This window comes from Vipera ursinii (assembly GCF_947247035.1).
Source record: "Vipera ursinii genome assembly, chromosome: 16".
NCBI classification, from domain to species: Eukaryota; Metazoa; Chordata; class Lepidosauria; order Squamata; family Viperidae; genus Vipera; species Vipera ursinii.
In genome coordinates, this window is record NC_139529.1 from 3,169,141 (window position 1) to 3,311,119 (window position 141,979).

Sequence of the window (141,979 nt, forward strand, 5' to 3'; positions counted from 1 at the left end):
GGTGTCACGCAAAGGGGGAAGCCGCATCTCCAGCTGATCCAACATCCTGTGGGTGAATCTCGCACTTCTTGGGAGGGGAGGAGAGAAGAGGGAGGTCTTGGCCAGACCCCTCCCCCACCCCAAAGCTGGGGTCCTGCTAAGACTGGGGTCCTCTCCAAGAGCAGGCTGCAGCCAATTTGGGCAGAGGCACCCCAGGCCTGAGTTGTTTGTCCCTCGCCTAGTGCTTGCAGCAGATGAGGCTTGAAAGGGACCTGGATGGTACTTGGGCTGCCTGGCCCCCCCTCCTCCGAAATGCCCCTCCCCAGAATATCCGTCTTTGGCAGGAGCAACGTGGTTGACACTGGCATTCAAAAAGCACAGAAAACCAAATGTCCTTGGAGCATCGGGGTGCGGTGGAGTGTGCAGAACAAGGGTCTGAAAAAGGAGAGGCCCGTTGGCTGTTTTGCACTTCTCTCCTTTCAGGCACGAGATAAAATCCCCCCCCCCTTTTTTTTTTTTTTGCACAGGAGCGGGCAGCCTGGATCTGCCAGGGACATGTCTGGGCAAGGCCGTTCCCCGTGTTCTCAACCGTAGCAGACAAAAGAGGCTCACGTAACGGCGACTTGGCACCGGGCAGGTTCCAGAAACAAGTATTTCAGCGCGATCCGGATGCTGCCCGATCGGGGAAGAGACCCTTTTGCCGCCTTTATGGATTCAGAATCAAAACACTCAGCCCCGCTGCTCCACGGGGGTGGGGTGGGGTATTCAAAAGCTACAGGTGGGGGATGCCTTTGTGAGGCCCAATAAACCTGCCGCAGCAAGGAGATCTGTTTGAACTCCTAATCAAAGAAGCCTTCGAGAAAAACGTAGGATGGGAGTTGATAGAGTTAGCAGAGATGACTAAAATGACGGCTTTGATTAAAGGGGGAAAAAAACACAATTGCTTTTTTTTTTTTGTCTACCTGGAAACCGCTTCTGGACTTTGTGCGTGGGGTGGAGGGAAAAAATGAAACTTTGATGCTGTGGTTTACCGATTAGATAGGATTGTTGCTATCGAAATGGCTAGTTTATCCTACTGTGTAAAAGTAAAAAGTTGAGGTTTGATGTTATTATCGTACTTTGCTGCACCAAAGAGAGTTGGAAATCAGCGCCACGCCTTTCTTTTTTCCCTTTGCCCGGAGACAAAAACATATGAAGAACACTTGCAGGATTTGGGTTTGGCCAGTCTAGAGAAAAGAAGGACTGGGGGGGGGGGGACAGGATAGCAGTGTTCCAATATTTGAGGGGCTGACACAAAGAAGAGGAGGGGGTCAACTTATTTTCCAAAGCACCAGAGGGCAGGACAAGAAACAACAGATGTGTTATGTACTGGGCTTTTGGGTACCACACCACGTATGTTGCTGAAGAGCTAACGGCTCTCCAGCAACCCAGACAGGCCGTCTCCGGGCCTGCAATTGGTCAGCCTCTGGTGGCAAGCACGGGTTCAATCCTATTGGCTGCTACCATAGGGCCTGGCTATATATTGGGGCTGGAAGCAGCCCAAGCTCAAGTACAGCACCATCAAGAAATAAAGAATGAGTTTCTCTACACTCAGCTGTGTGTCTTCATTCCTGCTCACCAGAACCCAGGACATAACAAGATGGAAACTAATTAAAGAGAGAAGCAACCTGGAATTAAGGAGAAACTTCCTAACCGGTGGAACAGCTTGCCTTCAGAAATCGTGGTCGCTCCATCACTGGAGATTTTTAAGAAAAGTCTGAGCTAGCAGTGTGCTGCAGCAGCCAAAAAAGCTAATACAATCCTGGGTTGCATTAACAGAGTCACAGAATCAAGCTCATGCGAGGTATTAGTCCCGCTTGATAAAACGCTAGTGAGGCCACACCTGGAATACTGCAGCCAGTTTTGGTCACCCTATCACAAAAAAGATGTTGAGAGTTTGGAAAAAATTCAGAGAAGAGCAACTAAGACGATCAAAGGCCTGGAGACCAAAACATACGAAGAATGGCTGCAGGACTTGGGTTTGGCCTGTCTAAAGAAAAGAGGAAATAGGGGAGACAAGATAGCAGTGTTCCACTATTTGAGTGGCTGCCACCAAGAAGAGGGGGTCAAATTATTCTGCAAAGCACCAGCGGGCAAAACAAGAAACAATGGTTGGAAGCAGACCAAAGAGAGAAGCAACCTGGAATTAAGGAGAAACTTCCTGACAGTGAGGACAATCAACCAGTTGGAACAGCTTGCCACCAGAAATCACGGGAGCTCCATCACTGGAGATTTTTAAGAAGAGGCTGAACAGTCACTTGTCTGAGATGGTATAGGATCTCCTGGTTGATCAGGGGGCTGGACTAGAAGACCTCCAAGGTCCCTTCCAACTCTATTCTATTCTATTCTATTCTATTCTATTCTATTCTATTCTATTCTATTCTATTCTATTCTATTCTAGCTATTTGTCTGAAAGAGAAGGGAAGGGAAGGGAAGGGAAGGGAAGGGAAGGGAAGGGAAGGGAAGAGAAGAGAAGAGAAGTGAAGAGAAGAGAAGAGAAGAGAAGAGAAGAGAAGAGAAGAGAAGAGAAGAGAAGAGAAGAGAAGAGAAGAGAAGAGAAGAGAAGAGAAGACCATCATTGTCTTTTTTTCCCAGCATTTTGGGCCTCACTCAAATATTTTGCCCTTTTTTTTTCTCAAGAAGACGTTATGGGGATCTCCTCAATCAAAGGAATTTTTTTTTGTCCAGACATGCCCTCAAAAGCACATTGGATGCTCACCTGCTCTTTTCCAAAAGAAAAAGAAAGATGCGAATGGAACATGTCCTTTTTTATTATTAAATTAAATTAAATTAAATTAAACATGTCATCCGCTTGCATCATTCTAGACAGATAAGCCCAGGTAGAGCTAAAAGTACCTGCAGGGTGAATTCATTTTATGTATTTGTTGGTTTAAAGCATGTATACACCTCTCCCAATTAAAAATCCCAGAGTGGTTTGCCATAAATCGTGAAGCTTTGTTGGCTACACTGCAAAAGTACGGTAGTTTGCTACTGCCTGCTCCCAGGGTATTTTTTCCTAGCTCCAAGTCCAATCTGGGATCCCCTGGTGGTCTACTATCCCTGGACTAACTAGGCCAGGGGTAGGCAACCTTGGCTCTTTTGTGACTCGTGAACTTCAACTCCCAGAATTCCTGAGCCAGCCTGGCTGGCTCAGGAATTCTGGGAGTTGAAGTTCACGAGTCATAAAAGAGCCAAGGTTGCCTACCCCTGAACTAGGCCAAACCTTGCTTAAACTCTTCACGTCCGCCGGAGTTGCAACTGAGACTTCCTGGAGGTGAGAGAGAATAATTTGGATTTCCTCCCAGTTTTTCCCCCAAGCTCTCCCCACAGGAGGGCAGATAAAGCCAGGATGCCCAGAGATGCGAGATTTTTGCCCATTTGAACACGAGCAACATGCATGCCATCCTAAATCCTAATGTGGGATCAACAAAATACAATTATTGCACCAGATGGTACAATCAGCCTTAATCAAATTAAACACCCCCTCCACCGAGGGCTGTCCAGTCTGTACTAAACCATAAATTTGACCCAAGCTAGAGGTCAAGCTCGGACAGCTTGATATTCTTGTGCCCATTTGCAGAAGAGGGTCCATCCTTATGAAGGGGAGGGGGCCAACAGACAACCCAAGCTGGAAGCTGCTCTGCCTCTTCATCTCTTCATCTCCTGAGGCTCCTGCCCCCCCCCCACCCCAACTTGCCAGCAAATTGTCATTTTGAACACGCTTCCAGAAGAAAAGGGCAAATTACAGGAGGCGGCATGGTATTACAGTAAATGCATTTAATGAAGGCAGCATAATTGCAACTCAATTGAAAATTAAATTTAATGAGATCAAAGGTAATTCTTGTCTTTGGCTCCACCGGCTTCTCGGGGAGCTGCCTTTGGCGTGCCACCCGGCAACCCAGTTTGTCCCCCCACCCCCCACCTTGGAAACGGCAGCCGGGATTTCGATCCTGTGCAGATGTTATGCAAAACGGCTTTATCTTTAGCCCTCTTTTCCAGCCGTGCGTTTCCTTTCCTTCAGGCAGGAGATCCCCGAAGCCAACTTTTCCTGGGGCTGCTCCGGAGCCTTGCTTTGGGGCATCCCTGAGAGGCTGTCAAAAATGTCAAGATGGCAGGCGCAACATGGTGCTTGCGAGAACTTGCGGGGCTTTTGAGCGCACAGCAGTGGCCTCTGTCTTGACCTCTTGGCCCAGCCCTGCAACTCCCTCTGCTTCGCGTCCTTGGCCCCCTCGGTTTGCTGAGTGGGTGTCATACGGAGGGGATTCCGGAAAAGGAGAAATGGGTCTGGCCTTGACCCTTTGGGGAGAGGGGCTGCTGACACACCGGCCTTGAACCTGGATGATGCACACCAAAAGGAGGGGAGCAGCGGCCCCTTTGACCCCCACCCCGGCTTTGCCATGCAACCTCCCTCAGCTCCGTACATCTGTGAGCTGCTCCGTCTGGTATTTTCTCACGCTCGGTGCTGGCAGCCGCCACTCAGCGGGGTGTTCGAACTTGCCCGGCTATCCCGCCCTGATTCTTTATCTCCTTCTGGCGCCCTGGAGCTGGAAAAGTTGCAGGCAGGAGCGTCGTTGCGACACGGGGCCCAGCGCAGCCAAGGCCGAGGGTGCCCCACGAGCTGCTTTGCTCCTCTGGATGCCTCCCTGGGGGGAGAGGGAGCGCGCCAAGACTCCCGTCCCTTCCCTCCTTGGGGCAGGCCTGCTCCCCACTTCCACGAGAAGGGGGGAGGCGTTCCCTGCCTGCCGACACAAACGTTATTTTGTTTATTTGTATCCTGCCTTTATTAATTTCACAAGTGACTCAAGGTGGCGGACAGACCCAAGGAATCTTCCTCCTGCTCTTTTCCCCACAACTACAATAACACTGTGAGGGGGGGGTCGGGCTGAGAGAGAGAGGGGGGAACTGGCCCAAAGCCACCCAGACCCTTTTGGTGGTTAAGGCAGGACCAGAACTCACAGGGGGGTGCGGGGGCTCAGTGGTTAAAGCTTGCCCCAGCTCCTGCCCACCTAAGCAATTGGAAACAGTGGCAGGATTTGGGTTTGTCTAGTCTACAGAAAAGATGGATTAAGGGGGGACAGGATAGCCGTCTTCCTGTATTTGAGGGGCTGCCCCAAAGAAGAGGGAGTCAAGCAATTCTCCAAAGCGCCTGAAGGCAGGCCGAGAAGCAACGGATGGAAACTAACCAAGGAGAGAAGCAACCTAGAACTAAGGAGAAACTTCCCGACAGTTAGAACAACTAACCAGTGGAACCACCTGCCTCCAGAAGTGGTGAATGCTCCAACACTAGAGGTTTTTAAGAAGAGGCTGGACAGCCACTTGTGCCAAATTGTATAAGGTCTCCTGCTTAAGCGGGGGGGGGGGTGGACTAGAAGACCTCCAAGATCCCTTCCAACTCTGTCACTCTGTCACTTTCTGAAAGCATACGAATGCCAGTAGATAAATGAGTATCCCTTTGGCGGGAAGATAACCGTGTTCCATGTGCCTCGGTGTATAGTCATGTTGGCCACATGAACCTGGAAAGGGTCTTCGGGAAACACTGCCTCCCTCGGCTAAGAGACAGAGAGGGGCACCGGTCCCAGAATCGGAGGCAACTGGGCAGGGGAAACCTTTGCCTTTAGAACCCGCAGCCTCCTAATGATTGGCACCCAGCCGGCTTTCCTGCCTAAGGCAGGACTAGAACTCGCCGTCTCCTAGTGATTGGCCCACAGTCAGCCAGATGGCTTTCCTGCCTAAGGCAGGTTCTCCCCTCACATTAAGGGCAGCTCCTTGGACCTTCTTGGAGAAGTCAACCTCTTGGCCAACCCTACAGAAGCGGTTCATGGCTGTCTCCCTCAGGGTCATTTGTCCAGCTTCCCAACCCAGAATTACGAGAATCGCCTGCAAAGACTGAGTGGGTGGGATGGTCAATTGCCGCCTGAAGTCTCTGCTACATGAGCAGTGTTCACCCCGGTTTTAGCTTCTTGAGAAACTGATCACTGTGGGGTTGTGAAGATCGAAGGCTCACGGGCTGAGGACGAGGTCATTTCTTAACTTACGTGCCTGTTTGTTTATTAAACTGATATGCTTGCCCATCTCCCTGCCAAGCAACTGCGGGCGGCTCATAAGAGAGTAAAGGTAAAGGTAAAGGTTCCCCCGCACATGCGTGCTAGTCGTTTCCAACTCTAGGGGCCGGTGCTCATCTCCGTTTCAAAGCCAAAGAGCCAGCGCTTGTCCAAGGATGTCTCCATGGTTGTGTGGCCGGCATGACTAGATGCCAAAGGCGCACGGAACGCTGTTACCTTCCCACCGTAGCGGTCCCTATTTTTCTACTTGCGTTTTTACGTGCTTTTGAACTGCTAGGTTGGCAGAAGCTGGGACGAGTAACAGGCGCTCACTCTGCTACGCGGCACTCGGGATTCCACCCGCCAAACTGCCGACCTTCTGATCGACAAGCTCAGCGTCCTAACCCACTGAGCCACCGTGTCCCTATCATAAGAGAGTACAAAACCGTTAAGATTTTAAATATTAAAACGAACACACGAGATTAAGTAAATCAGAAAGCTGAACACAATGAGGTGGGAGTGGAACCTTCTTCCTGGCCCTCTAACCCTCTCCAGCTGCCTTCTAGAAACGTGTTTCTTGAGCCTTAGTGCAGAAAAATAAAATCTGGTTGTTGCAGTGTGTTAAAGAGTTGCCCACATTGGAAAACATCCTCGGATCTTCTGCATAAAGCAAAATTTGCTCTTGTGATCCACTTAGGAAGCTTGAAGCAATGAAGGACTTTCTCTTTTACATAGATTCTCCTTACACCCCGACCCCATCCCCACCCCATGCTGTGAATTAACCTCTCTGAGTTTTTTCAGGATCCCAACTTCTTCCTGAGGCATTTGGGGTGGGGGGGCGGGGCACAACTGCTTTTAACCTTCCCCATCACAGATTAAAGGGCCGGAGGGCTCCCATGTTATGGCTGAGCTCACCCCATCCTGGATTGAGGCTTGAGGGTTGGGTCCGCCATCGTGATTAACCCACAAATTCATAACACAGTGAAAGAAAGAAAGAAAAAAAATGCTTGCGGTGGCTTTGATAGTTTTTATTGGGGAAAATATGTCAACCTCAGTTCCCTCTCTCGGAGAAGACGAAAAATAAACCCCAATTGACCATGGGCTTCTTTGCCCAACACGCTTAACCAGGATTGTGCAGGACCAAGCAGCTGCGTTCACGCCACACACACCAAAATTGTTTCATGTTGTCCTTTGCTGGCGTTGGGGCCGATCCTACCCACTGGGTGAGTTGATGGTACAGTATTTCTTTATGTGGTGAAAACCACTTTTTGTGTTTGACTCATCCATCCACTCATCCATCTTCTGAAGCTGTGACCTCATTTTGGGGGGGGTGGTGTTTTAAAGCCTCTTTTCCACCGGACAGCTTTGTGTGTCTGTCAAGGTAAGAAATTAGCCATCTTTAAATTGCTGGATTGCAACGGAGTAGAGTAGAGTAGAGTAGAGTAGAACAGAACAGAACAGAACAGAACAGAATAGGGAAATTAGAATAGAATAGAATAGAATAGAATAGAATAGAATAGAATAGAGTAGAGTAGAGTAGAGTAGAGTAGAGTAGAGTAGAGTAGAGTAGAGTAGAGTAGAGTAGAATAGAAGAATAGAATAGAATAGAATAGAATAGAATAGAATAGAATAGAATAGAATAGAATAGAATAGAATAGAATAGAATAGAATAGAATAGGAATAGGAATAGAATAATAGAATAGAATAGAATAGAATAGAATAGAATAGAATAGAATAGAATAGAATAGAATAGAATAGAATAGAATAGAATAGAATAGAAAATAGAATAGAATAGAAGAATAGAATAGAATAGAATAGAATAGAATAGAATAGAATAGAATAGAATAGAATAGAATAGAAGAATAGAATAGAATAGAATAGAATAGAATAGAATAGAATAGAATAGAATAGAATAGAAGAATAGAATAGAATAGAATAGAATAGAATAGAATAGAATAGAATAGAATAGAATAGAAGAATAGAATAGAATAGAATAGAATAGAATAGAATAGAATAGAATAGAAGAATAGAATAGAATAGACTTCGCAGCTAACAAATTATTCATTTATTTAAAGAATTTGTGTCCATCCATCCGTGCAAGAAAACTCAGGTGAATTGCTGGCCTGCGCATATTTGAACTTATCTTTTTAAAAAAACAAAGGTAATCACAGTTTAGAACAGGGGAAAAACAGGTACAGTTCAAATTGTAAACGATGGAACAAAAACATGCAAAGGTTTTGCCCCATAACACATTTGAGATGGTATAGGTTCTCCTGCTTGAGCAGGGGGCTGGACTAGAAGACCTCCAAGGTCCCTTCCAGCTTCTATTCTATTCTATTCTATTCTATTCTATTCTATTCTATTCTATTCTATTCTATTCTATTCTATTCTATTCTATTCTATTCTAAATCACATTTTGAAAACCATGCAATCACACTCCAGGAGTGGGGGGTTACCACTGAAAAGGCCCTGTCCCTCTGCTTTCTAGAAGTTGAATGGATCTTGCAAGATGAGCCCAGCTTTCTGGGGCAAACCACCTGGCAAATTGGACTCAGTGAGTCCTGTGTTCAAGTTCTGACCCTTGTGGTCTCTTTCCTGTTAATAAAATGAAAGACAGGATTTTCTGCTCTTTTGCTTTATTGAAAGTTCCAGGAGAGCCAAGTCTGAATCTGCAAGAATTACAAGTCAAACAGGCAAAGAAAGGTAAATGGCTAACAATGAAAGAATTCAGGAAAGCTTGGCCAATCAGAAAACAGGAACCAAAACATGCTTTTTCCCTGCAAATACAGATTGTGATGAATTGGGGCTGCCCACCGTGCTGCCCAATGCAGATGGGGACTGTAGCCAAGAAATTAAAAGACGCTTGCTCCTGGGGAGGAAAGCCATGGCAAATCTAGACAGCACACTAAAAAGCAGAGACATCACCCTGTCAACAAAAGTGCGTATAGTCAAGGCTGTGGTCTTCCCAGTTGCAATGTATGGCAGTGAAAGTTGGACCATAAGAAAGGCTGAGCGCCAAAGAATTGAAGCCTTTGAACTATGGTGCTGGAAAAGACTCCTGCGAGTCCCTTGGACCTCAAGGCGATCAAACCGGTCAGTCCTAAAGGAGATCAACCCTGACTGCTCTTTAGAAGGCCAGATCCTGAAGTCGAAACTCAAATCCTTTGGCCACCTAAGGAGAAGGAAGGACTCACTGGAGAGGAGCCTAATGCTGGGAAAGGTTGAGGGCGAGAGAAGAATGGGATGACAAAGAATGAGGTGGCTGGATGGAGTCACTGAAGCAGGAGGCGTGAGCTTAGATGGACTCCAGAAGATGGTAGAGGACAGGAAGGCCTGGAGGAATGTTGTCCATGGGGTCGCGATGGGTCGGACACGACTTCGCAACTAACAAAACAACCGTGGGGGAAGGAAAAGTAAACCAAAACACACAAATGCAGACACAGGGTGTAAAATGCGGGTAGATCAAGAACAAGGTGAAACATTTGATATACATTTAATAGACTACAGGTAGTCCTTGACTTATGACCACAATTGAGCCCAAAATTTATGCTGTTAAGTGAGACATTTGTTAAGTGAGTTTTGGCCCCATTTTACGACCTTTCTTGCTGAAGTGGCTAATTGAATCACGACAACTTTTAAGTTAATAACCCAGTCGTTAAGTGAATCTGGCTTCCCCACTGATTTTGCTTCTCTAATGGTCACAAAAGGGGATCAGGTCCACGGTTATAAGTATGAATCAGTTGCCAAGCTTCTGAATTTGGATCACCTGATCATGGGGAGGCCGCAAAGGTCGTAAGTCTGAAAAACAGGTCCCTCTATTCCAGTGCTGTTGCAACTTTGAACAGTCACTAAATGAACTGTGCTAAGTCGAGGATTACCTGCATTATGTTCTATTCTATGATACTACTTTAATTGTCCTTTTCTTCATTCTTCTAAAGTTGGACAAAATGATATGGAAAGATACCGTATAAAGCTGTGTGAGGCTAATGGAACAGTCTCTGAGTAAGCAACAGCTATTCCAGACTCTTCCCGTTTGGGTTTTAATTACTCATTTCTTCTTCTTTTTTGTAAATAAGATAATTTTAGAAATATAGTCCAAGAGAACTAGACAAACCAGTAGAAGACCATTTCCTCCCTTTTGAATGTTCAGCCGTCAGCGGCTGGAGAAATACAGGTTGGCTTTGACTGACAACCACAATTGGGAAAAAGAATTTCCGTTGCTAAGCAAGGTGGTCATTAAGTGAGTTAGGACTGATTTTATGATCTGTTAAGCGGACCATCTGCAGCTGTTAAGCGGATCACACGTTCCTCAGGCGAGTGCGGTTTCCCCCGTTGACTAAAGGTCGCAAATGGCGACCACGTGAGCACGTTGCTGTTGCAACCCTTCGGGCGGTTGCTAAGTGCCCAAATTTTGATCACATCTTGCTGTGATGTCGTTAAGGGCAAATGCCACTAGTAAGTGCCATAAACAGTCACTAAAGGAATGGTTGTAACTTGGGGACTGCCAATAGTGGCAGCCATAGAATCAAAACGGTGGAAGGTACTTCAGAGGTCATGGTTGACTGTAGTTGAGAAACTCGGATAGATGCGTACAGACATGGCTAGCACATACTACTACAGAAATGTATAAAGTTGAGATTTCATTTTAATGTCTGATTTTAATGCAACAGAGAGAGTTGGAAGTCAATGCCTTTTGTTTCTTCCCCTCCTTTTTTTCACACCTTTTTTGTTTTCCCTTTTTCTACTGTTGTCCCCTACTATTTATTTATTTATTTATTTATTTATTTATTTATTTATTTATTTATTTTAATTCCATTTATATCCCGCCCTTCTCCGAAGACTCAGGGCGGCTTACAAACTTAGCAGTAGCCTTCATTCTATGTATATGCCTGCTTATTAGGGCTTTCACACACACCCCAAGCGGCATTATTACAAAGTCAGCTTATTGCCCCCAACAATCTGGGTCCTCATTTTACCTACCTGGGAAGGATGGAAGGCTGAGTCAACCTTGAGCCTGGTGGGACTCCAACCTGCACTAATTGCAGGCAGCTGGTGTTACTTAAGGAGGCATTAGCCCACTGCTCCACCAAGGCTTTTGTATGTTTTGTATTTGCTTTTGTATGTTCACATTTTACGTTATGAATGAATAAAACTATTTTTTTTAAAAAAAAATCTTTGACAGGTGCTCATCCCATGGGAAAAATATTTCCATGACCCTGTAGCCGTGGCACATGGCGAAAGAATGTGCTCAGGTGATGGTGGATATAGAGAAGTGACCAGTGATGGGATTCAAATATGTGAGCAACCGGTCCTCTGTGTGGATGCCGCTTCTGGAAGTCCGTTCTGGGCATGGGCAACAAAAAATTAGCTACCGGTTCTGCCGAAGTAGTGTGAACTGGCTGTATCCCAGCACTGGAAGTATGCTTAAAGAGGCCTGTTGCCTTTCCTGGAGTGCCTCTGCTGGCCAAAGCCAGGAACTGCAAGATCCACCTCAAAGCTCAGCAGCAGCTGGTCCTCTGGTCCAGCTGCAACCAGCAATTCCAGCTGTGGCCAACTTTGAAGTGGGGATTTGGGGGGAGAGATCTCCCTCCCTCTCTGGAACTGAAGGGAAAGTTCCCAAGAAGACATTGGGGGGTGGATTTTTTCCATAACGGTTGGTTTTGTATATTTATCAAGCCATCTTGGCCCAAGGTATTTAAAGGACACTGTTGTTTTACAAACAGGCAAATTCTTCAGAATCAAAGAACAAGTCCCAGAAGAGTCCTTCCAACCCCACCAGCTGAGACTTAAAAAAAACACCGGGCTTCAGTACCATCATCCGCAGCCATGATGGGCTGTGCCGTGTCTCACACACATCTGGAGGGAAGCAGATGGGGAAGACCTGATCCTTTGACGTGTGGTTGCGCGATAAGAGCCTAAAAACTAGGACCCCAAAATCAAGTATCTTGGGTGGAAGATGGAAGAGGGCTTCAGAATTTGCTTCAAAAAAAAAAGGGCAAAACCCTCCATTAAAACTAGATAAATTCTGCCAGGACATCCTGGTGCCGTGTTTTTCAAACTTAAAGATAAGGTATAAGAGAATAACAGAGCTGGAAGGGACCTTGGAGGTCTTCTAGTCCAACCCCCTGCTCAAGACCCTACACCATTTCTGACAGATGGCAGTCCAGTCTCTTCTTGAAAGCCTCCAGTGATGAAGCTCCCAGAACATCTGAAGGCAAACTGTTCCAATGGTTAATTGTCCTCCCTGTCAGGAAGTTTCTCCTTAGTTCCAGGTTGCTTCTCTCCTTGATTAGTTTCCATCCATTGCTTCTTGTTCTGCCTTCAGGTGCCATAATAATAATAATAAATAAATATATTATTATTATTATTATTATTATTATTATTATTATTATTATTATTAATAATAATAATAATAATGAAGAAGAAGAAGAAGAAGAAGAAGAAGAAGAAGAAGAAGAAGAAGAAGAAGAAGAAGAAGAAGAAGAAGAAGAAGAAGAAAGTTGGAAGGGACTTTGGAGGTCATCTAGTCCAACCCCTTTCTCAGGCAGGAAACCCTATACCATTTCAGGCAAATGGCTGTCCAGTCTCCTCTTATAAACTTCCAGTGTTGGAGCATTCACAGCTTCTGGAGGCAGGTGGTTCCAATGGTTAATTGTTCTCACTGTCAGGAAGTTTCTCCTTAGTTCCAGGTTGCTTCTCTCCTTGACGAGTTTCCATCTGTTGCTTCTTGTCCTGCCTTCAGGTGCTTTGGAGAATAGCTTGACTCCCTCTTCTTTGGGGCAACCCCTGTGATACTGGAACGCTGCTATCATGTCCCCACCCCTCGTCCTTCTCTTCGTTAAATGAGACAGACCCAATTCCAGCAACCGTTCTTTGTGTCTTTTAGCCTCCAGTCCCCTGATCATCTTTGTTGCTCTTCTCTGCACTCTTTCTAGGATCTCCGCCTCAGCTCCCAGAATTCCCCAGTCAGCGTGGGAATTACATTCAGTATTGTATCACTTTCAGTCTCCGTTCCATTTCTGTTCCAATTTCCTTTTGGGATAAGGGGTGTCCCCGGGGAGACTTCCCGGAAAAAAGTCAAGATCACAGCTGCAACCTTGCAACTGAATCCGGGCTCTGGCTCAGGTGTGACAGCCATAAAAGGGGAGGGGGTTTAAAACTGCAGGCTGTCGACCCTAATTTCAAAGTTTTGGCACCCCCCCACCCAAGAGGCCTCTGTTGTGTCGTCCCCCTTTGCGCACATCACATGGTGGAGGCTTCAGCTGCTCAGTTGCGACTTGCATTTGGGATGCCACACCTCGGCGAGGCACATAAGGCAAGGCCCTCCCCGCATTCCAGTTTTTCTCACAACCATCCTGGAGTGCAGTTCAACAATGGTCGCCGCCGCTCCTCTGTGAAGCTGGGCTGTTTCCCCAAATTGCACCACCACCACCACCCCAAAAGAAGAGGCTCGCGTTCTTCTCCTTTGCAGCTACCAGCATTCCCCCCCAAGTCCACGAGGACGCCTTGCACCCCCAGGCACCCTGTCCTGCGAGGAAGCCTCTCTCTCTCTTTCCCTGCCTCTGGAAAGCAGAAAGCCAAGCAGGAACATCCGAAAAAAGAGGGGAAAAAAAAAAAGAAACAGCAAGAGGGCTGTTTGAGTGGCATCGACCCAAGTCCCTCGTCCCCTCTGACCTTCATTGTCTTAAAAATAAGGCCGCTCAGCTGCTGCAGGACCTGATAAGGACTGTCAACAGCTGTCCGCGCGGCCACCACAAGACCAGGTCAAGCCTCTGGAGATGGGAGAGATCCCACCACAGGATCCCTTTCCAACACCCCCCCCTCCAGCCTCCCCCCCCCACCTTGCGCCTGGGGAGGAGGGACTGTCCAAGGTCACCCAGCGAGGGATCTGCAGCCCTGGCCTGCTCCAGAGGGGGGGGGGGGCCTGGTGAGCTTGGAGAGCTTTAAGCGGGATGGACTTCAGCTCCCAGAATCCCCAGCCAGATTTCTCATGCTTTTGTTCCTTCCAAGGATGAGGGGGGGGGAGGGACTGCCAAACTTGCAAGCTTGTCCAACAACTATTTGGAAAACCAGAGTTGAAGTCCTTCCTTCCTTCCTTCCTTCCTTGCTTTTCTGCCTCCTCCCTTTTCCTGGTTTTCTCCTTCTCTCCTTCTCTCCTTCCTTCCTTCTTTCCTTCCTTCCTCTTTTCCTCTTTCTCTCCTTCTTTCCAACCATTTCTCTCTTCCTTTTCTTCTCTCGTCCCCCCTTCCTTCCTCTCTTTTCCTGTTTCTCTCCTTTCTTCCTTCTTTCCAAGCATTCCTTTCTTCCTTCCTTTTTCTTCTCTCCTTCCCTCTTCTCTCCCTTCCTTCCTTCCTTGCTTTTCTGCCTCCTCCCTTTTCCTGTTTTTCTCCTTCCTTCCTTCCTTCCTTCCTTCCTTCCTTCCTTCCTCTTTTCCTCTTTCTCTCCTTCTTTCCAACCATTCCTCTCTTCCTTTTCTTCTCTCGTCCCCCCTTCCTTCCTTCCTTCCTTCCTTCCTTCCTTCCTTCCTTTTCTGCCTCCTTCCTTTTCCTGTTTTTCTCCTTCCTTCCTTCCTTCCTTCCTTCCTTCCTTCCTTCCTTCCTTCCTTCCTCCTTTCCTCTTTCTCTCCTTCTTTCCAACCATTCCTCTCTTCCTTTTCTTCTCTCGTCCCCCCTTCCTTCCTTCCTTCCTTCCTTCCTTTTCTGCCTCCTCCCTTTTCCTGTTTTTCTCCTTCCTTCCTTCCTTCCTTCCTTCCTGCCTTCCTTCCTTCCTTCCTTCCTCTTTTCCTCTTTCTCTCCTTCTTTCCAACCATTCCTCTCTTCCTTTTCTTCTCTCGTCCCCCCTTCCTTCCTTCCTTCCTTCCTTCCTTCCTTCCTTCCTTTTCTGCCTCCTTCCTTTTCCTGTTTTTCTCCTTCCTTCCTTCCTTCCTTCCTTCCTTCCTCTTTCTCTCCTTCTTTCCAACCATTCCTCTCTTCCTTTTCTTCTCTCGTCCCCCCTTCCTTCCTTCCTTCCTTCCTTCCTTCCTTCCTTCCTTTTCTGCCTCCTTCCTTTTCCTGTTTTTCTCCTTCCTTCCTTCCTTCCTTCCTTCCTTCCTTCCTTCCTTCCTTCCTTCCTCCTTTCCTCTTTCTCTCCTTCTTTCCAACCATTCCTCTCTTCCTTTTCTTCTCTCGTCCCCCCTTCCTTCCTTCCTTCCTTCCTTCCTTCCTTCCTTCCTTCCTTTTCTGCCTCCTTCCTTTTCCTGTTTTTCTCCTTCCTTCCTTCCTTCCTTCCTTCCTCTTTCTCTCCTTCTTTCCAACCATTCCTCTCTTCCTTTTCTTCTCTCGTCCCCCCTTCCTTCCTTCCTTCCTTCCTTCCTTTTCTGCCTCCTTCCTTTTCCTGTTTTTCTCCTTCCTTCCTTCCTTCCTTCCTTCCTTCCTTCCTTCCTTTTCTGCCTCCTTCCTTTTCCTGTTTTTCTCCTTCCTTCCTTCCTTCCTTCCTTCCTTCCTTCCTTCCTTCCTTCCTTCCTTCCTTCCTTCCTTCCTTCCTTCCTCTTTCTCTCCTTCTTTCCAACCATTCCTCTCTTCCTTTTCTTCTCTCCTCCCCTCTTCCTCCCTCCCTTCCTTCCCCTCCCGCCCTCCCTCCTTCCAGCCCCGAGGCTTCCCCGTCGGGCAGGGCCGGGGCTCCGGGCGCGCACCGTGCGGGCAGCTGGCGGGTTGAGGGCCCCGGGCTGGAAGGGGAGGCGGTTGGGGCACGGAAGCCTCCCTCCCTCCACGGAGCCCTCGCAGGCAGAAGGCCCCGCGCCGCCTCTTCGCCCAAGGGCCGCGGGATCCCAGGGGAGAGCCCCCAGCCGCCGGGGAGGGATCGCCAGGCGAAGGTTTGCTTTTCGGATCGAAGCCTCGCCGCCCGGGAAGGATCACATCTCGGGCCAGCCTCAGTTCCCCCCCCCGCCCCCCCCCGGAGCGACGCTCCCGGGACTTTCTCCCCCCCCCCCCCCAAATATGGAAAAGTCCACTAAAAAGTTTGAAAAGCCTAACAGTGAAGACAATGAACCAGCGGAGCAGCTGGGCTCCAGATGTTCTGGACGCTCCATCCCTGGAGATTGTCAAGAAGAGACTGGACAGTCACTTGTCTCAAACGGTGGAGGTTCTCCTGCTAGAGTAGGGGGCTGGACTAGAAGACCTCCAAGGTCCCTTCCAGCTCCATTCCATTCCATTCCATTCCATTCCATTCCATTCCATTCTATTCTATTCTATTCTGTTCTATTCCATCTTTATTCTATTCTATTCTGTTCTATTCTATTCTGTATTTTATTTCTATTCTATTCTATTCTATTCTGTTTTATTTCTGTTCTAATCTATTCTATTCTATTCTATCCTATTTTATTCTATTCTATTATTTTCTTTAATTCTATTCTATTCTATTCTGTTCTGTTCTATTCTATTCTATTCTATTCCATCTTTATTCTATTCTATTCTATTCATTAATATATATTCTATTCTATTCCATTCCATTCCATTCCATTCTGTTTTATTTCTATTCTATTCTGTATTTTATTTCTATTCTATTCTATTCTATATTTTATTTCTATTCCATTCTATTCTGTTTTATTTCTATTCTATTCTGTGTTTTATTTCTGTTCTAATCTATTCTATTCTGTTCTATTTCCTCTTTATTCTATTCTATTCTATTCTATTCTATTCTATTCTAATTCTATTCTATTCTATTCTATTCTATTCTATTCCTTTTAGATCAGCACGATGAGACCAGGATTATCAGTCTATGGTTCTGTGGAATTACTCCTCCCCTCTTCTTGGAATTTGACAACCGGTTCTGGTCACCACGATATATAAAAAAAGGACATTGAGACTCTAGGAAGAGCAACAGGAACGATTAGGGGGCTGGAGGCTCAAACATACCGGTTTGGTCCAGTGAAAAGAAGGACTAAGGGGAGACACGATAGCATTCTGTTCCAATATTCGAGGGGCTCCTACAAAGAGGAGGGGGCCAAACCCTTTTCCAAAGTACCAGAAGGCGAGATGAGAAACAATGGGAACTAATCCAGGAGAGACGCAACCTGGAACTAAGGAAAACCTTCCTAACAGCGAGGACCATTAACCAGTGGAACTCCTTGCCTCCAGAAGTTGTGGGTGCTTCATCAGTGGAGGTTTTCAAGAAGAGGCCGGACAGCCATTTATCTGGAATGGGTTAGGGTCTCCTGCTTGAGCAGGGGTTGGGGTGTTGGACTACTAAGAAGACCTCCAAGGTCCCTTCCAACTCTATTGTTCTACGTTCTGTGGAGCGGGGGTGGGGGGTCTCCATCCTTGGCCACTTTAAGACTTGTGGACTTCAACTCCCAGAATTCCTCAGGCCAGGTTGAGGACCCCTGCTGTGGAGGACCTGAGAGAGAGCATCCACCTCCTGGGTCTGTCTGCTGGCCCAGGTCAGGAGCAGGTCTGGCCGTGACACCTCTGCAGAAGGACCTCTGGCTGGACTGCGTTGAGAAGCTACCTCGGGGACAACCCCTGACTTCAAAGTTGTGGTGGTGGTGGCCTTCCTGGCCCTTTCTATCCCCCACAACCTCCCACCCCTTCAGAGGGAGCTGCAAAGGGTCCGTTGCCCTCCGCCAGGTGCAGCGCGGGGTCCGAGTCCTGCTCCAAGCTTGAGCACTACCGGCTCAACCCCTAGTAACCTGCGTGTCCGTCTCCACGTGTGCATTGCAGCCCTAGAATCCAATCAGCCGGGACTGAAAGGACTGCAATTTAGCTTTCTCCAAAAACAGGAGAATCAGAAGTACAGTAACCCTTGACCTACCCCCACAAATTGAGCCCAAAATTGCCGTCGCTGAGCCAGACGGTTGTTAAGTGAATTTTGCCCCGTTCTATGACCCTTCTCGCCGCGGTTGTTAAGTGAATCGCTGCAAGCTGTTCAGTTAGTCACAGGGTTGTTAACACGGCTTCCCCCCATGGGCTTTGCTCGTCGGAAGGCCGCAAAAGGAGAATCACACGGTCACGGGACGCTGTGACCGTCACAAGTATGAGTCAGTGGCCGAGCGTGGGCATTTTCGCTTTTCTCTGTGCCATTGTAACTTTGAACCGTCACTAACTGGGCTCGTGTAAGTTGAGGACTGTGGAAGCTTGGCTTTTCTTGCTAAGCAAAGCCTTGGGACAGGAGTGGGCACTGTGTTCTAATCTAAGTCTGGACCTTTTCTTTAAAAAAATAATAATACTTTGACAGCCAATGGATGTGAGTCCAGGGACACCCTTCTCTTCCTGGGGATCCATTTGCATTTCTGGGAGGAGGGTGGGCGGAGGGGGGCTGTTTTGCTTTGCACTGAGGCCAGCCCATGGAGTATTTCCCCACTGAGTTTGGCAGTGCCATCTTGGGGCGCCCTTGGGGCCACACCGCCCCCCCTGGGATGCTTTGCCAGGCATTCCTTTTTGCAAACTTCAGGCCGTGCAGGATTCTGCAGCCTCTCAAGACCCCATTAAAGAGGACCCCAACTTTGCAGGTGCCTGGTCTTTTCCCACCCGGCCAGGATAGGGCAGTTGGAGACCCCGAGTTTTAGTTGCCTTCTCTGGGCCGATCTTCGTGATGGGTTTGGGCTTTCCGTCTGGCCTTGATTTGGGGTGGGGGCGGAGGGGGGGGCTGCCTGCCAGGCAGACCTCTCCGCATGCCTCTTGCTTTGCTATTGCTAACTTTCCCCCCTCCCTGCCCCAATCTCCCACTTCTCAAAGCGAAGGGGAGGAATTTCTGAATGCGCGGCGTTGCCTGCTTGCCCGTTTCTATAATCGCTTCAGGCCGAGCTGCCATCTGGGATCTAAAAGCATTCAATTGTTCTCGGCAGCTTTTCTTTTGAAGCGCCGGGTCCTCCTCGGAGGCCGGCATTGATTGGCGCTTTCAGGAGAAGCTTCTGCCCTCCCCCCCCCAACCTCCTTCCCCCACTTATCAATGCCGTTCCCACATTAATCCACCTGGTCCCTGGATAAGCATCCCTCCTTATTCTGGCTGCCTCCACGCCAGCAGGTTGGGGAGGGGGCACGGCGGGAAGCGGCAACTGGTTGCAAACTCCTGGCAGCAGCTTCCCTCTCCATCCCTACACACAAACACACACACACACACACACACACACACACAAGGGATGGTGTTCCCATACTTGGCAAACCGCCTTCGGTGCAGAAGGGGTGCGAATGTGCCGCACCTTTTGTGGCCCAAAGATTCAGCCGGGTTTGGAAAGAAAGGGAGCAAAAGAGAGCGACAAGGTCTACTGGTGGATGAGGCTCCGAAGGCACCCTGACAATCGCTCTAGGTGGTTCCACTGTACAGGTAGTCCTCGACTTATAACAGTGACCATTCAAAGTTACAATGGGATTGAAAAAAGGTGAACGTTTTTCACGCTTATGACCGTTGCAGCATCTTCGCGATCACGTGATCAAAATTCGGACGCTTAGCAACTGACTCATACTTACGACGGTCGCTGTGTCCCGGGGTCACATGATCCCCTTTGACGACCTTCTGACAAATAAAGTCAAGGGGAGGAAGCATGATTCACTTAACGACCATGTGACTCACTTAACAACTGCAGTGATTCACTTAACAACTGTCATAAAAGGGGGCAAAACTCACTTAACAAATGTTTCCCTGAACAACAGAAATGTTGGATTCCATTGTGGTCGTAAGTAGAGGACTACCCGTGATACGGAAGTCTTCCCTCTGTGAGTTAGAAGGGCAGTTTCTAAATGTGATAAATAAATAAAAATACAGATGAAGCCACCATTAATAGCATTGATTGATGGATTGATTGATTGAATGAATGTTGTAGGGGTGAGTCTTGGTGGAGCAGTGGGCTAATGCCTCCTTAAGTAACACCAGCTGCCTGCAATTAGTGCAGGTTCGAGTCCCACCAGGCTCAAGGTTGACTTAGCCTTCCATCCTTCCGAGGTAGGTAAAATGAGGACCCAGATTGTTGGGGGCAATAAGCTGACTTTGTAATAATGCCGCTTGGGGTGTGTGTGAAAGCCCTAATAAGCAGGCATATACATAGAATGAAGGCTACTGCTAAGCACATTGATTTGTGCTTAGATTGTAAGCCGCCCTGAGTCTTCGGAGAAGGGTGGGATATAAATGGGATTAAAAAAAAATCTGAATAAAATTTAGAATAGAATATAACAGAGTTGGAAGGGACCTTGTAGGTCATCTAGTCCAACCCCCCTCCTGAGTTCTCAAAATCAAATCAACCTGGCCATCTTCCAGGCTCCCTTCCAGCTCTATTCTATTCTGTTATCGCAGAGGCCTCCTTTGGCCCTGAAAGCTGGCTGGGAGGCTTCAAGCCACCGGTTCTCTCTCAGAGGAACTCACCTCACAGGGTTGTTGTGGGCAAAATGGAAGGAGGGAGTAATATTAGGTAATGTGCGCCGCCTTGAATTGACCAAAATAAGATTATTAAAAGGTGGGATAAAAATCCGATAATAATAACAATCCCAATCAGTTAATTGTAAAAGGCAGCTTGACTTGAAACAGCTGGCAGCATCAAACAACGGGATCTGCCTATCCCGGGTGCTTGGAAAGGACTCGGTCAGTGGACATAATTGCCAAATTCAGTCTTAATATCTGGCTGATTGTGCGATGAGACATTGGAGGTCATCTAGTCCAATCCCCTGCTCCAGCAAGAGACCCTAACCCCAGTCTGTGGACCAGTACTGGGCCGCGGCATGTCAGCAACCGGTCCGCACAAACAAGCAAAGCTGCGTCCGTGAGATGTAGGCAACACACAAAACCACACATTCTCCGGTCCGTGAAAAACCTTTCTCCGCAGAACCGGTCCCTGGTGCCCAAAAGGTTGGAGACCTCTGCCCTAAAATAAAATAAAATAAAATAAATAAACCATCTCAGACAAGTGGCTGTCCAGTCTCTTCTTGAAAGCCTCCAGTGATGGAGCACCCACAACTTCTGGAGGCAACTTCTGTTCCACTGGCTAATGGTCCTCACTGTCAGGAAGTTTCTCCTTAATTCCAGGTTGCTTCTCTCCTTGATTAGTTCCCATCCGTCGTTTCTTGTCCCGCCCTCTGGTGCTTCTTTGTGGCAGCCCCTCAAATACTGGAAGACTGCTATCATGTCCCCCCCACTAGTCCTACTTTTCATTAAACTAAAAGGTAAAGGTAAAGGTTCCCCCGCACATGCGTGCTAGTCGTTTCCGACTCTAGGGGCCGGTGCTCATCTCCGTTTCAAAGCCGAAGAGCCGGCGCTTGTCCGAGGACGTCTCCGTGGTCATGTGGCCGGCATGACTGGACGCCAAAGGCGCACGGAACGCTGTTACCTTCCCACCGGAGTGGTCCCTATTTTTCTACTTGCATTTTGACGTGCTTTCGAACTGCTAGGTTGGCAGAAGCTGGGACGAGTAACAGGCGCTCACTCTGCTACGCGGCCCTCGGGATTCGACCCGCCAAACTGCCAACCTTCTGATCGACAAGCTCAGCGTCCTAACCCACTGAGCCACCGTGTCATTAAACTAGACGTACCCAATTCCTGCAACCGTTCTTCATGTGTTTTGGTCTCCAGGCCTTTAATCCTCCTAGTCGCTCTTCTCTGCCCCTTTTTCCCCCCCCTAAAGTCTCAACATCTTTTTTTTTTTTTGTAATGTGGTGACCCAAACCAGACGCAGGATGCCAGATGTGGTCTTCTTACCGAGGCCACGGGGAGATGCTATTTATTCGTCCAACCACTTTCTGCAGGCAGCCTTCCTTTGCCTCTAGGGAGGGGGGCCCGGCCGTTGCACTTGGCAGCCCCCCCCCTGCTAAATCTTCTAGGAAGCACCTGGCAGCAGGTGGCGGAGACTGGGGTGCTTGCAGGTGTGCCCAACACCCGGCCGCAACATCTGGAGCGCCGCTAAAAAGTTTCATTTAGCATTCGAATAAGTAGCGGATATATATGATGTATAACTAGCTTGTAGTTATTTTACTGAGAGTTAAAAGTGCGATAGAATTTAATGTTTTATTGTTGTGTGTATATTTTAGATTATGTTTGTTTGTATTTTTGTATTTTTATACGGGGAGGGGGGAGGGGAGGGGAGGGTTGGGGGGGTTGGGGAGAGGGGAGGGGGAGGGGGGGTTTGTATTCAAAAATGTATTGTAAAACTTTTCAATAAATTAAAAAAAAACTTCTGGGGAAGAAGTCGGTGCCCCAATTCGTGCAGAGCCGTGCAAAAGGGGCAGGAAACGCCCGGCTTGTCTGCGGCACGGCCAGTTCCGGCGTGGGGAGCAAAGGGGGCGCGGGGGAGAAAGCGGAGGTGCCGATTCCGACGTTGGGGCGACACGGGACTTGCCCGGCTCGAGTCACCTGCAGCAGAAAGCCTGCGGGCATTTGTAGGCCAACAGCGCCACCTGCTGGCCACCGTCCACTCTGCCCAATCCGAAGGGAGATTCGTGGGGGGGGGGTTCCTGCCGGCGAAGAAAGAAGCTTTGCTTGATCGATCAGTCAAAATAGAGCCGGGAGGGACCTTGGAGGTCATCTGGTCCACCCCCCACCCCTGCTCAAACAGGAGACCCTAGACCAGGGGGTCATCAAAACCTGGCCCTTTTACGACTTGTGGACTTCAACTCCCAGAATTCCTCAGCCAGAGTGCCTGGCTGAGGAATTCTGGGAGTTGAAGTCCACCAGTCATAAAAGGGCCAAGTTTGAAGATCCCTGCCCTAGACCAGGGGTCGGCAACCTCAGCCTCAAAACTCTCCTTTTCCACCTGGCTGACCTGGACTGACAGGGATTTTAATTATGTTTTTAATTTTTAACTCTTAACTTTTAATTTATTCTAATTTTAATTTTAATTTGTTCTACAGAGGCCTTTAATTTTATTTTATTTTTATCTTAACTTCTGTATTTATTATATGTTACTGTTGTTAGCCGCCCTGAGTCCTTCGGGAGATAGGGCGGCATATAAGTCCCAATAATATAAATAAATAAATAAATAAATAAATAAATAAATAAATAAATAAATAAATAAATAAATAAATAAATAAATAAATAAATAATACTTTTATGACTCATGGGCTTCCACTCCCAGAATTCCTGAGTCAGGAAGGCACCTTCAAAGGAGGAAGGCACCTTGGTAATGATCTACTCAACCCTCTGCCAATGGCAGAAATCCTCATAGCAGGATGATGATACAGAATAGAATAGAATAGAATAGAATAGAATAGAATAGAATAGAATAGAATAGAATAGAATAGAATAGGGCCTTGGAGGTCTTCTAGTCCAGCCCCCTGCTCAAGCAGGAGAACCTATACTCTTTCAGACAAATGGCTGTCCAGTCTCTTCTTAAAAACCTCCAGTGATGGAGCACCCACATCTTCTGGTGGCAAGCTGTTCCACTGGTTAACTGTCCTCACTGTTAGGAAGTTTCTCCTTAATTCCAGGTTGCTTCTTTCCTTGGTTAGTTTCCAACCATTGTTTCTTGTCCTGCCCTCTGGTGCTTTGGAGAATAGCTTGACCCCCCTCTTCCTTGTGGCAGCCCCTCAAATACTAGAATACTGCTATCATGCCTCCCCTGTTCATTCTTTTCTTTAAACTAGCCTAACCCAACTCCTGCAGCCGTTCTTCCTATGTTTTAGTCTCCAGGACTAACGATGATGCCCCCCACACACACACACACTAGGAGGCAGATGGTTCAATCCACAACTTTGTCACTTTGTCACAATTTCTGTGAGTCCCAAGTGAACCAAGCTCAAAGGACATATTGCATGAAGACCAGTTCTCTGGAGAAGCTCAGATGCTGGAGAAGGTGGAAAGAAAGAGGAGAAGAGGACCACCACCGGTGGCCAGGTGGATGGATGGTTGCGGTGGCAACGGGGACGACCGTTGCAAATCTGAAGGGACATGTCAGAGGTGGGCTTCAGAGTACAAGCAGAGTACGGAAAGAAAAGAGTGGAATCATGTTGCAGAGTATTCCAATAAAAAGAAAACACGCTGACTTGGAGGTAGAATGTGTGTTAGGCCAGCCGGCAGTGGATGCTATCTTTCATTATATTTGAACTAAAAATAGTTGTGTGTTTTTTTAAGAAATACACATTTCTTAGAAAAGCCTCACTCCCATCCAAGCTACAGCCTGAAATTAAGGAAGTGAAGAGAGGAAGTTTCTTCGTTTCTTCAATGCAGAGAGACATACTGAGCTGGCAACAGGCCAGAGGAGAAACTGACCCATAGAAACGTAGAACCATAGAGCTGGAAGGGACCTTGGAGGTCTTCTAGTCCACCCCTCTGCCCAAGGCAGGAGCCTATCCTAGAAAACCTCCAGTGATGGCGCACTCACAACTCCGGAAGGCAAGCTGTTCCATTGTTTAATTGTTCTCACTGTCAGAAAATTTCTCCTTAGTTTCAGATTGTCTTCCTTCCTTCCCTCCCTCCCTCCCTCCCTCCCTCCCTCCCTCCCTTCCTTCCTTCCTTCCTTCCTTCTTTCTTTTTCTTTCTTCCTTCCTTCCTTCTTTCTTTCTTTCTTTCTTTCTTTCTTTCTTTCTTTTCTTCTTCTCAGCTTGGGTTAATTTGTATGCTTTTTGTAAAACTTTTAATTGAATTTATTTTAAGAGAAACCACTCGAATAAAAACATTAATTGAACAAATCAATATATGAATGAATGAATGAATGATTGCAAAAGGAGCAAACCACATAGACTAAGCAGCAGCAAGCAACCTTCAAAACAGAAAATTAGGCCAAGTAAACGCCAATTAAAAAAACTCAGAAAGATTTCAGGAACCTTATTCCGGGCAAGAAGACTCGGAGCTCCCAAACCCGCAGGTCATTCCAGCCGCCAGCGTTTGACTGGCTTTCTGCTCAAGGAACTATTTCCTTGAAAGCCAACAGACGAAGCCCTCGCACACCGCTGGGCCAGCCAAGAAGAATCAAGGCCCTGGATTGCCGCTCACTTCAACAAAGCCGCCCCCTTGAACATGCCTGTAGTATTTCACAGAGGGGAAAACGAGAGCCGTCTGTGTGCACTTTTTCCCAGTGACAAAAACAGGGGGGGAAATCCGATCCACAGAGAAACTGCAGAAACAAACCAGGAAAATCACACCACACTAAGATAATCAAAGCGCAACTACACGCAAAGAGGTCCATTTCTTTCTTCGTACTGAAATGTCACTTTAAAAAAAAAAACATAGTAATTAAGGAGCCCTAGAAATACACGGTGGGGACGCGGTGGCTCAGTGGGTTAGGACGCTGAGCTTGTCGATCAGAAGGTCGGCAGTTTGGCGGGTCGAATCCTGAGTGCCGTGTAACAGAGCGAGCGCCTGTTACTCGTCCCAGCTTCTGCCAACCTAGCAGTTTGAAAGCACGTAAAAAGGCAAGTAGAAAAACAGGGACCGCTCCGGTGGGAAGGTAACAGCGTTTCGTGCGCCTTTGGCGTCTAGTCATGCCGGCCACATGACCACGGAGACGTCCTCGGACAAGCGCTGGCTCTTCGGCTTTGAAACGGAGATGAGCACCGGCCCCTAGAGTCAGAAACGACTAGCACGCATGTGCGGGGGAACCTTTACCTTTACCTTTTTAGAAATACGCAATCTGGGTCAGGCACTGGGACTTTGTCTTCTGAGCTTTCGGACTGAAAATTGTGCGTACACTCACATGCACACATGTATATGACCCAGTCTAGTTCAGATGTGTACGTTCCCTAAAGATAACGGGTCCCGGAGACTGACCCAGATTGCATCCTGCGACATTATCCTGGGACACGTCGATTCTCCTTCATTTGCAAACCCTAAGATATGTTTGACGGCAGCAAATTTATACAGTCAAATTCATTTTAAAGAACTACCTGATTTTGGCCATTAATTGGAAGTGACCGGACTAGGAGTGAACTAAGTCACATTGTTCTATTTTGATCCAAGCCTGGGAATGTTATTTGAGGTTTGTTTTGCCATCCATCTTTCTTCTGTCCAATTCATTTGATCTGGAAGGCGTTGCAGATTGGCCCTGTTTACTTGTGAGGAGGCCTTTTTTTTCCCTGATTAAACAACATAAATCAGACAAACCTCACTCAGTCACTGAAACTCAAGAAGAGGGACCTGACGAAGGGAATTATCACCGTATCTGCGCAATTGGTAGCTTGCATTAAAAATACAACGAAAACCATCATAACGCAAAAGGTTTTTTAAAAGGGCTAGGGGGAAGTCAGAATAACATTATGTTGAACATTTATGCTGGAAATAATGTTCCATAGTTGTTGTTGTTTTTTTAAAAAAAGTGAAGCTGACAAAAATGCCCTTGTTGATCTTAAAAGAAAGATTTGGCTTGAAATCGCAGCACAGTTGTGTATTGATAATATTCTTGCATTAATGAGGCTCAGTTAATCTCAATGTACACATGTTGTACTTTGACAATAAAGGTTTATATATATAATAATTGGCGTGCTGACGACCCCTCTGACAAAGAGAGGCCAGCTAACAAACTGGGAGTCCTAATTACAAAGGTGTCAAACGAGGTTGTCTCTTGACCCTGTGATTGTTTAATGTCCGCCTCGGGGTCTTAAATATGCAATTTTGCCTCCCTAATGCAGGATGATCGTTGTCCAGCCAGCGTGCTGGCAAACCTGTTTTACAGCACCCAGATGGTGCCGTTGTGATCTCACAAAGGGAGGCTAGAAACTCTTGGGCAGTTTGAATACGAGTGCTTCTCACGGGAGGATTGTCAATAACAGATGGAGAGGCAAGAAACAAGGGGAAGAGGATTACACTCTGCTGGGGATATTTCAGAACAATATGGGGGGGGGGGGTGATGTCTCAGCCATCCAGTAGCATTCAATCAATCAATTATAGAACAGATTCATCCAATCAATCAAGAATACAGCTGGAAGGGACCTTGGAGGTCTTCTAGTCCAACCCGCTGCTCAAGCAGGAGACCCTATACCAAGGGTAGGCAACCTCGGCTCTTTTATGACTCGTGGACTTCAACTCCCAGAATTCCTGAGCCAGCCGTGCTGAGAGGAAAGGGAGAGTTTCCAAGCTGAGCCATGCTGGCTCAGGAATTCTGGGAGTTGAAGTCCACGAGTCATGAAGGGGCCATAGTTCCCCCATGCTGGCTCAGGAATTCTGGGAGTTGAAGTCCATGAGTCATGAAGGGGCCAAAGTTCCCCCATGCTGGCTCAGGAATTCTGGGAGTTGAAGTCCACAAGTCATGAAGGGGCCATAGTTCCCCCATGCTGGCTCAGAAATTCTGGGAGTTGAAGTCCACGAGTCATGAAGGGGCCAAAGTTCCCCCATGCTGCCTCAGGAATTCTGGGAGTTGAAGTCCACGAGTCATAAAAGAGCCGAGGTGGCCTACCCCTGCCCTATACCATTTCAGACACGTGACTGTCCAGTCTCTTCTTAAAAGCCTCCATTGATAAAGCACCCACAACTTCATTTGAAAACAAGTCGTTCCACTGATTAATTGTCCTCATTGTCAGGAAGTTTCTCCTTAATTCCAGGTGGCTTCTCTCCTTGGTTAGTTTCCATCCATTGTTTCTCGTCTTGCCGTCTGGTGCTTTGGAAAATAAGTCGAGCCCCCTCTTCTTTGTGGCAGCCCCTCAAATACTGGAAGACTGCTACCATGTCCGCCATCCACAGTCCTTCTTTTTTCTAGACTGGCCAAACCCAAATCCAGCAGCCATTCTTCTTATGTTTTGATCCTCTTAGTTGCTCTTCTCTGCACTTTTTCCAAGGTCTCGACGTCTTTTTTGTAATGTGGTGACCAAAACTGTGTGCAGCATTCCCTGCGTGGCCTTACTAAGGCTTTATCAAGTGGCGTTCACCCTTCACGTCACTTGGATTCTTATCCCTCCGTTTATACAACCGAGGATTGTATTCGCTTTTTTGGTGGCTGCATCCCCACGAGACCCTTGTTAAAATGGCTACGATCCCCGCCGGCCGTGCAAGGCTGAGCTTTCCCGCTTTGCGCCCGCCGTTACTGGCCCCTTCCTTGGGGAATGCAGAAAAGCCTGTGCATGTTTTTTTCCCCTGGCAACCTCCAGTCAGCTCACGTTTATCTTTTTCTAGGAGCATAGAAGCATGTCTAGAGTTGCGTGACTGTGTGAAACCTCCTTGCCGCTGATTCACAACAGCTCAGCCATCGTTAACTCTGGCCATGGGGAGGGGAGCTTCTTTCCCAAAAGGGGGGTTCCAGCCCTCCCAAGCCAGGAAACACCACCACCCCGCCACACTTTCCTCTCTCCCCCCCCCCACTCTCTCCACTGGCAGCCTGTGGGAGGCGGTGATTTATGGCAGGGCTGGAGAAGGGGGTGGCGGGCGAGGAAAGGCCTGCACCGAAAGATTGGAGCGCCCTTGAATCGCCTTCTCTCCTGGAGCCTTCAAATGGCAGCTGTGCTGGTGGGATGCAGCATCCTGCCCTTTCTACCCAGGGCTGGGCCGGCTGGGAAGGCTGGCACAGGGTTGATGGCATGGGTGTGTGTGTGTGTGTGTGTCGTTTGTCAAAAAAGATATAAAGTTGGACTATCCCTACAGGCCAGGAAAAGAGTTTGCCCAGTTGGCAAAATTGGGCTGGTTTTTCCGCACCAAATCTCTTTCCCTGGATTCAATCAATCAATCAGAATAGAACGGGAAGGGGCCTCGGAGGTCCTCTAGTCCAGCCCTCCTGCTCAAGCAGGAGACCCTTACCAACTCACAGAATAACCATTTCGCTTTGGGCCAGCCAGAAGAAGAACAGAAGAAGGAGGAAAAAAAGGAAGCAAAGAAGGGCAGTTCTCCTCTGTCAATCTCGTTGGCTTGCAGCTGCACCAAAGCCAGTCAGTGGGGTCCACCTTTTGTTCTACATCGGGGGGGGGGGGCCTCCAAGCACGTTTAAGCCTTGTGGACTTCAACTTTGAATTGAAGCCCACCCGTCTTAAAGTTGCCAAGTTTGGAGACTCCTGTTCTACACCGTGGGGTGCTAAGCGGCAGACCGAAGTGGGTTGCTTCTGGGATGGGGCAAGGATTCAGTGGGGGGAGGGTCCAAAGGAGAGGACTTTATCCAAATTCTGGACTGGGGGCATTTCTCCAGCAGCTCCCTATGGAAAAGGGGGAGTTTTCAGCTTCTCAGTCCCCCCCCTCCAAACAGGCTGTTGACTGTGAAAGGGGTTCTAGCAGACAAGGAAGAAACCCCCCCCCCCGCTTGCAAAATCTCTTTGATTCCCTCATTTTTTCAGAAATATAACATTAAAACGTAAAAGTCTGCGGCTAAAGGCAAACGGATCTGATCCTGACGGGCAGCCCTCCTCCCCGTTAAGATTCTTTCCAGCCATATTGCGTTAAATCAGTGAAATGTCCCCATTGCCCTTTACAGACACACAACCGTTCCAGACACAAATGCTGTCGTCAGCTGCACGGAATATTATCCCAAGGGATAAAATGTCGCTAAAGAACTGGAAAAGAATCGGGACTGTGACAATTCCCTGAGAAGTCTATGCATGTAACAGGGTTCCTGATCTGTTAATGTGTTAATGTATAGGTTCCCCTGCTCAAGCAGAGGGTTGGACTAGAAGACCTCCAAGGTCCCTTCCAGCTCTGCTCTATTCTATTCTATTCTATTCTATTCTATTCTATTCTATTCTATTCTATTCTATTCTATTCTATTCTATTCTGTTCTGTTCTGTTCTGTTCTATTCTATTCTATTCTATTCTATTCCATCTTTATTCTATTCTATTCTATTCTATTCTATTCTATTCCGTATTTTCTATCCTATTCTGTTCTGTTCTATTCTATTTTCCATCTATTCTATTCTATTCTATTCTATTCTATTCTATTCTATTCTATTCTATTCTATTCTATTCTATTCTATGCCATATTTTCTATTCTATTCTATTCTATTCTATTCTATTCTATTCTATTCTATTCTATTCTATTCTATTCTATTCTATTCTATTCTATTCTATTCTATTAACAAATTATGCACATCTTAAGAAGAGCTGAAGGATGTCTTCAAAAGCAAAGAAAAGTTCCATTCTTGTAGTTCTGGCCCCTGGACCACTGTATAAACTTCTAGCAATGCTTCTTCTTCTCTTTCTCCTCCTCCTCCTCCTCCTCCTCCTCCTCCTCCTCCTTCTACTCCTCCTCCCTCCAAACCCTTCTAGCACCGATGATATTCCCTAAGTGGGTCTTGAAATGTCTGCAAGAAAACCACCAACTCACAGAGCACCAAGGACCCCACAGTCCTCCTCCTCCTCCTCCTCCTCCTCCTCCTCCTCCTCCTCCTCCTCCTCCTCCTCCTTGCCCACAACTGTCACAACAGCATCCGATGGGGCCCCAGGCGTGGTTTGAAACAACCAGCCGGTCTACTTTAAGCAACAGGTTTCATCCAAGCTTTGAGAGAGAGAGAGAGAGAGATGAGCCCTTCAGTCGGGCTCTGGGTTGCAAAGAGCTGGTTGGTGGGCCAGCTGGCAGAACCCCCCACACACACCTCTTCCTCCCAAGGCCCCTAGGGAGAAAAGCCAGATCTGCCAGCACGATGGCTAGCGGAGCACTCTAGGAAATGCCACGGGACACTCCTGGACAGGAAGCCTGGAAGAAGCCGAGGACAAAGGGAGGAAGCAACGGAGAAGTTATCTCCGGGCTACACTCGCTGGCTGTTGATGGAGGGCTGAGGGGGGGGGGGTCCTTTCAGCTTGGCTCCAAAGGGCCGGAAACCTCACCTCCCCCCCCTCATCCCACAGCCTTTCCTGATTCGGCTTAACGTTCACCATGAGGTTTGTAGAGTGAGGGCCCATCCACACCCACCTGCCTCCTTACGTGGCCCAGGACGTGGCTTGGTGTGGGGGGGTGCTTAGTGCCCTTTGGTCTGAAAAGGGCTCTCTTTTTCTTTGATTGCCAAGAGAGGCTGCCTTCCACCCACCACCACCACCCCACCACCACCCGGGCAGTTTGCCCCTTTGCCTGGGGCGTGGTTCTTGTGCGCTGTTGTCCCGTCTCTTCCAGAAACCCCGTTTTGTTTGTTTGTTTCGCTAGAAGAAAGCAGAAAGGGACAGGGAAATAAATAAACCTTCCCCCCCCCCCGGCTCCACGTGTATCCTCTGAGGATGCCCCAGTTTGGATGCAGCCATCCAGACTTTTTTCTTCCGTGAAGCAAAGAGTTAAGAGGATCCCACGACTCTCGGTTTTGCGGCCGACCGTGAAAAACGTTGGAAAAAAAAATATTTACAGGACGCCCCAAACAGAAATGCCTTGCAAATTTTTTTGGCCAGCTGAGCCTCCAGGGGACCAGGCCCGAAGCCAATGAGCAAGAAGGAAAGAGGCCTTGCCTCAGATTATGGGTATAGGTGCCTGAAGGCAGAAGAAGAAAGAATGGATGGAAATTACTCAAGGAGAGAAGCAACCCGGAATTAAGGAGAAACTTCCTGACAGTGGGGACAATGAACCAGGGGGAACAGGAAGTTGCCTTCGGAAGTTGTGGCTGCTCCATCACTGGAGGTTTTTTTAAGAAGAGACTGGACAGCCATTTCTCTGAAATGGTACGCAGTCTCCAGCTGGAGCAGGGGCTTGGACTAGATGACCTCCAAGGTCCCTTTCAACTCTGTTATGTGATGCTTCTATGCTTTTCCCTGTACATCTCTTTATTCTCACTGTAGAGGAGGGAGAGGGGAGAAAGAGAAAGAGAAAGAAAAAGCATTGCTAGAAGTCTCTCCAGTGGGCAAAGGGCCAGTAAGACTGAAAACTTATTTTTCCCTCCTTTAAAGATATCCTTCAGCGTTGCTTTTTTTTTATGGTGTTCATCATTTCAAATTGTCCAAGTTGAGAAACACCGCTCTAAGCTTCCCAGAATGTTCTAAAGCCATTGGAAAGAAATAATTATAATTATTATATTGTTATAATATAATAATAATAATAATAATAATAATAATAATAATAATAATAATAATAATAAATAATAATAATAATAATAATAATAATAATAGTGATACTAATCATAATAATCATAATCATAATAAGAATATCATCCTCATCATCGAAACTGCGCGATTATGGATGAAACGTGTAACAGTGATACCTATTGTCATCGGGGCACTGGGAATGATCTCCCAAACCTTTGCAAAATACATCAAGAAATTTCAGCTTCCTGCAATAACTCCACCAAAGCTACAAAAACTCGGAACATCTTACATTTTAAGGAGGTACCTGGTTGATACCTAGGATGCTGGCAGCAACCCGTGTCAGTCATTAGCACCAGTCAATTTGAGTGTTCAGTTGACTGAGTTTCATGTTTTATGAATAAAAGTTTTATATAATAAAGGTAAAGGTTCCTCCGCACATGCGTGCTAGTCGTTTCCGACTCTAGGCGCCGGTGCTCATCTCCGTTTCAAAGACGAAGAGCCAGCGCTTGTCCGAGGACGTCTCCGTGGTCATGTGGCCGGCATGACTAGATGCCAAAGGCGCACGGAACACTGTTCCCTTCCCACCGGAGTGGTCCCTATTTTTCTACTTGCATTTTTACGTGCTTTCAAACTGCTAGGTTGGCAGAAGCTGGGATGAGTAACAGGCGCTCATTCTGCTACGCGGCACTCGGGATTCGACCCGCCAAACTGCCGACCTTCTGATCGACAAGCTCAGCGTCCTAACCCACTGAGCCACCGTGTCCCTTGTGTCAATCATTAGTGCCAGTCAATTTGAGTGTCTAGTTAACCGAGTTTCATGTTTTATGAATAAAAGTTTTATATCATAATTTTATAATAATATAAATGCTCCCGTTACAATTTTTCACGGTTCTGAAAACTAGGTTGCAGTTCCTTCAAGTTTTCCTTTTTCCTGCCAAAGCAGCTTCTGTTCCCCATTATCCTGAGGGGGCTTAAGAATTCTTGGGAATGCTGTTTGGAGGGGAGAGGACAGGTTGTGGGGAGAAGGGGCCGGTTTTGAGGACATCTCTTTACATCATTTGGAAGAGGCAGGCTGGGGGCTCAGCATGGCCCAATGTGGCATCCCAGAGACGGCTTGTGCGCATGTGTGATTGTGTGTGCCCCCATCCTTGCCATGTTATCACTACAAAAGTACACGAACATCTCACATCGGGCCCAGGAGAAATACTGAAAAAGAGAAATACTGGCAAAAAAAAACACCTCTCTTTCATCTTTTAATAGAGCCTTGGTGGAGCAGTGGGCTAATGCCTCCTTAAGTAACACCAGCTGCCTGCAATTAGTGCAGGTTCAAGTCCCACCAGGCTGAAGGTTGACTCAGCCTTCCATCCTTCCGAGGTAGGTAAAATGAGGACCCAGATTGTTGGGGGCAATAAGCTGACTTTGTAATAATGCCGCTTGGGGTGTGTGTGTGAAAGCCCTAATAAGCAGGCATATACATAGAATGAAGGCTACTGCTAAGCTTGTAAGCCGCCCTGAGTCTTTGGAGAAGGGCGGGATATAAATGGAATTTAAATAAATAAATAAAATAAATAAATAAATAAATAAATAAATAAATAAATAAATAAATAAATAAATAAATAAATCAATCAATCTCCACGCCAGCAGCTTCAGACTTGAGAAACCACAGTTTGCACCTCGGAATAGATGCCAGTTTGCTTCTGAACGTGAGAAAGTCACCTAGGCCTGCAGGAAAGGGAAGGCACTCTGCGTGTGTCTCCAGTGCATTTCCCAAACTTGCTCAGCGGAAGGAGCTCCTCCATTGCAAAATGTGAACGGAAGGGCTGTTTCCATGATACCAACTGTGCCAAATAAATCCCACCCCCACCCCCCACCCATCCCCACTTCATTTTCACACAGCCATCCAGATTTTGGGAAAAGTTCAGAGAAGAGCAACTAAAATGATTGAAGGGCTGGAGACTAAAGCATATGAACGACAGTTGCAGGATTTGGGAATGGCCAGTCTAGAGAAAAGAAGGACCACCGGGGCGGGGGGGGGGGCATGATAGCAGGATTCCAATATTTGAGGGTCTGTCACAAAGAAGAGGGGGTCAAACTATTTTCCAAAGTACCAGAAGGCAGGATAAGAAACAAGGGATGGAAACTAATCAAGGAGAGAAGCAACCTGGAATTAAGGAGAAACTTCCTGAAAGTGAGGACAATTAACCAGTGGAACTCCTTGCCTCCAGAAGTTGCGGGTGCTCTGTTATTGGAGGTTTTTAAGAAGAGACTGGACGGTCACCTGTCTGAGATGGTGTAGGTTCTCCTGCTTGAGCAGGGGGCTGGACTAGAAGACCTCCAAGGTCCCTTCCTATTCTATTCTATTCTATTCTATTCTATTCTATTCTATTCTATTCTATTCTATTCTATTCTATTCTATTCTATTCTATTCTATTCTATTCTATTCTATTCCATCTTTATTCTATTCTATTCTATTCTATTCTATTCTATTCTATTCTATTCTATTCTATTCTATTCTACCCTACTCTACCCTACCCTACCCTACTTTACTCTACCCTACTCTACTCTACCCTACCCTACCCTGTTCTGTTCTGTTCTATTCTATTCATTTGTGTTTCAGAGAGGTTTGCCATAGAAGGGCTGAGTTAACAGTCTCCCTGAGGTACTGTCCACAAGATAAATGAATTTAGGTGGGGGGTAAGGGAGCCCCCAGTTAGGATCCCTAACACATCCCTCTCTTTTTGTTGGAAAAACTGCTTCTCTCCAAAAAAAATGTCAGTTACTCTTTTTAGGCTGAAAAAATCAAAGGCAAACTTTCTCCACCAAGAACGTGAAATGGGGACCATGGGGGCGGGGTGGTTGGGTGAGTGTTATTGCGGTGGCAATGGGAGAGGGGCAGAAGATGAACCCGCCTAGATGGCCAAGGGCCATGTTCATCATGGGGGAGCTGTAGCCTGCCCTCCCCCCCCCAGAGGTGGGGACTCCCATCTGGGTGGGACTGGCAGGATTTTCATGGTAATCGGCCTCTGTTCAGCCTTCCACAGCTGTTTTTTTATCTCTTTCCCAGCTAAGGGCAGGAAACGGTTGGTGTTGCACTTCAGCCGTCATGGCCGACCTCGGAGGACACGTGTGGCTGCGACAGTGGTGGGATTCAAATAGGTGAGCAACCGGTTCTCCGTGTGGATGCCGCTTCCGAAAGTCCGTTCTGGGCCTGGGCAACAAAAAAAAATTAGCTACCGGTTCTGCTGAAGTGGTGCGAACCGGCTGAATCCCACTGCTGGCTTGTGAGACACCCCCCCTCATCAGCAGAAAACCTGAGATGCAGGTCCAGCTTTCTCTCTCCACAGCTGAAGGTTGTCCACACTTTCCAGAATTGCCCCAACCTCCCACCCCCACCTTGTTTGAACTCAAAAACCGAAAGATTGTTACTGGTTACACGGGGACGTGGTGGCTCGGTGGGTTAGGATGCTGAGCTTGTCGATCAGAAGGTCAGCAGTTTGGCGGGTCGAATCCCGAGTGCCGCGTAACAGAGTGAGCGCCTGTTACTCGTCCCAGCTTCTGCCAGCCTAGCAGTTCAAAAGCACGTAAAAATGCAAGTAGTAAAATAGGGACCACTCCGGTGGGAAGGTAACAGCGTTCCGTGCGCCTTTGGCGTCTAGTCATGCCGGCCACATGACCACGGAGACGTCCTCGGACAAGCGCTGGCTCTTCGGCTTTGAAACGGAGATGAGCACCGGCCCCTAGAGTCGGAAACTACTAGCACGCGTGTGCGGGGGAAACTTTACCTTTACCTTTATATGAGGATGGGGATGGAGCACCACCAGGAAATCCTACAGGGGATGAGCGAGACTGGGAAGAAAAGGAAGAAGGCACTGGCAAGCTATTTCAGTATTATCTGCCCTTGCGCCAAGTTCTAAAACTTTGACAAATTCAACCGGGGTAAAATTCCTCCCTTCATCTCTCTTTCCCTGTGGGGATGCAGTTTATGTTAAAGGGGGGAAAAAAGGAAAGCTCAATGCAGAGGCACTTCCAGAGCTGCTATGGCTTTCCAAGAGGCCATGAAATCAAGATGGTTTCCCCACGAAAGCCCCGCCCCTTCACGCCAGCTGACTGGGGGATTCTGGGAGCTGACGTTCCTCCATCTGAAAGTTGCCCACAGCCTGAGGCCAACTTAACTCTCGCCGCCCTCCAAGGCTTTTGAATTAGATTCCAGATCCCCCGTTTCTGTTGACCTCCTGACCTTCCACCCAAACCAGGTCGAGGAGCTGAACTAATATTTTGCTTAGAAGAGAGGAAAATGGCTCGGAAAAGAAGTTTGGGTAAAACCTTTTGGGGACAATAAGTCCAGGGGGCCTCTGCCCTCTCCGATGACCCTGGAGACCTTTGCTGAGTGCTTATAAAGATTTCAAAGCAAACCGGCCAATGACACAACTCTGCTGCCAAAAAGCCATCAAAATCAGGCCCCTTTTTCAAAGCCTGGAGGGCAGGTCCCTTGGCCCTACTCGCCAGCAGCCAACCCGTTCCATCTTCATTTGCCTTTCTTGAAAACCTGCATCTGAGCTGTTCAAGAAATGTGCCACTTTCCCCTGAGCTTTTCATTTCTGTGAATCTGTCGAGCTTGTTTTGGTTTCCCTCCCCCCCACCACCACTCCATTTAAGCCTTTCTATCAACTTCGTATTCTTTCCCCCCCCCCTCAAAGTTGGGGTTTTTGATTAGGCTTTGTACGAATATTTTTACGCATTTGCATGCGGGAGTGTTAGCCGGAGTCTGCTGTTATTCATTTAGCGTGCTACTTGTGTTATATCTAAAGCTGGCACACTGTTTTTAAATGTGTTTGGCCACCCAGAGTTGCTGTGGTGAAATAAGCAGCTCTAGAAACCAAAGACCTAATTCCAATGAATGGCGATTTCTCTAAATAATAATAATAATAATAATAATAATAATAATAATAATAATAAGAAGAAGAAGAAGAAGAAGAAGAAGAAGAAGAAGAAGAAGAAGAAGAAGAAGAAGAAGAAGAAGAAGAAGAAGAAGAAGAAGTTGGAAGGGACCTTGGAGGTCATCTAGTCCAACCCCCTGCTCAGGCAGGAAACCCTATACCATTTCAGGCAAATATACTCATTTTTGTTTGCCGAATGGACATACAGAGCAAAAAAAAATGACTATATTCGGAGAAAATTCCTTTAGCCATTCGCAACCAAACGTTTCCAAGAACATCACTTTTTGTACAGATACCTTGGCAAACTGCAGTTCTAGATCCAGCAACACCTGAATTTTATACATCTGGAATTTAATTTGCGTATGGTTTGAACTGGCAAAATTGGATATCTCCCCATCTGTCATTAGGTCAGCTCCAAAAATATGATAAGAAGATTAAAATTTGTTTCCAGGAAAGGCCAACCCAGACATCCGGATCCAAAAGCAAATTCTGAACAATCCCACAGTGGCTTTCAGATCTACATACAAGAGAAAAAGGACACACTTCGACACTACAAGGGGGTGGGCAGCTGTGTAAGGCAGTGTACAGTGCACAGTGACTTACAACATTATTTAACGACTGTCAAAGTTTCAACGCCACAGAAAAAAGGGACTTATGACCATTATTCTCTCTTACGACCTTTGCAGCATCCTCATGATCAGGTGGTCCAAATTCAGATGCTGGGCAACTGATTCATACTTACGACCGTTGCTGTGTCCCAGCATCACATGATCCCCTTTTGCAGCCTTTGGACAAGCAGAATCAAGTGGGGGAAGCCGGATTCATTTACCAACCATGTTACTAACTTGTCAGCTGCATTGATTCGCTTAACAACTGTGTCAAAAAAAGGACGCAAAACGGGACAAAGCTCACTTTACAAATGTCCAGCTTAACAACAGAAATTTTGAGCTCAGTTGTGATTTCAAGTCAGGGACTCCCTGTAACAGGTGGACTTCAACTCCCAGCAGAGGTGGAAGTCCGTCAATCGGAAAGGGGCCAGGGATTGTAATATTAATACTGTTTGTATTCATTTTATATGAACTAGAGGGAGATAGAATTAATAGTTTATTGTTGATAACATAGGGGTGCTTACGTTTGTTTTACGATTTTATACCCTGTATTTAGCTCTGGGAAGTCGGGGGGGGGGGAGGAGGGAAGGGGGAGAGGGATAGGGAGGGTTAGATAGGGTGGGGGAGGGGGGGATTAAAGTCAAAATGTATTGTAAAACTTTTTAAATAAAAAAAAAGGAAAGGGGCCAGGGAATTGCTCCATTACCCGGAATTCTGTTGACATGCAAGAGGTTTTTAATAATAATAACAGAGTTGGAAGGGACCTTGGAGGTCATCTAGTCCAACCCCCTGATCAGGCAGGAAACCCTATACCATTTCAGGCAAATGGCTGTCCAGTCTCTTCTTAAAAACTTCCAGTGTTGGAGCATTCACGGCTTCTGGAGGCAGGTGGTTCCACTGGTTAATTGTTCTAACTGTCAGGAAGTTTCTCCTTAGTTCCAGGTTGCTTCTCTCCTTGATTAGTTTCCATCCGTTGCTTTTTGTCCTGCCTTCAGGCACTTTGGAGAATAGCTTGACTCCCTCTTCTTTGGGGCAACCCCTGAGGTTATTGGAACGCTGCTATCATGTCACCCCTGGTCCTTCTCTCCATTAAACTAGACATACCCAATTCCAGCAACCGTTCCTTATACGTTTAGCCTCCAGTCCCCTAATCATCTTTCTTGCTCTTCTCTGCACTCTTTCCAGAGTCTCAACATCTTTTTTACATCGTGGTGACGTGGTTTCTTCTTTGGGTTAAAGCCATTTAACTGGTGCACAAGAACTGAACAAAGACGGGCCGCTTTAGACGGGCGATGCACTTCTCCCGTTGCAAAGCTTTTCATAGCATCCGAGGAGGCTGACGTTAGAAGGGACCCTAAAGATCATCTAGTCCAGTCTCTCCACTGTGCAGGAATTCCATACAAACCTCCATGAAGCCTCCCTTGAAAAACCTCTAGAGATGGAGACTCAGCGTGTCTCTAGTGCAGGGGTCTCCAAAGTCGGCCACTTTAAGAGTTGTTGGCTGGGGAATTCTGGGAGTTGAGGTCCACAAATCTTAACGTGGCCAACTTTGGAGATCTCTGGTGGACTTTAAAGGCCCCTCTTCTACTCCTGAAAGCAGGTTTATGCATTCGTTTGTTCGTTCATTCATCAATTTTTAAAAAATTTGTATTGCGAGTAAGAACACTTTTCACTTTGGGCCGGGTGTTCACACTTATGACCATGGCAGCATCCCCACAACCACGTGATCAAAATTCAGACCCTTGGCAACTGACTCATATTTATGACGGTCGCAGGTTCCTGGGGTCACGTGATTCCCCTCTTGTGACCTTCTGACAAGCAAAGTCCATGGGGAAGCCAGGTACACTGAACAACCGTGTTACTAACCAGCTGCAGTGATTCACTTAACAGCCGTGGCACGAAAGGTCGTAAAATGGGGCAGAGCTCACTTAACAAATGTCTCACTTAGCAACAGACATGTTGTTGTTGTTGTTGTTAGCTGCAAAGTCGTGTCCGACCCATCGCGACCCCACGGACAACGTTCCTCCAGGCCTTCCTGTCCTCTACCCTCTTCTGGAGTCCATTTAAGCTCACGCCTCCTGCTTCAGTGACTCCATCCAGCCACCTCATTCTCTGTCGTCCCCTTCTTCTATTGCCCTCCACCTTTCCCAGCATTAGGCTCTTCTCCAGCGAGTCCTTCCTTCTCATCAGGTGGCCAAAGTATTTGAGTTTCCGCTTCAGGATCTGGCTTTCTAAAGAGCAGTCAGGGTTGATCTCCTCTAGGACTGACCGGTTTGATCACCTTGCCGTCCAAGGGACTTGCAGGAGTTTTCTCCAGCGCCATAGATCAAAGGCCTCAATTCTTTGGCGCTCAGCCTTTCTTATGGTCCAGCTTTCACTGCCATACATTGCAACTGGGAAGACCATGGCCTTGACTATACGCACTTTTGTTGACAGGGTGATGTCTCTGCTTTTTAGTGTGCTGTCTAGATTTGCCATGGCTTTCCTCCCAAGGAGCAAAGCGTCTTTTAATTTCTTGGCTACAGTCCCCGTCTGCGGTGATCTTGGAGCCCAGGAAAATAAAATCTGTCACTACCTCCATTTCTTCCCCATCTATTTGCCAGGAATTGAGAGGGCCGGACGCCATGATCTTGGTTTTCTTAACGTTGAGTTTCAACCCGAGTTTTGCACTCTCCTCCTTCACCCGCAACAAGAGGCTCTTTAGTTCTTCAGCAACAGACATGTTGGGCTCAATAAATCGAGGACTCCATGGAGTAGAAATAACTGCGCAATCCTTCCGTCGTGTGTTTGGAGCAGCCCTTGGTCAGCAATGCATTTTTATTTATTTATCATATTTTCAGTCCTGCGTATCGGCCTCTGCGGGAGCTCTCGAGGGCTTCACCCCCACACCCCCCCCCGTCAGCCCCAGTCTCAGCCCTCAAAAATCTGAGTCTCGGACCCGGTGGGTTTTTCTGGCTTCTCTGATTCTGTGGACAAGAATCACGGACCGTCTATATGACCCAAATTCGCCATCTCCTTCAACTATTCTACCCCCCAGGAAAGAATTGCGCGGGGCCGTCTCTTTTGCCCCCACCACTCCTTTTGTCACTCGGCTGGGTTGAGAAGGGTTGTCCAGTACCCAGAAAAGCACCAGGCTGAGAATGCTGGCTTAATAAGGGTTTGGGCTTATGCCAGGCAGGTATAATCCCAGGCCAGTCCAGAGTTTGACTTCTTTACTGCACGGCTCAGCGTGAGGGTTCAAACCGCTTCATTGAGGTTGTGCTAACTTGGAAGAGAATGTTGGATTTTCCAGGGAAACGCCAGATTTCTTCCACACACACCCCTTCTATTTCATGGTTGAAGGCAGACAGAGCATGTCCTCCGCATCTACCCCATTGCCACTGCGGCCACAACCACAACCGCCCTCTCGAAGAAGAGGGCCTGGCTGCTAAGGCCCCCCCACACACATTCCAGGAAAGGCCTTGGGAGGCTATAATTGTCCAGGGCTTCTAACCTCCCAAGTTCTTGGATGCAAAGGTCACCGCCTCTTCCCTTCCCAACAAAGTGCTTTTGCTTTCCTGACGCAGTTCCTGTTTCCTCCAGGATGAGATTTTCATTGTTCTTCCAAGCAATCTCCCAATCTCCCCATTGCACTCACTTCCTGTTTCCGGAGAGGCAAAGGAAACAGAGATTGCTGCTGCTGGTGTGAATTATGAATGCTGGATTTGTGGGCACCAGAGGAGGTGGGGGCGGGGGGGGGGCGAACTGGAAGGAGGGAAAGCTGTTTTGTTGCCGGGGTTAAAAACAATTTTTGCGCGAATAGCTGCCCGCCTGGATTCTCTCTTCTTGCAACATCGACGGAATTGCAAGTGTGAATCCAATCCTAGATAGGACCTCAAGGGAGGTCTGCAAGCCCAGGTCTTCTAATTAACTAATCAGAATAGAGCTGGAAGGGACCTTAGAGGCCTTCTAGTCCAGCCCCCTGCTCAAGCAGAAGACCCTGTACCATTTCAGACAGGTGGCTGTCCAATTTCTTCTTCAAAACCTCCAGTGATGAAGCACCCACGACTTCTGGTGGCAAGGAGTTCCACTGGTTAATTGTCCTCACTGTTAGGAAGTTTCTCCTTAAATCCAGGTTGCTTCTTCTCCCTGATTAGTTTCCATCCGTTGCTTCTTGTCCTGCTTTCAGGTGTTTTGGAAAATCAGTTGAACCCCTTTTCTTTCTGGCAGCCCCTCAAATACTGGAATGCTGCTATCCCCTTCCCTCCCCCCTCCCCAACACACACAACTAGTCCTTCCTTTCTCTAGACTGGCCATCCCCAAACTCTGCAACCGTTCTTCACATGTTTTACTCTCCAGGCTTTTGATCATCTTAGTTGCTCTTCTCTGCACTTTTCCCTCAACATCTTTTTTGTAATGTGTTGACCAAAACTGGATGCAGCACTTATTTATTTATTTTATTTTAATTCCATTTGTATCCCGCCCTTCTCCGAAGACTCAGGGCGGCTTACAAGCTTAGCAGTAGCCTTCATTCTATGTATATGCCTGCTTATTAGGGCTTTCACACACACCCCCAAGCGGCATTATTACAAAGTCAGCTTAATTGCCCCCAACAATCTGGGTCCTCATTTTACCTACCTCGGAAGGATGGAAGGCTGAGTCAACCTTGAGCCTGGTGGGACTCGAACCTGCACTAATTGCAGGCAGCTGGTGTTACTTAAGGAGGCATTAGCCCACTGCTCCTCCAAGGCTCTTAAATAACAAGTCTTAATGAAATGAATGAAATGAAATGAACCTTTATTGTCAAAGTACAACTATGTGTACATTGAGATTAGCTGAGCCTCCCTTTGTGCTCCCCCCCCAACACACAGTAACAACAAACCCTCCATCCCGGGGGTGGCCTTACTAAGGGTTTAAAAAGCGGTATTAACCCTTCACGTGATTCTGTCCCTCTCTTAATGCAACCTAGGATTGTGTTGGCTTTTTGGGGCTACTGCCACACGTTGCTGGCTCATATTTAAGTGACCGCCCACTGGGACTCCAAATTCCCTCCTCCACTTCTCCTCCACTTCCCCACCCCCAGGTTCTCCCTGGAAGGCCAAACCTTCTTGAGAATTGGGGGTGCTGGGAAACCCAGCCAAGTTGGTGAGCAGGGGGGGTGGGGATTTAAGGACCGTGGAAAGCTGGAAGAAAGAGAGAGGAGATCTTCCTTTATTCTGCAGAACTTCTGCAGAAAGGGGTTCTTACCACTGAGCACTGGGCTGAGCCAAGGAAGGCAAGGGGAGAAAGGTGGGCTGCCCCACACATTCAGCCAGTAGTCTGGGGCCAAACGGGCCTGGCAAGTTTGTCTCCATTGTTCTGACCATGGTGCACTTTGGCCCAACTCTTCCTTTGGGTAGGGAATGAGCAGTCGGGCTAAATTTGCTGGATGGAGGCTGCCCTTTCTGTTGCAAATTATCCTTCCCATCCAGTTGTCAATCCCTGTGATTTGTGTAAACTCCAGTTCTGCCTCAGTGTCCCTGAAAGCCGAATTGCAGTGGCCTTTTGCGCCAGGCGATCTGGTCCAGCTAACTGCGGCTGGCCACGTACCCTCTCTGCTCTGTAGGGCATTCAGCGGTAGACTGCTGCTGAAAGCGGAGGCTCCATTTACCCGGCACAGGTTAATAACCCTGGATATTTGTCTATTTCTTTTTCAGAGCTTCCCGAGCACCCCAGCAAACCGACGGGTGTCTCTTTTATCTGTCAGATGGGAAGATATATATTCCACTAGAGTTTCTGTCATGAGAAAGGAAGAAAGATGTTTCCCCAGCCTAAGCAATTCTTTCTTATTTCTGGCTTCTCTGAAATTGTGCAACTGCTCAGGAAGTGGTTTTCCGAGATGCAGTTAGTTTGCATTTATCCTCAAGCTCTGCAGGCGTTTGAGAAGATTATTTTTCATCCTGTTCCCCGAACTGGCAACCTCCCCGAAGTCCTGGAAAGGTATCAGGTTGGGGAACCATTGTTTTCGCTAATCAGTAACAAATTTGCAAAATGTGCGGTCATCATCATCATCATCATCATTGACCACATTTGGAGGATCAAATGATGAATCTGGCAGCCAAATGGGACCAGCATCCATCCATTTTGCTTTCCCTCCTTCTTTACAACGGTGTCAAGAAACTGGTGCAATTGGCACTTCTCTGTTCAATCAATCAGAATAGAACTGGAAGGGACCTTGGAGGTCTTCTAGTCCAGCCCCCTGCTCAAGCAGGAGATCCTACACCATTTCAGACAAGTGGACTGTCCTGTCTCTTCTTAAAAACCTCCAGTGATGGAGCGCCCACGATTTCTGGAGGCAAGGAGTTCCACTGGTTAATTGTCCTCACTTTCAGGAAGTTTCTCCTTAATTCCAGGTTGCTTCTCTCCTTGATTGGTTTCCATCCGTTGTTTCTTCTTTTGCCTTCTGGTGCTTTGGAGAATAAGTTGACCCCCCCCCTCTTCCCTGTGGCAGCCTCTCAAATACTGCTGCTATCCTGTCCCCACCCCCCACCCCCAGTCCTTCTTTTTCTCTAGACTGGCCATCCCCAAATCCTGCAAGCGTTCTTCATTTGTTTTATTCTCCAGGCCTCTGATCATCTTACTTGCTCTTCTTTGCACTTTTTCCAAACTCTCAACATCTTTTTTGTAATGTGGTGACCAAAACTGGAGGCAGGACTCTAGGAGTGGCTCTTACTAAGGATGTGTAAAACGGTAGTAATACTTCACGTGATTTTTGTTTCTATCCCTCTGTTTGTGCAACCCAGGATTGTTCTTTAAGCGGGGAGCCTTGGTGGCATCACCTTGACTTTTTTGACCACACCCTGCAACCACACCCTGACCCTTTGTGTAAACGGGAGAACAAATCAGTAGGGACCCGTGCTTTGTTTCTTGATATCCAGACTGGAAAAATACAACTAAGCTATGGATTGCATCTACAATAGAGTTCCTCAGTCTTGGCAGCTTCAAGGGCTATGGACGTCAACTCCCAGAATTCGTCAAGTAGCATTCTGGGAATTGAAGTCCACTTAAACTTGAATTTCTTAAGGCTGAGAGAGGTGTGTGGCTTCCTTCTCATCCGCTAAGCTTCCACCAACCCAGGCAGTGGGGGCTTAAGGGCTTTGCTAATGGAGTCTCCCATTGAAGTGGGCACCCCCATTGAAGGTAGCCTTCCCCAGGGAGACCCCCACACACACAAACACCCCACCCCAGCTATGGCTTCTGAGGCAGAGATCTGCCATTTCCCAGAAGCTGGTTAGGAATAACCACGCTAGAAGCTCAGGTGGAGAGAGCTGGCCCGGTCTCCTGGCTTCCTCTTGAGTCAAGTGGGGGAACCGGGCATTCCTAAAATGGCTTCGCTACGCAGAGCCCCTCCCTGGTTGAATCTGGCCCCCTTCCCCCCACCCCCCCAAATCCCCCCAGCCGCCTCTTCCTTTTGGCATAAGATGGCCGTTTCATACCAAATTCCCTGCTGAGCTGTTTGCTGTTCGCTTCTGTTCGCCCATCTCCTTATCAGGCAGCAACACTCAACAGGGCTTCCTGTCTGGATTGTCCATCCCAGGCCTGATTTATACAGGAAGGAGGACATAAAAAGCCACCCTGCCACTTCCAAAGGGACCATCACTGCTGCTGACCGCCATTGTTGGCAACCTGGACAGGAGAACCAGAGCGAAGGGAAAAAAACAACCCACCGAGTCAGCCCCAGCTGGGGTGGGAGGCCTTGAACCATGAAGACGCAAAGCTCAGCAGATCTTGGCCGGGGGGCAGCAGGAGGCCAGGAGAGCTCGTGGGGAAAGCCAGGCGGAGGAAGCCCCATCCCAGGGCCACCGCAGAGGACCACTCTGAGCGGGCGAGAAGATCCCAGGTAGATATGAGAGTTGATGGTCACGTTTCCTAAGATGTGGGGCTCTTGCGGGACTTCGATGCAGCGGTGGGTCTCCGTTTGCTGGTTAACTCTCCCCATGTGTTGAAGTGGGGACACACGAGAGGGGCCTTTGCATCTAGTAAGGACGTATTTGCAGAGGAGAGGCTCTTCAGAACAATTTGGGTTGGGTTCGCAACCCAACACACTTCACACGGTTGCAGAAAGAACCCACTCTTGGCTCCACAGGCTGGGTTCACACAACCCATTTAGCCCGAGAGAGAGAGAGAGAGAGAGAGAGAGAATTCCTGAATTGAGCATGCTTAGGTAAATGCAGCTGGCTCCTTCTTTACCTGATTTGTTAATGGGTATGCTGTCAACCTGTCAAGGGCGCCAGGTTATGTGAACACCCCTCCCGTTTGCCTAGCCGTTGGGTCTTCGTGTAAATCTTTGGCTAGCTTGATCTGTTGTGTGAATCTGGTATTCAGGTCTCTCGTGGAGCCAGAACGAAAGAGGGAAACTCAGATTCCCAAAGAGCGGGGCTGAGTTTTTCATTGCCTTACCTAACTGGATTCATCCAAGGCAGATGGAGCAGCCAGACTCTTGAACCCAAGGCTGCACGTGAACTGAAATGGCCCGTGTTCGTTGCGAGGTCTAGGGCTGGGCTGGCACAAAAGGCTTATCCTGGTTTCTAGGTGACCCATCTTCTAGGTTCACGCCACGTTCCCAGTCCTGAAGGACCCCAGTAAGCTATGCTGTCCCAACCTGAAAGCCACCTGTGAATGCAGGCACAATCTGTGGTCTGGTCTGGGGGATATTTGGATCCACTTTCCAGTCACTCCAGATTCTGGGGATGAACACGGGCCGGTGAGGTCCCTAGCAGCTCCATTAAGATGGCTTGGCAGCTGCCACTCTGGACTTGTCTCGGCTGCCTTGAAGTAATTATTTTTTTAAAAAAATTAATTAAGTTGGAAGGGACTTTGGAGGGTCTTCTAGTCCAGCCCCCTGCTCAGGCAGAAAACTCTATAAACCATTTCAGACAAATGACTGCCCAGTCTCTTCTTAAAAAAAAACTTCCAGTATTGGAGCATCCACAACTTCTAGAGGCAGGTTGTTCCACTGGTTAATTGTTCTGACAGTGTTCCCGGACATGGCCAGCCATGCTGGAGAAACTGTCTGCGGTGCAACAGCTGGCAAATCTTTTTCCCTGCAATAATCTAGGATCAGCCCTCCATGTCCCAGCCCACCTTTTGGGACTTGATGGTACGGGATACCCTGAAAAAAATTGGGGCTTCGCCTCGGGAAACATGCTTCCAAGCTTGGTCTCAGGGAGAATTTGCCTGGGATGCCTCCTTATCTGTTTGTCCCCAAGGATTTTGAATCCCCAACCTAATTTCAACAAGAGCTCCCAGCATTCTGTTCTGTTCTGTTCTGTTCTGTTCTGTTCTACTCTACTCTATTCTGATTCACATTCTATTCTATTATTTTCTACGCCATTCTATTCTAATTTCTATTCTATTCTATTATTTCCTACTCTATTCTGATTTATATTCTATTCTATTATTTTCTACGCTATTCTATTCTAATTTCTATTCTATTATTTTCTACTCTATTCTGATTCACATTCTATTCTATTATTTTCTACGCTATTCTAATTTCTAATTTCTATTCTATTCTAATTCTATTCTATTATTTCCTACTCTATTCTGATTTATATTCTATTCTATTATTTTCTACGCTATTCTATTCTAATTCTATTCTATTATTTCCTACTCTATTCTGATTTATATTCTATTCTATTATTTTCTATGCTATTCTATTCTAATTCTATTCTATTATTTCCTACTCTATTCTGATTTATATTCTATTCTATTATTTTCTACACTTTTCTAATTTCTAATTTCTGTTCTATTCTACTCTACTCTATCCTTCTCTTCTGCATTCTCTTCTCTTCTGCATTCTCTTCTCTTCTTCTCTTTGGCATTCTCTTCACCTATTCTATTCTTCTCTTCTGCATTCTTTTCTCTTCTCCTATTCTATTCTTCTCTTCTGCATTATCTTCTCTTCTCTTCTCTTCTCTTCTCTTCTCTTCTCTTCAGCAGGCTGGGGGTTTTGGCAGGACGTTGCGGATTGAAAGGGCCCGAAATCTTCTGCCTTGGCACTTGGGTGGAACTAGCTGGCCTTCCGCAACTTGGACAGAAGAGCTGCGTTTTTAGGGGAGAAGAAAAGGGAGGATTTCAACCCGTTTTTCTCCTTCCCAGCTCCAAAATCTGCCCAAGAATAACCTTTTTGTTTCTGGACGTGACCTCATCTCTCCAGCCTTCCTTCCCAGTCACCTCGGCTACTTTCCATTCAGCTGCTGGGCTTAAAACATTTATTTGCTTTGCTCTCTTTGCACATTTACCTGAGAGCAAGAGCGTTCCTCTTCCTGCAGTACCTTCTACTCACTGGGAAGGTCAGTTTGACCCCATTGTTAAGGCCGCCTCTTTCCTGCATCACCTGCATCATCTTTTGCCTCCGAGGTTTTGCTTAGCTTCCTTTCAAGAGGATTGGCTGGCTTTGGTGCTGGCTGTGGGTTAATCCTTGGCTTTCCTTCTTCTCTCCCACAGCCAGCATCCCACCTCTAGCAGAAAATTGCAACGGTCTCAAAGCATTTAAAATCCATCTCGATCCCAAAGGATTCCGAGCCGTGTCTGACACACAATAAAAATAAAAATGAAAAGGTGACCATGTGCTAAAGTATCACTCACTTTTTTTTCCCCCAGATTCCTTGCCCCCATTTTTTTCCTGAGAACATTTAAATGTGTTACTTTTTGGCCTAATAAAATTCTAATAAGAAGAATGCAATTTTATTATTTATTTATTTATTTTATTTTATTTTATTTTTATTTTAATCCCATTTATATCCCGCCCTTCTCCGAAGACTCAGGGCGGCTTACAATCTAAGAAGCACACATCAATGTGCTTAGCAATAGCCTTCATTCTATGTATATGCCTGCTTATTAGGGCTTTCACACACACACCCCAAGCGGCATTATTACAAAGTCAGCTTAATTGCCCCCAACAATCTGGGTCCTCATTTTACCTACCTCGGAAGGATGGAAGGCTGAGTCAACCTTGAGCCTGGTGGGACTCGAACCTGCACTAATTGCAGGCAGCTGGTCTTACTTAAGGAGGCATTAGCCCACTGCTCCACCAAGGCTATTCTATTCTATTCTATTCTATTCTATTCTATTCTATTCTATTCTATTCTATTCTATTCTATTCTATTCTCTTTTTTAAATCCCATTTATATCCCGCCCTTCTCCAAAGACTCAGGGCAGCTTACAATTTAAAGCACAAATCAATGTGCTTAGCAATAGCCTTCATTCTATGTATATGATTGCTTTATTAGGGCTTTCAGGGGGGCCCCAAGCAGCATTTTTTACAAAGTCAGCTTATTGCCCCCCAACAATCTGGGTCCTCATTTTACCTACCTGGGAAGGATGGAAGGCTGAGTCAACCTTGAGCCTGGTGGGACTCGAACCTGCACTAATTGCAGGCAGCTGGTGTTACTTAAGGAGGCATTAGCCCACTGCTCCACCAAGGCTCAGTTGTTGTTGTTGTTATTATTATTATTATTATTATTATTATTATTATTATTATTATTATTCCCAGTTACTCTTGTTTCTGACGGAGAACGCTGCCTTCAGCTCCCTTTCGTTAGGGGGAAGTCCCCAGTTTCAACACAGATTGTAAAATAACATTTTATTGGGATCAAAGAAAATCACAGGACTTATATTGTTGGTTTTTCGGAAAGCCCGCAAATATGAAGGAACTGAATTGGGTAAAGCAAAGCCAAGAAGAACAAAAAAAAAGAATAAGCAAAAAAAAATGGCTGGTTACCTCCTGTGCATTTAGAAACCAGAAAAACTCAACCAGCATCTTAAGATGGTAAAGATGGGATGACATCATGTGCTAAATAGACACCATAATACCTGTGCTTTTATTTTGTTGTCTTTTTTGCTCTAGCAATAAGAAATCAAACCATCTCAAAAGGAACAAGTTCTGTTTAATGATGAATAAGCAAGCCAGAAATAGGTAAGTCGTGAAATTAGTTTATTTCCTTTGCTGGCCATTTCCAAGGGGAAAAAAAACAGCTTGAGGTTTCCAGGAATTGCATTTCTGTATTTCTAATCCACCCTCCCTGCCATTGCTAAACTTCAGCTCCCATCATCCCCAGCCAGCGTGGGCAAAAAAAAGAGGGTTCTCACCAAATTAAGCGAGGTTGGAGCAGGTGAGTACGTGGATGGGAGACCACCAGGAAAGCCTACAGTTATGTGCTACGTTGGGAAGTAACTTCCCACCCACCCACCCCCAAAGCGCCTGCTTTAGCAAAAGGAAAGGGAATCACAGCTGTGCGATTGCAAAAGAGGTATCTGGGAAATGAGCTGGCCAAACTTAGGATGGAAGACCACCAGGAAACCTACGCAACCCTTCCTGCCAGAAAGCAAGGGGCTTTGCCCTGTAAGGTTGCAGGTGGATCCCCTCTCTCCAAATGGGGCTCTCCCCCCCCCGCCAAAGCTGGAGAGGAGGGGGAGCCAAGACCCCTTCCAGAGCCTCTGCAGCATCCCTCCCCCCCACCACCGCGTTCTTGACCCGGGTTGCTGGCTCTCCTCCATTCACAAGAGACCCGCTTCTTTTCTTGCCTGCCTTCCCCGGAAAGGCTCCAAGCTACGGGCGGGCTGGGGGGGGGGAGAAACGAGGGTGGTTTGTTTTTTTTTTTACTTTCTTCCCTTTCTGGAAGGAAAAGCGGCGGCGGGGGGGGACGAGGAGGAAGACCCGTGTCTTTCTCGCAACCGAGAGCGGCACAAATTGGGCGGGCGGCCCTTCCCGCGGGCGCATCCTTGGAGGTCAGGAGCCGGGGGGGGGGGGAGAGAGAGAGCGAGAGCGAGAGAGAGAGCGGTGTGTGTGTGTGGGGGGGAAACCGATCACTTGGGGGGGGGAGGTCCCGCCGTCCGCAGCGGGGAGGTCAGAGGGGGGGCAAGTCGGGCAAGTCCACCCCCCGCCTGCCGCCCCCTCCCCGATTCCCTTTGGGCGAACGGGAGCCAGGTTGGAATGCGGGGACGGGGGGTCGCGAGGGGGGGAATCTCGCTAGAGCCTGGATCCAGCCGGCAGAAAGTAGCCCGGCAGAAAGTAGCCCGATGCTGAGACAATGGGACGCCTCGGGGGGCACCCGGGAAGAGAGAGAGAGAGAGAGAGAGAGAGAGAGAGGGGTCTCCGGAGTGGGGAGGGGGGGTCTTTCGAGACGGAGGGGGGGGGTTCGTCGGGGTTTCTTTACCTAGGGCTGGCGGGGGTGGGGAGAAAAGCCCGCCGTCCCCTTTGCACGGGACTCGGGTCCCCGGACTCGAGTTGGCAACTCGAGCTCTTTAAAAAAAATTTAAAAAAAAAAAAGGTCCTCTCCAGGAGCGGCGCCCCCTAGTGGCCGAGATGGCCCGCGCAGCCGAGCCGAGCCGAGCGTGTGAAAGAGCAAAAGTTCGGGTTTGGTTTGCCGGGCCCGCTTTGGGCTCGGAGGAGCCCGAGGCTCTTCCCGACCTGCCTGCCGAGGGAGAGAATGGCGCTGAGGCCGCGCAGGGCGGACGTTAATTAAGGGGCAGTTGGAAATTAAGTTTCCTGCCTGAGCGAGGGGCTGGACTAGAAGACCTCCAAGGTCCCTTCCCACTCTGTTATTCTGTTCTCTTCTCTTCTGCGTTCTGTTCTTTTCTGTTCTGTTCTTCTCCTGCATTCTGTTCTGTTCTGTTCTTCTCTTCTGCATTCTATTCTATTCTGTTCTTCTCTTCTGCATTCTCTTCTCTTCTGTTCTTTTCTTCTGCATTCTATTCTCTTCTGTTCTATTCTTCTCTTCTGCATTCTGTTCTGTTCTGTTCTTCTCTTCTGCATTCTATTCTCTTCTGTTCTTTTCTTCTGCATTCTGTTCTCTTCTGTTCTGTTCTTCTCTTCTGCATTCTGTTCTCTTCTGTTCTTTTCTTCTGCATTCTATTCTCTTCTGTTCTATTCTTCTCTTCTGCATTCTGTTCTGTTCTGTTCTTCTCTTCTGTATTATATTCTGTTCTGTTCTATTCTATTCTCTGCATTCTATTCTGTTCTCTTCTCTTCGCTTCAATTCTCTTCTCTTCTCTTCTATTCTATTCTATTCTATTCTATTCTATTCTATTCTTCTACATTCTTTTCTTTTCTTTTCTTTTCTGTTCTATTCTATTCTATTCTTCTGCATCTCTTGTGTCCTGTCCTGTCCTGTTCTGTTCTGTCCTATCCTAGTGGCGTTTCTAATGAGGGTGGAGGGGAAAAGTCACATTTTTCTTAATACAGACTGTCCTCGACCTACGACCACAACTGAGCCCAAAACTTCTCTTGCAGATTGAAAAGTTGTTAAGTGAGTTTGGCCCTGTTTTATGACCTTTCTTGCCATAGTTGCAGTGAGTGAATCACTGCAGTGCTTAAGGTGGTAACATGGTTGCTGAGTGAATCTGGCTTCCCCTCACTTGATCGGAAGGCTCCCCAAAGGGGATCACATGATCCCGGGACCCTGCGACTGTCCTAAGCACGAACCGGTTCCCAAGCATCCGAATGTCGATCACAATGACCCTGGGGATGCGGCAGTGGTCGTAAGTGCGAAAAATGGTTATAAGTCGCTTTTTTCAGTTACGTTGTAACTTCGAAGGGTCACTGAACGAACCGTCGCAAGTTGAGGACCACCTGTGTATGTATTTTATACTTCCGTATGTCTCAGGCTTGTTTGTGTGTATGTCAAGCTTTGGTCGTCGCCCTGGAGGCCACGGCGACGATTCTGGCTTAGCCGTTTTTTGTGAATCCAGTCTCTGCAGCCTGTTAATCATGGTTTATGACCTAGCAGGATAAAACCAGCCATTTCGGTGCGTCCAACAAACTTATCATTGCAGCAAATTCTAACGTGGTGCCACGTGTGAACTCGGCCAGTTTCATTCGTTGAGCCTATTTCTATGCCGCCGCCATCGAAAAGATTCTCAGTTACTTACATTCAAAACGTCCTCAGTGAAAAGTTTTGAAAATCAAATTAACTCACAGTCCAGAAGTCTGTGGTTTAGCTCACAGTAGGAGCCCAGCTGCCTACATGGACTTGTTCTGGCAGATATCATAGATTTATGATTTGGCTTGTTGAACAGGCAAGCAGTGCTAGGCTGCCTCACGGAAAGAAAGAAAAAAGCGTCTTTGGGCCAATCCACAAGTGACGCTGCCCCGCTTTTAGCCTAGATGAAGAAAGTTGTGAGAATGCGGGCTTGGCTTCAGCTTGGTTTGATCTTTGGTTGTGCTCTGGTCTTAAAATTATCTAGATTTTAGCCTTGGGACACTGTTCAGAAATGGTATTTTTAAAAAAAGAAACTTTGATAAAAACGTGTAGTTTTCCTTCTCCGTAGAGAAGGTGATCGTAGGAGAAAATGAAATTGCAGGCTCTCCTTTTTCGTGGGTCAGCAAGCTTGCATTTAATTTTACAGCTGGCTTGGGACAAGTTCCCCCCCCCTCTTTCAGAATTAATTAACATTAATTAAGTGGAATTTTGCAGAATAGAATCATCCTTCTTGAAGCGGTGGATTTTGATTTGGGAACGGGATAGGCTTGGGAGGAGAATGGGTTGGGTAACTCGTTGCAATGGTGGCTTTTAGCCTATCCTTGTTCTCCGCTGGAGAAGAAGCTTCTTTGCCTTCAGCTCAAATGTCCCTTTGGAGTCACAGGCCCTTTCAGTCAAGGCCACAGTGGAAAATGGCTGGGGAAAAGCTTCTGATTTAAGCCGAGAGGCTGATGTCCCGAAGTTGCACACTCACGTAGAGCCTTACTCTATTAGTTAATGTGACGGACGAAGAAGCCAATGTTGGTTGTTTTGCCAAACCATAATTGACAATCTGGCTTTGAGTGATTAAGGCTTATTGTCCCGTAACGGTGGAACAGCCTTCTTCAAAGTGAAGCCTCCACTGCTGGGCTTCTGGGGAACTGAAGTCCAGCGTATTGAAAAGGCTGAAATAAATGTATATGTGGGGTCCTTGTTGCTCTCTGAGCTTCGTTGCTTTTTTTTTTTTTTGCAAATGGTTCATTAACCAAACCAGGTAACATCATCGGTGCACCCATGATCAGGTCACCTTGACTATTGCAGTGTGTTCTACATGGGGCTGCCCCTGAGAAGCTCCAGTCGGTGCAAAACGCAACGGCCTACAGACCTCGTTGTGCACGTGTCACCTCTCCTGAGGGAGCTGCATCGGTTGACAATTTGCTTCCCGGTGCAATTCAAGGTGCTGGTTGAGTCCCCTTTAAAGCCCTTCATGGCTTGGGACCAGGTTATCTGAGGGACCGTCTCTTGCCGGTCGCATCCACCTGACCCAGGCAAGGAATGCTGTAGGTCCCGTCCCCTAAGGAGGTACACCTGGCGGGATCCAAGAGAAGGGCCTTTTCCGTGGTGGCTCCGTCCCTCTGGAACATCACCCCTCTGGAAATTAGACTGCCTCCCCAATACTCTTTCAGAAGACCTGGTTCTTCCAGCGAGTGTGGGGAACCCAGAGCGGGATGGAGCCCATTAAATGGCTGATTTGAGTTTGTGCTATCGGTTGTTGTTGTTGTTGTTGTTGTTATAAAACTTTTATTCATAAAACCTGAAACTCAAGTCAACTAAACAATCAAACTGACTGGCACTAATGGTTGACACGGGTTGCTGCCAGCATCCTAGGTGGTGGTGGTGGTGGTATTATTATTATTATTATTATTATTATTATTATTATTATTATTATTTATTCATTAAACATGAACCTCAGTCAACTGAACACTCAAACTGACTGGCACTAATGGTTGACATGGGTTGCTGCCAGCATCCTAGGTGGTATTATTATTATTATTATTATTATTATTATTATTATTATTATTATTATTATTATTATCTTTTATTCATTAAACATAAACCTCAGTCAACTGAACACTCAAATTGACTGGCACTAATGGTTGACACGGGTTGCTGCCAGCATCCTAGGTATCAACCAGGTGTCTCCTTAAAATGTAAGATATGCCGAGTAGCGCAGTTTTTTGTGGCTTTGCTGGAGTTATGGCAGGAAGCTGCAATTTCTTGAGGTATTTTGCAAAGTTTTGGGACGTAGTTCCCAGTGCCCCGATGACAATGGGTGTCTCTGTTACGCGTTTCATCCATAATCGCGCAGTTTCGATGGCCGGGTTGCAGTATTTCGTAATTTTTTCCAGTTCTTTCTTTGGACTCTGGCATATTATTATTATTATTATTGTTGTTGTTGTTGTTTCTACATTGTGTTTTTATTGTCTGTAAGCCACCTAGAGCAGGGGTGTTGCAACTGCTGGCCCACCCCATTGCTGGCAATGGTGAAAAAAGTCGCAATACGTCGCGACACGTCACGTGACGTTGCGGGTTTGACACCCCTGGCCTAAAGTCACTGTGAGCCAGTAGGCAGCTATATAAATTCTCAAAAATAAATAAACAAATGACGACAGCGCCAAGGATCCCCCATTTCAATCCTGTCCTACAGATATTCTCCCCTAGCCATAAAAGTATTTACTTCAAGGATGCAATTTGGCCAAGGGTGAATAGGTGGGATTCTGCCTGGGGCTGTGGACCAGGAGAGCATTAGAAGCCAACTCGTTGATCTGGGTGGGCTTGACCTCTGGGGTTACCAGCAGAGCTCGTGATCCTTAGGAGAGTTTTCTGGGTGCAAAATCCCTTTTCTTTCTGGTCCATCTTGCAGCAGTGGCTGGTTGCGTGGGATCTCATTCTTAAAAGCTTGTTTTTTCCCCTCCTTGGGGCTCCTGGGGCCTGCCTTCCGTCTAATTTTAAATAAAATGTGTGGTGAGTTGAATTATTGCTAAGGGTTCCAAGCAAAACCAAAGAGAAAAGTTTGAATGCTTTCTTATCTTTTTGCTTCACTATTGTTAGCTACAACTACTAATAGTTTGCAGATGTTTGGAACGGCATTGTTTCATAAAAACCGGGGTGTGTGTGTGTGTGTGTGTGTGTGTGTGTGTGTGTGTAATAAGCCCCCCATTAGAATGTATTGATTCAGTGCTTAAATATGTGGCTGGGACTTGAGAATGGGTTTGCAAATATTTGGGGTCCCGGTGCTGGCAGTTCAAAACCGCTTCCATTCTGCCTTCAATTTTCAGCAGGAAGACAAAAAAGGTTGTGAGAATTGCGGCGAAAACAGGAGTCGTTGCCGGAGGGGGATGATGTCTGAATTTCTGCAGAACGATGCCTTGCCTTTGCTCATCTTTGCTTAAATCCTTTCAATACATTATTTTCCTCTGATTTGGGATCCTGTACATGCAGCCATGATCCAAATCTGAGGGTTCACACGGAGAGGCTCTTTGTGTCTCTTTTAAACGTTGCTGCTAATAAACATTCCAAGTTACCATTTCTCTTCATTAAAAAAATAATTCTCCTTTTGGCTCCTTTTCCGCTCAAGAATGTTTCAAGCGAGGCAAGGAAAATAATTGTGCAAAATTTTTAAACTGCCTTTTGGCAGGATTACCCGCGTGTAAAGGCCTGGGAATTACACAACCTTCCGCGTTCCCTCCAGATTGTAAATATTTGCAACGTGCAATACGCTTAAGTCAAAAAAAAAAATGTAAGAGAAATTGGTCGGCCTGGTTTCCAAAAACAGCGCAATTCATTGCTGGGGTTTTTTTTTAAAAAAAAAATTTCTTTTTGATGATAATTCCATTAAACCTGCTAAAGCTCCCCTCCCGTTTTTTTCTCTCATTCCAATTCATTTTGATCTTTCTGCTTTTAGTCTTGCTTGAACTGACTCCGTTGCAGTCGCTCGTGAGAATCCTCCCTCCGTCCTTCATGCGATGGGCGTTGCAGTAGTGGAAAGGTCCAGCAGAGGGGAAAAAAATGAGGAGGGGGGGCTGGCTTTGGACTGGGCTTGTCGTGCTCCTGGCAGCCACCAGCCTTGACAGCTTCTCAAGCCCCAGGTGAGTCTTTGCCCCTCATCCAATGAAGAGGCACTGCTGGCTGGATTGCAGCAAGCACTTTCGAGGTTTTCTGCCAAGTTAACAGGGTGGTCTCCAGAAAGGGCCCCCACCCACCCTAGGAGATGGGCCAGAGGACAAGTCTTCTGCTGCTTTGAAGAGTAGCTGGGACAAAACGTTCAGAGAAGAGCAACTAAGATGATCCAAGGCCTGGAGACCTAAACATACGAAGAACGGCTGCGGGACTTGGGGTTTGGCCAGTCTAAAAAAAAGAAGAAATAGGGGAGACAGGATAGCAATATTCCAGTATTTGAGGGGCTGCCACAAAGAATTGAGGGGGGGGATTTCACGTTGTTCACCAAAGCACCAGAGGGAAGGAGAAGAAACAATAGTTGGAAACTGATCAAAGAGAGAAGCAACCTGGAATTAAGGAGAAACTTCCTAATAGTCAGAACAATTAACCAGTAGAACGGATTGCCTTCAGACGTGCCTTGAGCAGGGGGGTGGACTAGAAGACCTCCCAGGTCCCTTCTAGCTCTATTCTATTCTAAAAAAAAAAAGGAAGGCTGTTTCAGCATTCAAGCAGTTGAAAGACGTAGCTAATTTTTTAAAAATAAATTCTACAGACTAGGGTCAAAAACAGATAAATAGTACAAATAAATAAATATAAACTTTTGTACTTAATAAAATGTGGGGGGGGGAAAACAGATAAATAGGTGGTCCTTGATTTGTGACCTGTTTATCAACTGTTTGCAGTTATGACAGCCCTACGAAAAGTTACTTATGACTGATTCTTGCATTTACAACCATTGCAGTAGCCTGTGGTCACGTGATTGCATCCCTGGCACTTGGCAACCTGTTTGCCTTGCGTAAACTACTACACTGCCTAACAACAAATGTTCTAGTCCAACTGTGGGCATAAGTTGAGGATTACAAGTATTGGAAAGGCATACATAATACCATTTAATTTTTTGTTTTTTTGTTTTTTGACAGATACCAATAACAGTGAAGAAATCTTTACTGTGTTATCATTTAATGCACTTTGCAGTTGTTCACTTATGCCACACTCAGCTTTAATTGTAAATTCAAACCATTCGATGCTCTGAAATTCTAATTCCCATTGATATACCTGCATTTTTAGTTTTCTCACCTTTTAAGGTGGAATCATTATAGTGTTGACAGTTTTGCCCGCACGTTGCATCGACGTAAATTGTATACCCCTCTAATATCTGTACGCTGCAATTTACTGTTTGCATTTAAGATGCCATAAATAACTAAATAAGACAAAGCGGCAGCCCCGACAGTCTGTTGAAACTTCGCTTGCTTTTTTATGTGTTTCACACATTTCTTGCACGCACAACACAGGAGGTCCGTCAATTGCACCATCAGGGTGTTCTGTTGACTTTTCTGACCTCCGGACATGCCACTCCTGGCATTAAGTGGTCCTTCCCTGCTCTTCAGAGGCCAGCATCAGATTTTATTTATTTATTTATTAATGGGATTTATATCCCGCCCTATCTCCCGAGGGACTCAGGGCGGCTAACAACAACAAAACTTAAAGATCTCTGTACAGTAAATAAAAAATAAAAAATTGAAATTTATTTATTTATTTATTTATTTATTTATTTAAATTAATTTATTAATTTAATTAATAAATAAATTGCCAAGGAGCCAAAAACATTGTGACTGACCCTGCATTGTCCTTTTGTGCTTCTCACTCACAGGTGTGGCGGATGCTCCATGGAGGTGAGAAGCCACACCGTGTCCTACCTCACCTCCCGTGTCCAGCCGGTCCACCAGCCCTACCTCACTCTGTGTCCAGGAAACAGACTCTGCAGTACATACAGGCAAGAGAGCGGATGGTAAACAGGGGAATCTTCTGGGCTTCTATCTTGACCCTCCCACACCTTGTAGCAGGGAGTTCCAGAGGTTTGCTACGTGCCGTTGAAGGCTACAGCAACTTCCACCTTACAATCCACAGCAGGTTGCTAGAAGGATGTAGGTGGAAGTTGCTATAGCTTTCAGTGGCTTGCAATGAGCCTCTGGAAGTCCCTGCTACAAGATGCGGGAGGATCAAGGTAGAAAGGCAATCCATCAGCTCTTGCATTCTCCTTGTCATTTGGATTTATTCCCTGCTGAGTGCTTATATAAAGGCAGTGGGACGTGTGTGCGTGTGTGTGGGGGGGGGGGAACACAGTGCTAGCTTCCTTCTCTGCAATCGTCTCCCCCAGAAAGCGGAATTTCACACGATCTAGTTTCTCAGCCTTGTCAGCTTTAAGACGTGTGGACTTCAACTCCCAACTAGTAAGAACTAGTGTTGCTAACTCAACAATGGCGGTGACTCACTTAACAACCGTGGCAAGAAAAAAATGAGGCGAGACCCGCGCAACAACTGTCTTGCTTAGCAATGGAAATTCTGGGCTCAAAATTCGAGGGCAATCTGTACGCCTCCCTCTTCTTATATTTCCCCTCAACAACGACCCTGTGAAGTGGGTTGGGCTGAGAAAGGTGGATTTTTCCCCCCCTTCGGTGTAGTTTTTGGAGTCACTCACGATTCCTTCTTTGCGTGTGGTTTGTCCCAAAGGAGCTTTTCCAAAAGGCCGCTGGACTTCCTTGGTTTTCCTTGGAAGACATTTCGCTTCTCATCTTGAGTTCAGAACCGGAGAAGCTTCTTGGGTGAGAAGGAAAACGTCTTCAAGGAAAAACCAACGAAGTCCAAGTTGCCTTTTGGAAAGGCCCCTTTGGGACAGTCGTGACTGGATGACTTGAGAATCTCCACGGACATTTGAATGTTATTCCCAATTGCAACCCCCCACCCCAAAGATGCTGGGAGTCGGGCAGCCCGTACAGTGTCCGTATACAGCCCTTTCCCACCTGATTTTCTCCTGTGAAATCTCAACATATCCGCCACGCTCATCTTTTGGGCCCTGTGGTTTTTGCAGAACTACCTATAAAGTCAGCCATCGGCAGGTTTACCGGAAGATTTCCCGGCCGGAATACGTTTGCGGTCCTGAATGGAAGCAGAGAAGTGCTCTCTCGAGGCACGGATGTCCCACAGGTGCTCTTTCTTTATGTGAAATATGAACAACAACAACAACAAAAATCCTTTTGGGTCCTTAGAGGAGATTGGGGGGGGCTCTTGGTCTGCTTGGTGAGGAAAATGCGGTTTATTTATTTTTCCCTCTCCGAGCCGTGTATCAGACCAGGTGGAAACCACTTCTGGACTTTCTGCTCAAAAGAGAGGAAAATGAAATTCTGACTTTTGAGTTTTGAGTTGTTCTAGCAAAAGTTAGGACTTACTGTTTTTGCAGAAGTAAACACTTGGTGCAGTGATTCTGCTATATGCCCTGAAAAAAGCCTTCTGTTCTTTCTTTATTCCCTTCTCCCTATTCCCTTCACCTTCTCTTTTTCTCTCGTCTTCATTTTCATTGGTATTCTATATTAAGAAAAAATATTTCATAAAAATTATTTTTTAAAAAAGACAAAACAGGTCAGGCCCTGGATTCGTTGAAAAGCGAATTGCAACTTCCCAACCATATTAATTGCACAGCTACGCTAGCCCATGGAGCGGCCAATCCCAGCAACTCTCTTCTGATAACAGGTCGTGCCTAAGAGAGAACAGATAATGTTATTAACAGATAATAATTATAATAATAATTATAAAATAATTATTATTATAATGATTACAAAATTACAATTATTACAATTATTATTATTATTATTATTAATTAATTTATTTATTTAATTTGTATACCGCCCTTCTCCCGAAGGACTCAGGGCAGTGAACAGGGCAATACATAAAAACAAGATACAAAAATTAAAAATTATTAAAAAGTAATTAAACAGTGCCCGTAATAAATTAACACAGATTAAAAGTTAAAATCCATTTATAAAATCCAACCCCGTCCCATCAGGCCAGGCCAGCTTGTTCAAAGAGATGGGTTTTAAGATCGCGCCGGAAGGAGCAGAGATCGGGCGCCATCCGGAGCTCGACCGGAAGATGGTTCCAAAGATCCGGTGCACCCACAGAGAACGCCCTCCCCCCTCCCCCTATTATTATTATATTAGTAGTAGTAGTAAGTATTAGTATTAGTATTAACATATAATAATAGCCTGGATCTCCCCACTTCCACCTGTCTGGATGGAAGCGGGGTGCCCTCGCCTTCTCTTTGATTTTGGCTTCCTGCCTCCCCCCCCACCCCAAACTCCAGTTTCCATCTGGTCTTGCATGAAACCAGCCCCACAGGTTGATTGATTTATGATCCAGCCGGTCTGCAGGATGCAAACCTAATCAGCGTCTTCTTTTGTCTCACCGCAGCTCCTATTTGCCGCCCGCCGTGCCAGCCCAGCCAGAAATGTTCGCTCCCAAATGACTGCGCTTGTCCTGGATGGACCGGAAGGTGTTGCCAGACAGGTAAATGTCTTTGAGCACTGGCCAGGTGCTTCCTCCTCTGGAGAAGCTGCAGCACAGCCTGATGCTGGCATGTGGGAAGGTGCTGTGCTCCGAAGCCTCAGATTCAGTGTAAATGGACTCCTACGGAAGGAAGCGAGCGAGGTGCCAGGTTCTGCTCCCACTCAGTTCTCGGTTGCCAGGTGAATTTGGACTGCAACCGGCGAGACTGGCTGACATCACGAGACTCCAATGCATTATAGTTTGTTTATTGAAGGGAAGCTGGGAAGAACTCAAACCTGTGCCGTTTTCTTTGCTCAGACGCTCTTTTATTAGAACGATGATAAGACTTTTATCTCACCTTTTAGATTGGATTGGATTGGATTGGATCAGATCAGATCAGATCAGATCAGATCTTCTGGCCCATTTTCCCACCTTGGATGGTCCAAGTTCTTCTTTTATTTATTTTATTATTTTATTTTAATTCCATTTATATCCCGCCCTTCTCCGAAGACTCAGGGCGGCTTACAAGCTTAGCAGTAGCTTTCATTCTATGTATATGCCTGCTTATTAGGGCTTTCACACACACCCCAAGCGGCATTATTACAAAGTCAGCTTAATTGCCCCCAACAATCTGGGTCCTCATTTGACCCACCTCGGAAGGATGGAAGGCTGAGTCAACCTTGAGCCTGGTGGGACTCGAACCTGCACTAATTGCAGGCAGCTGGTGTTACTCAAGGAGGCATTAGCCCACTGCTCCACCAAGGCTCTTTTGTGTCTGCTGTGCAATGGTCAGATCTGTTATCAAGATGATAACAATAATTTAGTACTCAGAGAGAGAGGCACCTGTCGCATAACACCCTGGTCTTAACAACTGTCAGTAAAACAAGTCTGGGTAGTGGACTTGGCAGTGCCTGCAGACAGCAGAAGAGAAGAGAAAAGACTGGGAAAAAAATCACAAAAAACAAAGACCTGCAAATAGAAATAGAACAACTGTGGCAGAAGCAAGCAGAGATAATCCCAACAGTAATAGGCGCCTTGGGTGCAGCCCCAAAACATCTGGAGCACCACTTGAACACCATCGGCACTGACAAATTCACCACCAGTCAATTGCAAAAGGCAGCTTGACTTGGCCCGGCTGACACGCTGCAACAGTCCCTTTACTAACAACATCTACTTATCCCAGGTCCTTGGGAAGGACTTGATAGGTGGATAAAAATCCAGATCCAGCCTAAACATCTGGCTGACTGTGGAGTCAATCTTAATAATAATGTATTAAATGTTATACGTGCTGCCCAACCGTCGGCAACTCTCTCTTTCGTACCCGATGGGAGAGCGCTGCAATTTTTGAAGTCAGGGCCCTTCTGGAATGTGCTTTCCCAGACTCCCACGTGGCTGTAGGAGGCTTTAGAGACTCCCTTCCCAAAGCAGTTCTTAGTCCTAGGAAATTCTTCTCGATGCCCGACAAAAATATCTTTGCCTGCAAGAGGAGTGAGGGAAATGGAACAGGCCTTCCTTCGGCTGGCAGACAGAAGAGGATGGCTGAGTTTTTGTGGAGGGAGGGGTAAATCATCTGCTGAATTTTTCCTCTACCACCCCCCACCCCCACCCCCACATCCCCTCTGTTGCCTTTACAGTTCCCTTGTTTGTTCCTTAGAGGATCCCTTTAACTTTGTATCCTGGCCTGTTCGTGCAGAGATTAAGGTAGCAAACTGCTTCGGGCGTTTTGTAAGGTATTTTGGGGCTGACATTTTAGACAGGCCCATTTCGAGGGTGGTGTGATGTGGTTTGATTGCCAGAATGTATGTCTGTTACTCCTCCCCCTCCTCTTTCCCGTCATTGATGCAAAATGATGGTTAAAATGTATTATTATAAAACGGGTGCAACACGGAACGCGCTAATCAGGCCTGGGGAGGGGGCTGCTTCCACCATGCAGGGGTCCCCTTGGCTCACAGCTTCCTCCTCTGCCTTTAGACGTGGACGAGTGTGCAGCCGGGAGACACGGCTGCAGCCAGCTTTGCATCAACACAGCCGGAAGTTACCGCTGCGCTTGCCATCCAGGGTACGGGCTCCACGCGGATGGACAATCATGTCAGGCTCTGAAAGTGCCCCCCACCCCAGCTGCCCCAGGTGAGACCAGAGCTTGCTGGCTTCATCCTTGTCTGACAGGGTGATGGCGAAGGTGTGCTTGCTCACCACAAAATGCAGAGGCCAAAAGGTGACTTTGAGCTGGAATTTGCATGGAATTCCTCCTCCTCCTCCTCCTCGCAACTGGGTCCTCCTTCTGGCCACCTTCCGGTGACTTGGCTGGCTTGTTTTGGCTGAGCAAAACCAGGGGTGCAGAAGAAGAATCTGCTTTGATGAAAACTTGGGTTTATTACGCAAGAATGGTGTAACCTCACCTGTGGAGAGGCGGGTGGATTGCTTGGGTTAAAGGTCTCACAAGGAACTGCCCCCAGATGAAATTCTTGTTCCCCAAATTCTTGGGAGGCGCAACCATAGCTTATTTTTCCAGGGTTTCCCCAGTATGATAAATGAATCCATTAGCTGGACTAGTGTACACCTGGATTACATTTTAATCCATTAGCCTGCTTTCTGGATGCAAATGCTAGCAGTCTTTCTCAACTCTGCCTCTTTAAGACGGGTGGACTTCAACTTCCAGAATTCCCCAGCCAACTTTGCAGAATTCTGGGAATTGAAGTCCATCCATCTTAAAGTGGCAGGGGTTGAGAAACATGACTCTAGAGCAGGGGTCTTCAAACTTGGCCCTTTTATGACTTGTGGACTTCAACTCCCAGAATTCCTCAGCCAGCCACACTGGCTGAGGAATTCTGGGAGTTGAAGTCCACAAGTCATAAAAGGGCCAGGTTTGAAGACCCCCTGCTCTAGAGGCTTCACCCCCAGGGTGTTTTGTGTGGACCCACCCAGTCCTCAAAGAGGAATGGCTGCACGGCTTCTTGTCGCTTCCAAATAATGCAGAGGTGTCCCAACTTCTCCAAGCATGTTCTCAGATGCGACTTACAGCCTTGTGGGAGAACTCAGTTTTTCACGGCTAGATGAGATTAAGGCGTCAGCCCAGCCTGTGCAGCACACCCAAGGTTACCTGGTCCATAATACTGAGCCCACACAACTGACCTGGAGTTCCCAAACATCGCTTTTGATTCTGCACACACCTTCCTGTAGCACCCCGAGGTCTTTCTCTGGCTTCAGTGGCACCTCCTTCTCTACGTCGCACCCCGATCTGGAAGAGGAGAGCCCCACCAGCCCAGGCTGACCGCCGCTCATTATTACTTTTGGTACGCGCTGTGCCACTTCAAACTCGTACCGTGAGTAATAATGCGCGGAGGGCCAGCCTTTACGCCGGAGAGGAAGAGTGGGGCACCGCGTCACCGCCAGCCTTCGATCCGTGGACAGGGAAGAGTTACTTAACCGACGGCTGATTTCTTGCACTCTCTTGGGGAGAGAAAGGGAAGAATGATTTTAAGAGGCTGGGACGTCTTTGGCTGGGTTTTAGGCGGGAGTTCAAGATACAGGGTTCCACCCCAAAATAAGCTCGCAAGGTAGGCGGGGTAGAGAGCCAACGGGCGCTTAAAGTCACCAGGTGAGCTTCTGTGGGTGAGGGCGGTCTTGAACCCGGGTTTCCTTGCTTCCAGGCCAACTCAGCTCCACACCGAATGGACTCTGTGAGGTCAGTGGCCCTTGCAATCCTGCCTGGATAAACAGCGTCAGATAGATTGGAGTCCCAGTGAATAAAATGTCCACTCATTTCTCCATGGATGGCTCTTTTGTTGTTAACATCTCCACAGTCTTTGCCCAACAGGGAGAAAACCCCACCGTCACTAGGATAGGATAGGATAGGATAGGATAGGATAGGATAGGATAGGACAGAATAACATATAGAGTGGAATGGAATGGAATGGAATGGAACGGAACAGAACAGAACAGAACAGAATAGAACAGAATAAAGATAGAATAGAATAGAATAGAATAGAATAGAATAGAATAGAATAGAATAGAATAGAATAGAATAGAATAGAATAGAATAAAGATGGAATGGAATAGAATAGAATAGAATAGAATAGAATAGAATAGAATAGAATAGAATAGAATAGAATAGAATAGAATAGAATAGAATAGAATAGAATAGAATAGAATAGAATAGAAGATGGAATAGAATAGAATTAGAATAGAATAGAATAGAATAGAATAGAATAGAATAGAATAGAATAGAATAGAATAGAATAGAATAGAATAGAATAGAATAGAATAGAATTGGCTCAGGAATTCTGGGAGTTGAAGTCCACAAGTCATAAAAGAGTCAAGGTTGCCTACCCCTGTAACCTAGACTAACAGCAGATACAAACCTTCTTGGAAGCACTGCGAGGTCTGTCCTTTGTTCTCACAAATGTTTTTCTGTTTCATTGTGAATTTGTGCAGCAAGAAGTGACAACCTTCCCGTTCAAGACGAAGTGAGAGAGCTGAGAAGCAGGTTGGCAGCTTTGGAAGAAGTGAGTCTCCTTCTAGTAACCCCAATTGGGTTAGGGATGGGGTGGTGCTGGTCCGAGGGTTGGAATAGAATAGAACAGAACAGAACAGAACAGAACAGAATAGAATGGAATGGAATAGAATAGAATAGAATCTGGAAGGGACCTTGGAGGTCTTCTAGTCCAACCCCCTGCTCAAGCAGGAGAACCTATGCCATCTCAGACAAACGGCTGTCCAGTCTCTTCTTAAAAACCTCCAGGGATGCAGCGCCCACGACTTCTGGTGGCAACCTGTTCCACTGGTTAATTGTCTTCACTGTTAGGAAGTTTCTCCTTAATTCCAGGTTGCTTCTCTCCTTGATTGGTTTCCATCCATTGTTTCTTGCCCTTCCTTCAGGTGCTTTGGAGAATAATTTGACCCCCTCTTCTTTTGTGGCAGCCCCTCAAATACTGGAATACTACTATCACGTCACCCCTTTTCTTTAGACTAGCCAAAGTAAGGCGCTGGGTCTGAACAGTGGCATCCACTGCCCTAAGCAGCATAAAGCCATGGGGTCAGGCAGAGATCAGGAAGGAAAATCCGCTCAGTAGTAAAGACGATGGACTTTAGTTAGAAAAGAAAGTCCTACATCGAACTTCCCTGTTGGAGTCTTCACAAACAACTGTGGTGTTTAGTTGGCAATGGTGCGTATGGGTTGATTCTTTTGAGACTCCAGTCTGGTTGATTCTCTTGGGATGTCCTGGTGGTCTCCTTTCCAAGGACTAACTCAGCTGACTCTCTCCTTGGCTCTTTCTCAACTCTAGACTGCCACCTACTGCTGCTACTCGCACTCAGCTCACGATTTTGAGTAGAACAGAATAACAGAGTTGGAAGGGACCTTGTAGGTCATCTAGTCCAACCCCCCCCTCCCCACCGATTTTAACACACAACTCTCTTTTCTTGGCTACAACATGGAAGCGGCTTGCCTTTGGGGAATCTGTTTACGCAGGGCATTGTGGAACTTTCCCTCTGTGCAGCAGCGAACGGCTGATCAGAGCTGATTTAGAAAGAGTCACCTCGGTTAGTCCTCGGAAAGGAGACCACCAGGACGTTTCCTGCCCCCTGCCTTTCATACCACGGGTTTGATCCTGCCGTCCCTCTTGCAGTCTGAGTGCTCCTCGGACCTTGCTCAATGCTTTATGAATGCACATCACTAGCTGGGACCCCAAAGCAGGCCGTAAGCCAAGGTTTGCAAACCAGAGGAGCTCGGCGCACCCTGAACGCAAGGCAGGAAGGTGGAAGATACTCCAGGTATTTCAGCCACCTGCTTCAGAGGCAGCTTGATGTTGCTTGCAAGCCTGCCTGCCTTTCAGAAGGGTTTTGAGGCTCGTTGTCCTCATAGTTATGGGGGATGGGCAGCCCAGCGGGCCCAGGAAGCTTGAAGGCAGCCCGGCGTTTCTCTTCTCTGCCCCGCAGGCCGAACCCAGCTTGTCTGTCAGCCGTCAGAATCCTGTTCCTACAAGGCGGTTTGAATCTCCTTAGCCTGGCAACCGTTGGCTGCTGCTTTCTGCCCAAGCAGCAACCGGTGCTCCTCGGTTGCCACAAATGCACACCCAGTTTGACCCTGGTGCTCAAGGCACCTGGGTTCGAATCCCGCCTTCGCCATGAAAGCCGGCAGGTCGGCCTTGGGCCGGTCGCTCTGTCTCAGCCCAGCCCGCCTCACAGGGTTATTGTTGTGAGCCAAAAGGGAGGAGGGAGGAGTTATTAGGGATGTTCACCCCCCTGAGTTAGCTTTATAAAGTATTAAAGGCAGGATAAGAATCTAATACATTTTTAAAAAAAAAAAACTCTGCCAGGCAGCTGTTGGCACAGACCTCCCGGGAGTCACACGTCTCTCTTTCTCGACAGAAGTTCCAGCTCGTTTTGGCACCGTTCCTCAAGCCAGACCTGCCTGGTGCCGGAGAGGCCCCTGGGGCAGGACCCATCAGCCTGCTGGTCCACGTGATGCAGCAACTGGACCGAATAGATTCGCTCAGCGAGCAGATCTCATTCCTGGAGGAGCGTCTGGAAACCTGTAGGTGGCCTGCTGGATCTCCCTCTTTCCAGATTTTGTCTGCATGGCCCGGATCCATCACAGGGTTTCCGTTGGACGGTGCAAAGTACAGGAGGGACTGAGGCACAGGTGGCTGGTCTGGGGAGCCCTAAAGGCTCTTCTGGGACCCCCAAGGGCTTTGCACCCCCTTTCCACACATTCAGGGACACCATTGCCCCAGATCAGCCCCAGAGATTCCTTCCCCCAACTTGCAGGCAGAAAGTCTGCCAGAATAGCTTTAATGCAACTGGGGGGGGAAAGCAAAATTTTTATAGAAGGGAATACATGTAGCTCAAAGGGACGCGGTGGCTCAGTGGGTTAGGACGCTGAGCTTGTCGATCAGAAAGTCGGCAGTTTGGCGGGTCAAATCCCGAGTGCCGCGTAGCAGAGTGAGCGCCTGTTACTCGTCCCAGCTTCTGCCAACCTAGCAGTTCGAAAGCACGTAAAAATGCAAGTAGAAAAATAGGGACCACTTCGGTGGGAAGGTAACAGTGTTCCGTGCACCTCTGGCGTCTAGTCATGCCGGCCACATGACCACGGAGACGTCCTCGGACAAGCGCTGGCTCTTCGGCTTTGAAACAGAGATGAGCACCGGCCCCTAGAGTCGGAAACGACTAGCACGCATGTGCGGGGTAACCTTTACCTTTACCTTTTACATGTAGCTCAGGGTTGAATTGTGGGGTCCTTGCTGATCTCTGAGCTTGGTTGTTTTCTTGCAGACGTTTCAGGGCCCAACTAGGTAACATCATCAGTGCTAGAAGGGAGGAGGGGTTTGTTTTCTATGTGTGTATAGTGGCTTGCCCTGTCAATCTTCTTCCTGGTAGCTTCTTTATTTTTTAATGTAAATTTTATTGGTTTTCATAAGGGTGGGGAGAAAAATGCGGGGATGGGATATGGGGTTGGGATAGAGGGAAAGTTAAGGGAGGGGTTGGGGTTTCCCCCAATTACATTCAATATTTAGCAAACAGCATATTCTCTGGGTTGATATACATCGCTAAATACTGTGAGAGTAACGATTGATAACAATAACAGACATAGCAAATTATAGTAAACAATGTTAAATTTTCAATCTATAACATTTTTCTTCGTAAAATAAGGTAAAAAAAAATAAGGATCACGTTCCTTTCTCTCTAATTCATTGGTCTAGCCCAGGGGTAGGCAACTTCGGCTCTTTTATGACTCATGGACTTCAACTCCCAGAATTCCTGAGTCAGCTATGCTGACTCAGGAATTCTGGGAGTTGAAGTCCATGAGTCATAAAAGAGCCGAGGTTGCCTACCCCTGGTCTAGCCATTGATAAAATTTATTCCAAGTTCTATCATAAACCAAATGCTCTTTTTCTTTCATCTCCAAAGTTAATCTATCCATTTCTGCACAAGCTTCTTCTTGGTAGTTTCCTGACTTGGGTGTTGTTTATGGTTTGATTATTGGTCTGACCTGGTAATTAATTCCTGGTAATTAATTCCTGTTTACTTCTTGAAACTTGAAGCAATAAGCAATACCCCCACCGTGGAACTAGCAACTCAAGACAAACCATCCAACAGTAATCAACACTCAAGGAATCACCCAGAACAGGCCCACCAACGCTAGTATCCAAGCAGAGCGCAACGTCCATCCCCTTCCAACGTGGATGACGTTATCTAGTCGGGCTAGGAAAAGTCTGCAAGAAAACCAACCAAGCTTCGGAGAGCACCAAAGATCTCCCAAAGCAAAGTTTGGGATGGGCGGCCGGGAAGTCGGAGCTACTGTTTTGCTCCAAGCTCTTTTGAAATAGCCGAGAGATGCTTTCATCCCTCTAAAGATAAACGCTCTCCCTCTCCTTCTCCCACGTTCTTTCTCTTCCTTCACCCTCAAAGACCCTCCCCTCGGAAAGCATGATCAAATCCCCGCCCCCCATCCGAGGTTGACTTTGCCATTTTGCCGCCCCCCCTCGTAGGTTCCTGCAAGAACCGGCTCTGAGACTGAAGAAGGATGGAGGCCCTCGCTGCGCCCGCATCCCGTGTTGTTCTGGTGTGTCTCTCCGTTGAGTAGCAACTGAGCCTTGTTCCAGCAAACGAGCCAAGCCAAGGCAGCGGAGAGGATTAAGAGGCTGGAAATATCACGTTCTCAGCAAGCTTTCCCCCCCCCCCCGACACACACACACACCTCTTCTCCAGCTGGCCGGCTTGCAGGATGGGTCACCTTTCCAAACCCCCGCGCCGGCCAGAGGTTGTGGGACGGAAGACCGGCAGCCTCCTAGCAAAACATCCCTTGGAAGAGGAAGCATCCTGCTGCTGAATGGACAGAATGGGGAGAGGTGGGCTGGTCTCGCCTCCCCCACCCCCCCACCCCGAGGTACAAGGCAGCCGTTTAGAGAAAAAAGGGCCCCTTTGGCAAGAAAAGCTCAGAAGCTGCTCTTTTCCAGGCTGTTACCCAAAATATCTTGGCAAGGCAGGGTTATTTCTGTGGGGAGGGTGGCGCTAAACCAGCTTCTCCCCCCCCTGGTGTAAATGCACCATTAGCGTCCTGCTTGCTTCCCCTTTCCAATTGTAGAAAAACTCCCATGACGTTCCCCATGTCTTCCTCCCTTTTAAAGAAAGAAATAGAAAAGAATCCTAGGGCTGAAAGGGACCTTGGAGGTCTTCTAGACTCTAGGCCAGGGGGTAGGCAACCTTGGCTCTTTTATGACTCGTGGACTTCAACTCCCAGAATTCCTGAGCCAGCATGGGCGGAACTATGGCCCCCTCATGACTCGTGGACTTCAACTCCCAGAAATCCTGAGCCAGCCATGCTGAGGGGAAAGGGAGAGGTTTCCAAGCTGAGCCATGCTGGCTGAGGAATTCTGGGAGTTGAAGTCCACCAGTCATAAAAGAGCCACGGTTCCCCACCCCTGGACTAAGGCAAGGGTAGGCAACCTTGGCTCTTTTATGACTGGTGGACTTCAACTCCCAGAATTCCTGAGCCAGCATGGGGGAACTATGGCCCCCTCATGACTTGTGGACTTCAACTCCCAGAATTCCTGAGCCAGCATGGCTCAGCTTGGAAACCTCTCCCTTTCCCCTCAGCATGGCTGGCTCAGGAATTCTGGGAGTTGAAGTCCACAAGTCATAAAAGAGCCAAGGTTGCCCACCCCTGGTAGACAGACCTAGCTCCCTCAAACTGTTCACCTTACGATTTAGCCTGCAGAACCCTAATTGTCTTAGTTGCTCTTCTCTGCCCTCTTTTGAGGGTCCCAGATTCTTTTGTGTGTTGTGGTGACCGGAACTGGATTCAGTATTCCAAGTGTGACCTCAGTTTTAAAGTGGTACTATCACTTCCTGTGCCCTTGATGTTGTCCCCGCCCCCCCGTTGAATGCAACCAAGGACTGCATTGGCTTTTTGGCATCTGCCACACAATCCTGGCTAATATTTAAGTGGTTGTCATCCGCTACGACTCCTAGATCCCTCTGTCTTACTGCTGTTGAGCCAGGTGCCACCTACTCTAACACCTGTGCATTTGGGGGGGTTTTCCCCGGTCTAGGTGCAGGACCTTATTTTTCTCACCGCTGAGTTGCATCTTATCGGACAGGGCTTGATGCTCAAGCCGGTCAAGATCCTGCTAAAGGTCTATCTTCCAAAGTGTTGACATTTCCTTCAGCTTTGTGGGAGGTTTTTTTTTTAATCCCATTTATATCCCGCCCTTCTCCGAAGACTCAGGGCGGCTTACAATCTAAGCACAAATCAATGTGCTTAGCAATAGCCTTCATTCTATGTATATGCCTGCTTATTAGGGCTTTCGGGGGGGTCCCAAGCAGCATCATTACAAAGTCAGCTTAATTGCCCCCAACAATCTGGGTCCTCCTTTTACCTACCTCGGAAGGATGGAAGGCTGAGTCAACCTTGAGCCTGGTGGGACTCGAACCTGCACTAATTGCAGGCAGCTGGCGTTACTTAAGGAGGCATTAGCCCACTGCTCCACCAAGTTGATACCTTTTCTCCTGTGCCCTTTCTAAACACAGTCCTGATTCTAGCAAAACAGTCCGAATTCACGAGGAGGGCCATCCCCTTCGAAAATAGATTAACATGGGCAATTTGTCAAACAGTCATACAGGAGCCCAGATTCTGCCTTATGCATTTTCCAAAAATGTTGTTCACGTAATCAATGCAACCCGTTGAATTTTCCCACCCCTCCTCATGCACACAGCGTCCCACAATAGACCGGGGCACCCGTAGCTGAGCGTGCTGGTTTCCAAATTCCTCTTGGCACGTGATGGTCTCTAGATGGGAGGCAACAAACGCACGTTGGCTGTGGCGAAGGTCCGTTTTGCCCCGACAGCAAGCAAAACAGGCTCACTGCTCACAAGCATTCAAGGACAAATGAATTTACGGGCAGTCCTCAACAACAGTCCGTTCCAAAGTTACAACGGCACCAGGGAAAAAGCGACTTGTGACCAATTTCCACGCTGCACAACCGTTGTAGCATCCCCCTTGGTTGTGTGATCAAAATTCGGACGCTGGGCCATTGACTCATATTTATGACGGCCGCAGCGTCCCGAGGTCACGTGATCTCCCTTTGACAAGCAAAGTCAGGTTCACTTAACAACAAATTTAACAACCTCAGGATTCGCTTAACAAGAGTGGCAAGGAAAGTCGTAAAATGGAGCAAATTCACTTAAGCAATGTTTCGCTCAGCGACAAAAATGTGGGGGTCCGTTGGGGCGGTAAGTTGAGGACTACCTATCTTCCCTCACGGGATATAATTTCACACGAAGCCTTTCTTCCCTTGCCTGGATTTGGTTATTCAGCTGCAGAAATCTCTGCTCTTGGTTACAACTGTGATTCGTGGCACCGTCCCCTCCCCACACATCCACCCCGTGGTACTTCACTACTACAGAGCTGCTCTCCCTAGAACAGGGGTCTTCAAACTTGGCCAGTTTAAGACTTGTGGACTTCAACTCCCAGAATTCCTCAACCAGAACTCTGGGAGTTGAAGTCCACAAGTCATAAAAGGGCCATGTTTGAAGAGCCCTGCTTGTGGACTTCAACTCCCAGAATTCCTCAGCCAGCACGCAGGCTAAGGAATTCTGGGAGTTGCAAGTCCACGAGTCTTAAATTGGTCAAGTGTGAAGACCCCTGCACTAGACAGACCACCCAGCCAGGTACTTAAGTGTCAGGAGTCCAAAACTACACCACATAGCCAAGTAGTAGCACCTAAAGAGGAACTTACACCACATAGCCAAGTAGTAGCACCTAAAGAGGAACTTGGGCTGTTAGTGCATCAGATTGCCTCGGCCTTTGCTAAGGTACCAGAGGCAGCAAAGAAAGCGTAGGGGACAATCCCAGGTGCTTTTTTGCAACTGTAGAGACGTCTTGCTTTTTATTTTCTCCTCTGGAACGTTTATTTTTCTGGCCACATGCTTACTTACATGGTGCTTCCCTGCACATACTAAGCGTCTTGACGGTGGGAGTCACTGCAATGTTGTGCACCGAACAGCACAATGGGGGAAACGGTGGCAGGGATTGGTGAGTAAGCTAGTAAGCCCTTTTGTACGTGAAAAAGCTATTGTAACCTGCGTGTAACCTCTTTAGGAAATTAATGGATCTTTGGGAACTGTTGACCTCTCTTGTTTCTTGAATCTCGGTAAAAACATGGGAGGCTGTGATAAGGTTGGATGGAAGCCAAAGGAAGCAATTAGGAATGGTGGGAACGAGGCTGAACAGCTGATAAGGAAAGAAATGCGGGGGGGGGTGTGCTGAAGTCTGCAAAAGTTTGAACTGATTCCACAGAAATAGCGCTGCTTTCCAATAAATCTGTTCTTGGCTAAAACAACTAAAGAAGTGGGACTTTTCATCTCGGTACAATGGGGAGAGCTTAAAATGGTCTCATTCATTTAACTGTTCTGCAGTGCCGCTGGCTCTTGAATTTTCCAGTCTCAAAAACTGGCGAGGTGCTCAACGGGGCTTACTGGGGGCAAAATGTCATTTAACTGCCTCTCGGTGGAAATGCCTTTTAAGTGAACTTGAAATGGGGCGGGGGGTGGGTGGGAAATCCTTTGCTCCGAGGGTCTTGAAAATAGCAAGATAAAGCTTTGGGTGGCATCGTTCCAGACTGTACTGGATTTTCCATGCAGACCACTCAGATACTGGCGAGCAAAAACAGTATCAAGCCAGTTTGGTGATGTGCTGAAGGTGCTGGCTTAGAAACCAGGAGAGCCTTGAGTTCTAGTCCCACCTTAGGCACAAAAACCACCTGGGTGACTTTGGGCCAATCACCAGAAGACCGCGAGTTCTAATCCAGCCTTAGGCACAAAAGCTGGCTGGGAGACTTTGGGCCACTCCCTTTCTCTCAGCCCAATCCACGTCGCAAGCTTGTTGTGGGAGAAACAGGATGAAGATGTAGTGTGTTGTGTTGGCCAGCTTGAGTTATAGCAATTGTCCTTAGGCTTATATACCGCTTCACAGTACTTTGCAGCCCTCTCTAAGCGGTTTACAGAGTCAGCCTATTTGCCCCCAACAATCTGGGTCCTCATTTTACCGAGCTCGGAAGGATGGAAGGCTGAGTCAACCATGAGCTGGTCAGGATCAAACTCCAGACTGAGGGCAGAGTTAGCCTGTTATAGTTAACCCATAAAATCAAGGTGAATAGCTAGCACTAAACACGTAACATGAGATGAATGTAACAAGGTGAATTAACCCAGGCCTGGCTGTGGAGCTTCTGCCTCTCCTCCCCACAATCCCCCCAAAGCAGAAATTTTGGGAGGAATCAACCACACCAGCCTTGCTTCTCTTTAAATAAAGTTCTTTATAAAAATAGTACATTGGACAATACCAAAAAGCAATCAAAGGTTTTGCAATGAAGGCACTTTGGCACACAATTTTTGGTATGCTTTTGAAAGGACGGGGAAACCATTCTTCAGCTGTCGGAACTACAACTCCCAGCAGCCACATACTCTCCCTTTCTTTCCATTCCCCAAAGACGATGAGCGCTTTGCCTAAGGTTAAGGGGCCTTCCTTCCAGTTGCCGCCACGGCCTTGGACAGGACAACTATGTTCCCAAACCTTGTAAATAAAGCTGAAACTGGCTTAAAACGATGGTGGATCCAAAGGACCGTCTGAATGCTGGAGTTGTGCTCATTGGGTCCTGCAGATGCTGGACCAGGGGTAACTTCGTCCCAGCTAAGTGGGAAATGGGCTTTGTTGCAGAATTGGAGTGGGGCCCTACTTAGATGGAGCAGAGAGATCCTGGACATTTGGCTGTTCTGGAGTGGCCTTTTTCAACCTTGGTGACTTTTAAGATGGGTGGACTTCAAATCCCAGAATTCCCTATGGGCCCTCAACCAGTGGGCTGTGGCCCAGCAGTGGGCCGTGGCCTCCTGGCCACCGGGCCATGGGAGAGGCTGACCAGTACGCGCACGTGTGCGTGCATAAACCCCCAGTCATGCTAGTGCTGTGGCCGCAGAGCATGAAAACAGGACGCCGCGCCTTGGGGCACAAAAACGGGATGCCAGCATGCCACGGGGGTGCACCGTGTGGTGCAAAAACGGGCCGATGCCATGCCGCGGGGCACAAAAATGGGTGGAAACGAGGCAAGAATGGGGCAGGGCTAGCGAATATCGCGCTAGTGCTAGCCCCGCCCCATTTGCATCACGCGTGTAAAACACTTCCCCCTCCCTTTTCCTCCAAGAAAGGTTGACCTTTGGCCTAGCTGGCTGGGAAATTCTGGTAGTTGATGACCACTCATCTTGAAGTTGGTACGGCTGAGAACCTCTGCACTGGAGCCTCCAGATAAAGGAAGCCGAGTTGTGCTCAGTCCCACTCCTGACCCGCTTTTGTGTAGAAGAATGACCCATGGGGATGAGTGCAGGGCCACAGCGGATGGGATGAAACCAAGGGAACGCAACTTACTTTTGGCAAGGACCTTAAAGATCATCTAGCCCAGCGGTCTCCAACTTTGGCGACTTTAAGACTTGAGGACTTCAACTCCCAGAATTCCTCAGCCAGCAAAGCTGGCTGAGGAATTCTGGGAGTTGAAGTCCGCAAGTCTTAAAGTCGCCAAGGTTGGGGACCCCTGATCTACCCCACTGTCTGGTCCAGGGTCCCAACTTGCTCCACACTCAAGCCCAAAAATACTCCGAGTCTCTCCCTGGGGCTGGAAAGCCTTGCTGGAAGCTTTGCAAGATGGCGGAGGCAGACTAAGTTCAGATTTGTCTTTCTTCAACTTGGACACTGAAGGAAGCACAACTGTCAACCATCAGGCAGCGGCTTCATTGGCTTGTTTGGATGACAGTGCCTGGGGTCGGCATCAAGGCTTGGGGCGAGCCACCACCGTTTAGTAGGGCAGCAGCCCAACACACAGGGAATGTTGGACAAATAGCAAGTCCTCCACCACAACTCCAAGCGAACACACCACGTCTGCCTGACGGTACTCTGGATTCTCTTATTTAAGAGTTTACTCAAACCACTTCTGGGAATCTCTGCCCCAGCACAACGGCAGTGGGCCTCACAACTCTGCTGCGGAGGGCAACGGAATTAAGTGACGGCTCGCTAGCAGCACTGTGGCCTTCCATTCTTACAAAAATAAAAATAAATTGGACATGCTTTGTTGGTGGACAAATCCTAACACTATGGCACTAGGTAAGTTTAATCAAATCTCTTTACACATTCGTAACTGTTTCCAAACGGTCTCCAGCAAAAGTATTTTTACCATCGCCCCTGCGAGCTCTTCTCTTTCACCATCAAGAGATCTCAGAACGTCCAAGTTAATTCGTCCGCTTTGCACTCCGGCACCCAAACCATGTGTGGCAACCTTTGGTGACTAAACTCCTGGAAATATCTATTCTTGCAATGTATCTTCAAAGAAAACGGGGGGGGGGGGACTTTGTCCCAAATAAATAAGAAAGCTTCCTTATTCTTAGGCGTCATTTAAAGTGGGGAGGAGGGAGGGTAGCAGATGTTTCATGCGAGACAGCCTCAAACTCTTCAGGATATTCGTAAGAATCTCCCTATTCGCCATTCTGATGCCCAGATTAATGCGAAACTCTCCCTGCCATTGTGGGAAAGAAAAGCAGGAGAGCAACATTTCTCAACCTCAAGCAACTTGATGATGTGTACGGACTTCAAATCCCAGAATTCCCCCCCTAGCACTGTTGACTGGAGAATTCTGGGCGTTGAAGTCCACACGTCTTCAAAGTTGCTGAGGCTGAGAAGCTCTGCGCTAGAGCATCGATTTGAGCCTAGGTCAGGGGCAGGCAACGTTGGCTCTTTTATGACTCGTGGACTTCCACTCCCAGAATTCCTGAGGAATTCTGGAAGTCCACGAGTCATAAAAGAGCCAACGTCGCCTACCCCTGGCCTAGGTAAAGGGTGGAACTTGCTTGGTTACCATAACAACAAATGTGGTCCTTCACATTCTCCCCAGCTTACCTGTGGGAGCTTACTTGCAACACCTGGCCTCCAACAGGGAGAGAGATGAAGTCTCAAGACAGCAAACAACCAGCATCTCCTCTTCTGGACAAGGGTCATTACTGGTTAGGGAGCGTTTCCCCCCTCTCAACCCGCGAAACTGCATCAACTAGTGCGGCCCGAGCCCGTCTTCCTTAGGAAAAAGTGCCAAGCGGGCAAGGTTCTAGGCCCAGGCGCCCAAATTATCCCAGTGCCCAATGAAGGGAAGAAGAATTACCCCAAGGGGTAAGGAGGAAGCCATGGACCCAATCCCCTGGAGTCCCCAGGAGACAGAAAAGGCACTTGGGTTGTTTAAACTGCTGGTTGTGGACCCTGGGAAGGAGAGGAATCTTTGGTAATGGCTGCTTGTGGAGAGGCAGGTGGAGAAAGAGAGGCCAGAGGAGACCCCTCCACACGAGAGGTTGGAGCACATCCACCGGTTGAATTTCTCCCTCCCCTCACTCAGTTCTTTAGGAACAGCCTACACGTTTCCCCGTAACATCGAGCAAGGGAGCCCGCTGAGGGAATCTGTCCAACAGGTGAGCCCGCAGCCATTTTGGCAAGAGACCCTACTGCCCAAGGATGGAGGCTTCTCCATTGGTTTCACGGCTCTTTCCCGACAACCTGAGGAAAGTTTCTCTCATGGTGGTGTAGCACTGCTTGGTGAGCTCATCGACGTCCTCACTGGTCAGGTCCTTCGTTGAGATGGGCGGAAAGATTTCCACCTGGATTTTGCCTGGGGACGGAGAAGAGAGTGTCCTAAATCATCTCTACGGCCCCTGGTCCTCCTTGTTCCAGCCTGCCCATTTAGAGCAGGAAGCTCCGTTGGTTGGTCCAGCCAATTCTCCACGTAGTTGGGGAGCGGAAGCCCCAAAACAGCTCCTCCACTCACCCAACACAAGGTCCAACCCCCTTCCTCTTTCCTTGTGTTTCTCCCGATTAATTCCCCCGTCTTCTTTTGGGGTCCTCCTAGCAGAATTGGACACCCCATCAACGGCCAATTTGCCGTGGAACAAACTTGCCACAGACAAGTCACCGCAAGGCAATTCCACCATTCGATTTAAATTATTTAAAATCGTGAAAACATTATTTTAATTTTGGTCACTGACATTTCATTTTTGCCCATACTTTGGCAGCCTTTTCTTTTAATGGTGCTGCACCGCTATTTCTTCCATATTAGTGTAACTCTTGTCCTGTGGCAACTTGGCCCATGGCGAGTTGTCATACAGACCCTCTGACAGTATTGATGAAGTTGTTCCAGAGTCCCACTCTATTGCTTTGATTGGGGGAACCCTCTAGAGCAGGGGTGTCAAACTCAATTTCATTGAGGGCCGCATCAGCATTGCGGTTGCCCTCAGGGAACCGGGTGGGTGTGGCCAGGGTGGGCGTGGCCTGCTGGGTGGGCGTGGCTAGAGTGCGTATGGCCTGCTGGGTGGGCGTGGCCAGCTCTACATCGTTCGCATCAAGGGTGCCTATGGGGGCCTGGGCAGGAGTGGGGCAGATCTGGGGGTCTCTGGCAGGAGGAGGGTCTCTGGGCCAGGGCCAAGGCAGTGGGGGCCGTTCCCTCACTGTTTCCAGGATGTCTTTGTGGGCCACATGAAACCACTTTGCGGGCCGGATCTGGCCCCCGGGCCTTGTGTTTGACATGTCTGTTCTAGAGAAATGGACTTTGGGAGGGTTGAGAACTGGCTCAAAGGTGGTGAAACCAGGACCGCTGGGAAACAGGGGCCGCCTGCTCTCCCAAGGGATCTGGCTGCCAGTCAGGAGATCTGTTGTGTTTCTTGACAAGCCCTATCAAGTAAGCGGCAAGGAAGGGATGCCGCTCTTGAACCTATGCATATCCGCAGGCAGAGAATCGAAACCGTGAAACTGAGCACGCTCACAAAGCCAGAAGCCTGAATTCCGTTTAGCCATGCAAGAGATTGTGGATCTCCAAGGACCATTAAGAGAAACGGAACAACACTCCAAGCTATGCATTATCCCAGGGGGTCCTCAACCTTGGCAACTGTAAGACTTGTGGACTTCAACTCCCAGAATTGGGAGCTGGCTGAGGAATTCTGGGAGTTGAAGTCCACCAGTCTTACAGTTGTCAAGGTTGGAGACGCCCGCATTATCCTACCTGAGGTAAACATATTCTTTTCTGGGTTGTAAAATGAAGAAAAGGACGAATAGACCACAGGAATTATTGGAACCTGCAAAGGACAGATATTAAAAAAAAAAGTTAGCAAAAATGTGGAAATTCTTCAATTTACAATGAGCCCTGTTTTTCTACTCCCAGGGTGACTTATACTTCATTTTTTTTTTACACCGCACAATAGTGAAAACTTTGTTCTATCAGGACTGAAGTTAGAAGATTAAGGCGTCTCTTGCTACGGTGCTTTATTCGAAAAAGGAGAAATTTTGCACAAAAGAGGAACTTGGGGAGCTGCAGAAGGAAGTCAACCAAAAGAGAACATGACCAGTGTCAAGAGCTCAGGAAAAAAGTTTCCCCAAGAACGGGCAAGGGGTAACATTGCGCAACATAACAACAGAAAAAGTGTCAAGCAGTTTGAGCCTGTGTGTGTGTGTGTGTGTGTGTGTGTACAGAAGGAGCTCATCATAATATCGTTGCATTTCATCCAATCTTCTTCATCCAATCATGTCTTTTGCAATGTCCGAAAGTTACGTTCTGGGCGGAAATAATTAATGTATATTAATTTAACTCTGATCTTACAATAAAAATAGAGTTGGCATTCACGACTTGTGCTTCTTGTTTGGGGCTGTTCCTGGGCTACCTTGAGATAGCAAGCAGCAGCCAGTGGCTTGCAAGACACGTCCCATAATCCCCACCAGCTGAGACTTATGGGAGATGGAGTCCAACTCCTCTAGGGTGTTTTTGTGCCCCCCAGCCAAAGAAGGCCAGAGGTGGGCCATTCTCTCAGTGCCTGCAAAAAAGAATTCGGAGCCAAGCCAGGGGGGGGGTCACGACCACCCAGGACCAGCCTTTAGGGACTTGGCAAAGAAAACGACACCAAACAGGTCCTCGGCTTACATCCAGTTGACTTAGTGGCTATTACGACAAACCTCCCCAGGACTACTTATGACCCAGGCTCAAAGTTCCAACAGCTGCCCCCCCTTCCCCACGAGTCAGGTGGCTGCATTTGGGGGCTCAGCAACCGTTCTGTATTTACAGCCAAAAACTGGGCTTCGCTCCGAGTTTCCGGCAAAACGGAGCCAATGCAGACAATGGATTCATTTAAACACTGCCCCGTTTGCCTGACCACCGGCACAAAAGAATCATAAAACTGGTCACATAGCGATTCGCTTAATGACCGGCGTAATTTACAACTTTAATTCCAGGCTCAATTTATGCTCCTAGGTCGAGGGCCACCTGTACACACACAGGACTAAACCAGGGGGTTCTCCGAACCTGGCCACGTTAAGACTCGTGGACTTCAACTCCCAGAATTCCTCAGCCAGGATTGCCTCTGGGAGTTGAAGTCCACGAGTCTTAACGTGGCCAAGTTTGGAGACCCCTGGACTAAAATGCCATTTATCCCCCCCCCCTCTTCGGCTGCTTTTCTTTCCATCCAGCCTGCCCACTGTACCACTTTTCCACGGAGGCCTCAAATGCGACGTTTTTTGGCCTTGGGCTCCGTGCTTACGATGGACATTCCGGCTGGTTAGTTTCTTCCACACCACAATTCACCAAAGTTAATCTTTTCTCTCTCGCTCTGGCGCCGAATTCACGCCTCACGCCTACATGGGTGGTCCTCAGTTTACAACCGTTCATTTAGCGACCAAAGTTACAACAGTGATTGTGACCGTTGTCACTTACGACCGCTGCGGTGACGTGAACAGAATTCAGATGCTTGACAACTGACTCATGTTTATGACCGTCTCAGCGTCCTGGGGTCACGTGATCTCCTTCTGCGACCTTCTGACAAGCAAAGTCGATGGGAAAGTCAGATTCACTTAATTAAGGGTTACTAACTTAAGAACTGCAGTGATTCACTTAGCAACTGTTGCAAGAAAGGTTGTAAAATGGGGCCAAAATTCACTTAACAAATGTCTCACTTAGCAGCATAAATTTTGGGCTCAATTGTGGTCATAAGTCAAGGACCACCTGTACATCACAACAGAGGTGATCTTTGAACCAGTCTTACTTTTTAGCAGCATTAAAATGTCTCAGCCTGAGTTTTTCCAGGCCCTCCAATATTGTTTGCATATGGTTGTTAATCTATGAATCTCCTTTGCACACCCCTCATTTATCAGTTCTGGAACCTTCCGACTTCTCAAGGCAGCCCCTCCCCACATTTCTTGCTGCTGCTGCTGCTGCTGCTGCTGCTATGTAGGTTCCCCCCCACCCCAATCATCCCTCTTTGAGTTTGCATTTTGCGTCCACTTTTCAAGCAGTGAGGTGCTCTGGATTGAAGAGAGGACTCAGGATGGGACTATTTTTCCAAGAATCTGAAAAGGATTTCAGGCAGTGTTTGACTTACGGCTGCAATGGAGCCCCAAATTTCTGTTGCTAAACAAGACAGTTGTTAAATGAGTTTGGCCCCATTTGACGACCTTTCTCGCCGCAGCCGTTTAGCGAATCACGCAGTTGCTGAGCTGGTAACGTGAGCGTTAAGTGGCTTCCCCGTTGACTTTGCTTTTCAAAAGATCACAAAAGGGGATCACGCGGCCCTGGGACGGTGCGGCTGTCGTAAATACGGACCGCTTGCCAAGCGTCTGGATTTCGATCACGTGAGCAGGGGGCCTGCGGCAATGGTCGTACGCGTAGAAAAACGGCCCTACGTTGTTTTTCCCCAGCGTGGTTGTAACTTCCAAGAGTCACTAACAAGGACTGCTGCAATTCGAGGGGTCCCTGCCATACGTATGTTTGTTATTCATAAAAAAATTAAAAGGCGGGATATAAATAATCAGTCAATCAACCAACGGGGGGGCGGGGGGGGCAAAAAAGAGCCTTGGTGGAGCAGTGGGCTGATGCCTCCTTAAGTAACACCAGCTGCCTGCAATTAGTGCAGGTTCGAGTCCCACCAGGCTCAAGGTTGACTCATCCTTCCATCCTTCCGAGGTAGGTAAAAGGAGGACCCAGATTGTTGGGGGCAATTAAGCTGACTTTGTAATAATGCTGCTTGGGGGGGAGGGGGCGAAAGCCCTAATAAGCAGGCATATACATAGAATGAAGGCTATTTCTAAGCACATTGATTTGTGCTTCTTAGATTGTAAGCCGCCCTGAGTCTTCGGAGAAGGGCGGGATATAAATGGGATTTTTTTAAAAAAGTCACTCTGCAAAGAAGTGTCAATCACCTGGGTCTGAACTGCGAGATGAAAAGCTCCCTTCTTGAAAGGCAAAAGGTCCCCACTCATGTTCCGTGTTCCCTCCGGGTAGATCCAGACTTTGAGCTGCAAGAGAAGGAAAGACAGACGGTAGAACATGGTGTGTGTGTGTGTGTGTGTGTGTGTGTGTGTGTGTGTGTGTGTGTGTGTGTGTGTGTTTAACATTCTGGCATCCGTTCACCCTGAACCGTTTTGCGACAGGTTCCCCTTGCTGTGAGGCTCCTAAGCCCTCTGAGCCCAAAACAGCCACTGAAATCTTGGTGTCAGCGCTGCTAACATCGAATGTTCTTGCTTGACAAGAGATGAGGAAGTAGCCATTTCGTATGTTCAACTTGTGTATTGCTTTAAGAGATGGATTAAGGTTGGGAGGGGGGAAGAGGAGGATTGCACCTTTTAAGGCCATCTGAAGCTAAAGAAGATAAGAACTTGGCGGGTTTTCTAATGGGAGGAAAACCAATTCTTTCAATTACTTGGAGAATATGATTAATGACAAAATTAGGAAGGTGGGAGAATTGTGTTTTAATCTATTGTGCAAGGGGGCGGAGATTTCAGATTCCAGCTTCCTTTGAGCAAACATTTGCCGGTGTATTAGGCTGAATAAAGGACTTTTAAGCTAAACAATGCCTCAGAGTCACTTGAAAAGTCCACACGTCGGAAACTTGACACTTGAGCAGAATAAGCAGAATAACAAGTAGAAAAGGCCCTTGGAGGTCTTCTAGTCCACCCCCCCTTGGCTCAAGGCAGTGGACCTTACGCCATCCCGGTCAAGTGGGTCTGCACACAATGTTTGATGACCTCCGGTGATGGAGTCCCCATAACCTCTGGAGGGAACCTGTTCCATGGATTAATTGTTAACGGGGCTGGGTGGGTCAAGTATTGTGAGAGCTGGGCCTTTGTTTTGACACATGGTTTGTGAAGCCATTTGCGGGACAAATATAACCATCAATCAGAATAGAGCTGGAAGGGACCCTGGAGGTCGTCTAGTCCAGCCCCCCTGCTCAGGCAGGAGATCCTACACCATTTCACACAAGTGGCCGTCCAGCCTCTTCTTAAAAGCTTCCAAGTGATGGAGCACCCACAACTTGTGAAGGCAAGTCGCTCTACTGGTGAATTGTCCCCACTGCCAAGGAAGTTTCTCCTTGTATCTAGGTTGCTTCTCTCCTTGATCAGTTTCCATCTGTTGTTTGTTGACCTGCCTTGTCCTGTCCCAAATTAAGTGATTTCAGGGTCGTAAAAAGAGTTGTTTTTCTCCTGCCTTCTTGTGCTTTGGAAAGTAGGCTGACTCCCCCTTCTTTGTGGCAGCCCCTCAAGTACTGGAAGCTGCTATTGTGCCTCCCCCAGTCCTTCTTTTCTCGAGACTAAAAGGTCAAGGTTCCCCCGCACACGCGTGCTAGTCGTTTCTGACTCTAGGGGCCGGTGCTCATCTCCGTTTCAAAGCCGAAGAGCAAGCGCTTGTCCGAGGACGTCTCCGTGGTCATGTGGCCAGCATGACTTAGACGCCAAAGGCGCACGGAACGCTGTTACCGTCCCACCGTGGCGGTCCCTATTTTTCTACTTGCATTTTGACGTGCTTTTGAACTGCTAGGTTGGCAGAAGCTGGGACAAGTAACAGCACTCGGGATTCGACCCGCCAAACTGCCGACCTTCTGATCGACAAGCTCAGCGTCCTAACCCACTGAGCCACCGCGTCCCTTCTCTAGACTAGCCAAACCCAAATCCTGCAGCCGTGCTTTCTTATCCCCAAGAAGTTTCACACCTAATTTAAGACCTATTGAACGACTTGGGAGCTTGCAAACAGTCTGGGCCCCTCAAAGCAACCCATGGAGATCTGCGCATCTCCCCATCACCGTGTCAAGATTTTTGAAAATCCCCTCAAAGCAAAATGTGATTTATTTTATTTATTTTATTTTAATTCCATTTATATCCCGCCCTTCTCCGAAGACTCAGGGCGGCTTACAAGCTTAGCAGTAGCCTTCATTCTATGTATATGCCTGCTTATTATTTTATTTTTTATTCCATTTATATCCCGCCCTTCTCCGAAGACTCAGGGCAGCTTACAAGCTTAGCAGTAGCCTTCATTCTATGTATATGCCTGCTTATTAGGGCTTTCACACACACCCCCAAGCGGCATTATTACAAAGTCAGCTTAATTGCCCCCAACAATCTGGGTCCTCATTTTACCTACCTCGGAAGGATGGAAGGCTGAGTCAACCTTGAGCCTGGTGGGATGCAAACCTGCACTAATTGCAGGCAGCTGGTGTTACTTAAGGAGGCATTAGCCCACTGCTCCACCAAGGCTCATCCCTCTCTCTTTCCCTCCCTCCCACAATTTCCGCTGCAGTTTCTGAAAGGGAAAGTTCCTTCCCCTGCAAAAACTGCAGAAAACTAGAAACTCAGTTGTGCTAGTTGAAAATCTAACAGTAAACAACAGACTGACACTGACAGGGCGGGCTGCTAGCACATAAACAGGGAGCAAACCCTGCACTTTCTAGCACTGATGGTGTTAAATAGTTGGGTGATGAAACGTCCACGAGAAAACCACCCAGCTCAGAGAGCACCCAGGATTCCCCAATTCAATCCTGAGCTACAAATATTCTCTTTTATTGGTAGCGCGAATCTCGGGCTTTCGCCTCCCAAACAAACTGAGATAGTAAAAGGTAAAAGTTCCCCCCGCACATGCGTGCTAGTCGTTTCCGACTCTAGGGGCCGGTGCTCATCTCCGTTTCAAAGCCGAAGAGCCAGCGCTCGTCCGAGGACGTCTCCGTGGTCACGTGGCCGGCATGACTGGACGCCAAAGGCGCACGGAACGCTGTTCCCTTCCCACCGGAGTGGTCCCTATTTTTCTACTTGCATTTTTACGTGCTTTCAAACTGCTAGGTTGGCAGAAGCTGGGACGAGTAACAGGCACTCACTCTGTTACGCACTTAGATGCCACAACATACAAACATGGTGTTTTCAATGCACATTTCTTACTTAGGGAAAGTTGTGACTTTAAAAAAAGTAAATCTTCTCTGCCTGAGGACTTTAAAATGAAATACTTAAAAACAACTTTGCAGATCTTTTATTGATTTTTTTTCCAGCTAAAGTAGGAATCATAGAATCCCAGGGCTGGAAAGGACCTTGGGAGATCTTATAGTCCACCCCCTCCCCTGGCTCAAGGCAGTGGACCTTACACCATCCCAGTCCACGCTATTTTTTGAAAACCTCCAGGAACGTTTTGCTGATTTGATCTGACAGCGAAGCCAAATACTTTTTGAGGCTCTTTCAACTTTAAAAATGTAATTCATCTTGCCATCTCCAGGAGAATTTTGTTTTGAACAAGAAACGGTCAAATTTTGCTCTCACTACATCTACGGCTGGTCGCAACCACTAGCTGATCCTGGCTAATCTTGGGGGGGGGGGGAAAACAGAATAACAAAGTTGAAAGAGACCTTGTAGGTCATCTAGTCCAACCCCCCGTCCAAGCTGAGCAAGATGGGATTTGATTAGCACGCTAGCTGGCGAATTCTGGGAGTTGAAGTCCACAGGCCCTGTTTGAGAAACACAGCCCTTGAGCACCTTCTCTTTGGCTGAACTGAGTCAATGAGAAAATGCAGGGCTGTCTTTTCAGTCTGGCCCACATTGTGTGTGCCTCGTATCAACGGCCTAAGAGCTGCCAGAAGGGGGCGCTGTTGCCCTGGCACACTTTCAAAGAGGGCAGAAAGGTGGAAAGGAGGGCAGATCTAATCCAGCCTGGCAGCAGCTTCTAATATTCAGCAGACTTCTAATCTAGGGAAGAAGCCGAACAGTAAAGAGCAATGCGTTTGAATTGGCAGGGACCACTTTGGTGCAGGGGTGAAGGCAAAAGGCTAGTAACTGGGAGGCCACCAAGTTGTAGTGTTGTCTTAGGTTAGGGATAGGCAACCTTGGCTCTTTTATGACTCTTGGATTTCAACTCCCAGAATTCCTGAGCCAGCTTCTTGGGCCCATCACCCTCCCCCTGCCTAGGCCTTAGGAAGAAGAAGGAAGGCAAACTATTCTAAGCTTGTAAGCCACCCTGAGTCTTCAGAGAAGGGCGGGATATAAATGGAATTAAAAATAAAATAAAATAAAATAAATAAAATAAAAAATTCTTGAAAAATGTTGCCAAGAGAGTCTGAAGCAACTTGTAATCCATGCACGCGCGCGCACACACACACACACACACACAAGTCTGCAGTGTTCAGGCTGAAGAGCAACAGAGACAATCAGGGGTTTGGAAGCTAAACCATGTAATGAACAATTAAGGGACATGGGTATGTCTAAGGGCAGGCAACCTTGGCTCTTTCATGACTGGTGGACTTCAACTCCCAGAATTCTTCAGTCGGCCATTTTGATGAAACTGCGGGCTTGGATCCAGACCAGGGGTCTTCAAACTTGGCCCCTTCATGACTCGTGGACTTCAACTCCCAGAATTCCTGAGCCAGCATGACTCAGCTTGGAAACCACTCCCTTTCCCCTCAGCATGGCTGGCTCAGGAATTCTGGGAACTGAAGTCCACGAGTCATAAAAGAGCCAAGGTTGCCTACCCCTAGCCTAACAAAGAGAAGGACTAAGGGTGACATGATAGCAGTCGTCCAGCACTTGAGTGGTTGTCACAGAGAAGCGGGGCTCAAGTTATTCCTCCCGGCACCCAAGGGTGGGACAAGAAATAATGGGTGGAAGCTTATCAAAGGGAGATCAAACCTGGAGCTAAGGAGAAATTTCCTGGCAGGGACAGCAATCAATCAACGGACAGTTTCTCTCCCACAGTTGTAGGTGCACCACTGCTGGAAGTTTTCAAGAAAAGATTGGACAATTGTTTGTCCAGGAGGGAATAAGGACTCCTGCCTTGGGCAAGGGGTTGGACTAGAAGACCTCCAAGGTCCCTTCCTGCTGTACAATTCTATGCTCAATAGCTCCTCTTATTCGCTCTGCGAGATGGAGCCAGAAAGACATCGTAGGAGAACATCCAGCCAGGTATCAGGAAAAGAAAGTGCAAAGATATAGGCGGCAGTTTTGGAATAGAACAGAGTTGGGAGGGCCCTTGGAGGTCCTCTAGTCCAGTTCTCGAGGAACAACCACAACGAAGCCTGCCCATCATGGTTATAACTCACGACAGTCATAAACCGGGTTGGTCATGTGACTGAGCCAATTTTACAACCTTTTTTGCAGCAGTTGTTAAGTGAACCCAGGCCTCGCATGGGGAGCTGTTTCGCCAAAACGACGATTGTTTTTTGGCAAAATGATCATAAAACGCCATCGCGTGACCATAGGACACTGTAAAGAACGGTAAATGCTGGCCGGTTGCCAAGTGCCCAAAAGTGTGGTCAAAGGGCATGGATGAGGCCAACTGTCAAATCTAGGTGCAAGTACCTGCCCGCCCCCCCCCCCGCCCCCCGGTGCATTGTAACTACAAATGGTTATCTTAAGCTATGAAGCTATATTAGCAGGAACTGTGTTTGGCCAGGTTACAGGAAGGAAGGACTAGGGGTGACATGATAGCAGTCTTCCAATATTTGAGGGGCTGTCACAAAGAAGAGGGGGTCAACCAATTTTCCAAAGCACCAGAGGGCAGGACAAGAAACAACGGATGGAAACTAATTAAGGAGAGAAGCAACCTGGAACTAAGGAGAAACTTCCTAACGGTTAGGACAATGAACCAGTGGAACAGCTTGCCTTCAGACGTTGTGGGTGCTCCATCGCTGGAGGATTCTAAGAAAAGACTGGACAACTACCTATCTGAAATGGTCTAGGGTCTCCTGTTGAGGAAGGGGTTGGGCTAGAAGACCTCCAAGGTCCCTGCCAGCTGTATTCTGATTAATATTCCTATAGAGCAGCGTTTCACAAACTTTGGCAACTTAAAAGTTGTGTGAACTTCAAGGTACTTTTAAACGTTGGGTTGGGCTAGAAGACCTCCAAGGTCCCTGCCAGCTGTATTCTGATTAATATTCCTATAGAGCAGCGTTTCACAAACTTTGGCAACTTAAAAGTTGTGTGAACTTCAAGGTACTTTTAAACGTTTCCCCAATTTCATTTAGCTAGTCCAAGAAAATTTAACGTCAGTTATTCTGGATTTACTTTTAAGTAATTATAGTTCCTTATGTCTTTTTTTATATGCGCATCTATCACAGAACTGACAAAGTCTCTGAAAAGGACTGGATAAATTCTTGAAGATGACATGACCCAGTTTTTATCGCAAAAGATTAACCTTGCACACTCAGGTGATATAGTAAAAGCAGTTGCATCTAGGTAGCTAACCTTGAGTATAAAGGCTTTCTAAACGCTTTGCAATAAAAACACATTTTATTTTGCTGCCACCGCCTCAGTTCAAGAGGGCAATGTGGATTGCATTACCTGGAAAGGTTTCATTTATGATATAACTTTCCAGACCTTTTTTTATTTTCTTTAACTGTTAAATAGTAGGTTAACAAGGTGATAAAATACATTCAGCTAATCCTTGACTTATGGCCAAAACTCAGATTGAAACTTTGATTGCTGAGCCATAGGTACTTAAATGAATCATGCCCAATTTTACAACCTTTGATTTCCAGATGGCACCGGAACTGTACATGTCTAGTCTAATGAAGAGAAGGACTAAGGGAGATATGACCGCATCTTCCAATATTTGAGAGGCCGTCACAGAGCAGAGGGGATTGGTTTGTTGCCCAAAGCACTTGAGGACAGGACAAGAGGTAGCAGGTGGAAGCTTATCAAGGTGATATCAAGCAAAGAGAAATACAATCCTTGTTTGTATAAACCACGGGTCGGCAACCCGCAGCTCCGGAGCCGCATGCGGCTCTTTGAGCCGTCTCCTGCAGCTCCCAGCCGCCCGGTGCACACGCACCTGTTCGAACGGGCAGTGGTGCACGCGCACCTCTCCAAATGGAGAGTGGCACCGCCCGTTTGGAGAGGTGCGCGCGCACCTCTCCGAATGGGCGGAGGTGCGTGCGCACCTCTCCAAACCTTTGGAGAGTTGCGTGCGCACCTCCGCCTGAACAGGCAGTGGAGCCGCTCGTTGGGAAAGCTGCTGCGGCCCGTTTGCACAGCTGCCGCCTTCAGAGGAAGGCGGCAGCCTGCAAATGTGCCGTCGCCGTCGCACAACTGGTTCCATCATACATTAAAAAAATGGCAACCGCGCGCGTCCGCGCATGCGCAAGAAAAAACATTTTGTGCATGCGCAAAACTTTTTTGTGCATGCGCATGCATGGATGCATGCGCGCGGCTCCCACTTTTTTTGTGTGTGATGGAACCGGTTCCCAGTGGCTCTTTTCCTTTTTCAGGTTGCCGATCCCTGGTATAAACAGACGCACAGAAGTATTAGTACCGCTTCATAAAGCCTTAGTAAGGCCATGCCTGGAATGCTGCATCCAGTTTGGTCACCACGCTACCAAAAAATATGTTGAGACTTTGGGAAGAGTGCAGAGAAGGGAAACTAAGGGAGACTAAAATATACGAAGAACTTTAGTAAGGCAGAAGCTTATTCACCCCAAGGATAAAACACCCAGACGCAAACTGAGCAACGTGGTATATGCAGTACAATGCAGGGAGCCACGTGCAGATCTGTACATTGGGGAAACCAAACAAGCCCTTCTTAAACGCACACCGCACAACACAGGAGAACAAACCCAGCCGTTCATCATCAGCATTTGAAAGGCAAAAGGCCGCTCTTTCGAAGGCAGCAAAGTCCACCTTTTGGACGGAGAGGACCGCTGGTTTGAAAGAGGGGTCAAAGAGGCCATCTAGGTCAAAACTGATCAGTCCTCTCTCAACAGAGGTGGAGGGATTCGAGATCATCTCTTTCCACTCTACAACACGGTCCTTTCAGCAGTTCCAAGAAGGCTCCACACCCGTTTGCACTATTCAGGTGAACCTGAGGACACAGATCAACCTCCAAGTGGCCTCAACGACTGTCTAAAAGAAGGCAAATGACCAGCTGGTTGCAACAAATACACATCCTTCCGTTCCCCACCATCCAAAGCTGAAGAAGCTTCTTGGAGGAGAAGTGAAATGTCTTCAAAGAAAAACCTTGAAGTCCAGTTGCCTCTTGAATAAGCACCTTTGGGACAGCCATGACCTGGATCACTGGGAATCTCCACAGACATATGAAAACTAACTGCAGGAACTGTGCATGGCTAGCCTCGAGAAAAAAAAGGACTAGGAGTGACATGACAGCAGGATTCCAGTATGTGAGGGGCTCCTACAAAGAAGAGGGGATCAGCCTATTCTGCAAAGCAACCTGAAGGCAAGACAAGAAACAACGGGTGGAAACTAATCCAGGAGAGAAGCAACCCAGAATTAAGGAGAAATTTCCTGACAGAACAATTAACCAGTGGAATGTCTTGCCTTCAGAAGTTGTGAATGCTCAATCACTGGAGGCTTTTAAGAAGAGACTGGACAGCCATTTGTCCAGAATGGTATAGAATCTCCTGCTATGGGCAGGACATTGGAATGTTATTATTCTATGTTTTATGTTCTAATTTGCACTCTGGTCTCAAAACGATTGAGAACAGGAAGAAAATCTGAAGCTCTTCTGGAGAACTTTAAAGTGCGGTGGCTCAGTGGGTTAGGACGCCGAGCTTGTCGATCAGATGGTCAGCAGTTTGGCGGGTCGAATCCCGAGTGCCACGTAGCAGAGTGAGCGCCTGTTACTCGTCCCAGCTTCTGCCAACCTAGCAGTTCGAAAGCACGTAAAAATGCAAGTAGAAAAATAGGGACCACTCTGGTGGGAAGGGAACAGCCTTCCGTGCGCCTTTGGCGTCTAGTCATGCCGGCCACATGACCACGGAGATGTCCTCGGACAAGCGCTGGCTCTTCGGCTTTGAAACGGAGATGAGCACCGGCCCCTAGAGTTGGAAATGACTAGCACGCATGTGCGGGGGAACCTTTACCTTTACCTTTACCTAAATCAGCTGATCCAATTCTACCTGGCCAGCCAAATCAATGGCACCTTTTGTTATTTTTCTGGGCTCCTTCAAGTAGCCAGATTGGTTTGAGCTGATTAGGAAAGCAATTCACTGAAGCACTCTGGAGGAGTTTGAAAAGTGGCATTCAGATACTAACATTTTCTTGGAAGTTATTTGGACTGGACCATTTCCAAATATTTTCGGGAGCTCAGGCCAGGAACAGCTGATGCCCTGGCACAGATCAGATCAGAGGCCAGGAAAAGCACGTGGAAGCTGCTGACTGGCCTGGGAGTAGCTTTCCCCAAGCTGGTCTTCTACCAGTTGGGGTCAAAAACTCCTTAGGAAGAAAAACCCCAAGGCTTTCCTTTTTCAAGGCACGACATTCTGCATGCGTGGGTGATGGAAGGCAGCTTTTTCATCGGTGGGGTAAAAAGCCTGTGTGTGTGTGTGTGTAAACTGGGTGTGTAAATGCAGGTTGATTGGTATGCCCTGAAAGTCTGATCTGCTGGTAAAAAGCCTGTGTGTGTGTGTGTGTGTGTATGTGTGTGTGTAAACCGGTTGTGTAAACGCAGGTTGATTGGTGTGCCCTGAAAGTCTGATCTGCTGGTAAAAAGCCAGTGTGTGTGTGTGTGTGTGTGTGTGTGTGTGTGTGTGTGTGTGTAAACCGGGTGTGTAAATGCAGGTTGATTGGTGTGCCCTGAAAGTCTGATCTGCTGGTAAAAAGCCTGTGTGTGTGTGTGTGTGTGTGTGTGTGTGTGTGTGTGTGTGTGTGTGTAAACGCAGGTTGATTGGTGTGCCCTGAAAGTCTGATCTGCTGGTCTTGGGGGCCTCAAATGCTGTTTCAGCATCCAAAAACCCAGGGGGTGTGAACCTGGTTATAGAAGGATAGCCTCAGTGGCACCACAGAAGTTCCACTTGCTTTGTAAGTAAGTGCAAATAAGCAAAAACTTTAAAATGCACACTTGCCAAGAACAAAGCACTTTTATTACTTCGGTTGCTGCTCTGGTGCTTAAAACCGCACATGGATCTTGCCAGGTCTCCACCCCTTAACTTTCTTGATTAAATTTTTGGGTAGGGGAAGGGCACACTCAGTCACCCTTTGAGAGAGCAACAAACCTCCAATTCACTCAACCAGGCCTGTCTAGACAAGATGCCACATCTGGCTGCTTCAGCCGAGACATATTTACTTCTCCTGACTAGAATCTGCAGCCTTAATTGGGACAAAGCAATGACTGGATTCCCGAGGTTCTTAGTGAAAACCCCAGCAAGGAGATCTCTTTGAGAGGCCTTCACAATGCTAAGTCCTCATGAAGGAAGGCCTCTTCAGCAAATCGTGTAGAAGGCGGTTGCTTTCACACCAACCCAGGTTATCGGAACACCCTAAGCCTTGGCAGCATTTATGGAAATTGTTTGCCCTGCCTTTTTTTCCACAATGGTTTCATTTTCCCGATCCTGAGATTTCCCAGTGGTCTCCCTTCCAACAGGCCAAATCTGCAGAGCCTTTTGAGAGCAGCCAAGATGGGTGCAATCCTATCTCCCTCCTCCCCGCCAAGAAGCTTAAGAAGATATGAGCCAGCCATGTGCTGCAGCTGCCAAAAAAGCCAACACAGTGCTGGGCTGCATTAACAGAGGGATAGAATCAAGATCAGGCGAAGTGTTAATACCACTTTACGAGGCCTTGGTAAGGCCACACTTGGACTACTGCATCCAGTTTTGGTCACCACGATATAAAAAAGATGTTGAGACTCTAGAAAGAGTACAGAGAAGAGCAACAAAGATTAGGGGACTGGAGGCTAAAACATATAAGGAATGGTTGCTGGAATTGGGTATGTCTAGTTTAATATTCAGGGTCTACAGCTGTTACCTAGGGACATCATGGACATCCAGATGCTAAGAGTAACACGTAGCTGACCCCTGGCTTAAATTAGACATGACGTGGGACAGGATGAGATTTAGGAGAATCAGAAGCAACTGAGATCTGAGAGGTCTCCAGGTGGGAGGAAACCAGTACAGGTCACCACAATGTAAACAAGATGTTGGGACTCTAGAAAGAGTACAGAGAAGAGCAAAAAAAAATGACTAGATGACTAGAAGCTAAAACATATAAGGAACGGTTGCTGGAATTGGGGATGTCTAATTTAAGGAAGAGAAGGGCGAGGGGTGACATGATAGCAATGTTCCGGTATCTCAGGGGCTGCCCCAAAGAAGAGGGAGTCAAGCTATTCTCCAAAGCCCCTGAAGGCAGGACAAGAAGCAACGGATGGAAACTAACCAAGAAGAGAAGCAACCTGGAACTAAGGAGAAACTTCCTGACCGTGAGGACAATTAACCAGTGGAAGAACCTTCCTCCAGAAGCTGTGGATGCCCCAACACTGGAAAGTTTTTAAGAAGAGACTGGACAGCCATTTGTCCGAAATGGTAAAGGGTTTCCTGCCTGAGCAGGGGGTTGGACTAGATGACCTCCAAGGTCCCTTCCAACTTTATTAGTATTATTAAGAAGTGCAAAGAGCAACTAAGATGATTAAAGGCCATGAGACGAAAACATAGGAAGAACGGTTGCAAGATTTGGGAATGGCCAGTCTAGAGAAAAGGAAGGATTAGGGGTGACATGATAGTGATATTCCAGTATTTGAGAGGCTTCCACAAAAGGCGGGGGTCAACTTATTCAAATTCAAAATTACCTTATTCAAAATTATCTTAAGATATTAAGCTGTATTAGCAGGAACTGGGTATGCCTAGTCTAGAGGAAAAAATATATTCAAAGTTATTTTAAGATATTAAGCTATATTGGCAGGACTTGGGTTTGGCTAAAGAAAAGAAGAAATAGGGGAGACATGATAGCAGTATTCCAGTGTCTGAGGGGCTGCCACAAAGAAGTGGGGGTCAAATTATTCTCCAAAGCTCCAGAGGGCAGGACAAGAAACAACGGATGGAAACTCATTAAGGAGAGAAGCAACCTGGAATTAAGGAGAAACTTCCTGACAGGGAGGACAATTGACTAGTGGAACAGCTTGCCACCAGAAGTTGTGGGCGCTCCATCCCTGGAGGTTTTTAAGAAGAGCCTGGACAGCCAATTGTCTGAGATGGTGTAGGTTCTCCTGCTTGAGCTGGGGGTTGGACTAGAAGATCTCTAAGGTCCCTTCCATCTCTATTCTGATTATCTTTTCCAATATTGTTTTCTGGTCTGGTGTGGCCTAATCTTGTCTGATTTACCCTACCTTACTCTATATTAAAGGGACGCGGTGGCTCAGTGGGTTAGGATGCTGAGCTTGTCGATCAGAAGGTCGGCAGTTTGGCAGGTCGAATCCCGAGTGCCGCGTAGCAGAGTGAGCGCCTGTTACTTGTCCCAGCTTCTGCCAACCTAGCAGTTCGAAAGCACGTAAAAATGCAAGTAGAAAAATTGGGACCGCTACGGTGGGGAAGGTAACAGCGTTCCGTGCGCCTTTGGCATCTAGTCATGCTGGCCACATGACCACGGAGAAGTCCTCGGACAAACGCTGGCTCTTGCCTTTGAAACGGAGATGAGCACGCATGTGCGGGGGAAGCTTTACCTTTACCTTTTACTCTGTACTATTTTGCCCTAGATTTCCAACTATTTCATTTAAAGGGTCCCTTCCAGCTCTATTCTGATTGATCAGTTAAATATATTTGTCCAGAAAATAAAGCAACTGGTGGCTTCCTCACCCATCGGTCCAAACAAAGGCTCAGCTCTCACAATAACTGACCCCCAGCCCCGTTTTGCCTCATCCAGCAGGCAAGTTGACTGGCCAAGGTCTCATTACAAAGGGACCCTCCCACACACCCACACACCCACAGACACACACACACACTCACGTTGTCGCTGGTCATGGCCTGGCTGACTCCGGACATCACGGATTTGGCTGTGCCGGTTCTCTTCCGGTTGATGTAGATGACCCCGCCGAGGTAAGTGACCAGCCCCACGGGCCCCATGTACAACACCTCCTTCTTGGCAATTTGGACACAGCGCTCCGGAAGGATTTCCATCAGTCCTGTCAAGGAGAGTGCAGGAGAGACACGGGTGAAAAGCTGTCTGGAGATCCACCAAGCGTCCCTCGTCTTCCTGTCTTTGCCCATCGTGATCAGCCGAGCCTCAGAGGAACGTCCTGTTTGGCCTGGGGAACCCTAACCTGGTCCTAGCCTCCCTCGCAGGGTTGTTGGGCAGGCAAAAAAAATGGAAACAACCGAGATGCGCCCTTATTTTTGTAGCTTTGAAAGCTCATTCAAGGTTTCACGGTCTCCGAGGAAATTGGTCTCTCAACTGCATATCACAGCTCAGAGCTGGGAGGGGGTCTTAAAAGGTCGGGCTGTGGTGGGAGAGCAGGCAGGTCCAACCAGGAAGCCCCCACTGAATCTGGAAGGAGATTTATATATGTCAGTGGGTGATCTATACGAAAATGGAAGGACGTTTGGATTCCTACTATGGATGAACGGCCACAGAGGTTGATGGAGTTGGCAGAGGTGGCTAAATTGACTGTTTTTTATTAAAGAAAAGAATTTAAGTACTTTTCTTTCCACATGGAGACCACTTGTGGATGTCGTGCTTGAGGTGGGGGGAAAAAATGAAACTTCGATCTTGGGATTTACTGACGAGATTGATTTGTTGTTATAAAAATGGCTAGTTTATGCTACTTTGGAAAAGTGAAAACTGGAGGTTCGATGCTAATGCTCTATTCTACTGCAACAGAGGCAGTCGGAAGTCAATGTTCTTTTTTATTTCTCCCGTCCTCCCCCTCACTTCTTTTTCCCTTTTCCTTCCCCACTGGGTCCTACTATCGTTTTTTGTATTTTGTATTTTATTTTATGATACAATAAAATGTTATAATGAGAGGAAGGAGATTCCCACCCATTTACATCACACACCTAGTCTACCCATTTACGTGGGTCATAGTCTACGGCTGGGTCATGAAGCAGCTCAACACACTTTCAGCCTATCTAATCTATCTATCTATCTATCTATCTATCTATCTATCTATCTATCTATCTATCTATCTAGTCTGTCTGTCTGTCATCTATGTCTGTCTGTCTACCTGTAACTATCTCTATTTATCTATCTCTATCATCTATCTATCTATATCTATCTCTATATATATATCTATCTATCATCTATCTATCTCTATATCTATCATCTATCTCTATCTTATAACTATATCTATATGTCTATCTATCTATCATCTATGTCTATCTATCTACCTACCTATCTCTTTCTATCATCTATGTCTGTCTATCTGTCTATAACTATATTTCTATCTATCTCTATCATCTATCTCTATCATCTGTCTATCTATCTATATCTATCTCTATATCTATCTATCATCTATCTATATATCTATCAACTATCTATCTCTATCTTATAACTATATCTATCATCTATATCTATATCTATATGTCTATCATCTATGTCTATCTCTATCTATCTATCATCTATCTATCTATATCTATATCTGTCTATATCTATATCTGTCTATCCTGTCTATCCTGTCTACCTCTGTCTGTCTGTCTTTCTATTTGTCTCTGTCTGTCTGTCTGTCTGTCTGTCTATCTATCTATCTATCTATCTATCTATTTATGTCTATCCTATCTAACTGTCTATATCTATCTGTCTATCCTGTCTGTGTCTCTATGTCTATCCTATCTATCTATCTATCTATCTATCTATCTATCTATCTATCTATCTATCTATCATCTATCTATCATCTATCTATCTATCTATCTATCTATCTATCATCTATGTCTGTCTGTCTATCTACCTATAACTATCTCTATTTATCTCTATCTTTCTATCATCTATCTCTATCATCTGTCTTGTCTATCTATCTATATCTATAACTATATCTATCTATAACTAAATCTATTTCTGTATCTCTATGTCTGTCTATCTATATCTATCTCTATCTCACAAGTGATTAAATAATCTATATATTGAACTATAGATCATCTATCATTTATAAATAATTCTGCAATAAACCTTCAGTCATTTGAACTGCCTTAGTTCCTGATTCCATGCATCTGACAAGTCTAAATTTAACAAACTATTATTATTAATGAAACATTAATAAATTGTCTACACAGGGTACAGAACTGGCAAGGATTCTTTGTTTCTCATGGGAATTTTCTGTCTCTTTCATAGAAAAATGGCAAACTTTTTCCATGGCAAACGTACTTTCCTATCTGAAACACTAGCCTAGAATTCATTAGAAACTGTTTCTGGATTATAATCTTATAAATGGGTTCCTAGCACATCCAAAGTTTCTTTCTAACATATGATTATAATACTGTACCCTATTTTTTTAACATTAGGCAGAAATTATCTTTTATCCCAGCTCCTAATTTATAACCTGAGTCATGGTGATCATAGTTATTAACCAGAATGGCATAATTTTAATAATGATTCCCTTCAAAACTTGGATCTTAAAACTGATATAAGAGATTTTAATATGTAGATGTAAATCCCTGTTATTACGGCAAACATGATGATGTTAGTAGCAGTGCTGTGTCTGTTTTTCTTCTTTGACTGTTTTTGTAAATAATAACAATGCCAAATCCAGTCTGAGTATCTGGCTGACTTGTGTGCAACGAAGTATAAATATCATTATTCCAAACATATATAAGCTGCATAATGAGTCAGTGAACGAAAGAGAGGCAGCCAGCCAGCCAGGTTTAATCTAACCAAGTTTGGTATATTGTGTAAATATACCTCTTAGGTGTTTAGCAAACCTGTCTACACATGTGATGTGAACATAGCTATCTCAGTTAAGAAGACCGGGTGTGCCTGGGTGTGAAGACCCTGTCTCCCGTGGCTTCTCCCCCCCCACCCACTTCCCTTAAATCTCAAGCCAAAGCCACAGAGTGGGAACGGCCCCTCGTGGTCTTCTTCTCCTGCAGGAAAAGGGCCTGGGGTGGAGTCAAGTGAGGCATCAGCCTGGAGTGCTTACATTGCCACAAGCAATCCAAGTGCGCTTCCCATGGTGACCCTTATCTGGCACCAGTTTAAGTGCTGATAGTTAGTTGAGTAGATTCTTGTCTATAGGTGTGAGATGTATAAATCCTAACTGGAAATTAACATCTACCCTTCTTCGTGCCTGACACCTTTTCAGTGGCCATACAAGCCAAGGCCAGAAGCACCTCCTCCTTCGGTGATCAGGTGGAGCCCTGAACTCCCCCCCAAGAGCAGCCCTCCCACTGTGACCCCAGGGAGCCCCAAACCCCTACCCATCATGTCCAGGATGCTCTGGTGGTTTGACACGATGACGCAGGGACCTTCGATCTCAAAGTGCTCCAGACCCTTCACTTCAAACCTCAGGCCGTAGAGGTACTTGAAGCTGCGGACCACGTTTTTGATTATCCTAGAAAAAAACAGGCAAAAGCGAGGGATGAGACATCCGGAACCTCCACAGAGGTGAAACCGTGCATCAAAGATGGCCTGAAGCTGTTCCTCAACAAAAACCACATTTTTCCCCAACTCTCCCTTCCCACTGGCCTGCATGCAACAGGTGTGTCCCTCGCTCATTAAACTCGAAATTCTGGCTTCTTATAAAGGTGCACCTCTTTCGATGAGGTATGAAGAGGGCTAGGAACTGCAGAAATTTTCCTGCTATCAGCCTCCCAGCTGGAAAAACAAGTCTGTCTCCTTTCCATTTCTCTCTCTCTCTGTGTCTGTGTCTGTCTCTCTCTCTGTGTGTGTCTCCTTTCCATCTCTGTCTGTGTGTGTGTGTGTGTGTGTGTGTGTGTGTGTGTCTGTCTCTGTGTCTCCTTTCCATCTCTCTCTGTGTGTGTGTGTGTGTGTGTCTCCTTTCCATCTCTCTCTGTGTGTCTGTCTCTCTCTGTGTGTGTGTCTCCTTTCCATCTCTGTGTGTGTCTGTGTGTGTGTGTGTGGGGGGGTTCTTTCCATCTCTGTCTCTCTCTCTCTGTGTGTGTCTCTCTCTCTGTCTCCTTTCCATCTCTCTCTCTGTCTGTCTCTGTGTGTGTGTGTGTGTGTCTCTCTGTGTGTGTGTCTGTCTGTCTGTCTGTCTCTCTCTCTGTGTCTCCTTTCCATCTCTCTCTCTGTGTCTGTCACTCTGTGTGTGTGTGTCTCCTTTCCATCTCTCTCTCTGTGTGTGTGTGTGTCTCTCTCTCTGTGTATGTGTTCTTTCCATCTCTCTCTGTCTCTTTCTGTCTCTCTCTCTCTGTCTCTCTCTCTCTCTCTCTCTCCTTTCCATCTCTCTCACACTCTAACCCTAAAAACATACAAAGAACAGTTGCAGGAATTGGGTATGTCTAGTTTAATGAAAAGAAGGACTAGGGGTGACCGGATAGCAGCCATCCAATATCTCAGGGGCTGCCACGAAGAAGGGGGGAGTCAACCTGTTCTCCAAAGCATTTGAAGGCAGGAGAAGAAGCAATGGATGGAAACTAATCAAGGAGAGAAACAATCTAGAACTAAGGAGAACTTTCCCGACAGTCAAAATGATTAATTAGTGGAATGGCTTGCCTCTAGACGTTGCGAGGGCTCCAACATGGAGGATTTTAAGAAGAGATTAGACAGTGATTTGTCTGAAATGGTCCTGAACCTCCTGCCATGGGCAGGGCTGGAACTAGAAGACCTCCAAGGTCCCTTCCAATGCTGTTATTCTACGTTCTTCTGCCCAGCCCAGGAGCGAGGGAAGAACAGAGTGTTGGAGGTCATCTCTAGACCACTATCACCCCAAAGATGATCGTCTTGGACAAAGGGCTGCCAACTTTTGCTTCTCCTGGGCCGAGTGAAGAAGCAGATGGAAGCGGGTGGCTTTTTCCAAGCCCCAAGTTAGCGATGCTAACCAATGGTCACACCTGTACATCTCTGATGGTTCTCCTGGCATGGGAATTAAGACCGGAATAGGGCGGCTAGAATTAGCAAGGGAAAAATCTATCTTGGTTAAGTTTTACTGAGGGCTCTGAGCCTGTGGAGACTTCACAAAAATCCTGCTTCCCTTCAGTCTGCAGCTTCTACTCCAAGCTTCCTCGAGGAACTACCACACCTAGAATTCCCAGCCACTGCCCACATGGACTGGAAATGGGTAGTCCCGACATTGTCTGGCATTGCTACAAAAAAAAAAAACAACCATCAAAAGCTGCTAATTAACCCTCGACTTGTTATTACAATTGGGACTGGAATTGCCCCTGTAAAGCCTTTATGGTTGTAAGCCAAGTCAGATTCAATTTTAGGACAAGTTTCATGGTAGTCATTTAGCAAATCACAAGGTGGTTAAACAAATCCACCTCCCCCAATCGGTGTTTTCTGCCAGGAATTGCCCCACCCCCCCAAAAAAGGTCACAAAATGTGGTCATGTGACCACAAGGTGCTGCAGCCTGTCATAAATGTGTGCCCAAATTGCAATCGCCCGACTGTGGGGAAGACGCGACAGTCATAAGTGTAAGTACAGACTGCCCGTCTTTTTCTCAGCACTGCTGTAACTTTGAAACCTTTCTGAAATGAAAAGGGAATCGTTGCCAAACTACAAGTCCCAGCTTGCTTTGCTGCTGAGCTGCAGCACGTCAGGTCCCCTCCTGGGAAGAAAGGCTGCAAGATCTGGTTGGGTGCAAAACAGAGGGACAAGCCATGTTGGAGATGAAGATGGGAAGCGCACCGCATGCCCTGCCCTGGGAGGAGCAGAGGGCACACCACTCTGAGAAGCTGGACCTGATTGGCTCTCTGCGGCTGCCCCATCTTCATGCAAACAGGGGCAGAGTCCACTTCCAACGTATGGAGCTCCTTGGAGGGGGGAAGAGGGCAGACAGAGAGATGAGTAACCATTCGGCCAGAGTTCGAGGGCAGAACACTCTGGGCAACCCATCCCGGAGATGAATGGCGATGCCTTTTTGTGGGAACGGCCAGTATTTGGCCTCCCAACCTTCAGCTTTCCCAAACGTTTCTTATCGGCCTCTACGTGAATTACAGTGATGAGCACACTCTCCTGGTTCACACAGGATGGCATGTGGGAGGTTTGGGAAACGCTATGATAGAGCTTTCACATATATCATTTAGTATCTTGTTTTGGTAATGTGCTCATAGGCACCTGAGTAGTTCTCACTACGTATCCAATTATCACCATGTATCCTATTTTTTTGAGATTGATGGGGTTTATGTAATGTTGTATTTGGTATTCAGAAAAAAAGAGGTGAATAAAAGTTCAGCGGGCAGTTGCTCAGGGTTTTTTTAGAGAGACGAGGCTGCCTGGCTGGTTCAGAGCATCTCTATCGACCCGGGTCTGAATTCTTCTCCCTACACCTTTTTGCAGCGTGCAGAAGAGAAATAAGGATGGAAAGAGCAGCTTTGCAAATCTCCTTAGCTCAAAGAGACCAAATGCGCCAAAGGCCTCACTTTGGAGGAGAAGGCCTTTTGCAGCACTCTCTGCAGAAGGACACATTCTGCTTGAGGGACTTTGCATGGCACTAAGATGTTGTTTCAAGGACATTTTGTTCTCGGTTTCTTGGCTCACGTGACTTCAGGGGAGAAACTGAACTGTAGATGGTTCCACAAAAGTCGGTGGCTACAGTGGAAAGAAGAGCCAGCAAGGAAACCCGGCTCTTTGCAATTCCTCTCTCGGACAAAGAGAGGAGCTGAGATCACCCACAAGTGCTCCAGACAGCTGCTCCTTGTGTGGAGACCACAAGCAACGGTCTCCGACTGGTTCAGAGTTCTGGGAGACAAAGCAAGGGCCATCTTTTTACTCAAAACAGGGTCAGCGCCTTCAAATGGATGCAAATGGATGGGTTTGCATATTTCCTTTTCTAAAAATATATTGGTTAAATATATTTCCCATGGGGAAATGCTTCTGGTTTGAATTCTCTTTTTTTTAAAAAAAAAAAAACCCTGACAGAATTAAACTATGAAGCTTGGAGATAGAGGGAACCAGAAGAAACTAAAGTTTGCAATTACAGGAGAAGAACACTTAATTTGATTTACTAATACAGAATTAAGCAAACTTATTTTGTAATGTTGAAGAATATTTTTGAGCAATGGACACAGACGTTAATTTTAAGAGTGTCTGTTCTAGAGAACTTGTATTTAAAAGATATTATGGAAGAGGAACAAGTTTTACAGGACCAGATTGAGACTCATCTGACAGTGGATTGAAGAATGAGAGGCTACATGATATGGAAAGAGATGCTGCCCTTACAAAATAAACCAGATGATATCTTTATAATTAAAGAGGATTAAAGAGTGACCTGGATTTTCCTATATTGGATTTACAGCTCTGAAGAAATTTCGGCACATTCTACTTTTCCATTCTTTTATTTATTTATTTTTTAGTTTGCATTAGCTTTTATCATTCCTGTGGTCCAAAAAACACATGCTGCCAAGTCACAAATGGCCAAGTTCACCCAGCCCAAAACAGCCAAGGAAAAGATTTAATCCCCATTTGGATTTTGCCAGACTATGAGAAGCAGTTTGCACCTAGCCAGACCCAAGGTGAATGCACCTAGGTCCCAATCTCAATGTATACATGGTTGTACTTTGACAATAGGGACACGGTGGCTCAGTGGGTTAAGACGCTGAGCTTGTCGATCAGAAGGTCAGCAGTTGGGCGGGTTGAATCCCAAGTGCCACATAACACAGCGAGCGCCTGTTACTCATCCCAGCTTCTGCCAACCTAGCAGTTCGAAAGCAGGTAAAAATGCAAGTAGAAAAATAGGGACCACTACGGTGGGAAGGTAACAGCGCTCCGTGCACCTTTGGCATCTAGTCATGCCGGCCACATGACCACGGAGACGTCCTCGGACAAGCGCTGGCTCTTCGGCTTTGAAACGGAGATGAGCACCGGCCCCTAGAGTCGGAAACGACTAGCACGCATGTGCGGGGGAACCTTTACCTTACTTTGATAATAAAGGTTCATTCATTCATTTGCTCCCATCTGGGGCATCTTCAAGCCCAACCCCTCGCAAAAGCAGCTACCTACCAATGCCAAAAAAGAATTTCAGATCTTGAAATGCTAGACTAGCTTTTCTCAGCCTGGACAACTTAAGATGAGTGGACTTCAACTCCCAGCATGCTAGCCAAGGGTATTCTCGGAGTTGAAGTCCAGCCATTTTCAAGGTGCTGAGGCTGAGAAACAACGTGTTAGTTAGACAATATCAACAACTGCCTGGAGATTTTTGGGGGCGGGGGATAAAACTTACTGAGCCCTTTTACAAAAGAGCAAAGCCAGAGGACTTTGCATTAACAACAACAACAAAAAACGCTCCATGTTAAAATAACGAAAGAGGGATGTCACTGCTGTGCCTGTCCCATCCACGCCCTAAGTGTAGAGCAATTACATGGCAATTTTTACCAAGCAATGATGAAGCATTGCATTCACAGTAAAGGCTCAGTGCTGTCAGGCTGCCACAACACAACACAACTAAGTGAGATGTCTGAGTCTTCCTTCTATGTCTTGACAACCGCTCTTTCCCCACAAAAGAGTTTTGCAGCCAAGGAGAAGAAGAAAACCAGTCCATCAGGATTGTGGGGTGTGTGCATTTGTAGCTTCCAGTCTCAGCAGAGGAGAACGAAACACCATCCAAAGCCTCAAGAACAACAACATCAAAGGAAGGAGGGGCAGTTTTCATTAATAAAGGGGATTATGACAAGGAACCCTCAAAGTTCTGCCAACTTTTGTCTTCAGATCCCACACAATATAACTATGAACAAGCTATGCGACTGATGAAATAGTTTCCCAAGTTGGCATGGAGACATCATAGGCACCTTCTACCAACCTAGTAGTCAGAACAGAACAGAACAGCAGAGTTGGAAGGGACCTTGCAGGTCTTCTAGTCCAGCCCCCTGCTCAAGCAGGAGACTCTCCACCATTTCAAACAAATGGTTGTCCAATCTCTTCTTAAAAGCCTCCAGTGATGGAGCGCTTTACAATTTCTGGAGGCAAGTTGTTCCACTGGTTAATTGTTCTCACTGTCAGGAAATTTCTCCTTAGTTCTAGGTTGCTTCTCTCCTTTGATTAGTTTCCACCCTAAAGTCCTGCATTTAGGCAGGAAAACCAAATTTATTTATTTATTTATTTTAATTCCATTTATGCACAGGCAGCTTGTTCAACAGTAGTAAACTAGGTGGTACCTGGTTCAATAGTAGTGCCTGTGGGAGGGATCTAGGAGTCCTAGTAGACCACCACCTACGTATGAGCCAGCTGGCTTGCTCGCTCAACAGCAAGACCCTGGTGAAGCGGGCACAGCAGCGCCTGCATTGTCTGCACTGTCATCACGTTTTTGACCCCTTGCTAGGCGACTGGTGGTACTCGGATGCTGCTATATCCTAAAAGTGGTACAATGGGTGAAAAGGCTGAAAAGCCCTGGTATACAGTATGTTTTTAATATGTGTTATGTATGTGTACCCTGAGAGCAAGCAACTAAATTTCATTTTTAATGTGTGCTGTTGTGCCCACAGGGGGAAAAAACGACAATAAAGGTTATCTAATCTAATAATCTAATATCAATGTGCTGCAGCTGCCAAAAAAAGCCAACACAGTCCTAGGCTACATTAACAGAGGGACAGAATCACGCGAAGTGATGGTCCTTCTTAAACTGCACTAGGTGAGACCACACTTGGAATATCGTGTCCATTTCTGGTCACCGGGACTCAAAAAAGATGCTGGGACCTTAGAAAGAGTGCAGAGAAGAGTGGAGAGAAGAGCAACAAAGATGATAAGGGGGATGGAGGCCGAATCGTACAACGGAACTATGTTCAGCCAAACAAAGAGAAGGCTTTGGGGTGACATGATAGCTGTCTTCCAGTACAGGTAGTCCTCGTTTTTACGACCACAACTGAGCCCCAAATTTATGCTGCTAAGTGTTAAGTGAGTTTTGACCCATTTTACGACCTTCCTTGCCACAGTTGTTAAGTGAATCACTGCAGTTGTTAAGTTAGGAACACGACTGTGTGGTGAATCTGGCATCCCCATTGACTTTGCTTGTCAGAAGGTCGCAAAAGGGGATCACGTGACAGTGCAGCTGTCATGAATATGAATCAATTGCCTGAGCAGGGGGTTGGATAGATGACCTCCAAGGTACCTTCCAACATTTTGCTGTTGTTGTTGTTGTTGTTGTTGTTGTTAGAATGTTGATCGTGTGACCATGGGGGATGCTGCAATAATCGTAAGTGGGAAAAACAGTCAAAAGTCACTTTTCCAGTGCCATTGTAACTTTGAATGGTCACTGAACGAAGTTGTAAGTCGTGATTTACCTGTAGTTGAGGGGCTGCCGTGAAGAAAAGAGGCTCAACATATTTTCCAAAGCACCAGAAGGCAGGACAAAGAAACAACAGATGGAAACTAACCAAGGAGAGAAGCAACCTGGAATTAAGGAGAAACTTCCTAACAAGAGAGGACAATTAACCAGTGGAACAGAAGTTGCCTCCAGATGTTGTGGGTGCTCCATCACTGGAGGCTTTCAAGAAGAAGTTGGACAACAATTTGTCCAGACTGGTATAAAGTTTCCTGCCATTAGACTAGAAGACCACTAAGGTCCCTTTCACCCCTCTGATTCTGTAACATCTTCTACCTACATCCCAAAATACACACACGAGACTGTCTGTATCCAGTTGCAGTGCTTGTGAAAATGACTTATGCCACCAGCTGTCCCAATAAGATCCCACCTAAGACCCCCTAGGTCCTAAGGAAACTGAACTCCACAGGCAATCTCCCTAACAACTTCATTTTAGCTCCCAAGGAGGTTGAGTAGCTGTGTGTGTGTGTGTGTACATACATACATACATATATATATGTACCACACACTTCTCCCAGAAGAACGAAGCTGAAGCCACCAGCCTGAGGATGACGGATGAGATTTCATTGAAACGTTGCTCTTACACCTTCAATTCTACGTGGGGAAAAACACGAATGACCAAAGATCCACATACAAACACCCACAAAAACCACAGAAAACACACACACACACACACACACACACACACACACATATATATATATATATATATATATATATATATATATATATATATATATATATATATATATATATATGATTACCACTGATGTCAACATAGCACCAAATGGTGGCATCACCCCGTTTAAAGTACCGACTCAAAATTAGTTCACCTCTGGCAGCTACATGTATCTACAAGCCAATGGCATGATCATGGGCACATGGATGGCTCAATGTGCAAAACACCTTCTTGGCTGACCTGGAAGAATGCTTTCTCAACTCTTATCCTCAGAATCCCATCCTTTACCTGAGATTTGATGATGACATTTTTCCCATCTGGACCCATGGATAGGAACCCCATCAGGAATTGCCACCTCACCATCAACACCCACCTAGACCTTTCTACTGACCAAGTCTGCAACTGATGGAACAATATCCTACAAAGCACCAGAGGGCAGGACAAAGAAACAGTGGATGGAAACTAATCAAGGAGAAAAGCAACCCGGAATTAAGGAGAAACGTCCTAACCATGAGAACAATTAACCGGTGGAACAACCAGCCTCTAGAAGTTGGGGGTGCTTCATCGCTGAGGTTTTTAAGAGAAGACTAGAAAGTCACTTTTCTGAAATGGTATAGGGACTCCAACCTGAGCAGGGGGCTGGACTAGAAGACCTCCATGGTCCCTTCCAGCTCTATTCTGACTCTGATTCAACACAACTATACAGTGGAAAGTCACAGGTCCTCATGGCTATTGCTGTCCTCCCATCCAGAGTACACACCCAAAGTAGAATCTGTAACCAAGCCTTACACAACTGTGGCACATGTTCCGATCCACTTGTTCAAATCCATCCGTATTGCGGCTTATCATCAATAAGCAGATGATACCCAATTACTGTATACGTCTCCACCTCTAGGCAGACAAGTGGCACAGTGGCGGCGCTGGGAGGCATTTAGGATTTGGATAGGGCGGAACCGGTTTCGACTCAACCATAGCAAGATGGAGTTGGCCAGGGGCTTCTGCCCCCCTCTCCAAGACCCAGTTGATACTTACAGAATAGCACAGGGGTCAGCAACCTGAAACAGTGAAAGAGCCACTCGGAACCGGTTCCCTCACAGAAGGAAAAACTGGGAGCTGCAAAAAATGTGTGCGCATGCACGTACATGCGCACAACAGGGTTTGACTGAAGAGTGGAGCCAAGGCGAGATATGCACCTACCCTGCATATTTGAATTGATTGGTTGAACTTTTTTAATCCCACTTTTGTTTTGGGACTACACATAGCAGAAGACTGGGAGCCGCAGGAGACGGCTGAAAGAGCCGCATGCGGCTCCAGAGCCGTGGGTTGCAGACCTGTGGAATAGCAGTTGGAAGGGACCTTGGAGGTCATCTAGTCCAACCCCCTGCTCAGGCACGAAGCCTTATACCATTCCAAGCAAATGGCTGTCCAGTCTCTTCATGAAAACTTCCAGTGTTGGAGCATTCCGAATTTCTGGAGGCCGGCTGTTCCACTGGTTAATTGTTCTCACTGTCAGGAAATTCCTCCTTAGTTCTAGGTTGGACCTCTCTTTGTTAGGCTCCCATCCGTTACTTCTCGTCTTGCCCTCTTGGGGGGAGAGATCAACTCCCTCTTCTCTGTGACAGCCCCTCAAATACTGGAAGACTGCTATCACGTCGCCCCCCTAACAATTTCTCCTCCTTTTGGATTCTGGATGGGACGGCGCTTCCCCAGATTGAGCTGGTGTGCAATTTGAGGGTCCTGTTGGGTTGCACAAGGAGTAAGTGGCAGCCAGCGCTGCGGGAGGGGTTTGCAGAGATTCTTCCAGCACAACCAACTGTGCACTTTCCTGGACTGGCAGGCCTTGCTTGTGGTTGCCAAGGTGTTGAGAGTACTGGAACATGTTCCACATGGGGCGGCCTGTGAAGAGCACTGCACACAGTCATGGCAGCCCACTCGGTTTACACCTGCAAAAATTCTCCTGTGCAAGCTGCATTGGTTTCCAGGTTCTTCTGAATTGCAACTCAAGGTCCTGGTTACACCTTTAGACCCAGATTATCTGTGGGACCTCCTTATTAAGGACCCCTACCCTTTTTCTACCAGGTCAGGCAGTCTGGGCCCACTCCAGTCCCTCCCCCCCAAATATTGCCATCTCATGGGAGATAGGAAGCACGTGTTTTCCAAGGAGGCCCCTGCCTCAATCCTGGTTGCAAGGGGTCCACTCTGCACCCCAACGTGCGACAGGCCTCAATTCTCCTCACCTTCCAAAGAGCTTGCCAGTACTTGTACGTTAGGCATTTGACTTGGCGCCAGGCCTTTGTTGTTTCTAACGCTCTAATGCAATTAGCTCCATGGTTTTAATATGCTTGTCAACTTTTTTTTTATTGAAAAGTTTTACAATTCATTTTTTAAAAAGACAAAACCCCTCCCAACACCCTCCCCTCTCCCCAACCCTCCCCAACACCTCCCTCCCCTCCCCTCCCCCCTTTTTTCAATAAAAAAAAAGTTGACAAGCATATTAAAACCATACAGGGTATAAATATACAAACAATCATAGCCTACCTTATGCAAACAACAATAAAATATTAAATCTATCGCACTTTAACTCTTATAAAATAACTACAAGCAATTTAAATATCACATCAGTACTTATTCAAATGCTAAATGAAACTTTTTAGTCCCATATTTATTCAATATGCTTGTCAACTTTTGATTGGGAGCCGCCCAGAGTTGATTAGTAAAATGGGTGGCTATATCAATGCTTTCAACAAATAAATTATGAAATAAAAACACCGGCAACTCACAGCTTAAGCCAAGTGTTATTCATAAGCTACAGCCTACACTGGCCTACATAAGCTACAGCCTACAGCCTCCTGCACTATTTCAGACACTGCGTGGAAAAGTCCATACCTGCAAGCCAACAATGCAGAGCCTCACAAGGAACAATTAAGTTTAGCGTGGGAAGCAGGCTCTGCGACAAACTCCAATGTCTTTATTTCATACCTACACCAAGGCCCGGGGCTAGCGAGTACACACACAAGATTACCAATGGGGCCTTCGCTATCATCTGTTAGCCATGCCCCTCTGGATTCCGTGTGGGATGAACAGGACACGTCTGTGAGGATGCCTCCTGCCATTCTTCGCTTTCGAACCGCATCAGAGCACCGCTTTCTAACCTGGGCTGTCTCCTGCAGGGATTCAGCACAGACAGGACGAGACACAAACTCTATTGAAAATGATGATCAAAGGTGATCAAAGGCCTGGAGACTAAAACATAGAAAGAACGGCTGCAGGACTTGGGTTTGGCTAGTCCAGGGGTAGGCAACCTTGGCTCTTTTATGACTCGTGGACTTCAACTCCCAGAGTTCCTGAGCCAGCCACGCTGAGAGGAAAGGGAGAGGTTTCCAAGCTGAGCCATGCTGGCTCAGGAATTCTGGGAGTTGAAGTCCACGAGTCATAAAAGAGCCAAGGTTGTCTACCCCTGCCATATGCTAATAACCAGCACCCTTATTCTAGTCCAGGGGTAGGCAACCTCGGCTCTTTTATGACTCATGGACTTCAACTCCCAGAATTCCTGAGCCAGCCATGCTGAGGGGAAAGGGAGAGGTTTCCAAGCTGAGCCATGCTGGCTCAGGAATTCTGGGAGTTGAAGTCCACGAGTCATAAAAGAGCCAAGGTTGCCTACCCCTGGGCTAGTCTAAGGAAAAGAAGAAATGGGAGAGACATGATAACAGAGTTCCAGTATCTGGGGGGCTGCCCCAAGGCAGAGGGGGCCAGGTTGTTCACCAAAGCACCAGAGGGAAGGACGAGAAACAACGGCTGGAAACTAATCAAGGAGAGAAGCAACCTAGAATTAAGGAGAAACTTCCCGACAGTGAGGACAATCAACCAGTGGAACAGAAGTTGCCTTCAGAAATCGTGGGCGCTCCATCACTGGAGGTTTTTAAGAAGAGGCTGGACGTTCACCTGTCTGAGACGGTATAGGTTCTCCTGCTTGAGCAGGGGGCTGGACTAGAAGACCTCCAAGGTCACTTCCAGCTCTATTCTATTCTAAAAAGGCCAAGAGACCAAGCCATCCTCACAGCCCTGAGCCTAGGATGAACTGCCCCAGCCAAGTCTGAACAGCCCCTTGGAGAGCCGCAGAGGTCGAATTAGGATTCTCACCTGCCTTGAGCCATCAGGTGATCTTTTCAGTTGAACTCACACAGCTTTGTAAAACTGCTTTGGGGCTATCTTTCCCAACCTGACCTTCTCAAGGTATCCTGGGAATCGCAACTCACACCATTCCCCTTTCAGCACATGCCCACACACCTGGAGGGCACCGGATGGGGGCTTGCTTCTGAGAGCTGCCAGCTGACTTTTACTCGGGATTCTGCAAAGGCTGTGTAGAAGGGAACTGTCCACCTCGGTCTCGCCTGCGAGGTTGCCAAGAGCTGTAGACGCTCTCCAGAATCGGCTAACAAGATCTCACGCTTCTGGTCAGCTCTCCCAAGGCTGTCTATCCTTGGGGGAAGCGAGAAGCTGAGTCCAGGGACCTTTTTTTTTTCTGGCCGAGTTCGAGAATTACATTTTGGTGCCATCCGAGCTTCCCACAACATTTTAAATTCACACGTTGCAGCAAGCCATAAAACCTGGCTTTACAAATCCCAGTCAGATTAAAACCCAAAGCCCAACAAGCCGCATTAAACCTCCAGCCTACGGGAGCCTTTCCAAAGCCATGATTTTTAAAAGCAGCATTTTTAAGAGATACCTGGAGGAGGCATTGCTTTATTTTAACAATTCCACACTTCTCAACTTCCCACAGCCCACCACGAGCAAAACAGGAAAGTCCCCGCAAAGACACGGAGCCGTTTCCCCTCCCTGTGGACATGCACAGTTCTTCTGACACAGAGTAAACTTTCCAACCTGGATTGGTCAACTTGCTGTTTGCAGTCCTTGCCTCCTTGGTCGCCTTCCAGCAAGTTTTCAGAGCCAACCTCCTGAGCGTATGCAAGTCCATATTCAAGACACTGTTTATCTGAGGGGAGGACACACATTTCGGGTTTGGCTCATTCACATCACAATCAGCAAGATGTGTTCAAAGGCAACCCCTTCCCTCAAAGGACAGGGAACTTTGGGAATTCAGCAGCTGAAAAGGAGAAATAAATCTCCAAAGGGGACTGGAGGCTAAAACATATAAACAACGGTTGCTGGAATTGGGTATGTCTAGTTTAATGAAGAGAAGGACGAGGGGTGACATGATAGCCGTGTTCCAATATCTCAGGGGCTGCCCCAAAGAAGAGGGAGTCTAGCTATTCTCCAAAGCACCTCAAGGCAGGACAAGAAGCAACGGATGGAAACCAATCAAGGAGAGAAGCAACCTAGAACTAAGGAGAAACTTCCTGACAGTGAGAACAATTAACCAGTGGAACAACCTGCCTCCAGAAGTGGTGAATGCTCCAACACTGGAAGGTTTTAGGAAGAGACTGGAAAGCCATTTGCCTGAAATAGTATAGGTTCTCCTGCTTGAGCAGGGGTCTGGACCAAGGTCCCTTCCAGTTCTGTTCTGTTCTGTTCTGTTGTTCTTTCTGTTCTGTTCTATTCTATTCTATTTTCTAATTCTATTCTATTCTATATTCTAATTCTATTCTAATTCTATTCTATTCTAATTCTAATTCTATTCTATATTCTAATTCTATTCTATTCCATTCTATTATTTCTATTCCTATTCCTATTCCTATTCTTAAAACATCCATTTCCCCTCTTAAATAAACATGACAGAAAAGGACCAGATTTTCTTAACATCACATCTACCCCCACGTGGATGTGGAGAGACCTGGCCCGTAAAACTGCCAAGAGTCGGACACCATTAAATGGATAACGTCATCGTCACCCCAAGGGGCTCTGGGAAAGTCAGTAAATAGAGGCCGATAGGTTGAACTTGCCCCAAGGACCCGGTAGAAGAGCGTTCAAGGTGAAACAGGAAGTTCCTCCTGAAAAGAAGGTCCTTTTCAGCTGCTCTTATTGGCTCCCGGGACGCAGAAGAAGCCAAAATGCCCAACGCAAAGACAGTCAGCTAACATCTTCAGGGCTAGGCAACCTTGGCTTTTTTATGACTGCTGGACTTCAACTCCCAGAATTCCTGAGCCAGCATGGGGGAACTATGGCCCCCTCATGACTCGTGGACTTCAACTCCCAGAATTCCTGAGCCAGCATGGGGGAACTATGGCCCCCTCATGACTCGTGGACTTCAACTCCCAGAATTCCTGAGCCAGCATGGGGGAACTATGGCCCTCTCACGACTCATGGACCAACTCCCAGAATTCCTGAGCCAGCATGGGGGAACTATGGCCCCTTCATGACTCGTGGACTTCAACTCCCAGAATTCCTGAGCCAGCATGGGGGAACTATGGCCCCCTCGTGACTCGTGGACTTCAACTCCCAGAATTCCTGAGCCAGCATGGGGGAACTATGGCCCCCTCATGACTCGTGGACTTCAACTCCCAGAATTCCTGAGCCAGCATGGGGGAACTATGGCCCTCTCACGACTCATGGACCAACTCCCAGAATTCCTGAGCCAGCATGGGGGAATTATGGCCCCTTCATGACTCGTGGACTTCAACTCCCAGAATTCCTGAGCCAGCATGGGGGAACTATGGCCCCCTCGTGACTCGTGGACTTCAACTCCCAGAATTCCTGAGCCAGCATGGGGGAACTATGGCCCTCTCACGACTCGTGGACCAACTCCCAGAATTCCTGAGCCAGCATGGGGGCACAATGGCCCCTTCATGACTCGTGGACTTCAACTCCCAGAATTCCTGAGCCAGTATGGGGGAACTATGGCCCCCTCGTGACTCGTGGACTTCAACTCCCAGAATTCCTGAGCCAGCATGGGGGAACTATGGCCCTCTCACGACTCGTGGACCAACTCCCAGAATTCCTCAGTCAGCATGGGGGCACAATGGCCCCTTCATGACTCGTGGACTTCAACTCCCAGAATTCCTGAGCCAGCATGGGGCAACTATGGCCCCCTCATGACTCGTGGACTTCAACTCCCAGAATTCCTGAGCCAGCATGGGGGAACTATGGCCCTCTCACGACTCGTGGACCAACTCCCAGAATTCCTCAGTCAGCATGGGGGCACAATGGCCCCTTCATGACTCGTGGACTTCAACTCCCAGAATTCCTCAGCCAGCATGGCTCAGTATGGAAACCTCTCCCTTTCCCCTCAGCGTGGCTAGCTCAGGAATTCTGGGAGTTGGAGTCCACGAGTCACAAAAGAGCCAAGGTTGCCTACCCCTGGCCTAGCTTTTGTAATGTTAAAAAAAGGAAAAAAGGGAGCAAGCCAGATTTCCTGTCTCTACTTTTTGCCTTGACTGAAAGGCAATCCAGGAATTGCATATCTACCAAGGATTTAATATACTCAACCATCAAGTGGACAGGAAGGAGGGGTGAGGCTTAGGCTGGCACAAAGGAGCCATACAGGATGTTTCTCACGGTTACTACCTAACGGAACACCTTCCAAGAAGTTGGGCTGCAAACAATGACACCGTGCCCAGAAAACAAGAGCCTTCCAGTAGCTAAAAATTGGGAGGAGTCTGGTAGCCCTTTATCCAACTAACAAATTTCACTGAAAGACTCCTTGTGGCAAACACTTTGTTGCTTTCCCTGGCCTAAATAAGTGTAAAGTTTGGTTCAGCCTCTGGATTTTCCATCTTGGCCCAGAGTCAGGTTTTTATCCCAGGGTTAGCCGTGGCCTTGAGCTTGACAAAAAAATAAAAAGAGGCACAAATATTTGGGATGTTTAGTGCAGGGAGATGTCACTTGCCAATTGGTTCATTCAGCAATCATTTGACGTTACAACAGCACTGGAAAAAAAAATCTTTAAGCAATGCCTGTGTTTATGACCTTTGCAATGCCTCTCGGTAACATGATTAAGGTTACATTCAGAACCTCTTGTCCTCTGCCTGACTTTTTTTTTTCTTTTTCCCCCTTGCAGACACATTGGAGAGGAAGGGATTGCAAGAGAGTAAGCAAGCCGGAGAAGGAGCATACCAGCTGTTTGCAGAGCACACTCAAGGCTGAAGGCCTACTCTCCTGTACTCCTTCCCTCTCCAATGAATGTACATACAAAATTACTTTAATTACCCTCTTGCTAATTATCCCAGGATTGATAGGAGCACTCTGAAGGGCAAGGGGGTGGGGGAAAGGCTAGCACTGTTATAGTTACAAGGTTAGCAATCACATGATTTAACTATAGAGCTGACAAACCTAATGGTGGCCGCCAAATGAGGAACTATCAGTAACATGGTGGCCAAGGCAGATATGTCTTTCATTCACAGTGATCTAGTTCAACAATATGCAGGAAAACCATCCTCAAGAACTGGCCATCCAGCTTTTTCTTAAAACCTCCAGAGATGGAAAACCTTACTATAGTTCACGGACAGATCTCATGACTCAGAAGTTTTTCCTTAGCTTTTAGAATCCTCCCCTTGAGGAACCCCAGAGCAACTTCTCCCTATACTAGAAAATTCTTCCAATCCAACTCCTTGCTAGACATTCCCAAGGCTCCGGTTTAATTAAAACCACTACCCACTTTTCCACAATCAAGTGCCCATTACGGGCAAGCCAATCACAACTCCTCAACCGAAAAAGGCGTCACAGGTTTCCCGAAGCAAAGGAATAAAAGGGATTTACTCAGAACCTGGGAAACAAGGGGAAATGCTGTGCAACTTCCATGGCAAAACACAACAGGGTGGATTCCTAATTCCTAATCCTAACCAGAAGGAATCCAGGCCTGCTCCTCTTAAACTGAGACACCGAGAACCCAGATGGGGTTTGGAAGAGGCATGGCTAGCTTGGTGTGAGCTCCTATAAACATTTCTCCCTGTGTTTGGATAGGAAAACTACACATTAATCTCTGTTTGTTGGTTTGAAAACATATATTTTTTTTTATTTGGGGCTACGAGGCACAGAGGGGTCTCAAGGCAGAGCCCCTGAACAGAGTATTGGCTATCCTGCCCAATTTAAAATAATCCAAGAGTTGTTCCCTTAATACCCACCTTATTTAATTCTGATTTGTTGTCAGATCTGTGGCCCACCTTTTACCAATGAGCTCAAGCCAACAATCAGAGACACTGCCTGGCTCTTCAGAAAATTTTGAGGGGGGGAGGGCAGCACAAGGGGGGGGGGTTGAACCAGGGTTTCCCCAAAACCAATTAATCCTTTTCACCACAGCACCTCTGTGGCAATTACTAAAAGGGCGTGATCCACTTTATAGACTTTTGAAGGCGGTTCCGCTACTTCTGCCTTCTCCAACTTGGCAGCTACAACTCAACAGAATGCCCAGGAGCCATGTTGGCTGGGAACCATGGAGTTTACAGTGCAACTTCTCTCAAAAGGTTTCTGGCTGGAGAAGATGGCTGCAGACTGCTAGCTAAGAAAGCTCTTTCTACAAAGTTTCACAATTTGCTGCACAGGAAGTATTGTTTCAAATGGTTAGGAACTGTTGAAAAAACGTTTCATTTAGATACAACAATGTTTCCCAGCCTTGACAAGTTTTAAACTGTCTATAGAGTTCACTCTGGAAATTGTGAGGATTGAAGACCATACTTTTTTTTAAGGTGGTGTTATATAAACCGAGGCATAGAATCAAAATCACATGAAGTATTAGTACATCTGGAATATGCCATCTCATTTTGGTCAGCACATTACAAAAAAGATGTTGAAACTTTGGAAAAACTGCAAAGAAAGGCCCGGAGAATAAAACACATGAAGAATTGGTTACAGGAATTGAGTATGGACAGTCTAGAGAAAAGAAGGACCACGGGGGGGGGGGACTTGATAGCAGTATTCCAGTATTTGAGGGGCTGCCACAGAGAAGAGGGGTCAACTTATTTTCCAAAGCACCAGAGGGCAGGAGAAGAAACAATGGTTGAAAACCGACCAAAGAGAGAAGCAACCTGGAATTAAGGAGAAACTTCCTAATGGGGAGGACAATTAACCAGCGGAACCACCTGTCTCCAGAAGTTGTAGGTGCTCCAACATTGGAGGTTTTTAAGAAGAGTCACTGGGGGTGTCAAACTGCCGGGATGCATCATAGCGAAACCACGCCCACCCCATTGCCGGCAATGGCAAAAAAAAGTCACAACGAGGTTGCGAGTTTGACACCCGCAGGGGGCTGGACTAGAAGACCTCCAAAGGTCCCTCTCGGCTCGATTCCGATTCTAATTCTGAAAGTTACCAAGTTCAAGCCCGGCCTTGCAGTTTGCCCTTGGGGTCTTGCCTGCTCTGGCACCCCCATTCCTTCCAGCCCCCTCCCACCCCCCCAGGCCCCAAGCTGCCCTTGGGTGCCTGAGCCTGGAAGGGGGGGCTGGAGAAGCAGCCAGGCTTAACTTCCTGCTTCCTCGACCAGGAGGGACCCCAGGTACGGACTGCGTTCTGCTTCCCTGGGATTGGGGGCCTCCTGGGGGTGGGCCTTGGGAAACAACACCTGCCCTTGACTGCTCATCAGGTATAATTAGCAGCCAGAAAAGGCTGGGCAAGCAGGGGGGGGGGCTGCATAGGGGCAACTGGGGGGGCGGTGGGCATTGAGGGAAAGCTGGTTGGAGAGGCCAGGGCAGGACGACACCCACCCCCCCCACCCCCCACCCAAGACAGGAGAGGAGAGGAGCAAGACGTGCTACAAAGGCCCCGGGAGTCACCCATCTTTCTGCAGGGGGGGGGGGGGTTGCCGTATTTTCTGGCGTATAAGACGACTTTTTAACCCATGAAAATCATCTCAAAAGTTGGGGGGGGTCGTCTTATACGCCCAGTCGACTTATACGCCGGAAAATACGGTAAGTTGCGGGGGGGGGGGGCTTAAGCCAGTGGTCCTCAAACTTAGCCCTTCTATGAGTTTTGGACTTCAACTCCCAGAATCCCTCAGCCAGCGTGCCTGGCTGAGGCATTCTGGGAGTTGAAGTCCACAAGTCATCAAAGGGCCAAGTTTGAAGACCCCTGATTTAGGGCATGGGTCTCCAACCTTGGTAACCGGCTGAGGCATTCTGGGAGTTGAAGTCCACAAGTCCTCAAAGGGCCACGTTTGAAGAGCCCTGGCTTAAGCGAAAGAGCCTCTTCCGGATCGGCTCCCACCCCAAGGGGCTTCTTTCAGGCGCTTCCACCGCGCCTCTCTCCCTCGGCTATTTTTTTTTCCCGGGGGGAGGGGAGAGAATCCGCGAGAGAGTCCCGGGGACGGGAGACCACCAGGCGATCCCACCCAGCCAGCGCAGCAAGAGCCCTTCGAGAAGGCGGGGTGGGGTGAAGCGTGGAGAAGCGCCGCCCTTGGAGAGAGCGAGCCCGGCCAGGCTTTCGGGCTCCCGGGCAGAGGCCGGAGCCAGCCACGGGACCCGGGCAGGGCGGCTCAAGGGCGCTCGGCGGCCCGCGGGGAGCCCAGGGCGGCGGCGGCGGCGGGGGAACTCACGTCATGTTGCGGACGGTGCGCCCGCCGTTCCAGAGCAGGCAGGCCAGGCTGGTGAGGGCCGAGACCGTCACGCAGAGCGCGCAGTAGCTGGCGATCTTGGCCCGGAACCGCAGCCGCGGGCTCAGCGCCGCCGCCAACAGCAGCAGCAGCAGCAACGCCAAAGCGGTCGTCCCCATCCCGGCCGTCGGAGCGCCGCCAGGAACCTTCCTTTAAACCCGGACCGCGCACCTGCGCCACGCGCGGCCCGAGAGCTCCGGAGCCCGGCGGAGAGTCACGCAGGAGCCAGCTGCAGCCCCCGCCGCCCTCGCGCTCTTAAGGGGCGGCCGCCTCCCGACCCCCCTCCCCCTTCCCCCGCTAGGCCCCGCCCCCGGCCCCGCCCCCCAGCCCGGAACTGGCGCGGCGCTGCGCCCACCGACCCGCTGGCTGCCCTCTGGGGGTCCCGAAAGATGTTTTTTTTAAAAAAAAAAAAAAAGCAAGCCCCTGGACCAGGGGTAGGGAACCTCGGCTCTTTTACGACTCGTGGACTTCAACTCCCAGAATTCCTGAGCCAGCATGGGGGAACTATGGCCCTCTCACTACTCGTGGACCAACTCCCAGAATTCCTGAGCCAGCATGGGGGAACTATGGCCCCTTCATGACTCGTGGACTTCAACTCCCAGAATTCCTGAGCCAGCGTGAAGAACTGTGGTCCCTTCATGACTCGTGGACTTCAACTCCCAGAATTCCTGAGCCAGCATGGGGGAACTATGGACCCTTCATGACTCGTGGACTTCAACTCCCAGAATTCCTGAGCCAGCATGGGGGAACTATGGACCCTTCATGACTCGTGGACTTCAACTCCCAGAATTCCTGAGCCAGCGTGAACTGTGGTCCCTTCATGACTCGTGGACTTCAACTCCCAGAATTCCTGAGCCAGCATGGGGGAACTATGGACCCTTCATGACTCATGGACTTCAACTCCCAGAATTCCTGAGCCTGCCATGCTGAGGGAAAAGGGAGACGTTTCCAAGCTGAGCCGTGCTGACTCAGGAATTCTGGGAGTTGAAGTCCACGAGTCATAAAAGAGCTGAGGTTGCCTATCCCTGCCCTCTTATTTATTTGTTTTGTTTTGTTTTGTTTTGTTTTATTTTATTTTATTTTATTTTATTTTATTTTATTTTATTTTATTTTATTTTATTTTATTATTTTATTTTATTTTATTTTATTTTATTTTATTTTATTTTATTTATTTTATTTTATTATTTTATTTTATTTTATTTTATTTATTTTATTATTTTATTTTATTTTATTTTATTTTATTTTATTATTTTATTTATTTTATTTAATTTTATTTTTTATTTTATTTTATTTTATTATTTTATTTTATTATTTTATTTTATTTTATTTTATTATTTTATTTTATTTTATTATTTTATTTTATTTTATTTTATTTTATTTTATTTTATTTTATTTTATTTTATTTTATTTTATTATTTTATTTTATTTTATTTTATTTTATTTTATTTTATTTTATTTTATTTTATTTTATTTTATTCGATTTATATACTGCCCTTTTCCTAAAAGACTCGGGCAGTTTAGTCATAAAAGAGCCGAGGTTGCCTATCCCTGCCCTCTTGTTTTCCTTCCTTCCTTTCTTTCTTTCTTTCTTTCTTTCTTTCTTTCTTTCTTTCTTTCTTCCTTTCTTCCTTCCTTTATTTATTTATTTATTTATTTATTTATTTAATTAATTAATTTCAATTCGATTTATATACCGCCCTTTTCCCGAAGGACTCAGGGCGGTTTACAGGGCAAATTTAAAAAAATACAATATACAGATTAAAATACAACTACATTAATAGCCCCAACACTTTAAAAGACGTTTCGCTTCTCCTCCAAGGAGCTTCCTTGGCTCTGATGGGAGAGAAACCAGAAGAGGAATAAATAGAACGACCCCTTTATTAGCGTCGCTAATCGGCACGCGTAAAAAAAAAAAAGAAATGGCGTGGCCTGGCGTGTGGCTCCCCGGAGGGGTCCGCCGCTGTCTCCGGTATACGCTGCGTAAATGTGACAAAAATAAGTAAAGAAATAAATACGGGGGGGGGAGTAAATACAGAATTTATTTGGGGGTGAGGAGCGGCAGGATTTCTACTCCTTGCAGACAGCTGGTCCTCTTTGCCTTCTTTCAGAGAGTCCTTGAGGCCATCTGGAGGTTTACCTGCGTCCTCAGGGTCACCTGAATAATGCAAAAGGGTGTGGAGCCTCCTTGGAGCTGCTGAAAGGACTCTGTTGTAAGCAGGGCTTTTTTTTCTCATAGAACGCTCAGAACGGAGTTCCGGCACCTTTTTTGGATGGAACCTTGTAGGGTAGGCAAGGCGGGTTGTATGACATGTGTGAGTTCCGGCACCTTTTTCTTTTACAAAAAAAGCACTGGTTGTAGGTAGACGATGTCGTATCCCTCCCGCTCTGTTGAGAGAGGACTGATCAGTTTTGACCTTAGATGGCCTCTTTGACCCTTCTTTCAAACCAGGGGTCCTCTCTGTCCAAAATGTGGGCTTTGCTCTCGTTGAAAGAGTGGCCTTTGTCTTGAAAATGGATTGGGTTTGTTCTGCTGTGTTGTGCTGTCCCCTTTGGGGAAAGGGCTGGGAGACCCATAATAGCACTAGCACTTAAACTTATATACCGCTTCACGGTGCTTGACAGCCCCCTGAAAGCGGTTTACAAATTAATATATTGCCCCCCCCAACAATCTGGGTTCTCATTTTTACTGACCTCGGAAGGATGCAAGGCTGAGTCGACCATGAGCTGCTCAGGATCGAACTGCTGGCAGTGGGCAGTGTCAGCCTGCAATACAGCATTCTAACCACTGCGCCACCACAGCTCTTGGAGATGGATGGATGGATAGATAGATAGATACCGTATTTTTCGGACCATAAGACGCACTTTTTTTCCCAAAAGTGGGGGGGGGAAATGAGGGTGCGTCTTATGGTCCGAAGGTGATCCGTATGGCCAGCCCCAACCTCCGCAAGTGGAAAGCAAGGGAGATTGCCAGGAGCACAAATCGGCACGTGCTGAGAAACGCCGATCTCACGCTCCTGCACTCTCCCTCTCTCAGTTTCAGCTTCCCTTGCTACAAGAGAAAGCAGGCTGAAACGGAGTGAGGCAGATTGCCAGGAATGCAAATCGGCTGATCTCGCGCTGCTGCAATCTGCCTCGTTTCAGCCTGCTTTCTCTTTTAGCAAGGGAAGCTGAAACCGAGCAAGGGACTTTGCAGGAGCGCGAGATCGGCCGATTCGCATTTCTGGCAATCTCCCTCACTCCGTTTCAGCTTGCTTTCTGCAAGAGAAAGCCGGGCTGCAGGGCCGCCTCCGCGGGTACTGCTCTAAGGCAGAGAGGGAAGGACAAAGAGGGAAGGAAGGAAGGAAGGAAGGAAGGAAGGGACAATGGGAGAGGGAGGGAGAGAAAGAGAGAGAGAGAGAAAGAGAGGGGGAGAGAGAGAGAAGGAGAAAGAATTTTTTTTCTTGTTTTCCTGCTCTAAAAACTGGGTGCGTCTTATGGTCCGGTGCGTCTTATGGTCCGAAAAATACGGTAGATGGATGGATGGATGTACAGCAATAGCACTTAGACTTAGATACCACTTCACAGTGCCCCCCCAACAATCTGGGTTCTCATTTTTACCGACCTTGGAAGGATGCAAGGCTGAGTCGACCATGAGCTGCTCAGGATTGAACTCCTGACTGTGGGCAGAATTAGCCTGCAACCCTGCATTCTAACCACTGCGCCACCAGGGTTTTTGTTTGGCTATTATATATTAGGATGTTAGCAATTTCACAGTGCTTTACAGCCCTCTCCAAGCAGTTTACAAAGTCACGGGTTGCCCCTCGCCCAACAATCAGGGTCTTCATTTTACCGATCTTGGAAGGATGGAAGGCTGAGTCGACCTGGAGCCGGTCAGGATCAAACTGCCGGCAGTGTGCAGAGTCAGCCTGCAATACTGCATTCTCACCACTGCACCACCAAAGGTACCCAAAAAGGAGCAACAAGAGAGGCAGTCCTCAAGTTACGACCAGAATTGAGCCTGATTTCTGTTGCTAAGCAAGACAGTTGCTAAGCGAGCTTTGCCCCATTTTATGACCTTTCTTGCCACAGTTGTTAAATGAAGGGCTGTGATTGTTGGTCACCAGGTTGTTGATTGCCTCTGGCTTCCCCAATGACTTTGCTTAGCACAGGGGTAGGCAACCTTGGCTCTTTTATGACTCGTGGACTTCAACTCCCAGAATTCCATCAGGAATTCTGGGAGTTGAAGTCCACAAATCATAAAAGAGCCAAGGTTGCCTACCCCTGGCTTACCAGATCCCAAAGGTTGATCGCATGGCAGGACTGCAGCTGTCACAGATACACGCCAGCTGCCGAGGGTCTGAATTTTGATCACATGAGCATGGGATACTACAACGGTCATGTGAAACACCATTGTAACTTCCAACAGTCACTAAACAAACAATGGTAAGTCGAGGACTTCCTGTCACTGGATTGGGAAGCCACATCTGCGGGAATCCCGGAGGGAAAAGTTCTCACTGAAACCGTGTTCCTTCCCCATCCAAGTGGCCGTCCGTCAGTGTCAGGGTTACAGCTGCCCAAAGGGGAAATTAGAGTCATGATTCCCCATTTTGAATCACTGATACTATTATAGTTTAGGACAGAGGTCCCCAATCCTTTGAGCACCAGGGACCAGTTCCTTGGAGAGAGGAGTTGTGATTCCATGCCAGCCTGTGATCCCGGCAGCTGAGTCCGGGGAATCAGAGGAGGAGGTGGGACCTGGGGAGCCATCAGAGTCGGAGGAAGGCTCTGATGAGCTACAGGACTTACAAGGTGAGGAAGAACCTGGCCCCTCCACTCATGATCAAGCTGAGAGCCAGCTGTGCTGGGAGGCTCAGTCGGACTTGGAGGAAGCACAACTGGAAGACCTCAGAGATGCTCGTAAACACAGACAGGTCACACGAGTAGGTCAGAGGGAGGCAATGGGGCGACTCCAGGGGAGAAGGAGAATGCAGTGAGAAGCCACACCTTGGGGGCTGCGTAACAAAAAGGGAATGTGTGGGCAGGGCTGGTTGCTGGAGGTAACCGGTCGCAAAGAACTTCTGTGTCAAGAGATGATGGTCTGTTTATTTTACCAGCGAGTTATTTCCTGTTTGGCTTGTGCTCCGTTTTGTTTGTGGACAAGGTCTGTAACTTAAATAAAAAGGGTTTATTTTTCCAGTCGACTGTTAAAAGAGGGGTTGCCTTGTCAACTAACAAGGACATATGTAGGCTGGGACAGAACAAGAGGTTTTTCCGCAGACCGGAGGGGGCGTGGTTTCATGTGCTGCCTGCATCCCGCAGACAGGGCTTTGCTTGTTTGTGCAGACCAGTTGCTGGCATGCAGCGGCCCAGTACTGGTCCACGGACTGGGGGTTGGGGATCCCTGGTTTGGGAGTATGTCTGTACGTGGTTATGCTTGGTACCTGTTGTTGTGACTCAGGGCCAGCCTGTGGGTCCGACAGCCGGCTCCGATGTATCAGAGGACTCAGATGTGGGGGAGGAGGGAAACGAACCGGCTGATGATGATTTGGAGGCTTTGCAGAGTCCTCAGCCGGGGACCTCTTCTCAGCTGTGTGAGCCCGAGAGTGCGGAGGATGATGACCCACAGCTGGCCCTGTTCAAGGACGCCCGACGCAGGAGGCAGTCGAGCAGGGACAAACAAAGAAAGGCTATGGGACTCCTCGGGAGGAGGCACAGGGAGACCACGCCCTGAGCTCTCTATAAAAGGAGTGTTTGGGGAGGGGCTGGTTGCTGAAAGCAACTTTTCCGCTTGAGAAGACAAGCTCTTGTGTTTTTTGCTAACTGCGTAATTAAATCTTGGCAGAAGCCTTTTAGCCTTGGACGCTTTCCAGACTCTTCTTTTTGAATAGGGGTTGCGAGAAGAGGGCTGGTTCAGAACAGTTTGCTTTCAGCCACCCACCCCTTATTACTACGATGGAGCAGCTTCTTGCCGAGAATGCCCAGCTCAACCAGCAACTCACCTTGCTGGCCACTCAGGTGGCACAACTGCAGGCTCAGGTACATGCTGCCCCCCCACCCAGGAGGAAATGTCAGATAGCTATGCCGGATAAATTTGCTGGTAATCCAGAACTGTTTCCTGCCTTCCTGGGACAATGCCAGCTTTATATCAGCGTGAGAGCAGCTGATTTCCCCACTGACCGAGATAAGGTGGGATTTGTGTTGAGCCTTCTGTCGGGAGATGCAGCTCGTTGGGGCACGCCTCTGTTGGCACAGCCTAGCCCTTTGTTGGATAACTTTGGGGGGTTTTGTGACCATATGCGCCTCATGTACGAGGACCCGATTAAGGCGCAGACTGCCACCCGACGCCTGAAAGCTTTGAGGCAGGGTCAGCGCCCTCTACAGGCCTATATCAGCGATTTCCGGCTGCTTAGCCAGGATTCCGCCTGGAATGAGGCTGCGCTCGTGGATGCCTTTCAGGATGGCTTGTCAGAGGAGATGTTGGATGAGCTGGCCCGCGTGGACCTTCCCTCAGACCTGAATGGGCTGATCCATCTTTGTCTGCGGATCGATGCCCGGCTGCAGCAGCGTAAGAGTCGCCGTGCCACCCCACAGACCCCTGCCGCCCCTGTTGTGCGTGAGCCCCCAGTCCAGAGGGAGGAGCCAATGGAGCTGGGTGCCGCCAGGTCCCGTCTATCGGTGACGGAAATGGACAGACGACGATCGGAGGGGTTGTGTTTTTACTGTGGGGACCCTGGACATTTGGCTGCTTCTTGCCCGAAGAAGCGTCAGCGGGCGTCAGTGACCAAGCCTGCCCCGAGAAAGTCCCCTGCTTTGCTATCGGGAAACGGCCCGAGCCCGATCTAGACGGTGTGAAAGATCGGGCGACCCACAACGATCACGCCGAGCGACGCCGTTCCGACGGTGCCTGTGAACCTCCACGGCATTTGATTTTGGAGGCACGACTGATCCTTCCTGGCAAGCCAGAGGGGATTCCGGTCCATGCCTTAATTGACTCTGGGGCTACCACTAACTTTATGGATTCGGCCTTTGTGGCCAAATGGGCTGTTCCCCAGTGTCCAGTGGATCCGCCCATGCTTGTGGAGACCATCGATGGTCGAGTGCTCCTGTCCGGGCCTATCACGGCCGCCACGCAACCCGTGTGTATGGCCATCAGTACCCATGTGGAGGCCATTCAGTTCTACGTCACTTCGGATCTGCACTTCCCCGTGGTCTTGGGACTGGCGTGGCTCCGGGCGCATGATCCACAGATCTATTGGTCTCAGAACTTGGTCACCTTCCCAAGTTTGCAGTGCGTGGACCACACCCGCCATATCTGTGCCGGCCAGGTGGAGGGTTCCCCAGGGGTTTCCTTGCCTCCCGAACTGTCCGACTTTGCTGACGTGTTCAGCGAGTCAGAGGCGGACCAATTACCCCCGCACAGGCCCTACGACTGCTCCATTGACCTAGTCCCTGATGCGCCTCTCCCAGTGGGGCGTTTGTACTCCATGTCGGAGCCCGAGTTGGCTGCATTGCGGGACTTCCTGACGAAGAACTTGGCTCGTGGTTTCATCCGGCCCTCGTCCTCGCCAGTGTCTGCGCCCGTGCTCTTCGTCAAAAAGAAGTCGGGCGAGTTACGGCTTTGCTGTGACTACCGGAAACTCAACGCTATCACGGTGCGTAACCGCTACCCGCTGCCCCTCATCCCCGAGCTCTTGGACCGACTCCGGGAGGCTAAGATCTTCACGAAACTGGACCTGCGTGGAGCTTACAACCTCGTCAGGGTTCGGCCGGGTGATGAGTGGAAGACGGCGTTTGGTACTCGCTATGGACATTTCGAGTACACAGTGATGCCGTTTGGCCTGACCAACGCCCCCGCTGTGTTTCAGCATTTTATGAATGACATCTTTCGGGATCTGTTGGACCAGTTTGTTGTGATTTACCTGGACGACATCCTGATTTACTCCCCGTCGCGTGAAGCGCATCATCAGCATCTCCGTCAGGTCCTGCAGCGCCTCCGGAAACATCGGCTGTTTGCCAAGTTGGAGAAGTGCCAGTTCTACCAGGTGACCATTGATTTCTTGGGTCACCGCATTTCTCCTGAGGGCATCGCCATGGAACCGAGTAAAGTTGAGTCGTTGCAGAGTTGGCAACCCCCGCGTCGCGTGAAGGATATTCAGCGACTTCTTGGATTTGCCAACTACTATCGGACATTCATCCCTGGCTTTGCTGCCTTGACAGCCCCCCTCACCCGGCTCCTGCAGAAGAAGACTCGGTTCCAGTGGAACGCCCCCGAACAACAGGCGTTCCAAGCTTTGAAGGACGCCTTCATGAAGGAGCCCATCTTGAAGCATCCTGACCCGCAACGGCCGTTTGTCGTGGAGGCGGACGCCTCCGACATTGCCATTGGGGCCGTGTTACTCCAGGCAGCGACGCCCAACGGTACCCTTTTCCCTTGCGCGTATCACTCACGGAAATTGAATCCCTCGGAGCGCAACTATACCATCTGGGAGAAGGAGCTGCTGGCCATCAAGGCGGCGTTCGAGGCTTGGAGGCATCATCTGGAGGGGGCGCGGCATCAAATCGAGGTCCGGACGGACCACAAGAATCTGGAAAGCCTGCAGACCGCTCGGAATTTGAACCAACGCCAGATCCGGTGGTCCCTCTTCTTTGCGAGGTTTGACTTCCGGGTGCGGTACATACCAAGCGGGCACAACCAGAGAGCGGATGCTCTGTCCAGGAAGCCCGAGTACACCCGAGTGGAAGACAAGCTTCCGCCCAGGACCGTGATCCCCGTCGAGTCTTTTGCTGCGGTGCGGGAGCCGGTGGATATACGGGCTCGGATCCGGGAGGCGCAGCAGCAGGAGGCGTGGGTGGCTCAGCGGAAGGAAGAGGTGGGGCCAGATTCGCCTTGGTCGGTCACGGATGGACTCCTGTATTATCATGACCGGCTCTATGTTCCAGGAGGGCCACTCAGGGGACTCGTCCTCAGCCAATGTCATGATAACCCGGCTGCGGGGCATTTTGGCCTGTTCAAGACTCTGAACCTGGTCTCCCGTACATTCTGGTGGCCCCGAGTCCGACACGATGTCCAGTCTTATGTCACCTCCTGCGTCCCATGCAGGCAGGCCAAGTCAGCGACAGGGGCCCCGCCTGGTTTACTGCAGCCTTTGCCAACGCCCAAGAGACCCTGGGGGGCTGTGTCCATGGACTTTCTGACGGATCTACCCCCATCCTCCGGCTTCACGACAGTGTTTGTGGTGGTGGACATGTTGACCAAGATGGCGCACTTCATCCCCTGTCGCGGCTTACTGTCAGCTCGCGCCACTAGTCGCATGTTCATCCAACAGGTGTTCCGGCTGCACGGCCTTCCCGATAGAGTCGTCTCCGATAGGGGGGCCCAGTTTACAGCCCGCTTCTGGCAGGAGTTGATGCGGGCGTTGGACATTAAGGTTTGCCTCTCGTCCGCGCATCATCCTCAGACCGACGGGGGTACCGAGAAGGTCATCGGCATCTTAGAGCAGTATCTGCGCTGCTACGTTAACCTGCAGCAGGATAATTGGGTGGACTATTTGGCCATAGCCGAGTTTGCCTTTAACAACTCGCAGCACACCTCCACGCAGATGACACCGTTCTTTGTCTCCCGTGGACTCACTGGAGCCGGCAGCGAACGAATTCATGGCGGAGTTACAGGCGATCCATCGGTTGGTGCGACGGCAGCTGGAGAAGGCCAAGGCCGACTACAAGAGGTTCGCCGATCGGTCGAGAAGGGATACGCCTCCACTATCGGTGGGGGATCGGGTCTGGCTGTCCACCAGGAACCTACCATCCACTCGGCCGGCGAGGAAGCTGGACCACCGTTACCTTGGACCGTTCCCAGTCGAGGCCGTCATCAATCCGGTCGCCTATCGTTTAACTCTGCCACGTTCCCTGTGCGTGCACCCCGTCTTCCATCGGTCCTTGTTGGTCCCCGAACAACCGGCTTGTCCACTTCGCCAAGCGGAACCTCCCCCATCAGGACCTCGTGATGGCGACAGCACCCCCGAGTACGAGGTCGCCAGCATCAGGGATTCCCGCTGGCTGAAAGGTCGCTTCCAGTACCTGATCGAGTGGAAAGGGTACGGGCCGGAGGACTTCACATGGGAAGACGCGACCGCCATTCATGCCCCTGCGTTGGTGACTGCGTTTCACAAACAGTTCCCATCCCGACCGCATCCAGATCGGCAGACCCGGGGGAAGGGCCCTGCGGTGCGGGATAGTGTTGTGACTCAGGGCCAGCCTGTGGGTCCGACAGCCGGCTCCGATGTATCGGAGGACTCAGATGTGGGGGAGGAGGGAAACGAACCGGCTGATGATGATTTGGAGGCTTTGCAGAGTCCTCAGCCAGGGACCTCTTCTCAGCTGTGTGAGCCCGAGAGTGCGGAGGATGATGACCCACAGCTGGCCCTGTTCAAGGACGCCCGACGCAGGAGGCAGTCGAGCAGGGACAAACAAAGAAAGGCTATGGGACTCCTCGGGAGGAGGCACAGGGAGACCACGCCCTGAGCTCTCTATAAAAGGAGTGTTTGGGGAGGGGCTGGTTGCTGAAAGCAACTTTTCCGCTTGAGAAGACAAGCTCTTGTGTTTTTGCTAACTGCGTAATTAAATCTTGGCAGAAGCCTTTTAGCCTTGGACGATTTCCAGACTCTTCTTTTTGAATAGGGGTTGCGAGAAGAGGGCTGGTTCAGAACACCTGTATATATTCAGAATAACCCTAAAATGAGTAGGCTTTGCTGTTGGGAAAGTCAGCTCCCCTCCCAGGAGCAGACTCTTCTGCTCAGAGGATCTGTGGATCACATTCCCCCCCCAACCTTGTGATGGGATCTGTAGTTGGGTAAGGGAGAGAGAGCGGCTAGAGCATCACACAAATTCCCCTTTTGCCATTTGCAAATAAATCTTTTTCAAGCCCCAGAGAATGTGGGATCCTTACCACATGGATTTGCTTCTCCTTTTCATTCTGTGCTTGGGGGTGGGTGGGGGAGATTTATTTATTTATTTATTTATTTATTTATTTATTTATTTATTTATTTATTAATTATTGGATTTGTTTTGCCATGCATCTTGCATGGAAATGTCTCTGGATGCCTTTCAACATTAAACACATTAAAAGCCTAACAAATATATCTAAAACAATTTTAAAAAATGGAGATTACCGTAAAATGGGAGTATAAATGATTATAGGAATCAAGAAAAAGAAAAAAAACTGGAGACCTTCCGCTGGGTTGAAGATCGTATTTTTATTTATTTTGTTTCATGTTCACTGGCTGCCCAACTCCGCTGGAGCTGAAGGGGGTCAAAGGGAAAAGGCACCACGGAGCAGCTGTTTCGAGGCCATTTCATCACGTACATTTTGTGAAATGCAAGCTCTGTCTCACGGTAGCGAATCAAAAGCAGAGGGGACCGACTAGATGGCCTTTGGAAGCTCTCAGAAGGACAGCCCCATCAGCTGAAGGAGCCTCCTAAGCCACGGGTCTGATTTTCATTTCTGAGCGCTTGTAAGAGTAGTAGGCACCTCTCCCCTTATGCCAGTTGATGCCGTCCCCCTTAGATTTGTGTTCCCCCAGCCAGTACTTCCCATTGAGGTTGGAGTCGTGGCAGCGATTGTACCACCAGGCCCCTTTGTACTTCTCGGCGCAGTTAAACTCCTGGGGGTCCTGCCGCTTATCTCGGGTGGAGAAGGGCATCTTGTTGTGGATGGACAGCGAGTCACCTGGCGGGCAGAGAGCAGGGTGGGTGCCTGGAAGGCCAGCTCAGGATATCTCCAGTTCACTCGCCTGACTGGCAATGCCCAACTCGAAGAGGCTCATGGAGAAGGACACTGATGCCCCCTGGATTTTGTCACAGACTCACCTGCAGGGCCCCCCGTGAAGGCGCCCAGAGATAGCCGATACCAGTCGGATTCTGCCGCCACCTGGAAGGACGCATATTTGGCGAAGGAGTGCTGATTGTCGAAATCAATTAAGTCAACACGCAATTCGTTCTTTCCTAGGATGAAGGAAACAGCCACGTGGGTCATTTTGCACACTGCTCAGTCACCGAGGCTCGCAGCCCCATAGCCAGGTTTCTCTGGCTCCTCCTCCAACAGAGGGAGCTGAGGATCCATTGGAGGCTCTTCCCAGCAAGGGTGCTCTGCCCCTCTCCTCTGGCAGCAGGAGGGTTCAGGGCTGCCAGGGGAAGCCTCTCACCCAGAGAGGTCAAGCGGTGGAGGTGGTCGTTCCCCAGCCAGAATTCGGTCAGCTGGCTTCCAAATCCCCTCCTGTAGGCAGCCCAGTCCCGGAAAAAGTCCACGGAGCCATCCGACCGTCTTTGGAAGACCTGTGGGCGAGAATCAGGACCCTTGGTAAGGGCAGATGAGAAGAGTGTAGGAAGCTCTCTTCCTCTCGTTCGGGAGGCTGCTTACAAGCACTACGTGCTTAGAGCTCTGAGACCCCACACATCCACTTCATCGTCTGTTGCTCCCCTCTAGGAAGAGGTTTCGAAGTATTTATAGCAGGTCTGCCTGATTCTGTAACAACTTTGTTCCCTAAACCAGGGTTCCCCAACCTATGGGTTGCAGCCTGGTACCGGGCTGTGGCCTAGTGGTCACCGGGCCATGGGAATGGCTGGCGATTGTGTGCACATGTTCGTGCACTCCCCCATTTGTGCTACCGCCGCCGTGAGGTGGTTAGCTACCACATGGGTGCAAGCAGCCCCATTTGCACATGTGCAAATTTTCCTGCTGCTCCCTTTCCCTCCAGGCTGCCCAACAGGAAAAGTTGGGGGCCTCTGCCCGATCCCATCTGCCTGGTAAACTCTCAAGATTCGTTTTTTTCATCATGTGCATGTATGCATCCGAACTAGACTGCGTTGTTTCTCCGGGCCACATATGTCTGTGTATGTGAGTATATATATATAATTTATTCATTGTCATGTTCACGCAGTGTATATTGGAGGTGGTTTCCCTTTGAAAGCTGTATAAAATGAAATCTCATTTTAACACACGCTGGTTCATGACATTTAAAGTGACAATAAAGTTATTATTCTAGTCTATTATTCTATTCTTAACCTTCCCTCTGGGCAGGACCTGAAATTAAAGGCTTTCTCTCTCCAAGCCCCCCCCTTCCAAATTTTTTAGGGGTCTCAGAGCTGGCCTTCCTCGCCCAGAAGTGCTGGGACCCCACCCTCGGTCCCTCCGGCCCCCTCCCTGGTTTCAGGAAACACCTGGTTTCTGTTTCATCCCATTCCTGGCAAGCAGCAAAGTTACAACCCTGGGTGCGTCTGCCATGGAGCATAAGGAACGGTGGTCAGAAGCGCCACACGCCTGGGCTGCGCCTGGGCAGAGCCACCCTCCGCCGGACTCACAATCCATCCGCCTCCATCGGTGTCCATGTCGCACAGCACCTCCAGGGGCTGGCAGTCCTGGGGGTAGATGGTGTACCAGCCGCTCAGGACCACCCCCTTTTTCAGGAGCTCTTTGCAATTTGGGGCGCCTGGGCAGAAAAAGAGGGCAGGGGAAGTTGGTCGTGCTGTCTATGCCAGGGTCTTTGCCAAAACGCCCCTCACCTCCCTTGGTCCTGGGGGTCCTACTCTCTGGCTGCAGCTGGTTGGCAACAGGCATCCGGCCGGTTGAACAGACCAAACGGTTGCAATGTGGTGTTGCAAGTTGGGGGTGGGGGCTTTCCTTAACATTGGGGGGGAGGGGTGGGCTGGATTCCCCCCTCCAGCTCCAGGCATGTTTTTGGAGGAGCAATTTTTCATGTACAGAGGAAACCTGTTTTAGGGCAAACCCTTTTTTTGTCTTTCCCCAAAGCTGCCGGTGGTCAGAAGTGGATCCCGCAGAGGCTGGAACTGCCTGGCGGCAGAATCGGCTCGCCAGGGAATTGGTGGGGGGGGGGGGTCCTAGGAAAAGAATGGGTAGTAAGGACCCACAAGCACACACTCACCTCTCTTGCGCTGAAGTGCCTGCAGCGTCTTCTCATCTGCAGAAAAGAAGGAAGTGAAGAAAAGACAATTCCTGCCCATGTGGCAGGGAAGGGATCCCGCCATGCTGAGCTGAATTTGGGGAGACAGAGGCTCAGCTATGCCTGACGTGCGCCAGCCTGCCCCAGCGTCTCAGGGGTCCCTTTCAGCCTAACTTCATGCCCTGTTGAGCTCGTTGGGGTGTGTGTGTATGTGTGTGCTGAGCTGCACAGTTCAGCCAGGGGCCCCTTTTACTCCAGAGAAGAGAGAAGCTGGCTGAGGCCCTGATCCGTGGCAGCTCCTCCCGCTGTTCCCCTCGGAGGGGCCGCAGTCCTTACCAATTTCTCCTGGGTCACCTTTCTGGCCTGGAATGAAAAGAGAAAGTCCTCCATTTTAGGGGGGTCCCCCAGCATCACGTGGGCTCAAGAGGGGGTGCCAAGCAGCTAGACCCCACATGGGCAGAAGCCAATAAGCAAAGCTCCCCTTCTGCTGCAGGAAAATGGGTACCAGCCTCCCCCCCCCCGGACCTTGAGGGGCTACATAGGCCATTTTCAAGGGGGTCCCTTCCTTTTGGCAAACGTTTGTGGCACAGTTGAGCAAAACCAGACAACATGATTTACAAGATTTGTGACAGACACCCTTTGTGGCTGGTAGTGTGATGACAACCCAGACTGAGAACCCGGGTCCCAGAGCAGCACAACCCTAACTCATACCTCTTGCTCCGTCTTTTCCTGCGTCCCCTTTTTCTCCTGAGTGAAAGGGAAGAAATTCTTTTGAGACTTCCTGCACTCAACCTGGTCCTCACCTGCCAGGCAACCCCAGAGATGCCAGAGGTTTTTTTTCCCGGCCCACAGCAAAGGTGAGCTGACGGGTGAGGGACTGTGGCCCTGGGGGGGGGCAGTGCTTGACCTTCAGGCTCAGACAATCCCACCCCCACCCCACCCCCCAGTTTTAGTGTCCCTTCTTTGGGCTCCTTTCCCCAAAGCCCCCCCCCCTCTCTCCACCAGCTGCCCAAACACACCTGCAAACCTGGAATCGAAATCCCACTCGTTCCACCTTACCTTTTGGGCCCGGGGCTCCAATTTGCCCTGGGATCCCCTGCAAGCCTCTTTCACCTGTTAAGGAAAGGCACAGTCAGGCTGCCAGGCCCTCTTCTTGGGGGTGGGGGGGAGCACCCCCCAGTTAAAAGGGGGGTTGGGTGAGCAGCCCCCTGCCAGCCACTGCATTCTTCTTCGCAGGCTGCAAGCAGAGCAGGCGGCTCAACCCAAGGAAATGCCACCTTTGGGAGGGGGAAGTTTCCACAGATCGAGGGACCCTCCCCTCTCGTGGCAGCTCCCTGCCGCCTTCGCTCGTGGCGCTTCCTTCTGCCTTGTGGCCAGACGAGTTATTCCTTCGGGAAGGGGTCAGATTCAGGAGCCAGCTTCACCCACCTTTGGCCCCCGGAGCGCCAGGAGGCCCCCGGGGCCCCTGTGGCCCTGGCAAGCCTGGACTTCCCCGCACAATGGCTACTGTCTCATTGCCATCCAGGCCCAGCTCCTTAAATTCTGCAAAGGAAGGAAAACATTTGGAACAAAGAATTTCTTTTTTTTAAGTGAAGGAAAGGGGGGCAACGCCGTCCCTCCTGCTCCTCAGAGCCAGCCTGCCTGCTACTCACCTGGGCAGGAGGAATCCTGTGCCCCACGACAGGTTGCGATCATCAGGCAGAGCAGGAGGAGACCCGCTTGATCTCCAGCTCTCCTCATGGTGCCCGCTGGACTCCGACTGCAGCCTGCCTTGGATCCTCTGCTTTTATCTGGGCAGCCTGCTTTTGTCTATTTCCTTTTAAGTGGGCACTCCGGGGCAACAGTCACAACAACACAAACTGCTTTCTGGCTGATCAAAGCACAACCCTGTTAGTTAAACACAAGGTGAATTCTTTGTTCCAGAGGGAGGCACCCCATCTGCTTCCAAGCAAATCTGCAAGGGGGAGGGGGACAAAAATGGGATTACTTCAGTACAAGACAAACTCAGGAACCAAAAAGATCTTGACAAACTTGAAAAATGGGCCCTATCCAACAAAATGAGTTTCAAGGTGGAGAAATGCAAAGTCTTACACTTAGGCAGGAAGAACCAAAGGCACGAATACAGATTGGGTGAGACCTGGCTTAAAAACAGCAACTGTGAGAGGGACCTTGGAGTCCTAGTGGACGACCACTTGACCATGTGCAGCAGCCGCCAAAAAAGCTGATACAATCCTGGGTTGTATAAACAGAGGCATAGAATCAAGATCACACAAAGTATTGCTAAGCACATTGGTTTGTGCTTAAATTGTAAGCTGCCCTGAGTCTTCGGAGAAGGGCGGGATATAAATGGGATTAAAATAAATAAATAAATAAATTAGTATTGCTTTATAAAGCCCTAGTAAGACCACACCTGGACTACTCATTGAGTACGGTTTGCCAGCCAGCTACAGATCCATCTGGTGGTGATGTTGTCTATTCCACCTTTTTCTAGCTTGCCAAGGAGTAAGGTCTGGTCTACCTTATCAAATGCCTTACTGAAATCTAAGTATACTATGTTGACAGCATTTTGCTGTTCTAGTGGTTTAGTCACTTTATCAAAGAATGAACTAAGATTGGTTGGGCACAATCTGTTTTTCGCAAACCCATGCCGGCTACTAGTTATGACTTTATTTGCTTCTAGTTATTCACAGATCTGGGTTTTTTTGGATTAACTTTTTTAGGATCTTCCCAGGTATTGATGTTTAACTGATTGGTCTGTAGTTTCCTGGGTCTGTTTTTTTTCCCTTTCTTGAAGATGGGAACCACATCAGCCCTTTTCCAATCCTCAGGTACTTCCCTGGTGCTCCGGGATTTTTGAAAGATGTGGTGCAATGGTTCTGAGATAACTTCTGCCAGCTCTTTCAGAACTTTGGGATGTAATCTGTCGGGTCCCGGTGATTTATATTCGTCAAGGTCGGATAGGTGTTCTCTCACCATTTTCTTGCTTATTTTAATTTTTTCTTTCTAGTTTGTCTTTTGCAGTGGGGTTGTTGTTGTTTTTTGGTATGTTGTGTTATAATTTCTTCTTGTGTGAGGACGGATGCAAAGAATGAGTTAAGCAATTCTGCTTTCTTCCAGTCGCCTGTTATTTCCCTGCCATTTTCTTTCTTTAGTGGACCTAAAGTTTCCTTGACTTTTTTCTTGTTGTTAAAATGTCGGAAGAAACTTTTTTTATTATTATCCTTGATTTCTGTTAAACGTCTTTGTTCATTTTGAGCCTTTGCTTTCCTGACTTCGTCTTTGCATGTTCTGGCTGTCTGGTGATAACCGACCTTAGTTATGTGCTCCTCTTTCCGTTTTTTGGTACTTGTCCTTTTTTCTCTTTCAGCCTTCAGATTTCTGGTTTCTATCATCTCCCAGGATTTGAAATGGACACCTAACATTAAGGTAAAGGTAAAGGTTCCCCCACACATGCGTGCTAGTCGTTTCCGACTCTAGGGGCCAGTGCTCATCTCCATTTCAAAGCCGAAGAGCCAGCGCTTGTCCGAGGACGGCTCCGTGGTCATGTGGCCGGCATGATTAGACTCCAAAGGCGCACGGAACGCTGTTACCTTCCCACCGGAGTGGTCCCTATTTTTCTACTTGCATTTTTACTTGCTTTTGAACTGCTAGGTTGGCAGAAGCTGGGACGAGTAACAGGCGCTCACTCTGTTACGCGGCACTCAGGATTTGACCGGCCAAACTGCCGACCTTCTAATCGACAAGCTCAGCGTTTTAACCCACTGAGCCACTGCATCCCTGGCTCTTTATTGGACAGATATCTGCAGTCATAACTACACATCCGTTGGAGTCTGTGTCTGTTCCATTTGGTTGCTGTACCGAACCAGACAGTTATAGAAACAAAAATGACAGGCTGAATCCTTCTTCTGAGCTGGTGCAGGAAGAACATTATTTCTTGTGCCTTTTTAATGATGGTTCTAATGTTAGGTGTTAGTTGTCAATCAGAAGGTTGGCAGTTTGGCGGGTCGAATCCCAAGTGCCGCGTAACAGAGTGAGCACCTGTTATTCGTCCCAGCTTCTGCCAACCTAGCAGTTCGAAAGCACATAAAAAAAATGCAAGTAGAAAAATAGGGACCACTACGGTGGGAAACCCCTTCATGGATTACTGCCTTGTCGTGGCGAAGGGGCTTGCGTAATTCAATGAAGCTATGAGCTATGCCGTGCAGGGCTACCCAAGACGGACAGGTCATAGTCGAGAGTTCTGACAAAACGTGATCCACTGGAGAAGGAAATGGCAACCCACTCCAGTATCTTTGCCATGAAAACCCTATGGACAGTACCAAAAGGCAAAACGATATGACGCTGGAAGATGAGCCCCTCAGGTCGGAAGGCGTCCAATATGCTACTGGGGAAGAGCAGAGGGCTAGTACTAGTAGCGCCAGAAAGAATGAAGCGACTGGGCCAAAGCCGAAAGGACGCTCAGCTGTGGATGTGTCTGGTGGTGAAAGGAAAGTCCGATGCTGTAAAGATTTTTTCTCCATAGGAACCTGGAATGTAAGATCCATGAATCAAGGAAAGCTGGACGTGGTCAAACAAGAGATGACAAGACTGAACATCGACATCTTAGGTATCAGCGAACTAAAATGGACAGGAATGGGTGAATTTAATTCAGATGATCATCAGGTATACTACTGCGGACAAGAATCCCTCAGAAGAAATGGAGTAGCCTTCATAGTCAATAAAAGAGTAGGAAAAGCAATACTGGGATACAATCCTCAAAATGACAGAATGATCTCAGTTCGAATCCAAGGCAAACCATTCAATATCACAGTAGTCCAAGTCTATGCCCCAACCACCAGTGCTGAAGAGGATGAAATTGACCGGTTCTACGAAGCCCTACAGCACCTTATAGAACTAACACCAAAAAAAATGATGTCCTTATCATCATGGGGGATTGGAATGCTAAAGTAGGAAGCCAAAAGATAACTGGAATAACAGGCAAGTTTGGCCTTGGAGTACAAAATGAAGCAGGGCACAGGCTGATAGAATTTTGTCAAGAGAATACGATGGTCATAGCAAACACTCTTTTCCAACAACCCAAGAGACGGCTCTACACATGGACATCACCAGACGGTCAACACAGAAATCAGATTGACTATATGCTTTGCAGCCAAAGATGGAGAAGCTCTATACAGTCAGTAAAAACAAGACCAGGAGCTGACTGTGGCTCAGACCATGAGCTTCTCCTTGCAAAGTTTAGGCTCAAACTGAAGAAAGTAGGGAAAAGCACTAGGCCACTCAGGTATGAATTAAATCATATCCCTGTTGAATATACAGTAGAGGTGACAAATAGATTTAAGGAATTAGATCTGATAGACAGAGTGCCTGAAGAACTATGGACAGAGGTTCGTGACATTGTACAACAGGTAGCAACCAAAACCATCCCAAAGAAAAAGAAATGCAAGAAAGCAAAATGGCTGTCTGAGGAAGCTTTGCAAATAGCTGAGGAAAGGAGGGAAGCGAAAGGCAAGGGAGAAAAACATAGATATGCCCAATTGAATGCAGAATTCCAGAGAATAGCTAGAAGAGATAAGAATGCCTTCTTAAATGAACAGTGCAAAGAAATAGAAGAAAACAATAGAATAGGGAGGACCAGAGATCTTTTCAAGAAAATTGGAGAGATGAAGGGAACGTTTAATGCAAAAATGGGCATGATAAAGGACCAAAATGGCAGGGACCTAACAGAGGCAGAAGAGATTAAGAAGAGGTGGCAAAATTACACAGAAGAACTATACAAGAATGAGCTTAACGTCCCTGATAATCACAATGAGGTGGTCACTGACCTCGAGCCAGACATCCTAGAATGTGAAGTGAAGTGGGCCTTAGGAAAGCTGAGCAACAACAAAGCTAGTGGAGGTGACAGTATTCCAGCTGAGCTATTCAAAATCTTAAAAGACAGTGCAGTAAAAGTGCTACACTCAATTTGCCAGCAAATTTGGAAAACTCAACAGTGGCCACAGGATTGGAAAAGATCAGTTTACATTCCAATTCCAAAGAAAGGCAGTGCCAAAGAATGTTCAAACTATCGCACCATTGCACTCATTTCTCATGCTAGTAAAGTCATGCTTAAAATCCTACAAGCTAGACTTCAGCAGTATGTGGATCGAGAACTACCAGAAGTACAGGCAGGATTTCGAAGAGGCAGAGGAACTAGAGATCAAATTGCCAACATACGCTGGATCATGGAGAAAGCTAGGGAGTTCCAGAAAAACATCTACTTCTGCTTCATTGACTATGCTAAAGCCTTTGATTGTGTGGATCATAACAAACTGTGGCAAGTTCTTAAAGAGATGGGAGTACCAGACCATCTTATTTGTCTCTTGAGAAACCTATATGCGGGTCAAGAAGCAACAGTGAGAACTGGACACGGAACCACTGATTGGTTCAAAATTGGGAAAGGAGTCCGGCAAGGCTGTATACTGTCGCCCTGCCTATTTAACTTATATGCAGAGCACATCATGAGAAAGGCAGGGCTAGATGAATCAAAAGTTGGAATTAAGATTGCCGGAAGAAATATCAACAACCTAAGATACGCAGATGATACCACTCTAATGGCAGAAAGTGAAGAAGAACTAAAGAGTCTCTTGTTGCGAGTGAAGAAGGAGAGTGCAAAAAGTTGGGTTGAAACTAAACATTAAGAAAACCAAGATCATGGCATCTGGCCCTCTCAATTCCTGGCAAATAGATGGAGAAGAAATGGAAGTAGTGACAGATTTTATTTTCCTGGGCTCCAAGATCACTGCAGATGGGGACTGTAGCCAAGAAATTAAAAGACGCTTGCTCCTGGGGAGAAAAGCCATGGCAAATCTAGACAGCACACTAAAAAGCAGAGACATCACCCTGTCAACAAAAGTGCGTATAGTCAAGGCTATGGTCTTCCCAGTTGCAATGTATGGCAGTGAAAGTTGGACCATAAGAAAGGCTGAGCGCCAAAGAATTGAGGCCTTTGAACTGTGGTGCTGGAGAAGACTTCTGCGAGTCCCTTGGACTGCAAGGCGATCAAACCGGTCAATCCTAGAGGAGATCAATCCTGACTGCTCTTTAGAAGGCCAGATCCTGAAGTTGAAACTCAAATACTTTGGCCACCTAATGAGAAGGAAGGACTCACTGGAGAAGAGCCTAATGCTGGGAAAGATCGAGGGCAATAGAAGAAGGGGACGACAGAGAATGAGGTGGCTGGATGGAGTCACTGAAGCAGTAGGCATGAGCTTAAATGGACTCCAGAAGATGGTAGAGGACAGGAAGGCCTGGAGGAACGTTGTCCATAGGGTCGCGATGGGTCGGACACGACTTCGCAGCTAACAACAACAACAACGGTGGGAAGGTAACAGCGTTCCGTGCGCCTTTGGCGTCTAGTCATGCCGGCCACATGACCACGGAGACGTCCTCAGACAAGCGCTGGCTCTTCGGCTTTGAAACAGAAATGAGCATCGGCCCCTAGAGTCGGAAATGACTAGCACACATGTGCGGGGGAACCTTTACCTTTACCTTTACCTTTTAAAGAGCCAGGAGATGATGCCTCCTGCCTTTGGGGCTCTCCTGCAAAAGCCACTGGAGAATTTGGCCAGTTGTTGTCTTTGAGAAGTCAGCTGCTTCTGCATCTGAGGTCCGGTGTGTGTGTGTGTGTGTGTGTGTGTGTGTGTGTGTGTGAGTGTGTGTGTGCCTGCGCAAAGCCTGACTGTTCTGACACAGTGTTGTGAGCCACATGTGAACTGAATTGAAAGTGGGCACCACATCTAACGGATACAGGGTGCATGACAGTAAAAGGTAAAGGTAAAGGTTCCCCCGCACATGCGTGCTAGTCGTTTCCGACTCTAGGGGCCGGTGCTCATCTCCGTTTCAAAGCCGAAGAGCCAGCGCTTGTCCGAGGACGTCTCCGTGGTCATGTGGCCGGCATGACTAGACGCCAAAGGCGCACGGAACGCTGTTACCTTCCCACCGGAGCGGTCCCTATTTTTCTACTTGCATTTTTACGTGCTTTCTAACTGCTAGGTTGGCAGAAGCTGGGACGAGTAACAGGCGCTCACTCTGTTACGCGGCACTCGGGATTCGACCCGCCAAACTGCCGACCTTTCGATCGACAAGCTCAGCGTCCTAACCCACTGAGCCACCGCGTCCCTCATGACAGTAAAAATGCCTAAAAGCCACCGGGGGAAAGTATTGTGTAAAATGGGCTGCTTTTTTCCTGTCTGTTTTCCCCGTTGCTCTCATCCTCAGCCAGCAGGACTCCAGGAACAACAAGTGCAGTTCTGACTCAGGTGGGGTTCTGCCCCCCCCACCTTGGCCCACAGCCAGCCGGTCTAGGAGTCCTAGGGGTGAAGAATTAAATGCCCTCCATGCAGCCTTCCAGGGCCTGCTCCGTTTTTTGACTTTGTTCTCCTGTTGTTCGAATGCTCCCCGTTTTTCTTAACATGGCAGAGGGGAGCCACAGAGAGTTGCTGAAATGGGGCGGCACCTCGAAGGGCACTGAATCCAGACCCGCCCTCGATTTCAGCACGAGCCAGAATGCAAACAGTGTCTCTAATTGGGAAAAGGTCCTCTTGAGGCAGGACATAAAGTGAGACAGGACATAAAGTGAAAGCAGGACATAAGAGCCTTGGTGGAGCAGTGGGCTAATGCCTCCTTAAGTAACACCAGCTGCCTGCAATTAGTGCGGGTTCGAGTCCCACCAGGCTCAAGGTTGACTCAGCCTTCCATCCTTCCCAGGTAGGTAAAATGAGGACCCAGATTGTTGGGGGCAATTAAGCTGACTTTGTAATAATGCCGCTTGGGGTGTGTGTGTGAAAGCCCTAACAAGCAGGCATATACATAGAATGAAGGCTACTGCTAAGTTTGTAAGCCGCCCTGAGTCTTCGGAGAAGGGCGGGATATAAATGGAATTAAAATAAATAAATAAATAAATAAAAGTGAGGCATAAAGAAAACCATTGTATTAGTTAGAAAAGAACAAGGAAATGGAAAATGCCAAACCACGAGGTCATCTGTCTCTCACACCTATTTAGTCAAGCATAGAGCTGTGATACAGCTAGCCACATATGTCTCATTTGTAGCTAACCACAAACCTGGTGCCGGAAAACTTAAGCACTTCTACAAGGAACCTGTGACCTGGATCAGAAAAGGTTGCAGGATATTTCGCTAAATTCAGCATAGCAACAAGGGGGGAGTTGGGGGCTGTAATTCAAGTAACCAATCAATGCTCATAAGTTACATTTCCGTGTTCTGCTACTTTTGAAGACTATATATGTACTTGCTTTTTTCCATGAAGACGTGTTCAGACATCGATATTGCTTTTTGCTCTGAACCTTTTGCGCAAAATAAAACAAACTTCTTTTGATTCCGGGGTCTGAGTCTCTTGATTCTGCAACCCTCTGACCTTCAGATCTCGTTATCAATGGAGATCTTTCAGCCATCCAGGTCATGGTTGGCCCAAAGGTGCTTTATTTCAAGAGGCAACAGGCCTTTCTTGGTTTTTCCTTGAAGATGTTTCGCTTCTCATCCAAGAAGCTTCTTCAGTTCTGACTGAATGGCGGAGAATGGAAGGATTTGTGTTCCTTGCAGTCATGTGGCTGTTAGCACTCTTTCTGAGAGTTGTTGAGGCCACTTGGAGGTTTGTCTGTATCCTCAGGGTTACTTGAGGGGTGCAAATGGGCGTGGAGCCTTCTTGGAACTGCAGAAAGGACTGTGTTGTAGAGTGGAGATAGATGATGTCGTATCCCCCCTCCCCTCTGTTGAGAGAGGACTGATCAGTTTTGACCTAGATGGCCTCCTTGACCCCTCTTTCAAACCAGCGGTCCCCTCTGTCCAAAATGTGGACTTTGCTGCCTTCGAAAGAGCGGCCTTTTGCCTTTCCAATGCAGATGACGAATGGCTGAATCTTGTCCTGATGGTTTTGTTCTCCTATGTTGTGCCATGCATTTGTGAAGCGGCGGTTTTGTTTCTGCAATATACAGACCTGCATCGTTTCAGTGCATCGTATTGCATATAATATCATATTGCTGAGTTAAACGACTGGGTGTTTAAAGACAAGCTTCTGCCTTAGTGTTTCCTTGTTCGTTGAAAATCCTCCTGAGCTTTTCAGGTATTCCTACAACGTATGCAATGACAACATTGCTTCGTTTATTGTTCTCTTCTTTCTGTCTTATGGAGGAGCTTCTGCTGGGTCTTTTTTTGGGGGGGGGGATTTGATGAAGTCCCTGTTGGGATAGCCACAAGTTCTGAGGGCTTTCTCGATGTATTTTAGGGTTGTTGTTGTTTTTTTCCCATCTTTGCTCAAGGTTCTTCTGCAAATAAAGTTGTAGGACGCTGAGCTTGTCGATCAAATGGTCAGCAGTTTGGTGGGTCGAATCCCGAGTGACGCGTAACAGAGTGAGCACCTGTTACTCGTCCCAGCTTCTGCCAACCTAGCAGTTCGAAAGCACGTACAACTGCAAGTGGAAAAATAGGGACCACCACGGTGGGAAGGTAACAGCGTTCCGTGCGTCTTTGGCATCTAGTCATGCTGGCCACATGACCACGGAGACGTCCTCAGACAAGCGCTGGCTCTTCAGCTTTGGAACGGAGATGAGCACCGGCCCCTAGAGTCGGAAACGACTAGCACGCATGTGCGGGGGAACCTTTACCTTTACCTTTATACAGTAATGGAGAAGAGAATCTATACTCACTGGAGAAGAGCCTAATGCCGGGAAAGGTTGAGGGCAAGAGAAGAAGGGGATGAGGTGGGTGAATGGAGTCAGTGAAGCAGGAGGCGTGAGCTTATATGGACTCCAGAAGATGGTAGAGGACAG

General features: G+C 47.8%; 3 protein-coding genes across 3 annotated transcripts; 1 reads left to right on the top strand and 2 right to left on the bottom strand.

Annotated features, from left to right (window-relative positions):
- The first annotated feature begins 45,044 nt into the window (after positions 1–45,044).
- EGFL7 (EGF like domain multiple 7) lies at positions 45,045–70,163 on the top strand. The gene is made up of 10 exons (XM_083375235.1): positions 45,045–45,259; positions 49,268–49,336; positions 56,065–56,248; positions 57,970–58,092; positions 59,188–59,303; positions 60,564–60,659; positions 62,610–62,765; positions 65,073–65,143; positions 67,008–67,173; positions 69,128–70,163. The coding sequence occupies exons 3-10, from the start codon at positions 56,169–56,171 to the stop codon at positions 69,148–69,150; spliced, it is 831 nt and encodes a 276-aa protein (XP_083231361.1). The 5' UTR covers positions 45,045–45,259; positions 49,268–49,336; positions 56,065–56,168; the 3' UTR covers positions 69,151–70,163.
- A 3,768-nt stretch (positions 70,164–73,931) lies between these two features.
- AGPAT2 (1-acylglycerol-3-phosphate O-acyltransferase 2) lies at positions 73,932–117,497 on the bottom strand. The gene is made up of 6 exons (XM_083375201.1): positions 117,167–117,497; positions 98,052–98,185; positions 94,656–94,831; positions 81,889–81,984; positions 78,710–78,782; positions 73,932–77,326 (listed from the first exon to the last, which is right to left on the bottom strand). The coding sequence occupies exons 1-6, from the start codon at positions 117,340–117,342 to the stop codon at positions 77,160–77,162; spliced, it is 822 nt and encodes a 273-aa protein (XP_083231327.1). The 5' UTR covers positions 117,343–117,497; the 3' UTR covers positions 73,932–77,159.
- Positions 117,498–128,110: 10,613 nt separating this feature from the next.
- On the bottom strand, positions 128,111–132,916 carry LOC310647805 (ficolin-1-like). Its single transcript, XM_083375334.1, has 10 exons — positions 132,810–132,916; positions 132,586–132,699; positions 132,217–132,270; positions 131,869–131,904; positions 131,494–131,520; positions 131,140–131,175; positions 130,559–130,686; positions 129,403–129,532; positions 129,068–129,202; positions 128,111–128,927 (listed from the first exon to the last, which is right to left on the bottom strand). The coding sequence occupies exons 1-10, from the start codon at positions 132,895–132,897 to the stop codon at positions 128,677–128,679; spliced, it is 999 nt and encodes a 332-aa protein (XP_083231460.1). The 5' UTR covers positions 132,898–132,916; the 3' UTR covers positions 128,111–128,676.
- Between the last annotated feature and the right edge of the window lie 9,063 nt (positions 132,917–141,979).

Excerpts from the sequence above, each read along its gene's own strand:
- LOC310647805 (XM_083375334.1), bottom strand. The coding sequence starts at position 132,897 with ATGAGGAGAGCTGGAGATCAAGCGGGTCTCCTCCTGCTCTGCCTGATG. Across the intron at positions 132,700-132,809 it reads ACAGGATTCCTCCTGCCCAG|AATTTAAGGAGCTGGGCCTG; the intron begins GTGAGTAGCAGG and ends CTTCCTTTGCAG. Across the intron at positions 129,533-130,558 it reads CCGATGGAGGCGGATGGATT|GTCTTCCAAAGACGGTCGGA; the intron begins GTGAGTCCGGCG and ends TCTCGCCCACAG.
- EGFL7 (XM_083375235.1), top strand. The coding sequence starts at position 56,169 with ATGAGGAGGGGGGGCTGGCTTTGGACTGGGCTTGTCGTGCTCCTGGCA. Across the intron at positions 62,766-65,072 it reads CCCCACCCCAGCTGCCCCAG|CAAGAAGTGACAACCTTCCC; the intron begins GTGAGACCAGAG and ends GAATTTGTGCAG. Across the intron at positions 65,144-67,007 it reads GGTTGGCAGCTTTGGAAGAA|AAGTTCCAGCTCGTTTTGGC; the intron begins GTGAGTCTCCTT and ends CTTTCTCGACAG.
- AGPAT2 (XM_083375201.1), bottom strand. The coding sequence starts at position 117,342 with ATGGGGACGACCGCTTTGGCGTTGCTGCTGCTGCTGCTGTTGGCGGCG. Across the intron at positions 94,832-98,051 it reads GAGCATCCTGGACATGATGG|GACTGATGGAAATCCTTCCG; the intron begins GTAGGGGTTTGG and ends TCTCCTTGACAG. Across the intron at positions 81,985-94,655 it reads AGGCCATGACCAGCGACAAC|CTCAAAGTCTGGATCTACCC; the intron begins GTGAGTGTGTGT and ends CTTCTCTTGCAG.